The sequence below is a fragment of the Nicotiana tabacum genome, chromosome 3 (genome assembly GCF_000715075.1).
Source record: "Nicotiana tabacum cultivar K326 chromosome 3, ASM71507v2, whole genome shotgun sequence".
Lineage (NCBI taxonomy): Eukaryota > Viridiplantae > Streptophyta > Magnoliopsida > Solanales > Solanaceae > Nicotiana > Nicotiana tabacum.
Window position 1 is genome coordinate 207,613,070 of NC_134082.1, and position 141,758 is coordinate 207,754,827.

Consider the following 141,758-nt stretch of genomic DNA (forward strand, 5'->3'; position numbering starts at 1 on the left):
ATTTTGCTAAACAAAAATGAAAAAAATAATAAAAAATAATTTAAAAAAACGAAAAAGGAAGTAAGAAGAAAACTCAAAAAAGAGGGTTAGTTAGAATCCCCGACATTTTCTTTTAGCCGACATTAGGGCTCCAATCCCAGAGTTGAGCGTTTTTCCTTTAGCCAACATTAGGGCTCCAATCCCTGAGTTGAGCAATTTTCTGTAAGCCAGCATTAGGGCTTTAATCCCTGAGTTGAGCAACTTTCCTTTAGCAAACATTAAGGCTCCAATCCCTGAGTTGAGCATTTTTCCTTTAGCCAGCATTAGGGCTCCAATCCCTGAGTTGAGCGTTTTTCCCTTTAGCCGATATTAGGGCTCCAATCCCTGAGTTGAGCGTTTTTCCTTTAAGCCAGCATTAGGGCTCCAATCCCTGAGTGGAACGTTTTTCCTGTTAGCCGACATTAGGGCTCCAATCCCTGAGTTGAGCATTTTTCCTTTATCCAGCATTAGGGCTCCAATCCCTGAGCTAAGCGATTTGCTTTTAGCCGACATTAGGGCTCCAATCCCTGAGTTGAGCATTTTTCCTTTAGCCAGCATTAGGGCTCCAATCCATGAGTTGAGCATTTTTCTTTTTAGCCGACATTAGGGCTCCAATCCCTGAGTTAAGCAATTTCCATTTAGCCAGCATTAGGGCTCCAATCCCTGAGTTGAGCGTTTTTCCTGTTAGCCGACATTAGGGATCCAATCCCTGAGTTGAGCGTTTTTCCTTTAAGCCAGCATTAGGGCTCCAATCCCTGAGTTGGGAAACTTTCTTTTAACCGACATTAGGGCTCCAATCCCTGAGTTGAGCGTTTTTCCTTTAGCCAGCATTAGGGCTCCAATCCTTGAGTTGAGCGAATTTCCCTTAAGCCAGCATTAGGGCTCCAATCCCTGAGTTGAGCAATTTTCTGTAAGCCAGCATTAGGGCTCCAATCCCTGAGTTGAGCAACTTTCCTTTAGCCAACATTAGGGCTCCAATCCCTGAGTTGAGCATTTTTTCTTTAGCCAGCATTAGGGCTTCAATCCCTGAGTTGAGCATTTTTCTTTTAGCCGAAATTAGGGCTCCAATCCCTGAGTTGAGCAGTTTTCTTTAGCCAGCATTAGGGCTCCAATCGCTGAGTTGAGCGTTTTTTCCCTTTAGCCGACATTAGGGCTCCAATCCCTGAGTTGAGCGTTTTTCCTTTAGCCAGCATTAGGGCTCCAATCCCTGAGTTGAGCGTTTTTCCTGTTAGCCGACATTAGGGCTCCATTCCCTGAGTTGAGCGTTTTTCCTTTAGCCAGCATTAGGGCTCCAATCCCTGAGTTGAGCAATTTTTTTTAGCCGACATTAGGGCTCCAATCCCAGAGTTGAGCAATTTTCTTTAAGCCAGCATTAGGGTTCCAATCCCTGAGTTGAGCAACTTTTCTTTAGCCGACATTAGGGCTCCAATCCCTGAGTTGAGCAATTTTTCTTTAAGCCAGCATTAGGGCTCCAATCCCTGAGTTGAACAACTTTCCTTTAGCCAGCATTAGGGCTCCAATCCCTGAGTTGCGCATTTTTACCTTTTGCGACATTAGGGCTCCAACCCCTGAGTTGCGCTTTTTAGACTTGAGGTTTCCAATCCCCTCATCAATTCTGTAAATTTTCATGGCAATTAACTCAGAAATTTTCCTAGTAAAACTGGGGCAGAAAATTTCGTTCGTTTGTTTTGTTGTCTCAGCAGGTCTGACCTCAAGACGCACGGATCGAGATGACCTACAGTTTGAGTCTTAATCCAGAATAAAGAAAAGAAGAAAAGAACAAAAAGAAGATGTTCCCAGATATTGGAACAAACAAAGGGCAGGTCGCTCAAAATTTAATCAAATTCCCGAGCTCCGCCAATCCTGTTTCACTCAATACTGCAGAAATAAACAAGCGCTTACAACTTGCGAGCATCAAGATTCGGATCGAAGTCTACAAGTAGAATCAGCTAAGACCCAAGATCAAATTGCAAAAGAATTATAGATAAGAATCTTGTAACTAGCGGTTGACAGGCATAAGTAGTTAGTTCAGTTTCAATTTCCTTTGGTTGTAATAAGGAGGTCAGTAAAGCAGTAGTGGCAACAGCAACAGCAGTAACAGCAAGCATTGCAATCCCATGGTAGTCCCAGCTACCAAAACTTCTCGAACTACATTAACCTGATTCCCCTTTAGTCAGGGATATGTAGGAAACCTTTGAAGCAAAGGTTCGGTTAAATCTTTTTCAAAAATGCTTCACACGGAGTACTCGGATGGGCAAAAATCGCTCACTTTATCTTTGCACGAAAACCCTTCGTGTCTTCGGGAAAAGAGGGGTAGCTGTAAGCACGTGATTTTTGCCCTATGAAAGAATTACTCCCACAAAATTCAAAATAAAATGATTTTCCTTGGTGTGCAATTTTGAGAATTTTTGTGACATTTTTGGATAATTATTTGTATTTGTCTGTGCATGTTTATTTGTTAAATTAATAAAAAAATACAAAAATATGCCGCATTTTGCATGTAGGATTTAATTCTACAATTGTTAGTAATTAAGTTTGTTTTACAAAAATTGAAAATTATAAAAATAGGCATCTTTTGCATTTTTAGCATTTAATGTCCAAATGTACAATCTTTATGCTTAATTATTACTTAATTGCACGTTAATTGTTATTGGGAGTTAATTTGCGCTTTTATAACTTAATAATAATTTAAGGATTTTTAGAATTTAGTTTTAGAAAAATAAAAGAAGAAAAGAGATCAAAAATATAAAGAAAATCGGAATTGGGCTCTTCTTCAAATTCAAGCCACTAGCCCAAAGAATACCCAACCTTCCCAATGACCCGGTCCATAACCCAAAGACCCAACACCCCCTATCTTGCATTTCACAAAACAAAACAAAAAAAACCCCAAAACCTAAACTAAACCCATCCGCCACCCCCTCTCTTCTTCTCCAAAAAAACCTTCACCCCAAACCCTACCCAACCATGGCTGCTCATCTTCAAGCTCACTCCAAACAGCCCCTCCCTCGTCCGCCATTGAAGGCCAAACGGCCCCCATTACTGTGCATCTTCTTCTTCGACTAGCTACTGCCCCAAGCTTCGTCTTCATCGACGAGCTCGTCATGGCTGCTGCGTTGCTGCATCGCCTCCTCCATCTCTCACTCCTGTTTCTGTTACGTCCAAACAGGCCCCATGACTACCTCCTTCACCTCCCCAGCTGCCTCGTCGAGCTTGAGCCTGAGCTCCCATGGCTGCTGGTCGTTGCGTCTTCGTCTTCTCCATGGCGAGCTCAGGCTCGTCCATGGACTGCCCTCAACTGCCATCTCCGAGCTCCAGCCATGGACGAGGGGGTTTTGCTTTATTTGTTCGCCATCCAAACGACCAGCTCCCAAACCTTCTGCTGAGTTGCCACTGCCTTAGCCCCGTCCAGCTGCCGCTGTTGCTGTTCCATTTTTTTAGCTTCGCCTCCTTCATTACTAAACGGCCATTTTCCAGCATCTCCTTCTTCCCGTTTCTGCTGTACGAAATGGTAACCGTAGCAGCTGTGATCCAGAGAAAAATTACGGAAGTCACTTGAGGATGAAGTACGCCGGTTGACTCAAACAGTTGGGCAAACGGAAGGGGTTAAACGTGAAAAGGAGGAGCAGGTTGCTCGTTGTGAAGTTTTTATTGATGGAAGGGAATCCAAGCTAGAGGCTATCATAAGCTTAACGAATCGGAGGCTGCTAATAATCGTCTCTCAAGTCTGAAATGAGGACTTAGATGGATTGGTTTTCTTGGGAAGGAAAGGAACTCGCAGAACAGGTACAAAAAGTCGAGAATCAGTGTCGAGTACGCCGAGATTCCGTTCGAATCCGGGCTTCAAACTAGTAGGTTTCCATTTTTCTTGTCTCTTAGTTTTCATTCAGTGAATTCATCTTCCGTTCATTTTCTTCTTGTGTTTGTGTTCCAATGGTGTGGTTCGAATTCGAACCCGAGTCTTTATTTGTAGTAGAGATAATTTGTGTTCATTTTGTTTGAAGTTTGTTAGATTTTCGTCAAGTGATTTGATGTCAAGTGATTTGATGTCGTCAAATTATAATGTTGTTAGATCTAATTTAAAGTTCAATTGATGCTCTGAATTTAGTAATTTGAATCTATTTGCTTGTTATGATCAGTTGTTATTTTTGCTAAATCTGAAAGTAGGAGTGTTGTTAAAAAATTGTTCAGTCAAAATAATTCCTGTTTTGTTGTTCATCATATGATTTCAGTTTGCATTTCGTTTCCGTTAATTGTGATTCATGTTGTTCCAGTTTATTTTGTGGTTAATATTGTTGTTTCCTTGCTCATCCATTTTTGGTTTAAGTTAACCAGGATTGGTTCCCAATATGGTTAATTTATTCCCATTAATTCGATGATTGTTGTTCAATCTGTGTTCATGGGATTCGTTGTTGAAATTGTTTAGAAATTGGTCATATTTGCTGTATTTTGGTTGAAATTGATTAGGTGATTGGTTATAACTTATGGGGGTAGTTTGGTAAATTTCAGTACGTTCGGGGGTAAATTGGTAATTTCAGTAGGGTTGGAGGGGTATTTTTGGAATTAAACATTTGAACAATTATTTAATATAATGGGGGACAAGACATAATGTTGGGGTGGGAATAATGTAATTATTTATGTTAAGCATGGGGGACAAGATGTAATGGGTTGGGGTTGATATAATTATTTAATATAGTGGGGGACAAGACATAATGTGGTGGGGTGAGAATAATGTAATTATTTATGTTGATCATGGGGGACAAGGGTTTAAAATAAAGAAAACATTAAGTAGTGGGGACAAAACATGCAATTGGGGGAATATTTCGGGTTGGGGATTCAAGACAAGAGTCTTGTTATAAATAGAGTCATTTGACACATTTTAAAGGGACTAAGACTTGAATATTAGACTTGAACTTGAAAGACTTACTTAGAGAGAGAGGAATACATTCTGAAAATCTGAAGAGAGTGTGATAGAGTTTAAAAAGAGAAAACAAAAACAAATTGGTTTACAAACTTTTGGGTTTGTTCTGTTGAGTTGTTCGGTTTTTCTTCAAAGTTTTCTGGGCCTTGAATCTGGTTCGAATTGTTGTTGTTGCTGAACCTGCTGTTGCTGTGTATTTACACTACTGCTGCTTCTACTGATCTTCATCTTCTTTCCTTACTTTCCAAATACCAGGTACACAAACTGATACACTGGTTCATCTTGTAAGTCACTCGAAGCATGAATGCAAAAAATGAGAAAGATTTGAAGTTGTAGTTTAATGTAGTCTTTTCTTTCTTTTACTGTCTGTATATAGAACATTATATCCGTTGTCCATGTAAACTCTTTAAACGACTCACTTTCGAAATTTGACTATAATAACTCGAAAGTATGTAAATAAAGTAGGACCTTTTTCTTCATTTATTTTAGAAAACGAAAAATAGAAAATGTAGTCATGCTAAGATTATCCTTTTAAAAATAATGAGACGAGCCTCGCCAAATAAAAAATGCAAATTGCGGGGCCCTCAATAATTGGTCACAATAAATACTTTTGGGATGGGCTGTTTAGTGAATTTCACTGCCTTCCCCAAAGATAATAACGCGTTAGACTCTTTAGACGCGATTTAATTAAATTACATTCTTAAACTCGGGTGCACATTTATGTGACCCAAATTCAAATCTCAGCGGAGTCGAAATGTGTCTCTAATCACGGGTACATTAATTGTGACGTGATTTGAGATGCGTGTTCATGACGTTGCAAATTCCTTTTTAAAAAATAAGAATGAGATGAGCCTCGCCGAATAAAAATACAAAATTACAGGTCCCTCAGTAAATATTTGCTTTATAATTGCTTAGACTTCGGGATGGGCCGTTTAGCAAATTTTCCGGCCTTACCCAAAATAATGATACACTAGTCGCTTTAGGTGCGTATTTAATAATGTTATCTTCTTAAACTCGGGTGCACATTTATGTGACCACAAATCCAAATCTCAACAGAGTTGAAATATGCCAATAACCACAAGTGCATTGATGTGACGTGGTTCGAGATGTGTTTCCACGATGTTGCAATTCTTGATAAAAATAATAATAGTGACAAAAGCGGTTAAAAGTTAAAATTCGTACATAGGTTCAATATGTATTAAATCAGATAATCAAGCCGAATATGACAGTTGAGCGACCGTGCTAGAACCACGGAACTTGGGAATGCCTAACACCTTCTCCCGGGTTAACTGAATTCCTTATCCGGATTTCTGGTTCGCAGACTATAATATGGAGTCATTCTTTTCCTCGATTCGGGATTAAATTGGTGACTTGGGACACCCTAAAATCTCCCAAGTGACGACTCTGAAACAAATAAACAAATCCCGTTTTGATTGTACTTTAATTGGAAAAACTCCTTCACCCCTTGCGGGGACGTAAAAAGGAGGTGTGACATTGCAGATGAATTATCTTTTTATGAACTTCAAGTTCATATTATCATATTTGAGTATCTAGATATACAAATGATAATCAATTCCAAGTAACTTTTTCTCAACTATTTATCATGTCTCCCCCTCGTATTAGAAAAACTAACTTGCTTCCTCAACTTTGAAAGCCCATCTTTATGTGCCATGATGTTAATCAAAATATACACCGCACATCAATAATAATAAGATGGAATTATTTGGTTCCTGATCCTGAACCATTTATGAGGGGAGCATATAATATACTTTGGTATATAACGTATATCAAATTGATATAGATAACTTTGTTCTCATAAGCAATTGTTTAACTATTAAGTGGAGGCACTCAATAAATTATTTTGCTAAACCAACTGTGATGTAAACCAACTTATCAAAATGAACTATCTTAAATAAACAAATCTGGAAATTATGCTCAAAATTAAATTATTGAGCAAGTTACCTCGCAAACATTAAATCGCAGGTTAATAATAATCGCACATGCAACCATCTCATAAATGCATCTTATGTGGTATACATGGCAGGTGAATTGACCCATATTCACCTTTGATATTTTCAGTATTCATGGGATTTAATCCCAATTTTAGTTGGTCTATTAATTAATGAGAACAAGCAATATAAGAGAATTCGTAAAGAACTTTCTAGTTCTTTAATATTTACCCATGTGAATTCTCTATTATTTTTGCAAATCATATTTAAATTGATATGGCTAAACCAATTATGGCAACTGAAGAAATTATCAATATTGATAAACTTCAGATTTAAACTATGACGTGTGCAATTATGAATAAACTCCAAGTTTATTATGATATGAGTTTTTATATCAATAAACTTCTACTTTATTGTGACATTCTTTTGTTTGTGTAGTACAAACTGGAAAATAAAGCGGGTAGCTTTTCACGTACATATTACCCCACTACAAGTTGTAGTAATATAAGATATTAAATCTTTTCTTTATTTATAGTCTCAATATAACCAACCGCTCTCGCGAATACTTTAGAAACTTAATAAGTTTCTTTGAGACTTACTACATCACAATGCCTTATTGATAATCAATTTTATTCCTCCAAGATAGTAATAATTGACTTTTCTAGAGCTCTCAATTAATTTGGTACTACCACATATTCATCAACATCCATATGGTGAATATCTCTTTTTTAAAAAAAGTTATACCATTATGGTTATGGTCAAAATTATATGCAAGATCTGTTTCTTGCATTACTGTTGTCTTTAAATAATCACATTGCCAAAATATTTTGGCATACAATAAGTATGTGACCAATGACCATTTATGCAATAATAATGACATTATTTTCTTATTTCCTCTCAAACCTCCTTCTAGAGGTGAGTATGGTATATACCACTAGCACACTCATATTCTTCCAAGAATGACTATGTATTCATAAATCACATGTTGTCACATTCACATCATGAATGGACCATAATCATCTATATGTGCTTTACAAAATCTCATGTCAAATCGATGACAAATATTACTTTCACATAGTGAAGGATTATTTTGAGAATACTTATTGTTCTCATTACCACAATAATGACGATTATAATTTTGTCTATTGTCACGTCCACATCCATTGATACATTCATAGTAATAATTTTGTCTTCTTTCAGACTTATCACATACTGCTATCACATTCTCTTACGGGAATGAGAATGAAACAAATTCAATGGGACGGATTTTCAATTCTTCGCCCACAATCATACATGAATTTGATCATGGCAAGGCATAAAATTTTTACCACTTTGGGTGGTTATAATTTCTTTCAAACTCCATTAGAGTTACAATCAAAATTTATCATTTTTGCTTGTATTTAAAATCAACTTATAGAATGTCAAGAATTTGAAAGACAAAAGTAAAATAAAATACTTACCTTAAATCCAGAATTTAATCATAAAGGAAGTTAATGGAACAATTGACAATCATTATGCTCAATCCCAAAGCTTCTACTCAATCGGTTAGAGTCTCGTGCTGATAACGTGTTGTAAAATAATAAAAGAAGAAGAGTATTGCGGAGCAAAGTAGAGAGAGAAGAAATTCTTACTGATATGGGATGATTTACAATAGAATAGAACCCTCTATTTATAGGGAGAGGGTGACTTAACCACCAAGTAATAAATTCTAGAATCTCTCTAAATATAGACATTCACCATAAATAAAATTCTATTTATAATATAACCCAATAATTTAAAAGAAGTAAAATTTTAAACTCATAAATTTCAAATCATAGCTCCGAATAGGTCTGCTTTTAAGACAGAGAGAAAATGTTAACCTATCGGGCAATCACCAACACAGACGTATTATCAGAATACTTATTGCATTATGATTCCAATAAGTTAAAATAGGTGTGTGCCCCAAAGTTGGTACTTGATTTTGACTCCACGATGTCATTTTAGAACTTATAGGTGTGCCCCTTTCATACTTTAATCCATTACCCTTATTGCCTAGCCGCCAGCCCTACAATGCATTCGTTTTTATTTTATTTTGTTTTATTTTTAAAATTTTAAATATCTGTTACGTATAATTCTTTCTGCTTTTGGGAGGAAAAAGAAGAAACAAAACAAAGAATAACATGTTGATAAAGTTTACACCAATTTAATTTAGTTAATTTTTCCTGAAACAGCAGATGTTAAACAATACAGTATCAGCTCATATCTTATATTTCTCCGATTAAAAGATACATAGGATCCTACACAAATAGCCAGCTGGATTTAGTTGTTTTCTTTTTATAACCGGTGTATATATATACACATATACATACATACATATACATACATACATACATACTGCACATTGATCATACATATACTATATTATCCACTAGATATTTTTAGTTTAAGTGATTATGTGAACTGCTATATGTTTGGGTCAATTCTTCTTAAAAAATTAATTAGTAGACATAAACCTATAACTCATAATGTTGTTCAAAGTATGATATCTTGTGTAACGGTTGACTTATAGTAGAAAGCCTAGCCAGTTAAAATTGAGAGTAAGTTCACATATTAAATGATAAATAGTGTAAATTTTATACAGTATCAGATAAGTAAAAATGGATAAATTCGCGAAAACTAATCCAAGAATGGACGTTATAATGGATTTCATGTCATACAACAACAAAAACAACAACAACGACCCAGTATAATCTCACAAGTGAGGTCTGGGGAGGGTAATATGTACGCAGACCTTACCCCTACCCCGAAGGGTAGGGAGGCTGTTTCCAGGAGACCCTCGGCTCAAAAAACAATAGGAGATGATATATTAGTACCATAAAAATGCGTAATAAAAATAATAACAATATATAAGAGATATGAAATATGAAATATAGGATATTAAATACGAAAATACGAAAAGGTCTAAGAGCATTAGAACAACATCACATTGCAGGTAAGAAGAATATTTGGAAGACTAATAAAATAAATAAATAAATAACACCTCACGTTATATGCCTCTTAATTCTTAACTATACACTTCGCTGGATTCCAGTCTTGCCATCTTCCTACCCCATGTTAATGTCCCCCATTCCATGTTCCCACTTCAAAAATTAAACCTCTGACTTCACACCGTCAATAGTTGACACGCATGCCATATATACAGTAGCTTACTATTGGAAATAAAATCTTATATGAGATATTTTTAGCTAACTTTAATATGCTTTCTGGTACTACAGGGATCATGGCCTTTGTTCCTTCTACTCCTGAAATTTCCATCAATTTTCAAGATAATCACATTCCTTCCACCTCCCCTAAAGTTTTTCCTTCTCCTTGTAATATTCCTCATCAAGACTTCAATGGTACGTATTTTACTCTCCCTATTTGTAATTTCTTACGTGTCTGATCAAGATTTAAACTTGATAGGTTCGACTTTTAATAGTCTATATGATTTCACAATTTAATATATCTGTTGAAATTTAAGTAGTTTTGCTCTTATATAATTATGTTCCGTGTTAAAAATGATGGATGCCCTAATCCAAGATAATTAATCACATTCCTTCCACTTCCCCTAAAGTTTTTCCCTCTCCTTGTAATATTCCTCATCAAGACTTCAATGGTACGTAATTTTTTACTCTCTCCCTACTTGTAATTTCTTATATGTGTCGATCAAGATTTAAACTAATTGATAGGTTCGACTTTTAATAGTCTATATGATTTCAGAATTTAATATATCGGTTGAAATTTAAGTAGTTTTGCACATATATAATTATGTTCCATGTAAAAAATGATGGATGCAGGTATATCATCCATGTTAATGAGGAGATCGATGTCGTTTTCGGGTGTGGAGAGGTGCGATAATCATCAGGATTTGAGAGTGGATGATAGTGAAATGTCTGATGATGATGGATCTTCACAATTGCTAGGGGAAAAGAAGAGGAGACTTAATTTGGAACAAGTGAAAGCACTGGAGAGAAGTTTTGAAGTGGCTAACAAGCTTGAACCTGAGAGGAAAGTTCAGTTAGCTAGAGCATTGGGGTTGCAGCCTAGACAGATTGCAATCTGGTTTCAGAATAGAAGAGCAAGGTGGAAGACTAAACAATTGGAAAGAGATTATGAGATCTTGAAGAGACAATATGATGTACTTAAGTTTGATAATGATGCACTCAAGACTCAAAATAAGAATCTTCATTCTGAGGTAATTTCCAATTACAGTCAAACCTTTCTATAACGGTCTTGTTTGTTTCAGATATTTTTGGATGTTATAACAAATTGTTGTTATAGAAAACATATATTATAACAGAACATGAAATTTGGTTCCGGAAAAACTTGGCTTTTATAGTAAAGTGTCATTATATAAGGATGTTGTTATAGAAAGGTCTGTATGTATATCAACATAACCCCACTCACATGAACACACAGTTAGATAATTTCCCAAGAAAATGGACAAGTTGGATCATAATTCAATCCTTTCAAAGTTTGCTTGGGCCAAAATGGATGAATCAAATAATGTATCATAATTCAATCCGCCTAACAGACCCGGTATATCCGTCCATTTTTTAATTTGTTTTTTGAAAAAAATTGACTTCAATTATTATAGCTTAACTTCTTTTAAGTTTACATAATTCTCAACCTCCAAGTTTTATTTTGTATGTTTGAGTTTGAGTTTCATTATGACTAGCTGATTTTTTATTTTGATTTACGTACTATTAGTTTGATAAGTCATTTTGGGTCCACTCATTGAATTAAGTCAACAAAGGGCTATATATGATTGTTCCATAGGTCTAAACAAAGAATTTAAGCCCGGAATGGGGGGAGCTAGAAGCCGATATACGAGTTTGGTCGAACCCAATAACTTTAATATAACTTTATATTTGTATTAAAAAAATTCACTAAATAGGTAAAAAATAAAATTTAGAACTTAGTTACTAAAACTAGATGTCACTATTATGCGTAAAAATATATACTCCTACTTCTTTTATGCACAGTTCTCTAATGACTAAAGTTTGTTTAATTTATTCATTTGTTGTCATCCATTATATATTATTCTGGTGGCAGCTCCAGGCATTAACTCTGAGGAACAGAGAATCAGGCGGCGGAGGCGCACCAATGATTAATCTGAACAAAGAAAACGAGGGATCTTGGAGCAATGGAAGTGAAGAGAACAACAGTATAGACGTAAATATTGGAACCACCACAACTACAAGGACATCATCAGGTGACAGCCCATTTTACTCCAATAACAACAAGAATAATGTTTTCCCAGAATCCAGCCCAATCCCTTTGGCCCAGCTCTTTCATCAGAGCTCATCAAGATCAGATCTCCAGTGTCACAAGATTGATCCAACGGTCCCAGATGATCAAGGATTCTGCAATATGTTTGCTACTCCCGTTGATGATCAGACAAATTTTTGGCCATGGCCAGAGCAGCAACAGTTCAATTAATTTTCTTTAATATCATTCAACGGTTTTTGTCCTTTTTGTTCTTATTGTCAATAGTTTAATTCCTTAATTTGGTGTATAGCTAATCATGTAAGAATTATTACCAAGCACTTGATAGTGACCATGTGAGAAATCGCAAAGTGATGTTTCTTTTTTGTGTCTTTTTTTTTTTGATTTTATAAGTGCATATGTGGAGTACTTCCATTCTTTCGATAGATATATGCTTTGGTAAAAACTTACTCGCATGCATTAAAGTGAGAATATAGATTATTTACAGTTTATAAGTGATAGCTATATTTGCGAAGATACTTAGTAGTATTTTATTGATTTGTATAAATACCTGTAAGGACGAGAAAGAATTTTACTTATGTTTTTGCAATTAGGTTGGACCACTTGGGAGAGGAGCTTATAATAATATATGTTGTGTGTCGATAATAAATTAAAAGAGAGTCATGTTCCATGCAATATTAGGTGGGGTCTCCCTTCTCTGGCATTGGATAATCTATAGTATTAGTAATAATATACTATTACTCTGAAAAGAAAAGGATGGAGTGCGGTGATCATGGGGTGCATGGGAGGAGAAGATTCTCTACCTGCATTAGTTTTTGTCACTTAGATTGATTTTTAAATTACACATTATGATAGTTAGAATCTTTTGTCTTTTGAACAGCGATATTGTATATTTGTGTGAAGTTCATTTTTAAGAAGCTTCTCTTTGATGTCGGTTGCTCAAGTTGCATATACTATAGTTGAGGATGATAATAATATACAAGCGATGAATAGGCAGATATATTGCAAAGAATGTAGATATCAATTTATATGATTTTTGTTGCGGAATATCGTGAGTTAACTAGCACACAATTACACACAAAGCAAATAGAGAAGAAAAATCAACGCAAGGATTTAGCGAGGTTCGACTAAGCCTAATCCTCGGGGCAAAAGCAGAGAGAGTTTTTCACTATGAATGGAAAAAAAAGCACAATACAATCTATAGAATCTCCAACTACAACCCCTATATATAGATCCCAAAAGGTCCCAAACCTATAAGAGAAAAGTTTCCCAATTTGACAAGGACTATATGTTTTCCTTTCTCAAATTTATTAGGACAATGGGTTTTCCTTAACCTATAGGGACTATGGTTTCCTGAAAATACAAGGAAATAATTCAAATCACAAATAACAATTCTTCCCTTTGGCTTGAATTCTCTTCATCAACATGAACAATGTCTCTCTACCTTGGCCTCAACCCTTGCAAGGGCTCTATCCATTGCCGCACACATCAACCAAGTCTAGGCAACGCCTAAACTTGTTAAGAGACTCAATCTCTTTAGCCATATCACTAATCCGTCGATTTAGTTTTGTACTCTGAATAGCTTTTGAGTAGCTATAACACTCAAATGCATCAACGGTCTCTGCAACTGCCAAAGCAAATCCCACTAGATTCGTATATCCAAGAAGATTCCCATCAACTACGTTTGCAAACCTTTGCGGTCGGTTGATCACTCTCTTCTCTCTGCATGTGGTAATGCTATATGGTGGTTGTCGCGTAGGTGCATTAACATTATCATCTTGATCAATATTTTGCACCTCTTCCACTTCCTCTACTTTAGAACTACTGGGCTGAGCTAGTGGAGATTCAATTTCTAGCTCTATGCGGTCACTGACACCACGATCTGTTTTTGCTATTGCCTTCTCCTTCTAACTGTCTAGTAAGGCAGATTCATTGAATGTTACATCCCTACTGATAATTAGCCCTGGAGTCTTTTGATCTGTGCACAACAATCTATAACCTTTCACTCCAGTTGTATACACTAGAAATATGCACTTCTTTGCCCTCGGCTCAAGTTTTCCATCCCTCACATGAGCATAAGCAGGACAACTAAATATCCTTATTGAATAATCAGCAGACGAGTCGGACCATACCTCAAAAAGATTTTTGAACTCAATATCTGTAGATGGAGATCTATTGACCAAAGAACAAGCTGTATTGATTGCTTCAGCCCAAAAATATTTGCTAACACATGAGTGTGAAAGCATGCTTCGTGCCTTATCACAAAGCGTTCTGTTCATACGTTCTGCAATACCATTTTGTTGTGGTGTTCCGACACAAGTGCGGTGTCTCACTATGCCCTCTCTACTGCAGAAATTATCGAACTCAGAATTGCAAAATTCCAACCCATTGTCAGTTCGAAGACGCTTAACTTTTCTTTCCGTCTGCCTCTCAACCATCGTTTTCCATTTAACAAATGTCGAAAATGACTCATCTTTTATTTTCAGAAAATACACTCACACCATCCTTGAGTAATCATCAATCAAAGTCATAAAATACCTGGCACCACTGTTGGAGGGAACTTTGTTTGGACCCCACAAGTCAGAGTGTATATAATCTAACTTGTCTCTGGTCTTGTACTCGGCCTTCTTGCTGAACTTTACCCTTGTCTGTTTACCAAACACACAATGCTCACAAAAATTCAAAACTTTGTACCCATTCAGCAAATTCTGCTTACTTAACAAAGACAATCCGTTATCACTCATATGGCCAAGTCGCAAGTGCCACAACTGAGACTGATTCAGATCACTTTTCCTAGAAGCTACAACAGCTTCCCCTTCAACTATACTGGCTTGAAGATGATACAATTTAGAATGTAGTTTACCCTTCATGAGTACTATGGAGCCTTTACACACTTTAAGTATTCCATTCTCGGAGTGAAATTTAAACCCTTGATCATCCAAAGTCGAAAGAGAAATCAATTTTTTCTTTATCCGAGGAGCATGCCAATACTCAATGTTTCTGATAATTCCGTCGAACTTTCTTAATTTGATGTTACTAACCCCCTCTACTATTAATGGATTATCATCTCCCATATAGACAGTCCCACTCATTTGTTGGTAGGTTGCAAACCAATTCTTGTGTGGACACATGTGGAAAGTACCACTAGAATCAAGAACCCAAGAATTATGCCCATGACTAGAACTCACAACACAAACTTCCCCTACATAATTACTATCATCAGAATTACTGCCAGCGTCAACAATATTTGTCGAATTATCTATTTTTTGCTTCCCTCTTTTCTCCTTCAGCTTAGGACAATCTCTCTTGTAGTGACTTTGCTCCCCGCACTCATAACAGTGTTGTTTCCTTGCTCTAGACTTTGATCTTGCGGTTGACCTTTTCCTGGTAAAGTCCTTTTGTTGTGTTCTTCCTCTAATCACAAGACCCTCACCCTCAATTCTGCTGTCTGGAAAGTTCTTTTTCAACTCTTTAGATTTTAGTGCATTACTAACATCTTCTAGTGAAATGTTGTCTTTCCCATATAGCAGTGTATCGGCAAAAGTATCATAAGACTGTGGTAAAGAATATAACACAATCAAGGCCTGCTCACTCTCAATGTTGATATTCACATTCTTCAGATCCATTATAATTGAATTAAACTCATCAAGGTGAGTTTTAACAGGTGTACCTTCATTCATACGGAGATTGTATAACCTCTTTTTCAGGTAGAGACGGTTTGTCAGCGATTTCTTAAAATACAGATCTTCCAGCTTCTTCCATGCCGTTGTTGCAGATGTTTCTTTAGCAATTTCCTGAAGAACGCTATCTGTAACGCTCATGAAGATCGCACTCAAAGCCCTCTCCTTCAGGTCTTCCTTCTTGGTCTCTTTCATATCTTCAGGAAAATCCTAATCAATTGCTTTCCATAATCCTTGTAATACCAGGGACGACTTCATCCTAATCTTCCATAGACTGAAACTAGAACCTCCGTCAAATTTCTCTACTTCGTACTTTCTTGAAGATGATGAAGACATCTTAACCCTAGATTATATGTAGAAACCCGAACCTTGCTCTGATACAAATTGTTGTGGAATATCGTGAGTTAACTTGCACACAATCACACACAAAGCAAATAGAGAAGGAAAATCAACACAAGGATTTAACGAGGTTCGGCTAAGCCTAATCCTCGGGGCAAAAGCAGAGAGAGTTTTTCACTATAAATGAGAAGAAAAACACAATACAATATATAGAATCTCCAACTACAACCCCTATATATAGATCCCAAAAGGTCCCAAACCTATAAGAGAAAGGTTTCCCAATTTGACAAGGACTATAAATTTTCCTTTCCCAAATCTATTAGGACAATGAGTTTTCCTAAACCTATAGGGACTATGAGTTTCCTAAAAATACAAGGAAATAATTCAAGCCACAAATAACAATTTTACTAGACTCGTGTGGATCCATAATTAACACTATAGATAGCTCCGCCCCTAACGGTAACATTCATAAGGAAATATAGTGACCAGTCTTATTTTCATTTTTCAGATAAAAAAGTTTGTACCTAATCAATTTAACTAGTTTAGAATTAAGGTGTAACTTTGCTTGTACGAGTCTTAAGAGATTCTAGCCAGGGATGGGATCACGAATGGAGTTCAGCCCCTTCCACCCCCAACTAAAAAGAGTTTCCTTTCGGCCACGATAAATAGCCGAGTTCACAGGAGAGAGTTATCTCACGCCACTAGATATTTTCTACTTAGCCACCTGTCTCGGGTAGATGATTGTGAATGGACAGAAAGCAAGGAGAGAGGCGCACATGCTATAAACCAAAGGATGGCCCATTTCCATGCTCTACGTGAATCTGGCCCCCATAGCAATAGGTTTCTTAATACAATGACGACTGTTGAGGGCCTACTAGTTGTTTCATGTGTGTGCAGGGTATTCAAGGCTGATTGAAAACAGGATCTTTGCACAAAAAGACAGTTTAATTTACTGTTTTTTTTCTAGTACATAAATTATAATTATACTAATTATATGCGATTATATACAAATTCTGCAAGTTATATATATGTTATATATCTGCCGGTTATTTTAAATTTAAGTGATTGTGTTTATGATTATTTAAATTAATTCTTTCAATTTTCTATTTTGAAAGAGATAGACTTTGATAGTAACATGTGAAAGTTGTTCTCTCCACTTAATATATCCGTATGAGCAAATTACAGATAATCTCGTTGAGATTTCCTAAATTACTGATAGGCCTCTTCTTGTCACGCTGCTTAAGTTTTATTTCATACGCTTGACTAGTAAAAAAAAAGCAGCTGAAAATATGAGAAGTCATACAAATCAGAAAGAAAGAAAAGACAGTTTACAAGGCAAATATAATTCGAGTGTCTTATATAATATAAAAATTAAGTAATTCTATAAAAATTGTAAAAATTGATTCTATTTGATGCACAGTACCTAGGGGTGTTGATGGATATTTAAAAATCGAATAAACTGATCGAATTGTACCGTAACAAACCGATTTTTAGGGTTCTTTTAATAAAACCGTAGGTTTTAATATGAATCTATAATCGTATCGATAATTAGGGTAGGTTTTTTATTTTATGAAAATTAACCGAAAAAATACCGAACCGTACCGAATAAATTTACAATGTGAAAAATATATTTATATATTAAGTTTAAAAATAATAAAACATTAAATTTTTTCTAGGGCCTTGAAATTATTAATGTCACGACCCAATATCCATTAAAGGTCGTGATTGTTACACCCCGTAAATTTAACAATATTGACATCGTTATATATATATTTGATATGGTATTTTGAGTGAAAGAAAAAAAAATAGTTTGAAATATATGATTATATAGTTATTAATATTACTACTTTCGAATATGCTTTAAATTATACACATAATATGAAAAAGTTTATGAGATTTTCTTTATTATAAGGATATGAATTATTTTTTTCCACAAGAAAAGAAGATTATCTTTTTACCATTTTATGAATTAAGCGTACGAAAATTTGTACTCTTTTTATGAGATTAGAAAAATTATAAGTTGAGAAAATATATGTATTTTTACAAGGATACTTTAATGAAATAATAGTGTATGTATTTATTTTATATGGTACCATAAATTATTAAGATTTTAATATTTTAATAGTAGTATTTTATGTAAGCCAAGAAAATTCTTAATTTTACGGGTAATTAGTTAATTACCGGGTAACGAGACATTATCTAATTAACTAATAAATTTGGATAATGATTAAAAATCTCCCTCCACGTGGCAATAAATAGAGAAACACTTGAATGACTTTCCTTTAGATAAGCCAACTAGTAGGCACATGGACAAATCTTAAGTCATTTTTTTACACGTAAGGAATGATTTTGGCCGTTAAAAACACGAAACCTAAAACCATTCTCTCTGGATTTTCAACTCCCAAAAACTCAAATTTCAATCTTTTTATACCCAAATTCACATGTCACTTTACAGAGAAAAAGAAAGGGCAAATGAACGTAAATTCCATGTGTTTATGAGGTGTTTGTAGCATGCACTGCTTGATTTTACGTGAGATTTGGGACTGAGGAGCTGTAATGAGGACTGGGTTTCAAATTCAAAGAATTCTGATTAAGTGTGAAGAGCTGATGATTAATTAAAGAAAATGAGAAATATGGTGAATGGGTTATTACCCCTGTTTGCACGATGTCACTATTGTGGTACGTATTCGTAGTAATTTAAGCTGTGTTTAATTGTACAATTGCACAAAATATTTGCTAACATCTGTATGAGTTATTATAGAAAATTCTGCTAACATTTAAATGGAAAAATTAGTCTAGTGTTGGCTATGGTTTGTGGTATCAACTAGAAACACTGTTTTATATCACGTACTTATGACTATACTCTGTGAGTAGGAGAAACAAGGTATTAAGTAAAATATTTGTAAAATACTTGATACCTCTTTAGATGAAAGAGTTAAAGATCGTAAATAGAATTATCCAAGAATATCACTCATTTAGTACATAAGTGACATGAAAACATAAATAAGGATTGTTAGTGGATTATTGATGTTTTTGTTATATATTTTTTTCAAGTCGATTCTTCATGTGCCATGGGACATAACGTATTTTATATGCGCACTAATTGAATCTTTTGTTTTTCCTTAAACTAGCTAGTATTCGTAGCACTATTTGAAGGACACTTCAAACACATTATTTTTGAGCTTAAACGAGATGAAGCATGTCTTGCTTAGGTATATATGTTAAGGTCATTCCTTCTTTCTTTTGGCATGGTCCAAATTATATCGAAGAAACGAGCACACACATAGTTTTCATAATTACTCTATTCATAGAAATATTAGGGGTGTCTATATTCTTGATTCCCTATGAAAATTATTATTATCTTCTATTCATGAATTTTAGAATAATACGCAGTTGAAAAAGTTTATCTGGAAGGAATATTGAGATTATTACGTATTTTTTTCATGCATTTCACCCATTTATACATGTGCATTGACCCATGATCAAATGGCATTATATACGCATATATATGGGATATGGGAAAAGGTTACGACGTTATATACGCACCACCACCTGATCTGCTGGTATACGATGATGATGTTGCCTACAGTGGCTGAAATACGACTCAAACGGTGTTATATACGCGTATATATGTATATATATGTATATGGGATATGAGAAAAGGTTACGGCGTTATATATGCACCACCACCTGATCAGTTGGTATGCGATGATGATGTTGCCCACAGTGGCTGAAATATGACTCAGACAGCGTTATATACATATATATATATATATATATATGGGAAAAGGTTACGGCGTTATATACGCACCACCACCTGATCAGCTGGTATACGATGCCCACAGTGGCTGAAATGATATAATGGGGTGCCCCCAGAGGCTTGATGATGTTATGTACGTACTGACCTATGCATTACATGTTATTTATACACATATACATGACATTATAAATATTTCATGATTTACAGAGCTATTCAGACTTACAGGTATAGATAATCAGCTTGACGAGCCCTCATAATAGACGAGATTGACATTCAGCGAAGGATTGGTAAGACTCCAACTTATTCGAAGTGCAGCCAAGTCTATGACTCATCGTGTCAGAGTTTTACTATAGACTTATGGGTAGGCCGTTACCCTGTCCTATTTTATGTCAAATAATCTTAGAGGCTTTGTAGACAAACGTTCATTTTGTACAATATGTCAGAGGCCTTGCCGGCCCATATGTATTCATGTTTTTAAGAACGATAGTTTATTGATACAATGTTGCCCACTTACAGTTATACATTATGAGTTGTGGCCATATGGGTCCATGATAGTTACAAGTGAAATGAGTTCAGCTAACTCGACCTATGTATGTTCAAGTTTTGGTCAAATGATCATGAGTTACAGAGTGGTTCGCTCAGGCCAGTGCGGCATCGGGTGCCAGCCACACCTCCTAGGTTCGAGGCGTGATAGTGATGGCGTCAGAAACCACTGTCAGGCAAGCCAACACTAAATGGTTAATTAAATTCTCTTTTTAATATTGTAGAAATCATAAATTTGCTTCAACTTAGCTAGTAGAAGATGATCCTTACAGATTAAGAATAATGTTTCCTAATTTCAATGCGGAATACCTCAAAAGCATCCCAGAATCCGGTGTCACAAGTGCATGAGTGTCTATTAGGAATTAAAATACAATACAATAACTGGTCGGAATGTAATTTTGGACAGAAAAGAAAATACAAGTACTTTGAGAGAGACTCTGCTGGCTGTGGATCGTCTCATAAAATACACCTCACCTAAGTTCCCGTATCAGCCACACTACTGCACCCACAAAGCCACTGAACACACATGTGCCTATACAACAAAATGTACAGCAAATGTAGTATGAGCACGAAAATAACGCGTACCCGGTAAGTATCCAGTCTAACCTCGAAGAAGAAGTGACGAGAGATTTTCGACACTTATTAGTGGTCCAACAATATGATAATATAAAATTTAATTAAGCACGATTTATAGAGATAAAAATAAAACTCAGAACAAGAAATATCTGCACAATTCCTTCATCATATTAAAGAACCCCAAACATTTCCTTCTTTTATAGCATTTGATCTTTCAAACAACGAATCTATACAATTTATAAAAAAGGGTTTCCAAATCTATTATCACATAAGAATTCTACCGAGAACGTTCGGTCCAATCCAATATAAATGTAAAATGTAAATTCCACCAAGGACATTCGGTCTGATCCAACATAAATGTAAATTGTGCACTTTCGAGGGTCGAACGGTGCGAACCATAGATGCATCTATTACCCCGCTCGCGAATCATACATGCGATGCGGTCAAATATAAATTTAAGGAATTATCCCGTTCGCGAATCATACCTGCGGCGGGGTCAAATATAAATTTACCATTTAAATCATATCTATTTCTTGATTCTTTTCAAAATAAGGAAAATCCATCTTGAAGTTTTTTTAAGGAAATTATCCCGCTCGCGAAACATACATGCGACGCAGTTACACATAGATTTCTTAAGCTATTAATAATATTCCTCAATTCTTTTCTAAATTACGAAGTTCAAATGAAACCTTTTAAATCTTAAATTTTTCAAAATTCAATTCTTTCGAGACAATTATTGCTCAACCTCAATCTTGCTTCTTCTCAAGGCAAACAATAAACATAAATCAACGGTAATATCAACAAGGCATGATGTAAATCTAGACTACCCGGACATTGGCATAGCTAGTATCTACGTACGGACTCTCGTCACCTCGTGCGTACTAGCCCCCATAATTAAAATCACATATTAATTTATTTTACCTACGGGGTTAATTCCCTCTTACAAGGTTAGAAATGAGACTTACATCGCTCCGAAGTTCCATAGTCGACTCCCCAATCATTTCCAACAATTCAAGTTGATGCCCAACGCTCCAAAACTAGTCAAACAATATGCAAATCAATAAAGATACACTCTAATACTCACAACAATTCGATTTAAGCAAATTCCCAACTCCGCTTGAAGGGTTGATAAAATCACTTTCGGGCCCACGTGCCCAAATTTCGAATTTTTTTGAGGATAAACTTTACCCATAACCTTACGAACTCAAATATATAGTTTATTCTCAATTCCATGCCCAATTTCGTGGTGAAAATCCAAAATACCAAATTCTAGGTCTTCCACCAAAACTCCCACAATTTATATTAATTTCCATATTTAAATCATTATACAAACCATGTATTTAACTTATAATAAGTGGGAATCACTTACCTTGACATTAATGACGAAGAATGGGCTCCAATACCGGCTCTCATGGAGGAAATACAGTGAAAATGAGTCAAGCCTTCGTTTTTAAAGAACACACCTCCCAACCCGAGCTTCACACCTGCGGTCAAGTAGCTGTACATGCGGCTTCGCAGGTGCGAGAAACCTTCCGCTTCTGACAAATCTTTCTACTCCTGCGAGGTACTTTCCTCTTCTGCGCTTGTGCAGATGCGGCCACTCTCCGCACTTGCGGTCCTTCGCCTGGCCGGCCTGCTCCGCTTCTGCGACTCCAATGTCGCTTTTGCGCCCTCCACACCTGCAGCCAAAACCTCGCAAGTGCGGGTACACCAGACATCAACTGCCTCAACTCTTTTTCAAATTCCAAATTCGATCTGTTAACCACTCGGAATCCACCCGAGGCCCCCGGGCTCCCATCCAATTACACCAACCAGTACCAAAACATCACGCGGATCTGCTCGAGGCCATAAATTACATCAAACAACACTGAAATCATGAATCGCATCCCAATTCATGCTTAATGAACTTTAGAACTTCAAACTTCAACATTCGATGCCGAAACCTGCCAAATCACGTCCGATTGACCTCAAATTTTGCACACAAGTTATATTCGACATTACGGACCTATTCAAACTTCCAAAATTAGAGTCCGACCCCGATATCAAAAGTCCACTTTCTATCGAACTCCTCAAAAACCTTCAAATTTCTAACTTTCGCCAAATTACTCCAAAATGACCTACATACCTCCGAATCCACTTCCGGACGCGCTCCCAATACCAGAATCACCATACGGAGCTATTCCTAGACTCGGAATCCCAAACGGACATCGATAGCATTGAAATGCACTTCAACCCAAATTTATGTAATTCTTCCAAAATTGCGAACTTCCACAATAGGCGTCGAAACGCTCCGGGGTCATCCAAAAAGCCAATCCGGACATATGCCCAAGTCCAAAATGATCATACGAACCTGTTGAAACCCTCAAATCTCGATTCCGAGGTCGTTTACTCAAACACTAACCTTACTCCATTCTTCCAACTTAAAGCTTCCGAAATGAGAATTTTCTTTCCAAATAAACCTTGATCTTCCCGAAATTCAATTCCGACCATGCGTACAAGTCATAATACCTGAAGTGAAGCTACTCATGGCCTCAAACCGCCGAACGAAACGCTAGAGCTCGAAACGACTCGTCAGGCAGTTACATTTATAGTTACAAGCCAACAAGTAATTAAACTCAAAATCCTAATTTCCAAACCTATTATGCTACTCCTATTGAAACTAAATTATTTTCAGCATATTCAATGGCAAGACACAAAGTATTATAGCGATTATGAGTAGCAAACTACATTATATTGAATATGTTTCCTTTCATATGATTTGGATTTATCTTTTTGAATATTTAAACTTCTGTAGACTTTATTCTTGAATCCCAGCTTGGTAAATATATCCACTCGTGTGATTTATATTTGCTTAGTTTCTTTTACTCTGATGTAGAATTGTTGATGGATCTATCCTATAGTCATCTTTTATATTTTCTTAATTCATCACCTTTAAACTATAAAAATATCTAGTGAGTTTTGCTAAGTCCTGTAAAAGTAGGTATGTTATTGCATTCTACTTCTACTAGTGATCTTTACATGATATTTTAAAAAATTATCGAAAATTTACCGAACCGTACCGATACCGAAGAGAAATCGACATGATTGGGTCGATTTCGAAAAGTTTAATTTTAGTTATATATAGTAAAATAACCGAAAAATTAGTATAATACAAATTTTATAAAATAACCAACCGAACCAAACCATTGACACCTCTGTCAGTGTCCTTATAGAATAGTAAAATTCTGGCTAAAAAAAGATAAGCAGATATAGACGACTTTAATTTTGTTTTTCTTCAATTGGTTTGGCAAAAAATTAAGTCGTAGATCCTCTCAAAAAGTGTATGCATGTATTCTACTAGTGAAGAAAACACGAGGACGTTATTGGCCAAATAAAAAAAGGAGACTGATTAGTTTTGAAAAACATCTTCCAGTACAGTATTTTCCTTGAGAACCTTTAAGTATGTAGTGCCAGTAGTGGTACAACATTTGAGCTCAAATTTTAAAAACTGAAGTTCACGATTTAGATTCATTGCGAACTCTTTTCAATTTCAAGAACTCGAACGAATATGCATGAGTTAAATAGGATATTTTTTATATCCCATTTTATGTGATATACTTTTTTTGTTAGTCCTGTCAAAGAAAAAATGTTACATATATTATTTCTTTTCTGAAAACTATTTAATTTTAATACTTTATTTTACCTTTAATAACATAACTTGTTGAGATTGCTCGTTTAGAAAAATGTAGAACCCTTACTACTATTTATCTAAAAGAATACTTTTGATATTTCGTAGTCTAACTAAATATTATCTATATATTATATTAAAAGTACGAAGCCCCTATCGAAATATCCTTTACTTTTTTTACCCCTTTAGAATAGGTTTCACATTGGATAAAATTGTAATTCTAAATTAATAATTTTTCTAATATTTAGAAATTTCAAATCAACTAAACTATTGGTTACTCAAATATTCCTTATTTGAAAATATGCGAAGTCCCTACTATTTAGGAACTTCATTCACCTAGCTAAGGAATTTATATCCTTAACTTTTTTAATCCTAATTAGACTATCCAAGATCATATGCGTGCATGAATTTTTATTTATGCTTCCTATTTTTTAATTAGAATCAGTTATAGTGTACGTGCGTTACATGTGTAAGCCGCGTCTATTGTAAAAGAATTATATATCACGTGAATGAACTCTGTGTTATAGTATTTAATGTCCAAATGGATTCAACATGAAATTGAAATATAAAAATGAATGTAATACATTGATGTAATAGGTGAATTCAGATATGGTGAATATCTTCTGAACCTACAAACGTTAACACTATAATTAGTTAAGGTCGTGATATTTATAACATTTGTAATTATAGGTAATATATATTATAAGAGTTAATAACATGTTATGTTGTTGTATCGTACCTAATATCTTTTTGTAGACAATGTTCTTGGTATATATGCCTCTTCGTCTCTTCGGTTGCTCTGTCATGATTAAAAATCTTGTTGTTGGCCACTTGAAAGTTCAATGGCGGCAAGTATAATCCAACATTGGGTATTCTTTGACCCCGTGCTTTATTTATTGTCATCGAAAAGCATAAACGCACTGAAAATTATTTTCTGATGATCTCCTTCATTTTCTGGTAGCGAAAGTTAAATTCTTGGAATAAACACACGTTCAGAAGCATTTTGGCTTATTATTATTTCTGCATGTATAACGTTGTTGTCAAAACCTCTGTATATTATTTTTGTACCATTACATAAGCCGTTTGAATGATCCAAATTTTTAGTAGCCTAATTGGTGATTTGTTCTTAAATACCAATCTATACACCAGTAAACATAATTTATTTGTACGTATCACGTATGAGAAACAAAATGCAGTTATTTTATTGATCTGGTAATTAAACTTTGAGTTATCATCTTGAATGTCTTACCTTAGCAAGAAACAATCGACCTATATTCCAGTACCATAAGCAAAAATCAAATAAACAAAGTAAATCCAATCAAAAAGAGAAAGAAAATGCAAAAGCTAAAGAAGAATAGGTGTGTGTATATTTTACATGAACGAAACATCCAAAATAGGTAATTAAAAAATGCAAAACACAAGATTCACTCGAAGCATCAGAATTGACAACTCTAGCATACTAACTTCCAAAATGTTACAAATAGTTGGAAATACAACCAACACTATATAATAGAAAGCAAGTTTGTGGACGCGAGTTTATGATAAAGAATGAAGAACAATAGTTTCTTTTATAGAAGTGATCAGCTCCTCCTTATTGTTTGACTCAAAAAATGTTAGATTTTTTTTGGACAAATCAATCAAAGATGAAGGGATAAATCGTAGTCAAACTTAATTGATTCCAGACCAAGAGATTTCATAATAATAAATGTGTAGGGGATGGCGAAAATATCGACAATCTCATTAAGATTCAATATTGCCTTCTTCCTTAGTCTCTGAGGAAAGAATATTACAATTGCTTTTTTCTGTACAAAATACAAGAATGGAGCTTTGATATTATTTTCCTTCTGTGGGAAAAAAATTGGAGAAGCCCCCCTCCCCCCTTGAAAGCCTTCCTGGGCTATATATATATAATTGAAATCCCTTCACCCTCAGCGTGACTTGACGCGCTTGGGCCAGCGGTGCGTTCTGGTCTTGATTCCAGGCGTTGCTCTTTTCGATTTGTCGGATATTGTGGAGGAGAAATAAAGTGGACTTTATTGACTTTCATTACCCGATTGCGAAAATGGGGGTCGTGGGCAGCCTGGTCGTGGTGGTCAGATTTTGACCAATACAGTTAGTCCCTCCATCTGTCGGGGCCATCCTTTGTCAGGCTCGACGGACGGATCATGTTTGCAGCGTAGTCGAGAGGAATCTGACCCCCAACTTTCTATTCCTTAGTCGCGTTTTGTGGACTTTTTGGCAGAGTGAAGGTGTTGTTTCGATACTCGTGGACCGTTCCGATGGTTTCAAAATCGAAAGCCGGTTGGCAATGAAGCGTTAGTTCGTGGATGCCACCATTATGACACACGTTCTTGGGAAACTGAAACGTATCGTGCCCTATCAAATTCAAATGGCGACTCTTGGGTTTCGTGCTCGGGGGATTTATGTCTCTTATAAATAGGGAAACTTGTCATTAGAGTAATTCACTTCATCATTCGTTTGAAAGAGTTCTTCAGATATCGCTTTTCCTGATACCCTGAATTCTTGCTTATCTTCTTGCTCACTGCAACCTTTAATCTTTACTTCGTATCACTTCTTTCGGAGAGTTTTCTGCTAAAAATGGCCGGCGATTCTTCTCGTGATAATCTTCCTGCCGCTGATCCGGTAATAGAGAGCTCTGTTCAGGCCACCAGAGAAGTGGATGCGGTAGAGGATGAGGAGATTCCCTCGGTAGATAAAATTCTACCTTGCCTAGGGAGGGACGCGACCGACTTCAGTTTTGGCGGTAGAGCGGAATTGGAACACGTCGCATCCGTTGTGAGGGAAAGGGGAATTGTAGAGTTGATTGAACGGTGGGGAATCCCCAGTTTCGTCGAGATTCGGCCGGCAGAGGGGGACGACAGAATTCACTTTGACCGCCCCGGATATTGTGTGTTCTACGCCTACCCCTTCATTGTAGGGTACTCACTTCCTTTCCCCATGTTGGTGGTATATTTCTGCTGCTACTACGAGGTGTGCCCCGCTCAGCTTTCTCCTTATTTGAAAAAATTGTTTCTCATGCTGCTCAAATATGCAGAACTTGTCAGTCGTGAGGTCACTTTGGGCCATAGGCTTAGCATTTTTGCTCCACAACTGATTCGAGGTACGATGATTCATGCACGTCCTCGGGGATCAAATGGTCTAGTGGTGAAGATGAACGATAGAACCAATCGTCGTTTCTATGAAAATTACTTTTATGTGCGGACAGAGCATATTGTGGCAGACCCGAGGGGATTCCCCGAGAGATGGACCTTTGCCCGTAAGTTTGCGTCTTTCATTAATGAAATGTTCAACCATTTTCCGTGGATGCTAAATTGCTTTGTTTTTCTGCAGCTGAGAGATTACCCCCGCCGCTTGTTGAAGGGGTTCGTGAATGGGTGGAGGCCATTCTTCCCCATACAGTGGGAGTTCGTACCTGGTCGACTTTCCATGAGAGGTTTGGACGCAGGCCTCTTACAGGTGAGATAGCGTCCTTATCTACTGTTTTTCCCTCCTTTTTTTGTTGTTGTTTAGCCTCTTATGTATCGTTCTTCGTTGTCAGGGAGGGTACGGAGAGCAAGGGCCCCTCAGCTAGCCTTTCGCCAGCCGGCCGCATCCGCTTGTCTTGTCGTTGTACCTGCTGCACGCCCTTCGTCGAGGGCTGCTTCGGTTGAATTTGCGGCCTTGGTTACTCCAGTGAGGGCCGCTTCTCAGGATGAGGTCTCGACCAGTGTCGTCCGTCCTACGAACGAGTCATCGTCGACTGGGGATGAGGAAGGGCCATTGAAGAGACGGAGAGTAGAGTTTGAGATGGCGCCTCCGACAGTGATTCACCTGAATGATTCTCCCTGACGGGTTCAGGAGAAGGTGTTGTTGCGGTGTCTCCTATAGAGGCAAAGCAGATTGTTGAAATTGGCACCGGCGGTCAGCGCTTGGAAACTCCGGCTGCCGCCGTGGCTCATCCAGAAGTCCCTGCTATTACTGGCGATCAACGCCTTGTCGTGGTAGAGAACCAGACCTTTGGCACTACTGTTGTGATTTCAGGTGTGCCCTCCTCTTCTGCAGCGGACCGTGCTCCTCCTTTGGCAGCAGAAAGGGTAAAAGGCATGATGGTTGACGAGTATGAGTCCGAGTCAGACCTGGATCCTAATGATGTTAGGATGTTCGAGGAGGGCCTTACTCATTCGGTGGTTCACGCGGAGGGACTCGGCTCGTATTCTTCTCATCCCTTCCGGCGTTAACCTCTTGGCGGAGGGGGAGGATTTGGTGCCACAATTCAGCCTTTTATGTTCAGAAGCTGAGAATGAGTCCCTTCGGGATATCCCCGATGTTGAGTTGAGGGATGAGGTGGCCGTCATGGGCTTGAGGGTACGTTGCATTTTGTTTTAGCTATAGGCCTTTTCCCCTGTTCGAAAGTATTAGTTTAACCTCGTCCTTATGATTTTCAAACATACATAGTGGAGGTAGAAAGCATTCGCAGGGCCAACATCCGGGCAAGGATTTTCTTGAAGATGGTGGAGAAGTACCATCGCTACCGCGACAGATGTCGCGAGATGCATGAGCGGATGAGGATGGATCCCCGAAATCGGGCTCTCGGCGAGGAGTTGGAAAAAAGGGACTAGGAATTGATGCAAACGATCCGTAGTAAGAGCGAACTCGAGGAGCAGCTTCGCATCAAGGACATGGAGCTCAAGTTGAGCAAGGGGATCATGGCGGAGTGTAAGCATTTGCAGGGTAGGTTGAGGTCAATGTAGTCAGAGATGGACCAGAACATGGTCAAGGTTGAGGCGATGAGTACAGAGTGGATGAGAAAATTGACCGCGATGGATAGCAAAGTCGCCAGTTTGGAGAACATTAAGAGAGCTTGGTCTGAGGCTTTGGCGAGGGCAGCGGCATTGGAGAACACCATTCGCGTACTCCAATCTGAACAGGAGTCGGAGAGAGCGATAACTACCCTTAGGGAGGCGAGGCTCGAGGAACGCATTGGAATGATTGATCAGGAGGCGTCGATTCTGGGAGATCGAGTCGCGGCCTTGGAGGCAGGAAATGCACGACTACAGGCCTAGGTTGCGTCGTCCTCCACTGCCGTTCCTCGCCAAGTGCATGAGCTCTGGGTTTATGCTGAAGCCCAGCAGGACATCTATAAGAGTTAGTGGGAGGCAGGCACCATGGCCGAGGCTGCTTACGAGGAAGCGCGAGCGAAGGCTCGCGAGGCTTGCATCAACTGTAGATACGATGCGGTGACACCCGAAGCCAATGTGGGTGCGGATGATAATAATGATGAGCCTCGTGGAGATGGTGACGATAGTGGCGGTGATGATTCCAAATGAAGAGTGATGTCCTTTGTTTTTATTTTTATTTTATTTGTTGATTGTCATTTGTTTGTTCTATCTTCTTTTTCTCTTCTTCTTTCCCTTTTTTTTATTGGTTGGCCTGGGGCATTTGTAAGCGAGGATAGCCCGTACTATGACATTGCATAAATAAAAGTTTCCTTCTTCGCTACTTGCATTGTACTTCACTTTTTATTCTAACTGTCCATGGCCTCGGAGCGAGATAGAGGCTCGCCCGACGAGTCCCGGTTTTCTTTTCTTCCGGTGGTGGTCAAACTCTTTTCCTTTTTGGCGAAAGCCCTTGGCCTTAAAGGGAGTTATTTCGAACTTATCGAAATAAATGCCCATCGTCGTTCGAGTGAGGTCGAGCCTTCCTTTTTTTCTTTGATGGCGAAGGTCCTTGGCCTTAAAGGGTGTTAGTTTCAACTCATCAAAATAACGGCTCGTCGATGTTTGAGCGAGGTCGAACACCTTCTTTCGTTTGATGGCGAAGGCCCTTGGCCTTAAAGGGTGTTATTTCGAACTTATCGAAATAATGGCCCATCGACGTTCGAGCGAGATCGAACCTTTCCTTTTTCTTTGATGGCGAAGGCCCTTGGCCTTAAAGGGTGTTATTTCGAACTCATCGAAATTATGACCCATCGATGTTCGAGCGAGGTCGAACCCCTTCTTTCGTTTGATGGCGAAGGCCCTTGGCCTTAAAGGGTGTTATTTCGAACTTATCGAAATAACAGCATGTCGACATTTGAGTGAGGTCGAACCCCTTCTTTCGTTTGATAGTGAAGGCCCTTGGCCTTAAAGGGTGTTATTTCGAACTCATCGAAATAACGGCCCATAGACGTTCGAGCGAGGTCGAACCTTTCCTTTTTCTTTGATAGCGAAGGCCCTTGGCCTTAAAGGGTGTTATTTCGAACTCATCAAAATAACGGCCCGTCAATGTTCGAGCGAGGTCGAACCCCTTCTTTCGTTTGATAGCGAAGGCCCTTGTCCTTAAAGGGTGTTATTTCAAACTTATCGAAATAACAGCCCGTCGACATTTGAGCGAGGTCGAACCCCTTCTTTCGTTTAATGGCGAAGGCCCTTGGCCTTAAAGGGTGTTATTTTAAACTTATCGAAATAACAGCCAATCGACGTTCGAGCGAGGTCAAACCCCTTCTTTCGTTTGATGGCGAAGGCCCTTCGCCTTAAAGGGTGTTATTTCGAACTCATCGAAATATTGGCCTGTTGTCGTTCAAGCGAGGTCGAACCTTTCCTTTTTCCTTGATGGTGAAGGCCCTTGGCCTTAAAGGGTGTTATTTCAAACTCATCGAAATAACGGCCTGTTGACGTTCGAGCGAGGTCGAACCTTTCCTTTTTCTTTGATGGCGAAGGCCCTTGGCCTTAAAGGGTGTTATTTCAAACTCATCTAAATAACGACCCGTCGATGTTCGAGCGAGGTCGAACCCCTTCTTTCGTTTGATGGCGAAGGCCCTTGGCTTTAAAGGGTGTTATTTCGAACTCATCGAAATAACAGCTTGTTGATATTCGAGCGAGGTCGAACCCCTTCTTTCGTTTGATGGCGAAGACCCTTAGCCTTAAAGGGTGTTATTTCAAACTTATCGAAATAACAGCCCGTCGACGTACAAGCGAGGTCGAACCTTTCTAGTTTATGGAGGGTCGGCCATCTTCCGTGGAAGTCCCAGTTTGTTTGATATTGCTTGAATCAGATGGTTCAACACTGGTGGACACGAGGCATCAACATTTCGCATAGGCTCGCGGTGTGCACGCATTATACTTTTCCTGTCTGGCTCTGGCCGTTCAGCACAGAGATGATGCCGGCAGGGAAGGCTTCGGCTGCATCGAAGTGATTTTCGTTCTTCAATCTAGATGTCCTTGCGTATATTCGTCCACGCGGATCTTATGTGCTTACTTTGACGAAGTGTGGGAGGTGAGGGTGAGATGTTCTTCGCTCTCGTCCGGTGGTCCCGTCCAGTGGTCCGGTTGGGAGGGGGGAGTCGGATTGTAGCATCGTTTGCCTTGTTCAGGATATTCGCAGCTGATGGGGCGAGGAATTCCAGGTTTCGTGAATTCATTTGTTTCTCCTTCCCTCAACGCGCTATTCCCATGTCTCGCGTGAGTTAGATTCTCCTTTCGTGCTTCTCTTGGTGAATGATTGTGTTTCTCGGCTTTGATCTGGGAAAAACTATGAGTTTTCACTAGGAAATCCCCACAGACGACGCCAAATTGTTTGACTCAAAAGATGTTAGACTCTTTTTGGGCAAATCAATCAAAGATGGAGGGGTAAACCGTAGTCAAACTTAATTGATTCCAGACCAAGAGATTTCATAATAATAAATGTGTAGGGCATGGAGAAAATATCTACAACCTCATTAAGATTCAATATTGCCTTCTCCTCAGTCCGTGAGGAAAGAATATTACAATTGCTTTTTTCTGTACAAGATACAAGAATGGAGCTTTGTTCTTATTTTCCTTTTGTGGGAAAAAAAATGGAGAAGGCCCCCCCTCCTTGAAAGCCTTCATGGTTTATATATATATAATTGAAATCCCTTCACCCTCAGCGTGACTTGACGCGCTCGGGCCTGCGGTGCGTTCTGGTCGTGATTCCAGGCGTTGCTCTTTTCGATTTATCGGATATTGTGGAGGAGAAATGAAGTGGACTCTATTAACTTTCATTACCCGATTGCTAAAACGGAGGTCATGGGCAGCCTGGTCGGGGTGATCAGATTTTGACCAATAACACTTATTATAAATTGGTTTGATTGTAAAACTCTAGAAACCTAAATTGAATCCAAAACAAAGTAAAGACAGGAAGGGGACAATCCTACTACGAGTCAGTAAACTAAGAAGGAATTAAATTCTAAACCAAGACCAAAGAGAGAATGGAATTGAATCCAAAACTAATACAAAAGGGGCGTAACTAAGAAGAAATTGAATCCTAAACAAGACCAAGGAGTCAAGGGAAATTGAATCCAAAACTGATACAAATGGGACGTAAACCGCATAGGCAAGAATCCCAAACAGTGTAAACACTAGGTAGGAACGCGGCAATTTGGTTTATTTTTTTCCCAAGAAAATAGTTGTTAGGATTCCAATTATATTCAACATTTAATACACTTATGAATGGTAAAAAGGCGAAGGACATTTCGATATGACCTTCGTACTTTTAATATAATATAGATATAGATAATTATTATTATTGTAACATAATAATTGAAAATAACACCGATCATATTGAAAAAAATCACTAACAAAATATTTAAATGGTTGACAAGATTCAAGTACATTAAAGATTCTACAATCAAAAATCCAAAAAGTGAATATCAAATTATTTTTTTTAGTGAAATATCAAATTATTTTTTTTTTACTCTTTGATAATATAACTTAAATAAAATTATAACTATAATTAATTATTTAAAATTAGATGAGCTAGTACGAAGAATTTAAATCAGCAAAAATAATTATTTCCTTTTAACGTTGATAAACAAATAGTAAAGCATTTGAATTAACTAATTGACAAGAATCAATTTAATTATTTTTTACATTCATCATATGAGTAAGATTATTTTCAAATTGACAAATCTCATAAGATAGATAAATTTGTTTTGATAAGAATAACATTAGCATATGACAAAATTGGTAATAATAGTATTAAAAGTCAAATTCGTAAAAATACAAACTTGAAGCAATAGGAGGAAATTATAGAATACAAACTATATTCTCATTGTCATTATTGTTATTATTATTTTTATTATTATTATTATTATTATTATTATTATTATTTTACAAATGACAACTCCCCTTATGTTCTATATTAAATTATTTGGTTGTAAAAAATGTAAGTCATTTAAGGTTTCCCCTTATCAATTGTTCTACTAGCATAACACCAACCTCTTTATTCCTAAAGTGATAAAGAAATTCAATTTTTTTGATTTATCTTATTTAGACAAATCTTTGTTGATAAAAGTATTTATATGTTCTTTTGTTTATTTTTGTATTAGGTCTTAGAAATAACACTACTTTTTTATAAGATATTCCTATAGAAGTCCTCATAAACTGCAATAAGGCATCTAAGAACTTTTATGAAATGAATTATTTTTTTATTGAGCCAGCTAAATAAATAATTTTGTAGTCATCATTTTCAAGAACTTATATATTTTTCTAATAATTTTTATTTTAAAAGTCAAACACATTATTTATTAATTCTTTTATAATATTTTGAAATAGTATATTGTATTGATATAGCGCGTACCTTCCGACTAGTCGCATAAAAATGGACGAAGGAGTAGTAAGGAAAAAAAATGAGAAAAAGAAAAAGCTTAATGGTGGTTGCAAATAAAAGGTAAAGCGAACTAAAAAAATTAAAACGTCAACAGACCGTTCTTGACTGCAACGTAGACCTACCCAACCCTTAGAACTAAATGCTGAGAAGATGAAAATCCAATCAGATTTGGATAATCAGATTATTCAACTGTCAGTCCACAAATTTTAAAATAATTAAAATATGCGCCTGCAAGTATCACAAAATTCCATCTGAACCCCCTTTTTGCACGCACTGAAGACACTCTCCCATGTTGTCGTTAGCATGCTTCGCTCCGCCTCGAAAAACAACCCACCCATGTTCGTGTCCGTGTCCGTGTCCGTGTCGTCGTCTCTATTCTCGAAACCCTCTTTTTGTTTATTACTGATTGGATCCTAGTAATTTTGTTCTGTCCTTTTTACGTTAGAATGTGACAAAATAAGAGTACAAAGTAGAAGAACAATGGAAGAAGCATGAGTAGGACTGACATATTACCTGAATTTTTCACTCTTCTAATTCCAAATGGCCCAATTCATATGGGTTATTCTCGTGCATTATTTTTCAGTTTAATAATTTTGGGCCAAAATTTTTGTAATCCCTACTTCTTTTTTGTATGACTAATTACTCTAATGCAAGGAAGAAAATTACAAATTTATGCTTGTTTGTATTTTCTTTCTTTGCTGGCATATGGATTAGTATCGACATTATCGATGAGGTTTGGAATCTTTTGGATTAACACGTCTCAAAAAAGGAGATTAAAAGCATTAATAGAAAGTTAACTGTGGATAAGAGGAGAGTAAAAGAGTAGATTTTGATGCATTGAATGATTTATTTTCGGAAAAAAAACGAAGCTTAAATTGGGCGTTAAGAAGCAAATGGGGTTATTAGCTTCTGAAGACATAAACTTGAAGAAAACAAGTTTGAGAATGGAGAAGAACGGAACAATGAAGAAAGCTAACAATGCTTCATTTGGGGGCTGTAGAATTTTGAAATATCTGTGCATGTCACCAAAGTCTAAAGTTGATAATGGCTCTAGCAGAACTTCTGGTATAAATTCCTATCAATGTTCTTTTTTAGTTTTTTTTTCTTCTTTTAATCCTCTTGAAAATTACCAGCTTGTATGGCTTTTCTTTTATAGCTGATTTAATTTTCTTTGTCATGTTGATAACACCATTTTCTTTGGGCAGCTTAAGTTCTTTTGCTTCAAATAATAATGCCTGTATCTCTAGCAAATGGGGTTTAGTTAGTCATATCATGATAGTAAAAGCTGTTCATTTTTGCATTAAACCCATTCATTTTCAATGTGCTTCCATGAGATAAACTTGATTAGCAGTGACATTGTCAATGGAGAATGATTATTCTTTGAACTAATTAACCTATCTGGTTATCTCCACCCCCTCCTTCAGCGCGCGCACACACACCAAAAAGAAGGAAAAAAGCAGAAGAAGCTGAAAGATGCTACTTTTCCCTGCTTAGGAACTCTTTAAAGTTGTCGAACCCTAAAGCAAAGTAGGAGCACCATCATTGAGTCTCCAAATAAGGGGGAAAACACTTCAGTGGTTTTCTCGTTAGGGAAATTTTTACCTCATCTGAATGTGTCAACTCTCATTTACTAAATGCCTTTCTCCAACACGTCTTAGTATGTTGGTGGGAGAACTGTTTTGCAGTGAAATGCCTAAACCAGCTGTGTCTGTGTTAACAGAGAGGGGATGTTTTATCTGATGAGTTTTGAGTTTTTTTCATCTGTAGATATGCTAAAGAATATGATCATGTTTTACTCCTAATATTCCTGTGAGAATCCATTGCTCAAATTCAGTTTTCTTATCTGGTTAATAAGAAGCTTTATATGTGTGCATAAAGCTTTACTTAGGAATTTGACGCCATTGTTCATAGTTTCTGAATGTTCAAACTAAAATCTTCAGATGAGACCACCAGAGATCCTCCTGTTGCTCCAACTTTGTTTTCTTCAACAACCAGTGATGTCGAATCATCTACTCCAACCACTCCTAATAGAGGCAAGGAACTGGAAATCGCTTCCCAGCTTCGAAACTTTGCTTATAATGAGCTGAGGTTGGCAACAAGGAACTTCAAACCTGAAAGTCTTCTTGGAGTGGGCGGCTTTGGCCCTGTTTACAAAGGGTGGATCAATGAGAATGGAAGTTCACCAGTGAAACCCGGCACTGGACTTCCTGTTGCAGTAAAGACTCTCAATAAAAATGGACTTCAGGGTCATAAAGAGTGGCTCGTACGGAACTTTCTTGCTTTTGTCTTCATTTTCTGGACTTTGAAGGTCTAATGCTGTATTTTTATTTATTTATGTCCATTTACAAGTTATCCTCATTTGACAGGCTGAAGTAAACTTTCTTGGCAATCTCCACCATCAGAATTTGGTTAAATTAGTAGGTTATTGCATGGAAGACGATCAGAGGCTGCTCGTCTATGAGTTTATGGCTCGTGGAAGTTTGGAGAACCACTTATTCAGAAGTATGTTCCACGTTATACCTGTGCTTTTCTGTATGTTTTGCTTGACAATTAGCATATTCTGCATAAATCTCTTCCATAATAAAATATGTAACATATAAGTTCTCCATTAGGTTGCATTCGTGGTAAAAATATTTAAAGATTATGTTTTGGATTGTTCTATGTGCTTACTACCGGCTTATGAATCATATTTGCCCGACTAGTATCTTTATTTTTTATGCATTTGATATTAACCCTAACTTAGTTTCAGCATTTGCTTGCAATCATAAATTATTATGCTTTGATGGTTAGGAAATTTCTGCATGATGGCATCTTTCAATTTTTTTTTTTTGAATTGATAACATTTGTATATATTAATAAAATCAGTACATAGGTTGTACTGAAAACCATATTTACAGGTAAATGCTAACTAGATGTGCTAGTGTGCAATCCTAGCAAGATCCTAGTATGTCTAAGATTGATAGTGTATCTTCTGTGTAAATCTGTTTACACCAAAACAGAAAAGAAGAATACAATTGAATTTGATCTTTTGCACTGAGTTGCTTCTGTCTTCAAAACATCTAGCATTTCTTTCCTTCCAAACTGTCCACCAGATATATGCTGGGACAGTCCTCCATCTATCTCTGTTAGTTGCTTCAGCTCCAGCTTCTTCCCAACTAAGAAAAACTTCAGTAATCCTGCAGGACATTGTCCATGAAATACCCCCAAGACTAATAAAAATTTTCCATAGTTGGTCTGTTATCTTGCAGTGTAGATATAGATGGCTAACTGTCTCAGCATTTTCCCCACATAGAAAGCATCTTGAACACAAAGAGATTCCTCTCTTTATGAGATTATCCTGGGTTAAGACAGCCTCTTTTGCTAGTAGCCAAGTGAAACAAGCTACCTTATAGGGAATCTTGGCATCTTTCAAATTTGTGTTTTGAGTTTTCTTTTAAACCTTGGTGTTCTGTAGCAAAACTAGAGGAGATATGATAGATTTTGATTAGAAAAAATATTGTACCAACTAACATTCTGCTATCCATCTAAGATTGTTTTAACATATTACAAGCAGTTGGTACAAGAATTAATAACTCATCTGATTTGAAGTGAAATTGCATTTAGGTGTTTTCTTTAGGTGAATAAAATTAATTAAAATGCATGTAGGTGGTCTTTTCTTTATTCAGCTAGTAAACTTTCTACTCGTTTACGAAAGACAGTTTAGGGGATGAGATTAATAAACAGACAGAGCTGTTAAGATGCATGTAGCTAGAACAACCAAGCGAAGCAAGATAATTAGTACAGCTTTCAGATATAAAAATTTGTACAAGATTACACGTTAGATGCATTCATTCCCTGCCATTTAATGAGATCCTAAAATGGTTAATCACTTCTGATAAAATGGTTACCCTCTTGAAATTGCAATTTATACCTTACCTACTCCGACATGAGGTCGTGCATTCTCTAAACCACGCGTATTTAATGAATTCTAACTATTCTTCTAAAGGTATTTCTACTTATTAACATAATGTGAGCATTGAAAAAGAGCATTTAGGCTCAACTTGCTGCATGGAAACCATAACCTATATGTTTGGATATGAATTAAAGCTCAGCTGGACATGAACTACTGCCAAACATGTTATATTGGAAATAGAAATATCAGGACTCTACTTTAATGGTAGAAAAATAAATAGCTCCTACTCAAAACTGTACATAGAGCTTCCTCCTTATATGACTCCGCTAGTGATGGAGGTTTGTGCTAGTTAGGGATGAGGTAGAAACTAAATAGTTGTAATTGTAACAATTATCCCATAGTTGTGCCTTAAATAACTTGCTTGAAAGGATGTACTTGACGATAACTCATGCAAGAGCTTGGTAATAATGGTGTACGTTTGTACTTATCATAATATTAATTTAAGTACTACAACATTATTATTGTTCTTGTTATTGCTATTGGTATATGCACACTTACACCATTTAATAAGTACATCAAACTCAGGGTTATCAAAATAGGATCAGCTTTTGGGGTCACAGGTAGTTTGGGGGTAGTACGTTGAGGCTCATATTTCCAAACATCTATGCTAGAAGGAGATGACAGTACATAAGGTATGGAGGAGGCACGAAGGAGATGCTCTTTGAGACCTAAGATTTTGGAGGAACCTCATTGCAAAATTTCTAAACCTGGTTGAACAATTTTACAATATTAATACACCCAGGTAGTCAGTCGGGACTTGAGTAGATGGAGACCAGGAGTGACGGATCATTCTCATTTAGGTTATATTACCTTAAGCTCTTCGTCAAGGAAGAATTTCCCACACCTATCAATCTAGATACTGGCGGTGCCAAGAAATATTTGCTTCTTTACGTGGCTCGCAGTGAGGGGTGCAATCGTAATAGCGAAAAACTTGAGGAAGAGGAGGAACACGTACATCAATTGGTGTTTCACGTGTAAAACATCCGGATGTGAATAATCTCCTAATTTATAGTAGTATCTCGGTTATGGTGTGAGTTATTGAGATAGTTCAACTTACAATGGACAATGGCAGGCATAACGAAGGAAGCATTTTCCAAAAAGAAGTTAGAGAAGACGTAAGTCGTGGAAAATTGCTCCTCAAGCCCTCATGAGGTCCTTTGGAAAGAGAGAAGTATGAGTGCTTTTGAACTGATAGAGACTTTCAACATTTAAGGAATAGTCTCTTATCCCTAGGTTCATTTTAGAGCACCCGTGAGGTTCCTGTCATATGGATGATTGGGTATCTTTGCTAGAGACTCGTATTTTCTTATTATAGATTCTCTATCTCTTATACCACTTATATAAGGGAGTATTTCCACCATTAATGAAATTATTTTTACCTTATCAAATAATAATAATAATAATAATAATAATAATAATAATAATAATAATAATAATAATAATAATAATAATAATGACAATAATAATAATAGTAATGATAATTATTATTGTGTAACAATGTGTATGCATGCTAAATTTTGCATTTGGCTTCAAAGAGGCAGAGGGTCATATTGGTGGCCTGTACAAGCTAGCAAGAGGTTGGCATGCAACATTAGTGAACGAGAAATGGAAGATTGGGAAAAAATTTAGTATGGTAGGGTCTACATGGAAAATCTGCATTAAGTTGGTGTGAATCACTTGAGTAGAAGCACAATAATGGATAATTCAGAAGATTTAATATTTCTACCTATGAAAGATGTGAAATGGCACTTCTGTTAGAGAGCTTAAATGATGAACATATCTAATTCAAAACTAGTGATGTCTAACTTGTACCAAGGTGATGAAAAGACATGTGAGGGTAATATCAGAAACAGGTGACATTAGTGTTGACTGGTGAGAAATTTAGGTTATGTACGTAATGCGCTAAATGAGGGAGACTATAGATGGATTTGGATTTTAGCTAACCGTTAGTAGTCCTTTTTCCAATCCGACCTCAGGTTTAAAGGGCCCATGCAAGATATTGATAATATTTCTTGGAATTATGCATTTTCGCCTTTTTGGGGTGTTGCTATAACTTTGAACAGTTTTGCATGAAACTAGAAACTAGAAGGGAAAGATGAGACTTTAGTTGTAGGTCTTATTGAGTGCCTCCTGGGACTAGGCCAATAAGTTTTGCCTGTCATAGGGTTTCATCTGTAGAATTTGATTTTTCGTATTCAGATTGTTCTAAAGTTACTTGCGAACCTTGTAATTCTTCGTAGTGCATAACTTTGTATAATGGATTGAATTCATGCGGTTTTTCCTGAAAATGAAAAAAGAATTTTAATCATCCTTGTACTTCGTGAAGATACACCACTACCTTGCAAAATTTGCTTCCTTTGGTTGATTCAAAATGTTGTCCACCTCATTTGAATAGAAAGATTTCTCCTTTAAATCATTTATCTTTAGTTTCTTCTACTTTGAATATCAGCCTGCTAAACCTTATACTTTCACATGACCTTAAAGCCTACTCTGAGGTTCCCCTCCCTCCAACGTATCATATTATCTGGAATCTTCTTATTAATTCCATACTTGGCCGTAATAGTATCTGCAGAATTGGAGCAGAGATGGTAGGTATATCATAATTTATTGCTGTCATCCAGTTATATACGTAGTTTTCCGTTCCGTGACCATAAGAGGACTGCATTTACCTCTACATTACTCTGTTTTCTATACAGATGAACCACTTAGATATGGTATATCAACTCATCAGCTTTTTGTAGTTCATATTGCATATTTTACGTTTATGTCAGTTCTTTCTACTCTCTGTCCACTTCCCATATTCTCTTTCACTGTTCTGCAGGGTCCATGCCTCTTCCTTGGTGCGTCAGGATGAAAATAGCATTAGGGGCAGCACAGGGCCTTGCCTATCTTCATGAAGAAGCTGAAAAACCAGTTATATATCGAGATTTTAAAGCATCGAACGTCTTATTAGATGCGGTAATTATTTTAAATTCTTGACACACTATGAATCTTCTCTGCATATCCCCATAGTTACTACTTTGATATATTCAAATATCTTTCAATTATTGTTATTGTCATTCCAGAACTACAACACGAAACTTTCAGACTTTGGGCTGGCCAGAGATGGCCCTGAGGGTGATAAGACGCATGTTTCAACCCGTGTAATGGGAACATATGGCTACGCTGCTCCAGAGTATGTGATGACTGGTAAGTTGAAAATTATCTTCCTTTTTTTTCTTCTTCTTTTCAAATTGTGCTGTTCTTGGGAAAACAATGCATTTCTCAGGCTTTGTGCAAGCTTTAACTCTTTTACTATGGTTGTATTCCAAGAAAGTCTTTTCAAGGTTCAGAATTTATTGGAGGAGGAAAGGTGCTTTTGGAATCTGCAACCATTAATTAACTCCTTTTTAAATGAGGTTGACACTAGGGAGGAGGTAATTTAGTCGCACAGTGTGTGGCCGGGATTGAATTATGAAGGAATACACAGATCCCATTGTTGAACTTATGTTAGTTTGTTATAGGAATATGTTAGTTTGTTATAGGAATACATGGCCCATGGATTGGAGAGGGAAATGTATTATATTCTTGGATAGGGTAAACCATGTTGTGCTTATTAAATGGTAGGCCAAAATTCAACCGCGTGATCTTGTACCCATATTAGACCGCATTTTCTTTTCCTTGCTTTCTTTTTCTTTTTTCTTTTTCTCCCTTCTTCAGAGAGGGTGGGGAACGGGATTTGAAGTACGAAATGATGTTTACTCACATGTCCTTAAGATATAATGGCATGAAGTACTGGTTATATTTGGCCTTTTATAGGAAGTTTTCATATTTATTGAGCTGCCATATCCTGTGCTGAAATCGACAGTACTAAATACAAGGCACACATAATTACCTTAAAGTTGGTCATTATGTCGTCAATCACGAGTAAAGATTCCATTTTTATTCATACGTTCATTATACAGTAGAAATATAGGACACCCATAAAATACTTATATTTATTTGGCTGTAATCCCAGAACCATATCCATGTTTGGTCTCCGCTGTTCAGAGTTTCATGCTTCAAGGATGTCAAGTATTATGACATAACAGCAATATGCTAGATATGGGACGATTAGCCATGCGTAACAATTTTATTTATACACCATAGAATTGCTATTGGTGCAAGTAAGATAATCTCTTGATGGTTTTACAGTATATTACCTGATTATTGACACTATTATACTTTTGGCAGGACATCTCTCAATGAAAAGTGATGTCTATAGCTTTGGAGTGGTTTTCCTTGAGATACTGACTGGCCGAAGAGCCATGGACAAGAGCAGGCCCAGGGGTGAACATAACTTAGTGGCATGGGCAAAACCATTTCTTTCAGATAGGCATCAGTTTTGTCAGATCATTGATCCTCGTCTTGAAGGCCACTTCTCAAAGAGAGGAGCATTTAGGTCTACTGAGATTGCTGCGCGCTGCCTTAGAAGGAATGCCAAAAACAGACCTCATATGAGTGAAGTCGTTGAAATGCTGAAGCCTTTGCCTTTACTGAAAGACATTGCCAAATTTCCTGAAGCGCAAGTTAAAGATGTTATTGTCAACCCAAATGACAAGAATGGCAATAAAGTGCAAGCTGGGGTTGTAGCAAAGAGTAATGCAGCTCAGAGCCTCTCTTCACCAAATGGTTCATATGCCTCACCTTCTAACTATACCCTCACTTACCAACCATAAAAAGTTAGCTAGGTTGTCAGAGAAGCAACTTAGCGTTTGCTGTTTACTGGTTTCTTCTCAGCCTAGTCGTGCTGATGAAAAGACGTTATAGTATGCTGGAAGCAGAAGGGGAAACTTCAAGTGCATCCTTAAAGAAGAAACTTTTTTTGATGCAACCTGTAATTAATTAGTATGCTTGTGCTTTTTTATCTAATTTGAAAACTGAGACTTCTTTATATGGAGATTAGACTTTTGTTTTGAAATGCAGGTCCAAGTGTTGGTCATACATTTTGCTAATAGGTTTAAATAGTAATTTCCTGGTCACCTCCAGGATAAATCATTTCTATTGCCTACCTCACTATTTCTGATGATGATGGTGATGTGGGTGCATTCCATGAGACCGCATTTCAGAAACTAATGATTTATGATCATATAGTTTTGATTTATTTTGTGCAGAGGCGTCGTCAATGGTGGTCCATGCAAGAGAAATTCTTGGACACAAATTGCAGTGTAACCCGAGATTTAGGGTTGCTTCGTAAGGAATCTAGGGTGTATTTGGTAAGTCATTTTTTGATGTTTGGTTACCAGAAAATATTTTCTACTCAGAAATCAAGGATCAGAAAACATTTTCCATGGAAAAATGACATTCGTCGTACCAAACACACTCACAGTGACTAGGATAACTATGTCTATAACCTGAGCATTCACTCATGTTAGGGGAGGCTGCAATCTTGGTTCTGTGAAATTATTTAGGAATTTATTTTGTGTAGAAACAGCTTCTTGGATGTCGTCCAAAGGATAATTACTATAGCGGTAGAGCCTATAATCGAAAGTTACAAAATATTATCAGAGGCGGATCAAGAATTTAAATTCGACAAAAATAAAGCTAAAGAAACCAAATGAAGCTAAAGGCAAATTGCCTTTATGGATCCGATTCTTTTTTTTTTGGCAATCCGCTAGGCAAGCCCCTAGGGCTAGTTTTTTATTAATAACAGAAAAGAAAAATACAATAATTAGGAAAAGTACAAATAAGGGGGACAATAGCACCGGTATTGTTACCCATATGTCTTGGCTATATAATCATTCATCTGCGCCTCACATTGCCTTATGATGGCAGCCTCATGTAGAGGATTCATGGTGTAGTTGCCGGCAAAGTCTCACGAGGGCATATAATCTCATAGCCGTGTGGATATTTTTCCAAAGGCATAGGACCAAGGCAACACTAACCGGGCTAAATCTTACCTTACTAATCCTATTGAGGCAAAAAAAAGGCCTCACCTACTAACAAGCATGTAAAAAATAAGAACTGGAGAATACCAAATATTCAATGATCATCACAGAGTTTATAACATACTCTGTGATGATATTACAAATGATAATACTTATATAATGATAAAATAGAATGTAGTAGGAATTATAATCTTGTCCCTTCTTTTCCAAACTTGTAAAATCTTCAATTTGTAATTCTTTGTTGTTTTCCTCACCCGTGTTCAAAATGTATTCAAAAATCATCATTTCTTTTTTGAACGGTTGGACCTCGTTGATGTAGTTGGGGCAGCTGCTTTTGTTTGGCAACTCTCATTGGAGGTCGCCTAACATTTAAAAAATCACTAACCTTGTCGTCCCAACTATTTTTCCTTGTATGAGTCTTCTTACCTTTGTCGCTATGCATTGGTGATAAATCACCTTGTTTTACTGCATGTGCACGACATTCTTGCAACATTTCATCTTCCTCTCCTTCTTCGTAAATGTCCCTTCCAAAGTTTACTGTATTTGGCAAGTTTTGGGTAGTGTTTTGAGTCATCAGTACATTTGCATCTTGTGCCTTTGTTATGACTGTCTTGTCTTGATGTTGTTGAACCCTTTGCACATTATTTCTAACCTTGCTCGGCTGTCCAGTGCTGCAAACTTGAGATGGAGTTAACAAATTAAGAGGCTTAGAAATTACCAATGCGTCCAGAAGCTTTCTATCCTCCAAAGATATAGTTGGAGTGGTTGTAACAATTTGTTGAAGATCTTGCGCAAATTGAATTTGCTGCTCAGCTGTTGCATTCAACTGTTGCTGTTGTTGTCCAGTCTGATTTATTATTGGAAGAGTACCAGTTGTACTGCTCGACATGGTCTGCTGCTGCCCATGCGGATTAGCTGCTGTAAATTCTTGCAACCTTGTTCCATAATATTCTTGCAAACTCATTATATTTTTAAAGTTATGGGTTTATATCTATTATTTTTGCAATTTTAATGAATTTTTACTTACAATTTTTTAGTTGGACCCGTAGACAGTACACTATATCCGCCTCTGAATATTATACTTCAGCACCCATGAAATTGTCTCAGCTCTGCATTAGTAGTATATAACAGTAAAACCCATAACCAAAGAATATAAAGATATAACAAAACAGAAGGTTTTGGTTTTAAACCTTCTGTTTGAACACTCTGCTTGCTACCCAGTTTCCATTGCGACTTTGTATCAACAACTTTCTTTGGTTGTTGTGGAAGTGCACCCTCCACCCCCCATCCCCCACCCCCACCCCCAAAGTAATATTAAAAAGGTAAGCTGATTAAGTTCGTATAACATAGTTTAAAAAGGTAAGATTTTGTTTCTAAAATAATCAATGCATTTGTGTCCAGAATAAACTCGAAGATTTGTGAGTTGTACCTTTACCAATCTAATTCATTTTGGTATGTAGCAATAGCTTTTTGTTTCTAATTGTGCTATTTCACCTTCTTTAATACTCCATGTTTTAGATTGCTTCTACTAACTACATTCATTAGTTGTTATTATGTAATGTACAATGTTTAGAAGGGTAGGAACAGAATTATGTCAACAGCACATCTTTGGCTAAACATTGCCACCTATGAAAATGCAGACTATTTTTATGAAGCAATGTGATCAGAAAACTCAATGGAGACTATTAACTAAAAACAAATTCTGATATATCTGAAAGCAGTTCTCTGTAAACTCCATTAAAACACAACTGTATTGAGTCCAAATGTCAGGTATATTATTTGTCAGGAAGAACATATAACCTTGACAGAAATATCAATTTATGCAGAAGATACAAAAGACACAAAAACAATATAAGCATATTATTTCTTGATAGAAAACGTGTACAACACGGAGTGAAGGTAGGTCTTTCCAGGAATCACAATAGTTGAAGGGAAATTTGGATGATTGACAGCATCCGGGAATCCTTGAGTCTCCAAACACAAGGCTGAATGAGGTTGATATACATATCCACCTTTTCCCTTTGTATTAATGACAAAGTTTGCAGTGTAGAATTGCACACCAGGTGCAGTCGCTTTTATATCCATCACTCTTCCTGACTTCTTATCAAAAACAATCGCCACAGGTTTCATTTTCCTACTGCTGTCAAGCGCATAGTTAATGTCATATCCATTTTGGATTTTATCGATCCTGCTCCCCACCTTACGGGGTTTCAGGAAGTCGTAGGGTGTGTTCTTGACGGGGGAAATTTCGCCTGTAGGAATGTGCTGTTTATCTAATGGAGTGATGTGTGATGCATAGATTTGAAGAACTTGGGACAAGACATCACCACTGTTGTGACCACCAATGTTCCAGTAAGGGTGGTGAGACAGGTTAATTGGAGTGGCTTTGTTTAGAGCTCTTGCCTTAAATACCACGCTAAGTTTGTAAGGGTCTTTTAATGCATAAGTAACAGAGACAAGAACATCACCAGGGAACCCTACATAAGAAAGCAATGGAGTTTACCCGTAATGTCATGCTTTTATCCAAAAAAATATCATGACATGTTTAAAATCACAAGTTCTAAAAGCCTTAGTTCTTAAATTTCGTATCCAGACAACTACGCCACATGAACTGAAACAACGGGTGTAATTATCTTGTATGGATACGAAGATTTACCTTCTTCACCATCAGCACTGTAGTAGGTTAGAGTTATGTAAGGACTTGGACCATGTCGCACGTACTTGCTCACCTTCCAGACAACTTTGCTAAATCCTTTAAGACCACCTATATTTTTGAACATTTAGTTACATCAGAGACAGAGAAAGGGAATTTGGCTAAAGGGGAAGAGAAAGAAAAGGAAATGTATAGCGAGAGTACCATGTAACATGTTTACGCCTTCATTGGCAACAAGCTTATAATGGGTGCCATTCAAAGTAAATTGAGCACCACCAATCCGGTTAGCAACCCTTCCAAGTGCGGCTCCAAAATAACTTGTATCATTCTGCACCAAATTTTGTTCTTAAGTGAAAACAGACGGAGCTAATTGTTGAAGTTTGGCAAAATGCCAAAGTCCCACATTGGTTGGGAGTTAAGTTTGGGGGGGATTTTTCCCCTATAAAAGAAGGCCTAATGTTTAGGATTGAAACACACCTCTCATTTGCCTTCTCATCTGTTTAAGGCATTTGTATCTTCTCTCTTTAGTATTATTTCACTTGTATTTTTGGAGTGGAATAAAATATTGGTTGTGTCCGAGGAGTAGGCAAAATTAGCCGAACCTCGTAAATTCTGGTGTTTCCTTTATTGTTGTTTTATTGTCTTATTTATTATTTGGTGGCTGTCATAATTTTTGGTATAGTAGTTGTGACTTATTCACACTATATACATTTGGCTTCCGCAACAATTGGTATCAGAGCCAAGGTACTGTCTAAGTATGCTCTGTGGTTGCAGCATAGTCTGATCTTCCACATCAGAAAAGATTTATCTTGGTAACTGAGTCAAGGTTCTGTCTGAGTATGCTCTGTAGTTGCAGCTTAGTCTGATCTTCTACATCAGAAAGGAAATAATCTTGATTTGTGTCGTCAGCTATTAAATAATATTTGTGTCAAATATGGGGGACAATAAACAAGAAGAATCTACATCAAGTGTCAACAATACGTCATCATTGGCATCTTCGCTTATGACAAGAATTGTGTCAAATGCGAAATTTGCGGTAGAAATTTTTGACGGGTCCGGACATTTTGGGATGTGGCAAGGCGAGGTTCTAGATGTCCTTTTTCAACAAGGGCTAGATCTGGCCATTGAAGAAAAGAAACCAGATGTTATTGGAGAAGAAGATTGGAGAATTATCAACCGTGTTGCTTGCGGTACCATTCGATCCTACCTTGCTAGAGAGCAGAAATATCCATACACAAAGGAAACTTCTGCAAGTAAATTATGGAAAGCACTGGAGGATAAATTTTTGAAGAAAAACAGTCAAAATAAATTGTACATGAAGAAGAGACTGTTTCACTTCACCTATGTTCCTGGTACCACGATGAATGAACATATCACCAGTTTCAATAAGTTGGTCACAGATTTGCAAAATATGGATACAACTTATGATGATGGTGACTTGGCCTTAATGTTGTTGGCGTCACTTCCTGATGAGTACGAGCACCTTGAAACTACTCTACTCCATGGAAATGACGAAATTTCTCTCAGAGAAGTTTGTTCAGCTTTGTACAGCTATGAACAAAGAAAGCGAGAAAAACAGAAGGGCGGAGAAGGAGAAGCACTGTTTGTGAGGGGTCGTCCTCAAAATCAAACGAGGACAAAGAAGGGAAGATCCAAGTCAAGATCCAGACCCAGTAAAGATGAATGTGCCTTTTGTCGAGAAAAAGGGCACTGGAAGAAAGACTGTCCGAAGTTGAAGAATAAGGCCAAACATAACAATGGAAAGGCTATTATGGATTCAAATGTAGCTGATTGTGATGATTCAGACTTCTCATTAGTTACAACAGTGTCATCAACATCATCAGACATATGGTTGATGGACTCGGCTTGTAGCTATCATATGTGTCCCAACAGGGACTGGTTCATGGAATTTCAAGAAGGAGAATATGGAGTCATCCACACAGCGGATAACAGCCCTCTTACCTCATATGGCATTGGTTCAATACGATTAAGGAACCATGATGGAATGATCAGAACATTGATAGATGTTCGATATGTACCGGATTTGAAGAAGAATCTCATCTCTGTGGGAGCCCTAGAATCAAAAGGGTTCAAAATCATTGCAGAAAATGGAGTGATGAGAGTATGCTCCGGTGCACTAGTGGTAATGAAGGCTAATCGGAAGAATAATAATATGTACCGCTATCGTGGCAGTACAGTTATTGGGACAGCGACAGTAACATCTAGTGACGACAAAGAGGCAGAAGCAACCAAGCTATGGCACATGCGCTTGGGACATGCTGGAGGAAAATCCTTGAAAACTCTATCAGATCAAGGATTGTTAAAAGGAGTAAAGGCTTGCAACTTGGAGTTTTGTGAGCATTGTGTTAAAGGGAAACAGACAAGGGTTAAATTTGGTACAGCGATCCATAATACTAAAGGCATTTTGGATTATGTACACTCTGATGTTTGGGGTCCTTCCAAATCACCTTCATTGGGTGGGAAGCACTATTTTGTAACCTTTGTTGATGATTTTTCCCGAAGAGTATGGGTGTATACAATGAAGAGCAAAGATGAAGTGTTGGGAATTTTTCTCAAATGGAAGACGATGGTGGAGAATCAGACAGGCAGGAGAATCAAGTGTATTCGCACAGACAATGGAGGTGAATACAAAAATGATCATTTCAATAAGGTCTGTGAAAATGATGGCATCATCCGACACTTCATTGTTAGACATACACCACAACAGAATGGAGTGGCAGAACGTATGAACCGGACCTTGCTGGAGAAGGTACGGTGTATGTTGTCCAATGCTGGCTTGGGCAAAGAATTTTGGGCTGAGGCAATTACATATGCATGCCACCTCATTAATCGTCTACCATCTGCTGCTATTGATGGCAAAACACCATTTGAAAAATGGTACGGAAAACCTGCTGTAGATTATAACTCTTTGCACGTGTTTGGCTCAACTGCATATTATCATGTGACGGAGTCAAAATTGGATCCAAGGGCAAAGAAGGCTATTTTTATGGGAATTACTTCTGGAGTCAAAGGATATCGCTTATGGTGTCCTATGACAAAGAAAGTAATATTCAGCAGAGATGTTACCTTTGATGAATTTGCTATGGTAAATAAGGTAACAGAAGATACCAAACAAAATGAAGGTGCTTCTAAGCAGGTGGAGTTTGAGGGAAAATTTATTTTTCCTACACAAGAAGCAGAGGAGGAAACAAATGAAGATTACCCTCTGGAAGGAGAGCCAGTAGAGGAGATTCCAACTCAGGAATCTCAACAACAACTTGAATCAATAGCAACCAGCAGGCCAAAAAGAACAATAACGAAACCTGTTCGTCTCATAGAGACGGTTGCTTGTGCAACCTCAATTGTAGCTGATGATGTTCCTACTACTTATAAAGACGCTGTCCAAAGTTCAGAAGAAGATAAGTGGAGGATTGCCATGAATGATGAAATACAGTCCCTTCATCAGAATCATACATGGAGATTGGCCAATCTCCCGAAGGGAAAGAAAGCAATTGGGTGCAAATGGGTATTTGCAAAGAAAGAAGGATTTCCTAACCAAGTAGATGTTCGCTACAAAGCAAGATTGGTGGCCAAAGGATATGCTCAAAAGGAGGAAATTGATTACAATGAAGTGTTTTCTCCAGTTGTAAAACATTCCTCCATTAGAATTATGTTGGCTTTGGTAGCACAATTGGATTTGGAACTAGTTCAGATGGATGTAAAAACTGCGTTTTTACATGGAAACTTGGAGGAGGAAATCTACATGACTCAGCCAGAAGGATTCAAAGTTGCTGGAAAAGAAAATATGGTGTGCAAACTTGAAAAATCGTTGTACGGATTGAAACAATCTTCTAGACAATGGTACAAGCGATTTGACGAGTTTATGTTGCAGCAAGGGTACAAGAGAAGCAAATACGATCATTGTGTGTATTTGCACAAGCTTAAAGATGGTTCCTTTGTATATCTTCTCCTATATGTTGATGATATGTTGATAGCTTCCAAGAATTTGGAAGAAATTGATAAGTTGAAGATTCAACTGAAGAAGGAGTTCGAGATGAAGGATTTGGGTGAGGCAAAGAAAATTCTTGGCATGGAGATAATTAGAGATAGACGTTCAAAGAAACTCTATTTATCTCAAAAGGAATATTTGAAGAGAGTACTTCAACGTTTTGGCATAGATGACAAGACTAAGCCAGTTAGTACTCCACTTGCTTCCCATTTTAAGCTAAGTACTACTATGTCGCCAATGGATGAAGCTGAACGAGAGTATATGTCAAAGGTACCATACGCAAATGTTGTTGGTAGCTTGATGTATGCAATGGTTTGCACAAGGCCTGACATTTCACAAGCTGTTGGAGTTATTAGCAGATATATGCACAATCCAGGGAAGGAGCATTGGCAAGCTGTGAAGTGGATTCTACGGTATATTCATAATACTGTAGATGTCGGGTTAGTTTTTGAGCAGGAAGACAATCAGTCTGTAGTTGGATATTGTGACTCAGATTTTGCGGGTGATATGGACAAACGAAGATCAACTACTGGTTATGTGTTTACTTTTGCAAAGGCACCAGTTAGTTGGAAGTCTACTTTGCAGTCAACAGTTGCTTTGTCTACAACAGAGGCAGAATACATGGCTATTACAGATGCTGTGAAAGAGGCAATTTGGCTTCAAGGATTGCTAAAGGAGCTTGGTGTTGAACAAAAAGGTATCACAATTTTTGTGATAGTCAAAGTGCTATTCAATTAGCGAAGAACCAAGTTTATCATGCAAGGACGAAGCACATTGATGTTCGGTATCATTTCGTACGCGAAATCATAGAAGAAGGTGGAGTCACGGTGAAGAAAATTCATACTACAGAGAATCCTGCTGATATGCTGACAAAGGTGGTGACTGCGGTCAAGTTTCAACATTGTTTGGATTTGATCAACATTGTTGAACACTGAAGATTGAAGATGAAGACACAACCAAAATTTGTTATTGAGAGAGAATTGAAAATGTGGAATTTTGCCAAGGTGGAGATTTGTTGAAGTTTGGCAAAATGCCAAAGTCCCACATTGGTTGGGAGTTAAGTTTGGGGGGATTTTTCCCCTATAAAAGAAGGCCTAATGTTTAGGATTGAAACACACCTCTCATTTGCCTTCTCATCTGTTTAAGGCATTTGTATCTTCTCTCTTTAGTATTATTTCACTTGTATTTTTGGAGTGGAATAAAATATTGGTTGTGTCCGAGGAGTAGGCAAAATTAGCCGAACCTCGTAAATTCTGGTGTTTCCTTTATTGTTGTTTTATTGTCTTATTTATTATTTGGTGGCTGTCATAATTTTTGGTATAGTAGTTGTGACTTATTCACACTATATACATTTGGCTTCCGCAACACTAATATCCTTCAGTATACTTCACAAAGATGGGAGGTTTAGGGAAGATATTATAGGCTAGGGACCCGATCTTTGTTGAAGGAACTACAATTAGATAATTGTCAAATGACTATGGAGTTTGACATTGGCACAATTCAAGGTAGGAGCAGCTCAATAAAATTAGTGACTTAAAGTTGAACCACCCTCTCTCTTTCTCTGTTCTCGTTTTTCTTAATGAGAATGTGAATTTTTAGAAAAGAGCAAGTTTGGGATAGACGCATTGAAGTACAATGACAAACAAACGTGAACTAACCTTGTATTCCTTGATGGTGTCATATCCCAGAACAACATCGCCTATTTTTCCTGGAAAGGATCAACACAAGGTAAAACTGATTTCTTCAAGGAATAGCAGAAAACAGTACTGATAAACACATCAAGAAGGTTCAAACAAAGCAGATTTAAAACAGGACTAGGTTTTCTGGAAGATGGAATTTTTTTAATTAACGATTTGATATACCCTACTGACTAATACAGATTTGCGACCCACTAAAGAGGAATGCCACTACCAGGGCTTCTCCTTTCACACGGCTCGAACCCGAGACTTACGGTTAAGAGTGGTCAAAAGATGGGATTGATTAAGGTAGACAGACATACCATGCTTATCAGGAAGAAGGACGGAAATGATTGTGGCACCATAATTAGTGATCTTAACAGAGAAATCTCCTTTCTTGATCTCATAGATTCCAATCTTGCGCCCTCTAACACTAGCAGCAGCACACAGATGAAGAATGAACAAACAGATCAACAACAGACTAATCTTTGAAGACATAGTCAACTCTAGTTGTTTTAGAGTGCCTTAGTGAAGCTTCTCCAGCCTTAAATTTATGCACTCCTAGGATTCATCTGGCATTATTGTGGGATTAGATTATTATGTGCATGTGAACAAAAAAGAAGTTGTCTGCCTAAATAATCTGCGTGTAACCGGGATAACTCCGTAGAAAATGGACAATGATGAGTCCAGACTGTCCAGTCTTGAAATTGACACAGTCAAGTTAGCCGTCTCCCATTATTTTATGTATAGTTAACGTGGCTGTTTGCATTGACTTGTGAATACAAAAATTGGCACCCTCGTTGGCGTGGTTCTTATTCTGCATTATCAAAACCTGTCCCATAATTTGTTATAAAAGATATATTAAACTCAAACCGAAGGACTACAATATGAATAACACTATGATCTATTTTGATGTTGTTGAAGGGCAATTGACATCTAAATTTACGACCTCAGAGGTATCTATAGAGTAGATCTAGTTCAAGAAATGGAGGAACAAGTGGTTGAGTTTAATATATATTTTATTGTGCCAAATTATGGGACAAGTTTTGACTATTTCTAGAATAAGAATCACGCCAACGACGGTGCCATTTTTTGTATTCAAAAGTCAATGCAAACAGCTACTTTAGAAGTTAACGATACCTAAATAATGGAGACGGCTAACTTTGCATGAATGCATCAACAATTTGGTAGGACAGGATCAATGTCAAAAGCATATCTTTGGTAAAAACACGTATGAAACTACTTACAATTTTTACGGAGTAATTAACGAGACTAGAAATCTCAACTGAGACTATTAACTTGACATAAAGTTACGAGTTTTAACTTGGTCTTGAAAAAAAAAACTTATCAATTATTTTGAATGTCAGGTGTTTTATTAGTCACGAAGAACATACAACCTTGACAGAAACATCAATTTATGCAGAAGATACAAATACCACAAGGATAATGGAAATAAAAAAAATATAAGCATTCTAGTACTTCTATTTTTTTATGGAGAACGTATACAACACAGAGTGGACGTATTTCTCTCCCGGATTTACAATTGTCGACGGGAAATTAGGGTGATTCACAGCGTCAGGGAACACTAGAGTCTCCAAAGACAATGCTGAATGAGGTTGATACACAAATCCACCTTTCCCTTTTGTATTATTAACAAAATTTGCAGTGTAGAATTGGACACCAGGTGAAGATGCTTGTACATCCATAACTCTTCCTGATTTCTTATCATACACTATTCCCACTGGTTTCATTTTTTCAGTGCTGTCAAGTACATAGTTGATGTCATATCCATTTTTGAGTTTATTGATCCTGCTCCCAACTTTACGGGGTTTCAAGAAATCATATGGCGTGTTCTTGATGGGGGCAATTTCGCCTGTGGGAATGAGCTGTTTATCTACTAGGGTGATGTGTGATCCAAAAATTTGAAGAACTTGGGACAAGACGTCGCCACTGTCGTGACCACCAATGTTCCAGTAAGGGTGGTGAGACAGGTTAATTGGAGTGGCCTTGTTCAGTGCTTTTGCCCTAAATACCACGCTAAGTTTGTAAGAATCTTTCAATGTGTAGGTAACAGAGGCAAGAACAGCACCAGGAAATCCTACATAAGAAAGCAATACAATTTCAATGACACTTTTCTTATTAGTTCGTTCCAAAAAGAATACTTACCGCAGTTCTAATTTTGAAAGTAATTTAACTTTAAATTTCCTATTTTATCCTTAATGGCATGCTTTTATAGCCACATATATCTTATGGCATGTTTAAAACCACAAGCTCCAAATGTCCTTTCTTAAATTTCGTACTCGATCAAACTTTAAGGGCAGCCCAGTGCACTAAACTCCCGCTATGTGCGGGGTCCGGGGAAGGGCCAGACCACAAGGGTCTATTGTACGCAGTCTTACCCTGCATTTCTGCAAGAGGCTGTTTCCACGTCCTGAACTCGTGACCTCCTGGTCACATGACAGCAACTTTACCAGTTACGCCACGACTCCCCTTCTCGTACTCAATCAAACTACGCCACAAAAATTGATACGAAATGAGTAGTTGTCTGGTATAAAATACCAAGATTTACCTTCTTCACCATCAGCACTGTAGTAGGTTAGAGTTATGTAAGGACACGGACCATCTTTCACGTACTTGCTTACTTTCCAGACAACTTTGCTAAATCCTTTAGGGCCACCTATATTTTTGAAGTTTTAATTGCAACAGAAACAGAAAGAATTTTGTGTAATGGAGGTAAAAGTGGATGAGAAAGCAAAGGGAAAAGGAAACGTAGTGAGAGTACCATGCAACATGTTTTTGCCTTCATTGGGGACAAGCTTATAATGGATTCCATTCAAAGTAAATTGAGCACCACCAATCCGGTTAGCAACTCTTCCAAGTGTGGCTCCAAAATAACTTGTATCATTCTGCACCAAATTAGTTTCGTAAGTGAAAATAAACGGGGCTTTTGAATTTCCTTCAACTGTACTTCACATTAATCCAATAAATGGGAGTTTAGCGGAGATATTATAGGTTAGGGACGCAGTCTTAAAACATAAAGTAGTTGTATGATGGAGGCTGGTGGTTGCGGTTTGTGGTGATAGTAGATAAAGTAATCGTAAGAGGTTTCATTCACATAAATTTTCAAATGCAACATCATCTTACGGATTTTAAGATTATGAACAAGATTTGAATAAATCAGATGTATTCAAAGCAAATAAGTGCTTGTAAAAAGAAGAAAATAAATGCATTAAAAAATTGAAATTCAAATGATTCAAGTTCAAATTTCCATTAATTAAAAATTGATCGACTAGATTTCTTTCAATGTACTTCACATCAATCCAAAAGATGCGAGGTTTAGAAAAGAACTATAATTAGACTGTATCAAATGTATGGATTTTGACATGGTACAATTCAAAGAACCGGTGCCATTGACTCATAAGTCATAACCAAGTTACTTTTGGGCGGGTTATTTATTGACTCAACTCATTTTGACCCGTTGAAATGCTCAACTCGCCCATTTGACATTCATGTATGAGACGGACTGACCCAGAACGACATTGTAGTAATAAAATGGACGGCGATCAAAAGAAAGGAAAGGCAAGAAGAATATATCCCTCCCTTTCTCTGTTTCTCTTTTTTCTTAATGAGAATATGAAGTAAATTTTTATCAGAAAAGAGCAAATTGGAATAAACTTATTCAAATACGATGAACAAATTAAAGTGAACTAACCTTGTATTCCTCGATAGTGTCATATCCAAGAACAACATCACCTATTTTTCCTGGAAATTAGCAACACAAGATAAGACTAATGTCTTCAAGGAATAGCAGAAAACAGTACACATAGTAACAAAAACAGAAGTTAAAATCGGAATACATTTTCCAAAAAATTGGGATTTGATTAGGCAAAAGACAGACATACCATGCTTATCAGGAAGAAGAACAGAGATGATTGAGGCACCATAATTGGTGATCTTAACAGAGAAATCTCCTTTCTTGATCTCATAGATCCCTATCTTGTGCCCTCTAACACTAGCGGCAACCAACAGATGAAAAATGAACAAACAGACCAACAAATTAATCTTTAAAGACATAGTCAACTCTAGTGTATTTTAGACTTTGGAGTGTCTTGATGACAATTCTTCAGCCTTGAATTTATATACTCCTCCACTCATCTGGTATTATTTGTGGGATTAGATTATTACCTGCATGTGAACAAAAGAAAACTTGTCTGCCTATTAATCTGCGTGGAAATTGGGTAGCTCCGTAGAAAATGGATAATGATGAGCGTGAAGTCTTAAAATTGACAGTCAAGTTAGCCGTCTCCCATTATTTTATGTAACTAATTGCAGTAGTAGTTTGTGTTGACTTGTAAATCCAAACAAAATGGCACCCACGTTGGCGTAATTCTTGGGGTATTATCATTTAGCTCGGGCCAGAAACTATTTATATTTGGTAGCCGAAAAAGTGTATAAAATTTATATAATTTTTGTATATAACAGTATATATATACAAAAATATATATATAAATTTTATATATTTTTTCGGCTATTATTTTCTAGCGGCGATACAGTGTCTTACATTCTTATTGTGGAAATAATCTAAACTTGGCCCACTATTTGGCTTAAAAGATGGAGAAGCATAATAATCTCAATCACATATTTCGCCATTTCTTGGATTCTTTTGCTTTTTAAATATCTTAAATTTAGCTTTCAATGTTGGCCCTTCAACCTCATTACAATAAATTATGTGTGTGTTCCATTTTATGTCCTAGAATTGCGTATAGCGTTTTCCGGTTCATAGGGTCTTACAGCATAAGCATCTATGCCACTTATTTGCTACACCAAACTAAGGAATTTAACCTAAGTCGTTAAAATTAAAGTAAGAATGCATATTACTCAATCATATCAAAGTGATAAATATGTGTATAAAAAACACAATTTCTGCATTTGGTTTGTTATCAACAATGTGTGCATGTAAGTTTTTACCATTAACACTCTACTTGTTATCATGTTTCTTTTGCAGCTTTGGGTCAACAATTTTGTTTGGTTGGGGTCCTCTGGAAGTGGTTCCCAAAAGTGTGGTATCCAAAACAGTTGTTTGAAAACTATCCAAATACTTAAACGAAGCAAAATTATATTATATCATGAATATCAGAGTTTTATTTGTCACAGAGAACATATAACCATGATACAAAAATCAATTTAAGTAGAATATTTTAAGAAGGATACAAGAGACAGAAGCCAAGCATTCTAGGTAGTACTATTTCTTGATGGAGAACGTATACAGCACAGAGTGGGTGTAAGTCTTTCCCGGATTCACAATTGTCGACGGGAAATTTGGGTGGTTCACAGCGTCCGGATATCCTTGAGTCTCCAAAGACAATGATGAATGAGGCTGATACACATATCCACCTTTCCCTTTTACATCAATGACCCAATTTGCAGTGTAGAAATGCACACAAGGTGCAGTCGCTTTTATATCCATCACTCTTCCTGATTTCTTATCATAAACTATTGCTACTGGTTTCATTTTTTCATTGCTGTCAAGTACATAGTTTCTGTCATATCCTCTATCGATTTTGTCGATCCTACTCCCCACCTTACGGGGTTTTAGAAAGTCGTATGGTGTGTTCTTGACAGGGGCGATCTCGCCTGTGGGAATGAGCTGTTCGTCAACTGGGGTGATGTTTGATGCAAAGATTTGAACAACCTGGGACAAGACGTCGCCACTGTTGTGACCACCAATGTTCCAGTAAGGGTGGTGAGACAGGTTAATTGGAGTGGCCTTGTTCAGCGCTTTTGCCCTAAATACCACGCTAAGTTTGTAAGGATCTTTTAATGCAAAAGTAACAGAGGCAAGAACATCTCCAGGAAATCCTACATAACATAGCGATGAGGTTTATTCAATTCATAATGTCCGCCAAAACAAAATTAATTGTCTTGTATGGAATATCAAGATTTTACCTTCTTCACCATCAGCACTATGGTATGTTAGAGTTATGCAAGGGCACGGACCATCTTGCACGTATTTGCTCACCTTCCAGACAACGTAGCTAAATCCTTTAGGGCCACCTTTTATTTGAGGTTTAATCATATCAGAGACACAGAAAGGAACAACAACAAGCACAGTGAAATCCCATAAGTGGGGTCTGGGGAGGGTGAGGTGTATGCAGACCTTACCCCTTACCTAAGGAAGATGGAGAGGCTATTTCCGAAAGACCCTCAGCTCAAAAGAAGTGAAAATGAAGCAGTAAACAGACAATAGCAGAGAGAGAGAGGAAATTTGGGTAAATGAAGGTGAAAGTGGAAGAGAAAGCAAAGGAAATGTAATGAGCATACCATGAATCGTGTTATTTCCTTCATTTGGGATAAGCTTATAAAGGGTTCCATTCAAAGTAAATTGAGCACCACCAATCCGGTTAACAACCCTTCCAAGTAGAGCTCCAAAATAACGTGTATCGTTCTGCACAAAATCACAAAGAATTTCGAAACTTGACATATTATTCTAACGAATTGTAATTGTGGGAAAATCTTGAGCATCTAAACCAGAAACTGTAAAAGAATAGTTTGGAGCAGCATAAGACCTTTATAAACCATTTTTAATGCCCTTATAAACTTAAAATGGCACATGACTAAGTTCAAGATCCTCTCTCATGTAGACTTTAACTAATAGTAGAACTGAAAGCGTGAAAACTTGTTAAGACGAGTTATCAAAAGCTGGTTTTTGGTATCATCTGAAATAATTGAACTTTCATCTTTTTCTTAATGAGAAAATGAACCAAAAGCTATTACTAACAAACTCGAATAGATGCATCTAAACACAATACAGAAAGTGAACTAACCTTGTATTCCTCGATGGCGTCATATCCACTAACAACGTCACCTATTTTTCCTGGAAAAGGATCAAAGACAAAATAAGACTGATGTGTTCAAGGAGTAGCAGAAAACAACACACTTTATACACATACCATGCTTATCCGGAAGAAGAACAGAGATTATTCTGGCACCATAATTAGTGATCTTAACAGAGAAATCTCCTTTCTTTATCTCATATATCCCTATCTTTCGCCCTCTAACACTGGTGGCAGCCCACAGATGAAGAATGAAGAAACAGATTAACACACTAACCTTGGAAGACATAGTCAACTCCTGTGTTTTTGAGCCTTCAGAGAGTGCTTCTTAATGACAGATTCTTAAGCTTTGAATTTATGTACTCTTCCAACTCATCTGGCGTTATTGTGGGATTAGATTATTTTCTGCATGTGAACAAAAGAGAACTTGTCTCCCAAATAATCTGCGTGGAGTGGAAATGGGATAACCTTATTTAAAAAAATCGACAATGGTGACTGGTGAGTGTGTCGTATTGAAATTGAAAGAATCAGGTTAGCCTTTGCCATTATTTTATGTATTGTTATATGAAGCAGTAGCTGTTTGTGTTGAACTGTATATAAAATAATGGAAACCACATTTGCATGATTCATATTCTGGAAATAATAACAACTTGAGATTTTATTTGGCTTAAAAGATATATTATTAAACTAGTCAATCACATGATTAGCCATTTCTTGAATTCAACTTTTTAAATGCCCCAAAATTTAGCTTCCAGTTTTGGCCCTTCAATAACATGATCAGATGATGTACCTTTAAGAACCTAATTCGTTTCAGGATGTAGTACTAAATAGTTTTTTGTTTCTAATTCTGCTACTATCATTCTTCTTTGATATGTTTTGGATTGATTTTAGTGATCACATTCATTAATTGTTGTTGTGCATTGTATAATGTTTAGAAGGGTTGAACAAAATTGATGCCAACAGCATATCTATGGTAAAACATTCTACCTATGAAACTCAAACCATTATTATGGAGCAATGTGATCAGAATAGTAAATGGAGACTATTAACTAAAAACAAGTTTTGATTTGTTCCAGAAAGGGTAAAAAACAACAAAACTATCCACACCAAAACCAGTGAATCCGCGTCTAAACACTCACTAAACATGTCTAAAACTGTTCTTTGAAAACTCCATCAAAACAGAACTGTATTGAGTCTAATGTCAGGTGTTTTATTTGTTATAAATAGCATATAACCTTGACAGAAATATCAATCTATGCAGAAGATACAAAGGACACAAGCGATGGTGGAAAAAATTAATAAGAATTCCAGTATTTCATGATTGAGAACGTGTACAGCATTTTGTGAGTGTAGGCCTTTCCTGGACTCACAATTGTTGAAGGGAAATTAGGGTGATTCACAGCATCGGGGAACCCTTGAGTCTCGAAGCACAATGCTGCATGAGGCTGATACACATATCCACCTTTCCCCTTCTGAATAAGGGAGTTTGCAGTGTAGAATTGCACACCAGGTGCAGACGCTTGTAAATCCATCACTCTTCCTGACTTTTTGTCATGAACTATTGCCACGGGCTTCATTTCTGCACTGCTGTCGAGTGCATAGTTGATGTCATATCCACTTTGCAGTTCGTTGATCTGGCTCCCTACTTCACGGGGTTTAAGGAAATCATAGGGTGTGTTCTTGACAGGAGAAATTTCACCTGTAGGAATGAGATGTTCGTCTACTGGAGTGATGTGTGATGCAAAGATTTGAACAACGTTGGACAAGATATCTCCAATGTTGTGTCCACCAATGTTCCAATAAGTGTGTTGAGCCAAGTTAACTGGAGTGGCCATGTTTAGTGCTTTTGCCTTCATTACCACACTAAGCTTGTAAGGATCTTCCAATGCATAGGTAACAGAGGCAAGAACATCACCAGGAAATCCTACGAACGAAAATAATGGATTTTACTCAACTCATACTGTATCTTCCAAAGGAAATTAATAACTGTAATTATCTTGTGGAATAACTAAACAGATTCACCTTCTTCACCATCAGCACTGTGGTAGGTTAAAGTAATGTGGGGATAGGGACCATCTTGCTCATACTTGCTAACATTCCAAACAACACGGCTGAATCCTTCAGGGCCACCTATATTTTTGAAGTTCTTACATATAAGAGGAAGGAAAATTTGAAGAAAAACCAAAACCAAAAGAAAATGTAGTGAGGATACCGTGCAGTGTGTTGGCGCCATCATTGGCAATAAGCTTATAAAGCGTTCCATTCAATGTAAATTGAGCACCACCAATCCGGTTAGCAACCCTTCCAAGTAGGGCTCCGAAAGAAGTTGTATCATTCTGCAGAAAAATACTTTCATATTTGTTTATGCGTATGACGATTTCAATATACAAACAACTCATTCCATAGAAAGATTGAAGCTAAAATGGGGCATTACTATGTTCAAAACTCTTACTCACATGGACTTTAATAGACTTAAAGGCACAGAAACGTGTTAAAACAACTTGTCAAAAGTTGATCTGATACCAAAGTGAAATAATCTAACAATCAAATCTAATTCCTTAATGCAATATAGGTCGTAGCTGAAAAACCTTCATAAATCACTTTCTTTTACGTATCCAAAATGAAAGATTATTTAATTAAATCGGGTATAAGGTTGGTGTTTTCCGTTTCCTTCGATGTACTTGACATCAGTCCATAATTTGGAAAGATTTAAGTTAGACATTATAGGCTAGAGATACGGTCTTTGTAGGAAAGAGCTACAATTAGACAGTGACAAAGAAAAAAGCTGTTAATATGATTTCACAATTGGCTATGAATTTTCACATGGCACAATTTCTATGGACTCACAGAGAACCACAGTGACATGCAATAAAGTAGAAGGCAAATCAAAGAAAGGAAAGTCAGGAGGTATATCACTCTATTTTTCTGATTGTCTTTTCCTTAATGAGAAAATGAACAAAGTGAACTAACCTCGTATTCTTCGACGGTGTCATATCCCAGAGCAACATCATCTATTCTTCCTGGAAAGGATCAAGAGACAGTAAGACTGATTTCTTAAAAGGAACAGCAGAAAACAGACCAAATATACACATCAAGAAGGTTGAAACAAGATCACATTATCAAATAGGAACATGTTTTCCAAAAGGTAAGATTGATTCAGCCAGCAGATGTTGTATGATCGACTGAATCAAAACATTTTTTATACGGAACATAAATATATATATATATATATATATATATATATATATAGTTTATATGTATTAGAGATATATATAGTGCCTTATATATATGTGTATGTATAGATCCACCTCTAGAATTGATAATGTAGAAGACAGACATACCGTGCTTATCAGGAAGAAGAACAGAGATGATTCTGGCACCATAATTAGTGATCTTAACAGAGAAATCTCCTTTCTTAATCTCATATATCCCTATCTTGCGCCCTCTAACACTGGCAGCAGCCGACAGATGAAGAATGAAAAAACAGATCAACAACGGACTAATCTTTGAAGACATAGTCAACTCCTGTGGTTTTGACACAGCGAGCCTCTTCAGTCTTGACATATGCAGCACTCCAATTTTGGGATGAGTTTAACTTATTATCTGCATGTGTTCAAGACAGAAGTTGTCTGCCAAATAATGTGCTTGAAAATGGGATAACTCCATTGAAAATCAACAATGATGAGTGGACAGACAGAGTCAAGGTAGCGGTCCCCATTACTTTATGCATATTTAACAGTACCTACGTTTCTGTTGACATGTAATTACAAAAAATAGCACCCACGTTGCCGTCATTCTCATTCTTTTTTTCTTTTTTTTTTCTTTCTCTTGAAGATTAGTCAGTTGTACCTTTATGAACCTAATTTATTTTTGAATATAGTAAAAGCTTTCTGTTTCTAACTGTGCTAGCAAAGAAGGACAGTATCAACGCCAAAAGCATATCTTTGGTAAACTCCACTTATGAAAACTCAAGGGAAACAATTAACTTGAGACGATACAGATACAAATTGAGCCGACGGTCTATCGGAAATAGTCTCTCTACCTCTCCACTTATAAAAATTCTGATTTGCTCTAAAAAAAGAAAGAAATTTGTCACTCCAAAAACAGTGAGTCCAGATGCAAACACTTACCAAACATATTTTTAAAACAGTTCTTTGGAAATTTCCGTCCCAGCACAACGGTATTGAGTTTAAATGTCAGGTGTTCTATTTTTCACAAAGCACATATATGATATAACCTTGAGAGATATATAAATTTATGCAAAAGATACAAAAGACACAAAATTAATATAAGCATTCTAGTACTATTTCGTGATTGAGAACGTATACAGCATCTTGTGAATGTAGCTCTTTCCCGGAGTCACAATTGTCGATGGGAAATTTGGATGGTTGACAGCGTCCGGGAATCCTTGAGTCTCCAAACACAAAGCTGCATGAGGCTGATACACATATCCACCTTTCCCCTTCTTAATGAGAGAGTTTGCAGTGTAGAATTGAACACCAGGCGCAGACGCTTGTAAATCCATCACTCTTCCTGACTTCTTATCATAAACTATTGCCACAGGTTTCATATTCTCACTGCTGTCAAGTGCATAGTTGATGTCATATCCATTTTGGAATTTATTGATCTGGCTTCCAACTTTACGGGGCTTCAGGAAATCATAGGGCGTATTCTTGACAGGGGCGAGTGCGCCTGTTGGAATGAGATGTTGATCTACTAGGGTGATCTGTGATGCAAAAATTTGAATAACATTGGACAAGATATTGCCACTGGTGTGTCCGCCAATGTTCCAATAAGTGTGTTGAGCCAAGTTAACTGGAGTGGCCTTGTTTAGTGCTTTTCCCTTCATTACCACACTAAGCTTGTACGGATCTTTCAATGCATAGGTAACAGAGACAAGAAGATCACCAGGAAATCCTACAAACGAAAATAATGTATCTTTAAATGGAAATTAATTACCGTATTGTATTGTGGACTATAACCAAGGAGATATATTCACCTTGTTCACCATCAGCACTGTGGTAAGTTAAAGTAATGTGAGGATGCGGACCATCTTTCTCGTACTTGCTCACCTTCCAAATTACATGACTAAATCCTTTAGGGCCACCTATATTTTTGAAGTTTTTACATATGTAAGAGGAAGGGAACTTGGTTTATATGGAGGTGAAATTGGATCATAGGTAAAATAGAGATCTACTGAGAGTACCATGAATGGTGTTATTGCCATCATTGGCGATAAGCTTATAAAGGGTTCCATTCAAAGTAAATTGAGCACCACCAATCCGATTTGCAACTCTTCCAACTATTGCTCCAAAAGAACTTGTATCATTCTGCACAAAATTATTTTTGTTTACGCATATAAAATGAGTCATTCCATAGAAAGCTTGAAATATTATTCAAATGAAATGAAATTGTAAAAAGATCTTGGGCGTCCAACTGATAAAGCTGTGACATCAGTTCGGAGTAACCCAAGACTTTTATAAACCATAAACCATAGTTAAAAAGGCAAAATACATAAAGAACTCATTAAACTTGTCCGCACAAACAGGTTTGACTAAACGGGTATTCTTTTATCCTTTTTGTTCATATGAAATTAGTGCCTCCCTGTTTGACTAAACCCAGTCATAAGTTGAGCAGTGTAGTACACTCGCTCCACATCATCTTCCACGTCAGAAAATCATTAAAATTTAACAAATTAAATTCCCTTGGCCTAATCTACTTTCTTCCTCACCCTACCCTACCTGTTTCTTCCTCCTCTCCAAAATAATCCACCATTTTTACTCTTCCTCATACCCAATTTGAAGTTGGCTTTTTGTTTTGAGTCTAACTATGTTTCTTGACTAAGAGTCCGTTTGGATTGACTTGTTTTAAGTGCTTTTAAGCCATTTTATAGTGGTTGGATAGCATAAAAAAGTGCTTTTAAGCACTTGTTTTTAAGCTAAAATGACAAAAACAAGCCAAAAGCCAAAAGTTAGAATTCCTAACTTATGGCTTAAAAGCTATTTTGGCTTAAAAGCTCATCCAAACGGGCTCTAAAACGAAACACTATTCCTTCAATGGTAAAACAAAAAAATAACAGAGGAAAGAAGAAATTGCAGTCAAAGAGATTGTAGGAGAAATAAAACACTGAAGAATGTTATTGCTTTCACTGGAACTCTGATTTACAGCAGTATATGCAAAGCATATAAATAAGACTGAACCACTAACGTTCAACTCCTAAAAAGATTCTAACAACTAGCAATGAATCTTATCCAAACTAATAACTAAGCTGATACTATTCCTATAAAATAGGAACTGAATTATTTGACTCAGTAAACATAAGTAAAACAGTAAATAAAACATGTAAGATGCACTAATTTTTAACAAATGGTGGCTGGTTGATCTTCAATTCTTCATCAAAATAAACTCTTATCATCAAGCATTAGAGGGACTTGAATCGGTTGATTCATACTTCGGTGGTGTTAATGGTGAATATAAGAGGATGAAATGAGCTTTCAGAAGTGAAAAATGGTGGAAGAAAATTTGGAAGTGGGTTTGTAAGGTGGTCGAGGAAGTGGGGGTTCCGGAGATGGCCATGGCAGCGGTGGAAGTAGTTGGGTGTTGCTGGATTTTGTTTGGTGCAATTTATGGAGTCTGTAACTGAAATTTGGGTGAAGGATTTGAATGGTTTCGAGTTGGATTAGAGCTTCAATAGTCTATTGCACTATCTGTCAAGAAAAAAAGGACTAGGGGTGAGGAATAAGGAGAAAGAAACTTTTTTTCTTCCTTCGACGACACGTCGTGAGTTCGAGTCTCTCAGGAGCAAGACGAGATGTTATCGGATGGATGGATACCGGGGGTCTATTTGTAAACAGTCTCTTTAATCCAGAGTAGGGGTAAGGTCTGCGTACACAATATCCTCTCCAGACTCCACTGACATTATACTGGGTTGTTGTTGTTGTTGTAAACTTTTTATTTTTTTATTTTCTATTATGTAGGCGCTTTTAATTTGGTTTTTTTGCCACATCAGCTGTTAAGGAGGAAAATAATTCATTTCAGAATGTGTTTAAGGGTAAAAGAACACCCGTTTAGTTTGACTATTCAAACCTGTTTTTTGGACAAGTTTAACGTGGTCTTTATGTATTTTGCCTAATTAAAAACTCTGTTTCGCATGAACTTCAGCACTATAGAGTAAATGCACAAAAACATGTTAAAACGAGCTTGTCAAAAGTTGATTTGATACCAATTAATGTGAAATTATCTAACTATCAAATCTAATATATATGGTTCATATTCGAAAACCTTCACAAATCTCTTTCATTTATGCATCCAAAATGTGCCATTATTTAGTTGTTACACACAAAATGGAACAAATAAGGCAATATGGTTGATTTTAGGTAAGGAGAATCCTAGAAGGGCTCAAATGATGAAAGAGGCATAAAGAATGCACGCGACAGAAGAGCATTGATACCACTTTTGTTAATGATGGTCCACCCCCATTAGCTTTTTGGTATGCACCAGTATTTTTGACGCAGTACATAAATTTATGTGTAAATATCCATTAAATTTCAATATATATTAGAGACATCATAATTTTAAAAAAATATAATAATTCAATTTTAAGAACCTTAAATGCCTGAATCTCCTTGTTAGATGCTTCAAAAAAGTGAGTGGCAAACAGCTTGGATAAGCATATATTTCAGTGTTCACTGTGCAGTAAACTGAAACAACTTGGTGGCAGAGGGGCGTAGTCACCTTGCTTGAACACCGCTTCTTCGAATTTTTTTCGTAATATGTATATATAAATAATAAATAAAATTAAAATATTGGGTATAAATATAAAAATGATACCGCTTGTCATTATAGTAATTTATTTATTTATTCACTTTTGAAAATATTGACATCGCTTACAAAAATTACCGTATACGCTACTGGGCAGAATCTGTACTATATTTGTTGAAGTCATTTCACTGAAAATTTCATTAACATTAGGGTCAAGTTTTTATGTCAGAAAAGAAGCCAGAGGAATATTTAAAATCTAAATTTGATGTGTTTAAAGTATGGAGAGAATATTTTGCCAGTCTAAATTTCCTTGAATATACTTCACATCAGTCCAAAAGATGGGTAATTTAGGTTAGATATTATAGACTAGAGATGGGGTCTTCTGTTAGGAAAAAGCTACAATTAGCGAATTAAACAGTGGCAATTGTCAAATAAAAAGTTGTTAATCCCATTTGGTTCATAAGTGGTTACGAATTTTTACATGGGACAATTGCTATTGACTCATGAGACGCAGAAGGCAGAACCACAGTGACTTGCTGCAATAAAATAGAAGGAAAATCAAAGGAAGGAATCTATCTCTCCTCTTTCTCTTTAGAAAACGAACTAAAAAGTTTTTAGCAAAGAGCAAATTCAAGTAGATTTATTGAAACAGAACAAAGTGAACTAACCTCGTACTCCTTGATGGTATCATATCCAAGAACAACATCACCTATTTTTCCTGGAAAGTATCAAAACAAGATAAGACTGATTTTTTCAAGGAACACAAGAAAACAGGAGACATATACACATCAAGAATGTTGAAACAAAGATCATATTAGTTATTAGATTTGAACCCACAATTTCAAATAAAAAACAAGTCCATAAAAATAGGCTATATCAAATTTGAATCTTAAATCCGCCTCTGGATATTATTTATGTAAAAGACAAACATACCATGCTTATCAGGAAGAAGAACAGAGATGACTCTGGCACCAAAATTAGTGACCTTAACAGTGAAATCTCCTTTCTTGATCTCATAAATCCCTATCTTGTGCCCTCTAACACTAGCGGCAGCACACAGATGAAGAATGAACAAACAGATAAACAGATTAACCTTTGAGGACATAGTCAACTCCAGTGGTTTAATTGGAGACTTAAGTGAGAGTGTCTTTGAATTTACGTTATCCTCTGGCCTTATTAATAGAAAACCTTATAAACTGCATGTGCACAAAAGTGGACTTGACAGCTGCGTGGAAATCGATAATGATTGTGTGTGCAGTCTTGCACTTAGACAGAGAGTCAAATCAAACACATGATTGGTTTTTTGGCACTGGCTCTTGTCCATATTTTTATTAATGTGGTGCTTATGTATTCCTCCGAGGGTCTATTGGAAACAACATTTCTATCGTCACAAGATAGGGGTAAGGTCTGTGTACACACTACCCTCCCAAACCCCACGGTGTGGGATAATACTGGATATGTTGTTGTTGTTATAGTATTGTTATATTATTGTTATTATTGTTATAGTATAACCGACTGTAAGTGAAATTAATTACCAACTACAAGATGAAAAATTTTACTTTGTTAGAGTATATATAGGTTAAATTGTTTTTTAAATACCCCGAGGTAGTATGTTTAGCTCTCAATTTGTCCCTCTAACCACACTTTTAAAAAAATCATGTGTATTTCATATTCTAGTCCTTCTAGTCATGGGCGAAGCTATGTTGGGTTAAGGAGGGTCAATTGACCACCTTCGTCGAAAAATTACATTGAATATATAAGTAAAATATTAGTAAGTTTTAGAGGTATATAAAATATATTGAACAACCTTTGTCAGAGAAAATTTTTCTCTTCTTTCAAGTTTGATCACTCTTCGGGAAATTTCTGGCTTCGCCACTGCTTTTAGTGGAGTTCAATGTTCATTCAAGGTATAAACTATCCAAATCCGTTGCAATCTCATAAACATTTTACATGAAGAAATTAAGTATTGTCAAACCGTTCATTTCTTTTAGGGGGTCAAATGACTACATTAATTTAAATTAGGGACCAACAAGTGATCAGCATTGCATGATCCGCTTAGCAAAGACAGATAAGAGTTACATTAATTAAAATTAGGGACCAATAAGTGTTTATTTTTCTCAAAGAACATATAACCCTGACAGAAATATCAATTTATGCAGAAGATGCAAAAGACATCAGCAATGGTGGAAAAGATTAATGTTATAAGCGTTCTAGTATTTCACGAAAGTATACAGCATCTTGTGAACGTATGTCTTTCTCGGAGTCACAATTGTCGATGGGAAATTTGGATGATTGACAGCATCCGGAAATCCTTGAGTCTCCAAACACAAAGCTGCATGAGGCTGATATACATATCCACCTTTCCCCTTCTTAATGAGAGAGTTTGCAGTGTAGAATTGTACACCAGGTGCAGATGCTTGTACAAGCATCACTCTTCCTGACTTCTTATCATATACTATTGCCACGGGCTTCATTTTCTTACTGCTGTCAAGTACATAGTTGATGTCATATCCATTTTGGTGTTTGTTAATCCTGCTCCCAACTTTACGTGGTTTGAGGAAGTCGTATGGCGTGTTCTTGACAGAGGTGATTTCGCCTGTAGGAATGAGATGTTCGTCTACTGGTGTGATGTGTGATGCAAAGATTTGAATAACGTTGGACAAGATATCGCCACTGTTGTGTCCACCAATGTTCCAATAAGTGTGTTGAGCCAAGTTAACAGGGGTGGCCTTGTTCCGATCTTTTGCCTTCATTACCACACTAAGCTTGTAAGGATCTTTCAATGCATAAGTAACAGAAACACGAAGATCGCCAGGAAATCCTACAAAAGAAAGCAATGGATTTGGTTATTTATAGGATTCTTCAACATTGAAAGTTATATTTGCAGTGTGGTATCAGTACTAAACCAAGACTCGCCTTCTTCACCATCAGCACTACGGAAGGTTAAAGTTATGTGAGGATGTGAACCATGTCGTTCATGTTTGCTCACCTTCCAGACAACATGGCTAAATCCTTTAGGGCCGCCTGTATATATCAAATTTTGCATCAGGAAAAGAGAGCAAATTTGTGTAAATGGAAGTAAAAGTTGAAGAGAAAGCAAGTAAAGGGGTACCATGCAATGTGTTATTGCCATTATTAGCGATGAGCTTATAAAGGGTTCCATTCAAAGTAAATTGAGCACCACCAATCCGGTTAGCAACTCTTCCAACTATTGCTCCAAAATAATTTGTATCATTCTGCACAAAGGTACTTTCTATTTGTTTATGAATATGAAGATTTGAAAAATATCAGGAGGCTAATTCCATATTCTCATTCTTGGAAAAAATTTCAAAACTGAACACATTTTATGCCCTTATTAACTTAGAATGTGACATTATTAAGTTCACAATCCTCCATCATGTGTAACCCGACTCGAGAATTCACATGTGAAACTTGTTAAAATGAGCTTTTGAAATGTTGGTTTTGGTATCCTTTGAGATAGTCCATCAGACCTAAATATTGAGTGTGCAAATAAAGTCTCACATTAAAAGCTGATAAGAAAAACTACATATAACGTGTAATGATACTCTTAATGATGCGAGGCATTTTGGAGAAAATCGTGCTTGTTTGGCCGAAAACGGACAATATCAAATCATGTTAAGAGCAAATTCAAATAGATCCATTCAAATGAAACAAAGTGAACTAACCTTGTATTCCTTGATGGTGTCATATCCAAGAACAACATCATCTATTTTTCCTGGAAGGGAGCAAGACAAGATAGGACTGATTTCTCAGAGGAATAGCAGAAAACAAGAACAGATGTTAAAATAGGAACATATTTTCCAAATTATGGGATTGATTAAGGTAAAAGGCAGACGTACCATTCTTATCAGGAACAAGAACAGAGATGATTCTAGCACCATAATTAGTGACTTTAACAGAGAAATCTCCTTTCTTGATCTCATATATCCCTATCTTGCGCCCAGTAACACTACCAACAGCCCACAGATGAAGAATGAACAAACATATCAACAAACTACTAACCTTTGAAGACATAATCAACTCCAGTGTTTTTGAGACTTAGATAGAGTGCCTTATTGATAGCTTGAATATATGCACTCTTCTAATATCCTATGGCCTTATTGTGGAAAAGATTTTTAACTGCATTTGCACAAAATAGAACTCGTCAACCAATAATCTGTGTGGAAATTGGATAAATCCGTAGAAAATCGACAATGATGAGTATTAGTACTAGTTATTATTACATGCAGAAGTAGCCGTTTGTGTTGACTTGTAAACAGAATACCTTCAACTTCAAGATATACAGAACCTCATGGTCGATATGAAGATTTGGATTGCATTACGTAATCTTTCTTGAGCTATGGAAAAAAATTTAGATAATTAATTTAGAAATACTTGAGCAAAAAGAGATTCAAATAGAACACAAGTGAATACTGAAAATAACCTAAATTTTTAAACGACTGTCTTCTTAGCACTTTGCCTTCCTTACTGTGTTTTCTCTTGAATTTTTTTGAACAGTTAAAGAAAATTATTGAAGGAGAAGCAGGATTTAGCTATTTAAGGAGGGAAGTCGTTTCTGAATTTAAGTGTTGTCAGGTTATTATTTAAGGAGAAGCAGTTTCTGATTTTGAATGGCAATTACTTCCTTACCATTAATTGCATTTCTGATAGTTTTATTTTGACTGTTCATTCTCACATAAAAACTGGCTGGCTAGTGCACAATTTCAATCCTTATTGTCGTTACTACTTTTGGCCAACTTCAATGCATATCCATATTAATGAGCTTCATTTTAGCCATATTAACCACCAATTACTTATTAGCAGATTGATAAGTCATGGCAGACTTGTGTTTAAACATGAACAGAATAATGAGAAAAGAACAATAATGTTGTTGGTAAATATGAGTGGAGTCACCATCTATGACCAATTGTGCGAGTAATTGGCACATTTGACAAGATGAGTCACCATCTATGACCATTTGTGCGAGTAATTGGCACATTTGACAGGAATGGATCTACAACACCCCACAGGAATGGATCTGTAATACCCCAACACCTCAGGCTTTAGACATAGTCACACATCGGCAAAACACAAGAGGGATGCTGGGTATATAAGTTAACAAGCCTTAGATCCTAGTGACGTGTTTTAAACCCGTGAAGACCAAGGCCCAAAGCGGACAATATCACTAGCGGACTGGACTGTTACAGATGGTATCAGAGCAACTCTTGTGTCAACTTTGCCGATAGTGGATCAGAGTCCAACTGAGTTTAAGCAAATCCCCGAGTCCATAAGGGATGTATGTAACACCCCATACCCGCATCGGCAAAATACAAGAGATACTGGGTATATAAGTTAACAAGCCTTAGACTCTAGTAACGCATTTTAAACTCGTGAGGGCCTAAGACCAGAGCGGACAGTATCACTAGCGGGCTGCATTGTTCTACCTTTTAAGTCGTGGAATCTTGGTTTTGCTCTGTATAAGATTGGAATATTTTCCGAGGCAGTATCATACATTGATATGAATAGAAATTGGAGTGTTTATACCCTCTTCTGTGTAGGTTATAACTTATGCAGAGGTAATACTTGTGTCCCATAAGAATCACATTAAATAACAAAGCAAAACTTTACGAGACAGATGACAGCCAAATGTTCTTCTCCGGAGATACTATGTCAAAGCATATGGGGCTAATAGTGCCAATAAAAGAATTGAAAAAAAAAAGATAAAGAATATATCACAAGAATCCTGTTAAACAAAACAGTCTCCAGGTCTACAACCAACTATACAATCCCTGCAAACAGCCCCAGCAATACTAATAGAAACACGAAATATGCTATGATATCATATCAAACAACAGTTATTTGGAATTTGCAGTTTAAAGTTCTACAGAAAGTAGCGGAAGAACCAATTGATGTCGTCAACACAAGCAGTACTAAAGTTCCTTGAGTAAGCAGAATGTTGAACTCATCTCTTCCAACCAGGGTGAAGCACCTTTTCTGAAGAGGGAGCCAGAAGGTAATCATTGAGTCAGTGAAGTTTTCAAGTTGATGAAAGTAAATGAGCTTGTAACTATCAATTCTGTGATGATCTAAGAGAACCATTTGTAAAAAGATAAAGAGCCCAAACAAACAAAAAACACTATCAAAATGAAGGATGCAAGTGGACCAAACAGTAATAATTGCCATATATCACTAAAGAAAAACAAGTTCTTTGATAAGTTACTTGAGAAAAACAAGTACTACATACATACTTTTCTTTTGAAAAAGTAAGCACATACTTTTCTTGGCTTAATTAAGATCAAATCTGAAAAGTCCCAACTATATTCCTCATTCAGCTTAGATGAAAAAAAAACATTTCAAAGCAACACAAACTAACGAAGACCCGAGAGAGAAAACTCACATCAACCTACGGAAATTTCATTACATACCCCACTATTGGAAACAAAACAACCATCTCAGATAGCAAGAAAATGTGCAAGACCAACTTGTAATTAAAATGTCCCTATTCATTGCTTCTTACCATCTTTAGAGGATGACATTGGTCTGTTCTTGTTTCCACCTTTTCCATTTGCTTGCACTGGCCTTTGCACTCGAGGTGACGATGTGTTGAATTTGCCATTGGTAGAGGAAGGTAGAGAATGACGCCGAACAAAACCATTTTCAGCTCCATCTTCACTTACCTTAGCAGATCCTTGAGCTTTAAGCTTTGCCTTAGCAGATTGAGTGGCAGCCATATAACTAGGCACGTTTGGTGTATTATGTGAAATATTCTCAGAATTCTCCTGCTTAGTGGGAAGAGATTTCCTCCTCCTAGTTCTTTCTTTGGCAGTGTGATCTTCCATCGAGCTAAGCTCCTCGTTGACGACTGGGCTGTTTGCAGTGTTCCCAACATCCTCCAATTGCTGTTGCTCAGTGGTAGGATGATCAAGCAGTTCATTACTTGGTTCATCCACTGCTACAGGTAAAGGAGCCTCAGTTACAGCCAATTTCTCAATTTCAGGAGCTGAATCACCCGTTTTCTCAGAAGAATTAACCACTATTTGTTCAACATCTGGAGCTGAGGATTTTGATGTTTTAGCTTGAGCTTGAGCCTGAGCCAGATTAGGAGTTTGTTGTACCTTCTCACTTTCTGTTTCTGACCTTTCAGAAGGTGTTGCCAAAGCTGCAGAAACTTTTCTTAAATTGCGCTTGACTTTCTCAAGTTCGTTTTGAGGCTGATCCGGCACTGGCTCTATGTGAGGATGTGAGAATTTCCTTGGGTTACGTTTAGCTTTTTCTGGTTCAGAGGAACTTACGGCATAAGCATCTCCATTTGCTGATGTAAGAACCTTCTTGACACTTCGTTTTGATCTTACTATTTCTGTTTCAACACTCTGCTTGTTACCCTGTTTCTTCTGCGACTTTGCTTCAACAACTTTCTTTGGTTGTGGAAGGGGTTCCCAAAAGCGAGATAGTGACCATCGTTCAAGCCATTGCCAAGCTGAATTAGGTTCACACGCATCATACTGAAGGCTCAAGGGCATGGCTGTTGGCACTGCCATAAGTAGCTAAAACAAGCAGGAGATTACCATCAAATACAGAATTTTGTTTACATTATAAAAATAATAAGAATTACTTCAGTCCCAAATGGTTGAATTATTAGTATTTGAGTCAAACTGTTTTTAAATGATCTGTTCAAATATTTTGTTTAAAAAAGATTATTATTTTAGTACTTTTCATGCAATTCCCAGATACGTAAATTATATTCCAAAATTACTAAAAAATGTTCGATATCATACTAAAACATTAGATGAGTTGACTCCCGTACTCTAAACACCGCCATTCTTTTTGAGACGGAGGGAATGATTTCTGTTCCAACTTCCTATGCTGATTTTCTGACATTCACATCAACTTTAGGTAGTAAACGGATATCCATTAGATCTTTGTGATACACATACTACAGGTCAGGCTTCGTCATTCAAATCAACATTCTCTCTTCATGATAAGCAACTTCAGCTCTAGCATAGTCACTCTACTGAGGCATTAAAGATGAATTTACTACCACATTTGTTCAACTTTCTCAGAAAAAACTAGCACAAAGGAACAACTTCAGCAAAAGACAAATGCAAAATGTTACAGATCAGATAAGAGTCATTCTGCAGCCACATTGCAGTAAAGGAAACCAATGATGCCGAAAATCTGCAACACTTTTGCACCCTGGATATATAGAATGTTGAACCTGTATCAGAGAAACCAGACTTTCTGACCTTCTAAGATGCATCCCTGCAGTTTTACTAATCTTCCTCACCCCCCTCATTTAACTACACATTGGGGACATTTCCAGGTTCCTCAGTCTTAGATAAAGCTCAATAACTTCCGAGACCCATCTCCTTGTACGTGGTTTTCTCTATTTTGGCACCTCCCTAACCCATCTTCAACCATAAAACCACCCAAAAGTAAAAAGATAAAGCAACATTTTCATTTTCTAACTCAAACCAAATATATTATCAGCCACACAGGTCTTCACCTCGACGCCAACCTAGGGCTAGAAGGGGAAAAAGAAGAAGAAAAGAAACAATACCTAACAGGAAAACCCTGTAATACAACAATAACTTGTCAGTTAACAACCGCACAGGGAGGTCAACAATACCTTGTGTGGAAATGCATTAGCTGTCAGTTTTGAAGGCCTCTGCTCAGGATTCTGGTTAAACAAAGAACACATGGAACAGAGAGTCAACAGCCAAAACAATTTGCACCAACATGAATAAGTTCAAAATAGATACTACAATCCGTCAAAGCTGACAAAATGGGAAAAGAAAAGCAGTAGCAGATACTCGTCATATATTATAATAAAAGTCAAAAAAACATTTGATGTAAGCAAATCCAAAATTTCTTTCTTATTACTCTGCACTTCCTTTTTCGGATCGTCCAATTTTATGTGCACTTCCTCTTTTGGATTTTCCCAAATGTTTGACACACCACCAAAAACTTGAAAATCAATTACATTATTCTTCGCCTTTAATAGTTTGTGCGCATTGATAATTTACATATAGATACAGACTTGATGTTTTTCAATCAAACTATACGAGCTATACTTCTTCCATCACTAAAAAGTTACAGGTTAGTTAAACTCGCTACGAGAATAATATTGAAGTCAAACTAACTCCTCATTTATCCTAGTAAATATCAACTCCAACTCCATCTATCCTCATCTATCCTATGCTTTTATAAGCGGGCAAAAAAAAGGGAACAAGAATACAAGCAAGGAAGGGGAAGAAAAGCATCGTAGATTGTATTGCAAGAGTTACCTTAACTTCTCCAAAACTATACTTTCTAACCAGCTGATTTCCAGAATGTAAGAGTCTAGCACTTTGGCCACGAGCTAATGCCTGAATCCTGACAATTGCCTGCATGCAGCGTAGAGTAGCAACCGCCTGCCTCCTAACCAAGTGCCCACGAATAAGTGCTTGTAGCCTTATGATGCCTTTGAGAGCTCGAAAAGCCCGACGAGCCTGAGAAAAGTTACCAGTGGATAAGGACATAGCGAAAAGAACAATTGAAAGGTGGATCATGCTTTGAAACTAGAAAAGGAAGAAACATCGAAGCTTCTTCAGTTTTTAAGTCCAACTAGTGGGTTTTTACCTAAAGCTATGGTCTGTAAAGAAATTATGCTGGTTTGCAAAAAATGACAATTGACTATTTGACTTAACAGAAAAGGTCCAAATCTAATGCAGAATTAATTTACAGAAGCAGATAATTAGGAACCCTAGTTCCACACAAGCAATGTCTTTGTAGATGATCACATAACTTCTACTGCCTCAATTAAGCAGAAACAAGGGCTCTAAACTCCTACATATTTTAGACATTATGCGCATACACATTCAAACTGTTCCACAATCTAGAGAGACACGATCCATTAGAGTGAATACCTCAAATCTTAGTTCAGAACTGAATATCAAATTAAAATCTTAATAGACCGTACGAAATTTCCTTAGAGATCAAAGTTGTAAATTCTGCTATTAAACAGTACCAAGTAACCCCTAAAGGCTGCTTGTGCTTTGGTGGCAGCATGCTCTAGTCTTTCCAGCTCAGCATTATCTGTGGAAATTTCCCCCTTAACATGCGGATCTGTTTCGTGTGTCACAGAAGATAATGAGGCGGTTTCACATGCAAAGTCAGTGCTTGTCCCCTTTTCCAATCCAGCCTGATCACACTCACCACCGCTATCCAAATTCTGAACAGGTGGATCCAAAGCTGGTGAATTCAGAGCTAGATCCCCCAATGGTGCTTTTGCAGACGATTTTTTCTCACCCGTAACATCCTTCATACAAAACATAGATTAAGATAGCAGATACCTCTAAGTAACTTAATAACATAGAGTAACAAAATTAAAAAGAATCTTCAGCAGCAAAGAGAATTTCGGAGAAAATTTGTAAAATGGCATCAAACTACTTGAGTTAATAAGGAATAATGATGCAAGACATGCAGCTGTGCTGATTTCCAAAATCTACTTAGCATGACATGAGAGTGATGCATTTGCACTGCAACTCTCACTTACACCTAAGTAGGGTGAGAGAGAGAGAGACGGAATTGAACTCATTTTCCTTTGATTGTTAATTAAGAAACAGAAATACCAAATTGCTGAAACCAGATCGAACCAAACACGGAAGTAGTACAATTTTCATAAATTCCCTGTAATGCTGTAGAATTATAACACAATAAGACATATTCTCTTATACCTTAGATAAATGAGACTTGGATGATTTCTTGCCAAAAAGCACAGCCTTGATCCATTTGGCCGGAGATTTCCCCATCGCAAACAGCAAGCTGCTCACCTAAAGTGGATTTCAACTGAATCCTGCATTATTCAATTAAAAAAAAAACAACTTCTCCTTAGAACAAGTAAAACGTGTGCACTAGATCTGAGCTAAAACCACAAGAAAAAAAGCAAATTGATAATTGAAGACATGCAAAATTAAAGAGAAAACAAAATGTAGAGTAGGGTTTAGAGAACAAATGTAGCTCAGATCTGAGAAGTACCTGATGAATTGGAAGCTGTTTTTAAGATCCCAAACTTAGCATAGCTGAATTGAAAGTAAAAATTCCAGAGAGAGTGAGCTAAAGAGAAATAACAGAAATCAGGTGAAAGATAGATTGAGATGAAAGCTAAAAGGAAATAAGAGAATGCAGCTGCTAACAAATGAGCAGGCCCATTAGGCCATAGCCATCCATACCTTATGGAAGATGGACCCCTCCACCGCTTCGCTCTTACTCTCTCTCTCTCTCTCTCTCTCTCTCTCTCTCTCTGGAATTGGATTCTGCGTAGTAGCAGTGAATAGTGATGGAGTGGTACATATACGATTTGAGTACAACTGTATACTGTAGTTGTTATACTGTCGCTTTTGGTAAAGTTGGTGATTTCCTGCTAATCTACTTTTTGAATTTTTTCGTTAAGTCGTACGACGTCGTTTGTGGATAGATTTAGGAAAAAAATCCTTTGCAGATAATTAGGTTTGTATTATGACTCCTTTAGATGCACCTAAACTCATCACGATAATTAATGGGATAATGACACTGTATAGCTGTAAAAATAATAGCCGAAAAATGTATTAAATATGTATACTTTTTGTATATATATATATACATTCTGTATTTTATATATTTTTTCGGCTATCAAATATAAATTGTTTCCGGCACAGGCTAAAAGTGATAATACCCCATAATTAATTAGAGTAGTGTTAAATCACCTAACCAACCAAATCCCGTCAACATTCAACAGTCTCTTCTCTCTTTGTTTTTGATTTATTCCTTTTTCAAAATGAAAGAAAACAAGTCTTCATGTGACATTTCATTAGTTAAGGTATCACATTTTAAACAGTAATGTGATCATTTGAATTTAATACTTTTGTTAATGTTGTCTATTCAGTTTTTTCTACTCACTTCTTATGTGATCTTTTTTCGCACCAAATTTGTTATGGGATTTGAAAGATAAAAAGATGAGGAAAAAAATTCTCATTATATAAGATGAAATGGGAAGAAAACAACAAAAGCAAAAATATTGTTAATATTAGATTCTATTAAGGAATAGGGACTCAACATTCACTTTGTTGCTTTTACTCAATATTGTAAGCATCGACTAATTAAGATACTTACGTGTTCATTTCCACAAATTGATAAATACCAAAAAAGTAGTAATAATAATTTTTTCGCATAGTGGTCCCATTTTATTTCAGTCATATTGGTAATAATGATACTACTATTAATATGTTAGAGATTAGTATAATACTTGACTTTTTTTAGTTCTAAAAATATTAAAGAAGGTAGTCGTTAAGGAATTTAGCTCGCGTTTGGCCATAGATTCTCAAATTTGTTTTGAAAATTTTGATTTGAGTGAAGTTTGGTTAGAAGATAAAAATGTGTTTGGACATAAGTTTTCAAAACATATTTCACTTTTTTTCTTTTTGAATAAAAATGAAACATGACTTATACCCACATATTCTAAATACTATCACAAATACCGAACAGAACCTTTATCAATAACATTCATTATATTATCGCAAACCATAGTCCTGAACATAAATAAATTTGGTACAAAATTATTATTTTTATAATGAACTACATAATACAGTATCAGATGGCCGAGAAGATGAAGCAGCATTGTTACAAAATAATAAATGGTGAGCTATTTTATAAAATACAAAAGTATGGGAGGAATTTTTAAAAAATATAATAGTGATATTTTGGGCCAAAATCAGCTCTTGAGCTGGTTTTGGGATTTGGGTTTTGGGAATTTGCCAAAATGTAGATAAAATATATGGCCAAACATGTATTTGCCAAAAAAATCGAAATGTATTTTGGCAAAATCTATAGCCAAACGGGTCCTTAGTTTATGTGTATGATCTTTGTTTCTTTTGCTTTAGTTTTTTTTATTATCTTGTTGTCTTTCCAAAGCTTCTTCATTATTATATTTCCTCTGATTTTACTTTTCTTGAGCCGAAAGTCTATTCAAAATAGTCTCTCCAATTTCACAATGTAGGGATAAGATCTACGTATATACTATCCTCCCCAGATCTTATTTGTGGGATTACACTAGGGTTGCTATTGTTGTTGTGTGTATGATTCTCTAGACAGACACTTTGTCTTTTGATTCCAAATTTCCAGATACTTAGGGTCTAATGAGAGCGATATAATAAGCTGTAGGAAGAAACCTCCAACTAAAGGAAAAATTGTGAATAAATGCTGCATAGACAACGCATCTCTATCCAAGTAACCATCAATAAGCACCTTTGTAATGATTTAAAGCTGCGGTCCCTTTTTTTTTTTTGGTTCATTAGGTACACCAAACAAACTGACTCTTCTCATTATTCCTCAACTTATCTATAGGGCCATGTGCTTTCTTTTTTACTTGCCAACCGAAGGGCAAATTCATCTTACATTTCCCAATTTTCTTGTACTACAAATGGATTGCTGCAAAAATCTTTAAACTACCGTTAGTAACAAACATAATCCTTTCTACATCCCTGTCAAAAATTCAAATACATATTATGTACATTGGTTGTCTCCTTTTTATTTTTTCCTTCTTTCTTTGTACAAGCAAATAAGAGAAAGGAACTTCCTGTCTGAACAACAGTAAATTCTTTGTTGCTATTTACCATCATGATACTTCAGTGAATCGAGACTGATTGTAACATCTAATGACACAACAGGTTAAAGGTAAGAGTTACTTGTTCGATTGAGCAGGTGTCGCTCGTCAACAATGATACATTAGAGACCTACGTAGTGCAGCACGGGAGATTCAGTTGTAATAGCATGTTATATTACCACTAAGTGGTGGTGGAAATAAAAGGTCATTCCCTCTTAATCAAAAGTTTCTGTTTCGAATCTTGAGAATAAAGTCCAGTCCTTTTGATAGAGAGCCTTAATACCGTAATAAGCTTTCTATGACACGAATTGGAATTAGTTGAACCAATAGATTTCAAACATCAAAAGGTTAAACTAAAAAAAAACGTATCGTATTTTTTCCGCTCAACATACAATATAGACGACGTGTATAGCAATGAATATAGTAGAGGTCCCTATGTTTACAAGGCGAGGAGTATATGCCAATGAATCCACCGACAATGGTAGATCCTTGTGATTTGCCAAGCTTAGCTTAACAAGTGTAATAACACACTTACCAAGTATGCATCCAAGGGGTAAAAGTTATTTTTTCTGCATCATCCCACTGCGCGTTTTCCTTGTGACTAACATCACGAGAGAAATCTCAGTCTCAATCGTAGAGCAATGGAATATATTATAGAGTTCCATTTGCTATGTAAAATGTGATGATGTCCAATCTCATTAAGAAGTATTAGGCATGTGCCTAATAAAAGTTTCTTTGATTTGGTAGCCAACCTTGTTGACTTGGTTTGGTTAGGTAGCCAACTTTGTTAAATTAGTTTGGTTTGGTAGCTAACATTGTTGAATTTCTTTGGTTTGGTAGCCAACTTTGTTGAATTGTGAAAAGTGTGTGTAAATTGTCAAATATTGTAGGCTTTAGAGAGTGAAGCTTTGGCTATAAAAGGAGAGCTTCAACTCTCATTTCTTCACACCAACAAAGAGAGAAAGAAAGAGTGGGGTTTCACAGACAGGGTATAAGAAAATAGTCTGTGAGGAAAATAGAGAGTGAGCGATATTATATTGAGGTAGAAATATCAAAAGAGGGTTATTTCTTTTGAGTGTTGCAGTGGTCTTTGGAGTATTTTACTCGGATCTACAAAGTGTAAAATTCCTTACTATAGTGATATCAGTTACTCCTCTCGGGGCCGTGGTTTTTTCCCTTATTAAAAGGGTTTTCCATGTAAAAATTTTGGTGTCGTTGTTACTCTTTTATTCTTGTTAATTACTGTATCTCGATGCTATATTATTATTCTGCTTTTATTACCGTGAATATTATTTCTGTGGAGGTTTATTCCCAACAACTGGTATCAGAGCACAGGTTCTGCATTCACTGAAATACTATTCACTATTGGTAGTACTATACTCGGTAAAAAATAAAAAAATATCCCGAGTAAAGTACGAGGTAGCAAAATTCAACGGAGATAACGGTTTCTCAACATGGCAAAGAAGGATGAGGGATCTGCTCATCCAGCGAGGATTACACAAGGTACTAGATGCTGATGCCAAAAAGCCTGATACCATGAAAGCTGAGGAATGGGTTGACTTGGATGAAAGAGCTGTTAGTGCAATCAGGTTGCACTTATCAGATGATGTGGTAAATAACATCATTGATGAAGACACTGCACGTGGAATTTGGACAAGGTTGGAAAGCCTATACATGTCCAAAACGTTGACAAATAAATTGTACCTGAAGAAGCAGTTATACGCCCTACACATGGGTGAAGGTATGAATTTTTTGTCACATTTAAATGTGTTTAACGGACTAATCACACAGCTTGCCAACCTCGGAGTGAAAATCGAGGAAGAAAATAAAGGCATCTTGCTATTGAACTCGTTGCCATCTTCGTACGATAATTTGGCAACAACCATCCTGCATGGTAAGACTACTATTGAGTTGAAAGATGTCACATCGGCTCTATTACTCAATGAGAAGATGAGAAAGAAGCCTGAAAATCAAGGACATACTCTCATCACATAAGGTAGAGGCAGGAGTTATCAAAGGAGTTCGAACAACTATGGTAGATTCGGAGCTCATGGGAAGTCAAAGAACCGATCCAAATCAAGAGCCAGAAATTGCTACAATTGTGATCAACCAGGTCACTTCAAAAGAGATTGCCTAAATCCAAAGAAGGGCAAACGTGAAACCAGTGGCCAGAAGAATGACGACAACACAACCGCCATGGTGCAAAACAATGATAATGTTGTCCTCTTTATAAATGAGGAAGAGGAATGCATGCACCTGTCAGGTCCAGAGTCGGAATGGGTGGTTGACACAGTGGCATCTTACCATGCCACACCGGTAAGAGATCTTTTTTGCAGATATGTAGCAGGTGATTTCGGCACAGTGAGAATGGGTAACACAAGTTACTCAAAGATTGCGGGGATTGGTGACATTTGTATCAAGACAAATGTCGGATGCACATTGGTTCAAAAGGATGTGCGGCATGTACCTGATTTGCGGATGAACTTGATCTCGGGAATTGCTTTAGACCAAGATGGATACGATAGCTATTTTGCAAATCAAAAGTGGAGACTCACTAAAGGATCATTGGTGATTGCAAAGGGAGTTGCTCATGGCACGTTGTATAGGACAAATGCAGAAATATGCCAAGGTGAATTGAACGCGGCACAAGATGAGATTTCTGCAGATTTGTGGCACAAAAGAATGGGTCATATGAGCGAGAAGGGATTGCAGATTCTTGCCAAGAAATCACTTATTTCTTATGCCAAAGGTACAATGGTAAAACCTTGTGACTACTATTTATTTGGTAAGCAACATAGAGTCTCATTTCAGACATCGCCTGAAAGAAAATTGAATATACTTGATTTAGTATATTCTGATGTTTGTGGACCAATGGAAATTGAATCAATGGGCGGTAACAAATATTTTGTTACTTTTATTGATGATGCTTCACGAAAATTATGGGTTTATATTTTGAAAACCAAAGATCAGGTGTTGCAAGTTTTCCAGAAGTTTCATGCTCTAGTAGAAAGGGAGACGGGTCGAAAGCTAAAGCGTCTCCGAAGTGACAATGGAGGTGAGTACACTTCAAGGGAATTTGAAGAGTATTTTTCAAGTCATGGGATCAGGCATGAAAGAAAGTTCCTGGAACCCCGCAGCACAATGGCATAGCCGAGAGGATGAACCGCACCATTGTGAAGAAGGTGAGAAGCATGCTTAGAATGTCTAAACTGCCTAAGTCATTCTGGGGTGAAGCAGTTCAAACAACCTGTTACCTGATCAATAGGAGTCCATCAGTTCCGTTGGCGTTTGACATCCCAAAGAGAGTTTGGACCAACAAAGAGGTGTCCTACTCACATCTAAAGGTGTTCGGTTGCAGAGCTTTTGCACATGTACCGAAAGAGTATAGAACAAAGCTGGATGATAAATCTGTTCCCTACATATTTATCGGATATGGAAATGACTAGTTCGGGTACAGATTGTGGGATCCTGTAAAGAAGAAGGTCATCAGAAGCAGAGATGTAGTCTTCCGAGAAAGTGAAGTTGGAACTGCTACCGATATGTTAGAAAAGGCGAAGAATGGTATAATTTCTAACCTTTTTACTATTCCTTCTACTTCTAACAATTCCACAAGTGCAGAAAGTACGACCGACGAGGTTGCCAAGCAGGGGGACAACCTGGTGAGGTTATTGAGCAGGGGGAGCAACTTGATGAAGGTGTAGAGGAAGTGGAGCACCCCACTCAGGGAGAAGAACAACCTCAACATCTGAGGAGATCAGAGAGGCCAAGGGTAGAGTCATGCAGGTACCCTTCCACAGAGTATGTCTTCATCAGTGATGGGGGAGCCAGAAAGTCTTAAGGAGGTGCTGTCCTATCCAGAAAAGAACCAGTGGATGAAAGCTATGCAAGAAGAGATGGAATCTCTACAGAAAAATGGCACTTACAAGCTAGTTGAACTTCCAAAGGGTAAAAGACCACTCAAATGCAAATGGGTCTTTAAACTCAAGAAAGATGGAAATGGCAAGCTGGTCAAATACAAAGCTCGATTGGTGGTTAAAGGCTTCGAACAGAAGAAAGGTATTGATTTTGACGAAATTTTCTCACCTGTTGTCAAAATGACTTCTATTCGAACAATTTTGAGCTTAGCAGCTAGCCTAGATCTTGAAGTGGATCAGTTGGATGTGAAAACTGCATTTCTTCATGGAGATTTGAAAGAGGAGATTTATATGGAGCAGCCAGAAGGATTTGAAGTAACTGTAAAGAAACACATGGTGTGCAAATTGAATAATAGTCTTTATGGATTGAAGCAGGCACCAAGGCAGTGGTACATGAAGTTTGACTCATTTATGAAAAGTCAAACATACCTAAAGACCTATTCTGATCCATGTGTATACTTCAAAAGATTGTCTGAGAATAACTTTATTATATAGTTGTTGTATGTGGATGACATGTTAATTGTAGGAAAAGACAAGGGGCTGATAGCAAAGTTGAAGGGAGATCTGTCCAAGTCATTTGATATGAAGGACTTGGGCCCAGCACAACAAATTCTAGGGATGAAGATAGTTCGAGAGAGAACAAGTAGAAAGTTGTGGCTATCTCAGGAGAAGTACATTGAACGTGCAGTAGAACGCTTCAACATGAAAAATGCTAAGCCAGTCAGCACACCCCTTGCTAGTCATCTAAAGTTGAGCAAAAAGATGTGTCCTACAACAGTGGAAGAGAAAGGGAACATGGCTAGAATTCCTTATTCTTCAGCAATCGGAAGCTTGATGTATGCAATGGTATGTACTAGACCTGATATTGCTCACGCAGTTGGTGTTGTCAGTAGGTTTCTTGAAAATCCTGGAAAGGAACATTGGGAAGCAGTCAAGTGGATACTCAAGTACCTGAGAGGTACCACGGGAGATTGTTTGTGCTTTGGAGGATCTGATCCAATCTTGAAGGGCTATACAGATGCTGATATGGCAGGTGACATTGACAACAGAAAATCCACTACTGGATATTTGTTTACATTTTCAGGGGGAGTTATATCATGGCAGTCTAAGTTGCAGAAGTGTGTTGCACTTTCAACAACTGAAGTAGAGTACATTGCCGCTACAGAAACTGGCAAGGAGATAGTATGGCTCAAACGGTTCCTTCAAGAGCTTGGATTGCATCAGAAGGAGTATGTCGTCTATTGTGACAGTCAAAGTGCAATAGACCTTAGCAAGAACTCTATGTACAATGCAAGGACCAAACACATTGATGTGAGATATCATTGGATTCGAGAAATGGTAGATGATGAATCTCTAAAAGTCTTGAAGATTTCTACAAGTGAGTATCCCGCAGATATGCTGACCAAGGTGATACCAAAGAACAAGTTCGAATTATGCAAAGAACTTGTCGGCATGCACTCAAACTAGAAGACAATGCTACCTCCTCTAGATGAATGAGACTGGAGGGGGAGATTGATGATGTTCATCTCATTGAAGAAGTATTACGCATGTGCCTAATAAAAGTTTCTTTGGTTTGGTAGCCAACCTTGTTGACTTGGTTTGGTTAGGTAGCCAACCTTGTTGAATTAGTTTGGTTTGATAGCCAACCTTGTTGAATTTCTTTGGTTTGGCAGCCAACTTTGTTGAATTGTGAAAAGTATGTGTAAATTGTCAAATATTGTAGGCTTTAGAGAGTGAAGCTTTGGCTATAAAAGGAGAGCTTCAACTCTCATTTCTTCACACCAACAAAGAGAGAAAGAAAGAGTGAGGTTTCACAGACAGGGTATAAGAAAATAGTCTGTGAGGAAAATAGAGAATGAGCGATATTATAGTGAGGTGAGAATATCAAAAGAGGGTTATTTCTTTTGATGTTGTAGTGGTCTTTGGAGTATTTTACTCGGATCTACAAATTGTAAAATTCTTTACTATAGTGATATCAGTTGCTCCTCTCGGGACCGTGATTTTTTCCCTTATTAAAAGGGTTTTCCACGTAAAAATCTTGGTGTCGTTGTTACTCTTTTATTCTTGTTAATTACCGTATCTCGATGCTACATTATTATTCCGTTTTTATTACCGTGAATATTATTTCTGTGGGGGTTTATTCCCAACAAAATGAACCAATGAGTCCACCGACAGTTTTAGATGCTTGTAAAATGCAAGTAACGCATAGCTAACAAGTGTAATGACGGACTTATCTGGTATCCAAGAGAAAATGTCCTTTTCCTTTTGTTTCCCCGCATTTCCCACTGTGCGTTTTCCTTGTGACCAACTTCACGAGTGTTACCGTTCACCGACTCGGTTTAGAAAAATAAAGGCAATTATAGGATTTTCTGACACACAAAACCGACAGCCAAGCTAACAGGCAGCGATTAAATACAACAATAAGGAGCATCATCCAGTTGTCTCCCGCTCACCCTCAATCCCAAATTTGTGAGGAAAAAAAAATACGCATACACATAACGATCATGAATATGTGGTCTTCAAAACAATAAACAATCGTTATCAAAGGTAATTATTAAACGACGACAACGACACAGAGATGTTAGTAATCGAGAGTCGAGAGAGCCAATTATCCTAGTCTAGTGATCATCTTATAGATTCTTGTGATCTAAGTACATTAACATGAAAAAGCGTATCAAACCAGTTGCTGTTTCCAATCTCTAAAACCTCCTCCTTATGGGCAATCCATCTTCTGATGTCCTTCGCCTCAAACCCTGGCTCATCATTAGCAGCCATACCAGCTGAAACAAATTTAACTGCTTATATCTCTTCTTAGTCAATACACACCATGGAGGTAGGTTTCCAAGCAGCGGGTATTTCAGCTGCACACCTGTAAAACTCATCTACAGAAAAGATTATAATTAGGAATCAAATAATAAAATATCAATAGCCACTACCTCGCCAAAATCCAGATGCTCTTCATTTAGTACTATTTTTCGTAATCCGAAGCTCTTCAATTACTGCGACCACACAAAAAGGCAAACATTCTACTCCATGACGTTTCATAATTGTTTGACATTTGCGGTAAGTAAAACCACAACCTACTTCTTGCAACATCTAGAAATGTAACCATCCCTTTGGATGTCATTGTATGCGCCTCCAACTAAGAACCGCACTATAACAGTCACTTCAGATCCAATATTGGGTGATAATTCAACATTAATGGTCCTGCAATTCTGCAATACCCATTTAACAGATCCTATGGCCTGAAAATTAAAATTAGCCAAGAAATATGTGCAACTTAGATCTTTACAGTGCCACTCAGACAGGCAGAAGATTTTTGACTTATCTATCTCCTCAATTACTTGGTGTTAAAAGCCCAAAATTACCTATTATTTACTTGCTCCATCGGACAATGATAGATGAATGATATTGCATTCACAGGGAATTAAATTGCTAAACAAAAATATCAGATGTTTATCCATTTTTCATTCGGTCTCATAGGACCAACAGAAGAGAGCTTCAAATAATTTGGATACAAGAGATAATATGTACAATGTCTCATGGTCGAGTAGCACAACATGAAGATAAAGGCAATCAGAGTTCCTACAACACATAAAAGGACAATTTCCTGCTACATTTATTTTTAATGTAGCAACAGCACTGAAAAGTTTTCAGCTTGACACAGGCATCCCTACCAGGAAAATCTCCAATGACAGATTCAGTCTGAGAGATGTTAGTCTGCTGTCCAGCTCTGTTCAACAATCTCACGCACCTTCCTGTTGTACTCGCGCTTATTCTCACTAAACATGCGTGCTGCTTCTGAATTTGCTGGTGAGTTTGGGTTTGGATCACAGAGCAAAGACTGCATTTGGAAAAAGTCACACATTAGGGACCGTTTACAAGCAGACATGCTAATGCTAATGCTTTCTCGATTCAGTTTCATTTACTCCAGCCCATTTTTATTACCGAGTTTGGTTAATGAGAATTGACTTGACTATCTCGGTCTCACACCAGACATCGATCAAATTTTACAAACAAAAGATAAGATTCAGAATAGAAGACACTACTGACCACCAAAAACTGAACTGGATCTTTATGGAAAGATAACAAAAATTTGGCGGTGACAGAAGATCTTTTGAACTCCCAAGATTAGTGCCTAGGTGAAACATAATGAAATAGACGGAATGATATTGAGCAGCTAAGACAGACAGGCACCAACTGAGCACTGTCTCAGATGGAATTGAGCCCAAGTAAAAACTGTTTGAACCAAAAAATATTAACAAAACAAAAAAAAAATGTCTCTCCAGCATTTATAGACACAATCAATGTCTTAAGAACAAGGACCTGTTTGCTTTGGATTGATTCTTTTCTGTTATATTATTAATTTGTTGAATTAGTTAATTTACTACTAGTGAAAATGATATCAAGCACAGTATATAGCATCTCTGAACATATTTTATCATCTAATTTGGACCAAATAATGAAGCCTGCATTCCCAACTTATCCAAAATAACAGATATCTTGTTCTCATCATTGTACACTACTCTGCCACCAGTTCAAACAGAGAAATGCAAAGGAACACATAACTCAATCAATGCGTGTCCACTAACACCTACATCCAAGGAGCTACTTGACCACCAAGAATATCATGTCTTAATATTAGTATACTATTAGTACAGAATATGAAGTATAAAAGAACACAAAGCTACAAAGCTAATCAAGGTGGGGACAAAAGAGATGGTCTATGATGTGTCCAAAATAAATGCCAATACCAGGATGTCCATTATTCTGCATGGGAAAACACACACACCAAGGAAATAAAATGAAAGATACTTTTCATGCTATGTTTCTCCAATATTCTGTATAGCCACAAGGCATAATGATGTAAATTAATAACAATCTCAACATACCTGGATTGAAGTAAGTATAGCAGCTACGTCATATATAGGACTCCACTGATTTTGCAGTATGTCCAAGCATATACTTCCATCGGCGTAAACTGAGCAATAGATAAGATATGAGAAATCAGCAAAACTAAAGTCAAATTTTTGCTTTGCATGATAAAGTAGAATCAAATCTTTTTGAAAAGTAGAGTAGAATCGAGGCTAATATCTAGGATTAACTTCTGCACAATGGCACAAATGAAAATAAAGACATAAAACTAATTGGTATACACACATTAGATGAACTCTCTCAAAAGCCAATACTTGAACATAAAAGATTACATTGCTCAGATTGCATGGGCTGTTTAGTCAAAACTGGGCATAAAAGATTATGGTACTCGTATTGCTTGGTCAGGTGAAAATAGAAGATGAGAAAAATAGGTGCAGCAAAACAATTTCAACTAACAAGCAGTACAGTACGTGGACTAATCTAGTATAAGTTGGGACATATACTGAGCTATAGGCCTTAACACATACACATAACTTAACACACACATGAATCACAAAACGCATTCAATTAAACAAGCACAACCCAGGCAGCTACCAGAATATGGCTAATTCTCTCCTAATCAAGAATTTCAAGAAACAGAATATTACTCTAAGCCATAGTAATTACAAAAGATTTTTGCAATATTTCCATCAACCATTATGTCATAATCACTGGGAAAAAAGTGTCACATCACATGACTTTTGCAATATTTCCATCAACCATTATGTCATAATCACTGGGAAAAAAGTGTCACATCACATGACTCATTAACGACGACAGAATTGCCTATTACATATATATGGAATTACCATTCATATAAGTTCAAGGATAAAGATTTGGGCCGATCTTTGAAAAGGTTGAGTGGATGGGGGAGTTAATAATTTCTTAAAGAGTTAAAGAGTGAATTAAATTACCAAACGTGTTATCTAATATAAGTACGTACCACATACTATATGTCTGGAATGGTTGGGAATTGAAATCTTTAAAGGAGGAGAATGTTTTGTGAAGAACAATGGTAATAGTCAAATATGGATTGAGACGAATGAATGAGAAAAACAATTTTCTACATTCTTTATAAGGACATTCTATATTTTATAGGCATAGTGATGGCATGAGAATTAGGTCTCGGAGAGAATGGTGATGTTAGACTAGCAATATAGGATTAGGAATAACATAAGAAGCCATTTACCTTGTTAGGAGATTGATGGAGCAGTATAGGGAGGAAAGAAGGACTTGCATATGGTGTCCATCGATTTACAAAAGGCGTACGATAAAGTTCCGAGGGAGGTTTTGTGGAGATGTTTGGAGGCTAGAGGTGTACATGTTGCCTACGTTAGGTTGATCAAGGAAATGTATGATGGAGCAAAGACCGGGTGAGGACAGTGGGTGGGGACTCGGATCATTTTCCGGTTATGATGGGGCTACATCAGAGGTCGGCACTCGGCCCTTTTTTGGTTGCTTCGGCGATGGACGTACTGAGCGCACATCCAAGGGGAGGTGTCGTGGTGCATGCTATTTGCAGATGATATTGTATTGATTGACGAGACGCGAGACGGTGTGAATGCGCAATTAGAGCTATGGAGGCAGACCCTGAAGTCTAAAGGTTTCAAGTTGAGCAGGACCAAGACAAAATACTTGGAGTATAAGTTCAGTGGCGAGACTCAAGGAGGGGAAGGGGAGGTAAGGCTGGACTCGCAGGTCATCCCTAGGAAAGGAAGTTTTAAGTACCTTGGGTCTATTATTCAGGGGGTAGAAGATTGATGAAGATGTCACACATCGTATTGGGGCGGGATGGATGAAACGGAGACTCGCTTCCGGTGTTCTGTGTAACAAGAAAGTGCCACCGAAACTTAAATGTAAGTTCTACAGAGTGGTGGTCTGGCCAACGATGTTGTATGGGGCTGAGTGTTGGCCAGTCAAGATCACTCATATCCAGAAGATGAAGGTAGCAGAGATGAGGATGTTGAAATGGATGTATGGGCACACCAGATTAGATAGGAACAGAAATGAGGTTATTCACGACAAGGTGGGTGTGACCCCTATTGAGGACAAGATGCTGGAAGCGCGGCTTAGGTGGTTTGGTCATGTGAGGAGGAGCACAAACGCCCTAGTGAGGAGGTGTAAGAGGTTGATATTGGAGGGTCGAGGGCCTACGGAGAGGTAGAGGTAGAGGTAGGCCAAAGAAGAGGTGGGGAGAGGTGTTTAGGCAAGACATGACACAGCTTCAGCTGACCGAGGACATGACTCTTGATAGGAAGGTATGGAAGTCGAGGATTAGGGTAGTAGAGTAGGTAGTCTAGAGTGTTCATAACAGTAGTATATTCTCACTTTCTGTTGGTAGTAAGTTTTTATGACTAACCGTTGTTTTCTTTCATTGTTAATCACCTTACTATCTTGTTGTTTTTATTCTGCTTTTATATGGCATTTGGTACTGTCCCTTCCAGTGTTTTTGAGAGCGCGAAGCGCAAAAAAACGACAAGGGCTCGCCTCGCTTCAAAAGCGAAGTGCACGCTTTATTAAAGTGAAGTGCAATTCTTAAAAAACATAATATAAAATTATAAATAATCAAAAACTTCAATTTAAATACTTAAAAAGTAGGTACTAGGTACCACCAAATCATCCACAAACTATCCACAAAGGCACAAACCATAGGACAAGCAAAATCAAAGCTACTAAATTGCTAGAATCAACATCTTATTCTTCTACTCTTCTTCTTCTTCTTCAAGGTTGTCAAAATCTTGAATTCCTCTATTATCTTCATATTGCTCGTCATCTTCTTCTTCCCCCTCCTCTTCATGATCACTTTCTTCTTCATCAATTAGGGATAGGGATCGAATTGTAGTAGCCACACTTTTTCCCTTCCTAATAGAGCTTGAACTTGGAGTATATCTCCTTAAACCACAAGGATCCTCCCCAACTCCACTACCAACCGCAACATCACCCCAAATGAAATCGGAGTCACCTTCAAATACTTCTTCATCTTCACAATTTTTGGGGACTCTGGTTAGCCACTCATTAGCCTCATCAATATTGTCCAAAAGAATTGGATCAATTATATTGCGGTGGTTATAGCGACGCCTCAATGCTCTATTGTATTTTATGAACACTAGATTATGGAGACGCTTCAAGGTTAGTCGATTCCTTTTCTTTGTATGAATCTGCAAAAAAGATGTGTCAACTAATTAGTAGGAGTTTGGACAATTGAAATATAATTTACTTTATCTCAAAACACGAAATAATTCTTTTTATTTCTCACGTGTTCAAAAACACTCCAGTTCCTTTCATATCCGGATGAACTACAAGTTAAGCTTAGAACTTTGATGGCGAAAGCCTGTAATTCCGGAGTCTCTACACCATATTGGACCCACCATTCAAACTATAGAAGTCAAAAAAAAGTTCAAGAGTTAATAAGTATAAAAAATACATTGAAGTTAGAGTTATAAAATATAGAAACACTTGGTCACCTGGCGACTTCGTCGTTCTTTGTTTAATAGCAAGACGGAGCTTAAAAAGTCCTTCAGCTGCCTTGGAAGTAGCAAGCTGATCTACTATCTTTTCTTGCAAGTCTTCATCTGGGGTCAACTTGATAACAACCTGATGGAATCCTGTCCACACTTCTTTAGCCAATGAATTATTCTCATGATGCTCATAAAAGTGTGATGGGTTCAGAAAAAATCCAGCTGCATGCAAAGGTCTATGAAGTTGCTCATTTGCATCAATGATCTGAAAGACCTTTACATATTTCTGCTCATCACTGAATGATGCTTGAATAGCCTTTTTGGCCCTATCCATAGCTTCATAGAGGTAGCCCATTGGTGGTTTTTGCTCCCCATCCATCAAACGGAGTACTTTAACCAAAGGGCCACCAATTTTAAGAGCATGAGGGACATTATTCCAAAAAGAATAAGAAAGAATAATGTGTGCAACCTCTTTCCCCGCACTTTCCTTTGCAAATTTACTCTTGCTCCATTCCTTTGAAGTGACCATCTTTCTCAAATTGTCTTTTTGACAGTGGATACTATGCAAAGTCAAGAAAGCAGTGGCGAACCTTGTCTTGCCCGGTTCCACCAAATTTTTTTTGCATGGTAAATCTTCTCATCATATTCAATAACAAGGGCCGCTGAGAAATATAAGAATGTAACCTAACGCCCTGGCCAAAAACTGTAGAGAAGGGTTTTTCCTTGAAAATGTCCCCGAACATCAAGTTGATACAATGAGCCGCACATGGAGTCCAATAGACATTCTTGTACGCCCCTTCAATCATGCCACCCGCTTTCTTATTTTCACTTGCATTATCAGTGACCACTTGAACAACTTTGCTTGGACCAATCTCTTCGATGGTGTTCTGAAACAAGGTGAACATTTTGATGTCGTCAGTGGATGAGTCGCTAGCATCAATGGACTCAAGAAACAAACTTCCCCGGGGAGAATTCAACAACACATTAATAATCATTTTCCCGTTCTTGCCGTCCACTTATCCATCATAATGGAGCAGTCGTACTTGTTCCACACAACTTTATGCTCCTCAACAATTGTATTAGTCTCCTCCACTTCCTTATTTAGATAAGGACCTCTTATTTCATGGTAAATGGGAGGCTTCATTCCAGGTCCGTATTGACCAACGGCCTCAATAAAGTCTCCAAAAGTGTCATAGTTGACCCAATTGAAGGGGAGTCAGCATCATAGACCCATCGTGCAAAAGCTCTAACTGCACGATCCCTCAAAATGTCTTTAGCAATTTTTTGTACATATTTTCCACCGCTTGCTCCCGGCTTCTTTGAGAAGTAGCAATCTATAGGACCTTTAGTCGATGATCCATGGCTTGACCCATCTCTTCCCCATTTTGTTGGAAGTGACAATTCTTCAATATCATCATCATCATCATCATCATCATCAAGATTGGTCACTATTGGTTGATGAACCATTTGATTTTTTTGCTCTTTCTTCTTCTCAACAAAATTCTTTATTTCTTCCCTCACCTCCAGTGGACATTTCGGACTACTTGTGACGTTTCTATCGCCACCAATTAGATGGTATTTAAAGCGATAAATTCCACCCGTTGTAATCTTGTTGCAAAACTTGCATACAACATTTGTATTCTTCTCATTAACTCTCTAGCCATATCGCCAAGCCGGGTCTTTCTCTTTCAAACTTTGAGACATTTATATAAACTGAAATATACATTTAATCAATAAGCAAAAACATAATCAATAAACTGAAAATACATATAATATATATAATAATTAATTATATAAACTGAAATATACATTTAAAAAATCACATAAACCAAAAATAATACATATATATAACTAATTTTATATGCTGACAAAGAGGAAAGGAAATATACACAAACGAAAAAAAGAAGAAGAAGAAAGAAGAATGGAGAACTCGACTGGAGTTCCTTACACAAACGAAAAGGAAAAAGAAAGAAAAAAAGGTTTCTTACTCTGTTCTGGACTGGAGAAACAGAGAAAGAAAGAAGAAGAAGAAGAATGAAAAAAAAAACAAGAAGAACTAAAGAACAGAAGAAGAAAGGAGAAAGCATAAGAAGAAATTACCTGGGTCAGCAATGGCGAGTGTCGCGAGCGAGAAAGGAGAACTCGAGCGAGAGAGAGGGTCAGCAATGGCGTCTCTGCTCTTGGATTTCAGCTTCAGTAGGTAAAAAACCCTAGGTTTTGTGAGACTCTGTTTTGTCGAAGAATTTTGTCGAAGGAGAAGGGGGTTTTGGTCGACTTAGGGTCTGTTTTGTCTAATAGAATAACAGACCCAAAGTTTTTTTTTAAAAAAAGAGCCCCTGCGCTTTTTTGCAAAGAAGCGATCGCTTCATCGCTTTATCCGCTTCATCGCTTTTTCGCTTTTTCCTGTGAAGCGCTCGCTTCCTCAGATCGAGTCGCCTCAGTGTGCTGGAAGCGACAGCGCTTTTCTAAACACTGGTCCTCTCTTGTCTATATTTTCATTAATGTGGTGTTTATGCTTTCCCGAGGGTCTATTGGAAACAGTCTCTCTATCCTCACTCTTTATCCTCACAAGGTAGGGGTAAGGTCTGCGTACACACTACCCTCCCCAAACCCCACAGTGTGGGATAATACTGGTATGTTGTTGTTGTTGTTGGGGAATTTCTTCACGGGATATATGAAATGGCCTATTGGTGATGAAGGCATGATAGGATGATATAAAGGAATAGAGCACACTACAAGTAATCGACTGAAATGGGAATTGAAGTGTTGATGCAGAAGGTGTGGCCGTGTGGGATATAAAAAATCTAAGAAGCTAGCTTCCTTCTTGTAGTACGCAGTGTGAGACACAATACTAACTATATTAAAAGGTCTCTAAATTGCTATAACCTCTTGTCAATACTACTAGTAGTCACCTAAGTTGCTCGAACACAGGTGCAGGTGTCCAAAACGGGTGCGGATCTAAAGACTAGATCCTTCAAAAATGTAAATTCTAAGATTCGGGGATACGGATCCTAGTAACAACAACAACAACAAACCCAGTGTAACCCCACAAGTAACACTTACATATAACTAGTAAAGTGTTGATTTCTTTTTTATTCTCAAGATGTAGATAGGTAAATGATTGATTTCCTAAATAAGGTATGCTACTTTCTTCAAATTTATCCTAGTTTTGGTTCTGATTTCGAGAATTAAATTTTATCTCGTTTCGAATTTTTCTGTTTGTCGTGGTCAAAGTACCCAAAATTATTTGACCAGATCCAGTACGAATCCCATACCCACACCAATGTCGTGTCGACACGGGTGCGGCACCTAAATTGTCGTGTCAGAGCAACTTAGATCGTCACACCACTTCCTAGACAAATCCCATCAAGATAAACTCAATTAACAACCAAAGCTTAAAGTTGAAAGTTTTACCTTTCCTAAGGTCTACAACTATGCGAAGAAAGAGGGAGAGAAAGATAAAGCAACATTACTTGGGCTACTTACTATTTGGATGAAACATCCTGGAAATAAACCGCACAGTTGGAGGCTTGTTGGGGTAGTCCTCCGTAAACTGAAGTGTGAGCTTGAACGTACCTGTAAATAGAATTATAGAACACATATTTAATAGTCAAAATTGGGGTGGAAAGGCATGACTATAAATTTTGATGGTTCTTGTCCATACAAACTAGAAGCGCCTGCTTATACTTCATTTTATTGAAAGGGGAAAAACAAGAATGGAAAAGAAAAGAGAGGCAAATCCTAATAACGACAATCAATATTTTTAAAACTGACTATAACTACCTTAACCACCTAGAAGCAAATAAGAATATTCAGCACGGACGGGATCAGATATTAATTTATTATCATGCACCACAGAAACATATTCCTAGAAACCTTCTTCATTAGGAGAATGGGAACATCTCAGCATCACGAAGCACCAAAAGTGGACTAAACTAATATGCATTACTTAAATGGAACTGATGAGATCCACATATGATGTTTCATCCACATAGTCAAGTGACAAAATGCCCTTTACAAAACACCCACAGCGCGATTACAAAAATGACAAAGTAAAGTAGAAAACAGCAAGTGGCATTTGAGTGCGCAAATATTTCTTAGGAGGTATCTAACTATCCGTATGATGGACTAAGATTCAAAGTAATGCGTCTGTTCGTATTTTAAGCATAAATATGAAGAGAGAGAAACAAAGACCGGTAACTGAGCAAAATTTCCTCACCTCCATCCCAAGGTGTGTCATCAGGACTGCATTTCAAAGAAAAAAGAAAAGTTCATAAATATAAAGAAACTACAGCACAAAGTACAAAAAAAAAAATGCAGAAGATCCTGCAGATACCCGAATATAACGGCATTCCAGAGCATAATATTGTTGTCATACGGAGCACCACTGATGCCGGCAGGAGGATCCTGCTGTAACCTCTTAAAATCCCTCATCAATCTTTTCCTTGCCGGCGTCGACATCCCTGACCGCCTAATCCCACAACTCACAATTCATCAACTTGCTAAATTCAACTTTAAACAATGAAAACTTCAGCTCCCTACACTAATAAGCCACTAAATTAACGTAGCAGTTTAGATTATAAGGCAATCACATGCCAATAAATCGAACCGAGTCAAAAACAGTAAAATTGGGAAACCCTAGATCCACAAAAAATATGAAATTATTGCATAAATTTGTAGTCCAAGACATCAGCATTGATTAAACAAGGGTTCATGTGAAAAGAAAGGAGATCAAATTACCTGAGCGATGAAGCGGCAAGAATTTCAAAGAGAATCGACGAGATTGAAATTGAGCTTGGATGGGGTTAAGACTAGACTTCAGTTTCTTGCGCGTCACCTGCTTATAGGAAATGAAGATACTGAGTTTGCGTGATATGTAAGCTGGTGAGATATGTGACCTGATACATCATATGCGCGTACGTACAGCTAATAGTGTGATTACGTGGACACTTTTTTTTAAAGGAAAAGTTACACATTCAACAAAAATTAGTTAAAGTCCCTAGCAGATTTATATAAATTACTAGTATTATCACCCGCACATTATTTGAGTTATTTGAATTATATGTAAATAATCTTAAAATTTAAACTTTCTCTATTAAATATAAATAATTATTGGGTATTAATTAAGAAACACTACATGAAAAAGATTAATCATTTCTCAAATTTTCTAGATATAATTCTACTTTTCTTTTTTGATATCATTCTCGCCGGTGTCATTGGATCCTAAAAGTAGTCGAGAAGCAAAACAATAACTCATATTTATGACAAAATAATCAAAGGTTGGGACTATGAAAGACTCTTTGGATACGACTTGACTCTTTTACTACTACTTGGACTCTTATTTTGTGCGTTGATATCTTTCAAAAATTATTTCTATTTTAAAATTATAGTTTCTAAAATATTATTTTCAAATAATAATTTATTTTATAATAATCTAAGTGAAAATATTATACTTAATTCAAAACACATTTTAGTCGGCTATCTAAAAATTTAAAAAATTATTTAGCCAGTAATTTTTTTTTTTCCAATATGACTCCATTTTGATATTTGACATTAACCATATTAAATATCCGAGTTATTTGAATGATATGTAAATAACCTTAAAATTTAAACCTTCTAGATAATCGTTAGATATCAATTACGAAACAGTACATGAAAAAAGACTAACATTTTCTCAAATCTCGTAGTGATAATTTTATTTTTGCACCTAAAAATAGCCATATTTTTGCACCACCTATAAATAGCCATATTTTTGCACCTAACATTCTCATTGGTCTCATTGGAACCTAAAAAAATCCAAAAAATAAAATAATAATTTGTATTTATGTCAAAGCACAAAGTGTTGACACAATATGAATGATTCTTTGGTTACGACATGACTCTTTTACTACGACGTGAACTCTTATTTGGTATGTTGTTATCTTTCAAAAAATATTTCTATTTTGACATTCCAATTTCTAAAACTTTATATATATAATTATTATCTTTATAATGATGCAAGTGAAGATGTTATCCTTAATTTAAAATTTACTTTAGTCGGCTATCTAAGAATTGAAATGATTCTTTAGCCGATGAAATTTTATTTCAATATAATGTTATTTTGAGTTTATCGATATCTCTAGCCACAAATTTTGAATTTGGAATATCCTATATACAGAGATGGATCTAGGATTTATACTTTATGGATTCAATTTTTAAGATTTTAGCATTGAACTCATTATATATTTTAGAGTTATGGGTTCATATCTACTATTTTTATAATTTTAAGAAGTTTTTACATATAAAGTTTTGCTCAGCGTAAAAAGTTATGGGTTCAATTAAACCTGTTGTCAACACTCTACATATGCCTCTATAATTGTTCTTTGAATTATTAAATGTTAAATTAGTTGACTGTTATTATATAACATTGCATATATTATCTTGAAATTGCCAAGTAGTTTTTCTCGACATCATACTTGGCTTAACCTCAATGCAAACTACTCAAATTGCATTTATATTCAAATTCAAATATCATATCAGTTTGTTAGTAATAGTGATTTTTTAAAAACGACACATAATGTAAATTAAAAAAATATTCTAAAAGATCATTGTCTTATAATCTATGTATTTGAGTTGAAAAAAGATTTAAAATCAATGATATCAACTTCCAAATTTTTTTATACTTAACATAGATGAAACAGAAGAAGAAATTCGCTATCATCTCTTATTTCTATTTATTAGGTTTTTCATACTTTTTTTCTTTATTTATTTTCTTTTATTTTATTTTTTATGTCTTTTTTTTTTACAAAAAATAATTTATTTCTCTATAAAAGGATGAGTTTAAATAGAAATTGTCTACATAAGAACTTTATTTATATTTTTAGTGTTTAGTTGAAATTCTTCCATATTTTTCTTTTGGATTTATCTAATCAACCTAAATAAGTGCTTGTCTTACCACTTAAATTAAAAAATTGAAGAATGTGTAATTTATACATAATCCATATATAATATGTGTATAATCGTGTGTTGCCAGTATATCATCTATGGATATTAGCTATAAAAAGTAAAAAATAAATCTGCCCAGATATTTGTGTAAATATTCCATAATATTTCGATTTCTTGATTTTGTCCATGATATGATTTCGATTATAATAATTTAAAAACTCTACTAAAATTCAAAAATATCTTATCCTTTTATTTCTTAAGTTACATTATATTTTAAAAAATAATCCCATTTTGAAATAATTTATTTACATTTTAAAAAATATATATATTTCATGTCATACCAGTTATATGGAATAATTTTTTTTCCACAGGCACAATAGCATTTAAATAATCGGAAAAGATAATCAAGTTCTTAGTATGATTGCATATGATCATTAACCGAATTAAGTATGATAACTTGACCAAAAAAAGATAAATTTCTTTTTTTATATTAATTCAAATTTAAAAACTTTATCTATAAATTCAAAATTATTCTTTAATTCAAATTCAGTTATATATATATAAATTCAAATTTACATATATATATATATATGACTAACATAGTCAAATATAAAATAAAGTTACCATATACTATTTGCATTTATTAGCTTGCCACTTGGCTTAACCACAATGCAATTATATATGGTAACGTTCTTGCTTTAATATATATATAGATTTGAAAACTTTATCTATGAATTATATATATATATATCGACTATTTTTTTGACTGGTTGATTACTTATGTTAATTTCTTTTTTAATGTCAAAATAAAATGACATAGAAAAAATTTAAATTTTAGCATCCTTAATGTTTTTGTCGAGTAACATATAATTTCTGACTCACTTAGATAAAAATACATTTTTATAGGTAAAGAGAATATATCTATGTCTGTGTGTGCGCGGGTGAAACTTTAACCGCTCAGGTGTAACAACTAAAGGTGTTAGACAACATTGTTCGACCAAAAGATCGAAACCTTTTTGATTAAGCCAATTAATGAAGATGAAGAAGTAAATCTCAGCCAAGCATAATAAAATCTAGATTGAAAGATGCAAGGGATAAACAAGGTGAATAATGCTTCTTAATATGTCGAAACCAAACGATTAAGCGTAAATATAATAACTTCGAACGTAGAGAAATATTGCAATGGCTGCTATTGACCAAGGTGAGAAATGATGTGTGGATTCCTGCACTCTAACAAGCAGAAGTTGTCTTTTTTGTATTTATTTTTCGATCCCCTTTTACAAAGTTTTCTCTCTCTCTATTTATAAGGGGCACTCCCCTATTGAACCCTAAAAAGTATAACATAAAGAATATTCGAAAAGTATATTCCTACTGTCTCCTGTTGCGCCTACACTACTACAAATATCGTGCGTTTACTAACCGTTGTCGGTCATCACCCTCTACAATGACCAAAGGACGCTGCGTCGTTGTAAGCACGTGATTTTTGCCCTATATGAGAATTACTCCCAAAAAATTCAAAAAATAAAATAATTTTTCTTGGTGTGCAATTTTTGTGATATTTTGTGTAACTATTTGTATGTTTGTCTATACATGTTTATTTGTTAAATTAATAAAAAATACAAAAATAGGCATCTTTTGCATTTTTAGCATTTAATGTCCAAATGAACAATTTTATGCTTAATTATTACTTAATTGTGCGTTAATTGTTATTGGAAGTTAATTTGCGCTTTTATAACTTAATTTAGTTCTTAATAATAATTTAAGTACTTTTATAATTTAGTTTTAGAAAAATAAAAGAAGAAAAGAGAACAAAAATACAAAGAAAAATCGGATTGGGCCACTTCTTCAATTTCAAACCACAGGCCCAAATAATTGCCCAACTTTCCCCATGACCCGGTCCGTTTCAAACCGGGTCGACCCGGTCCGCTCCATTAACCCAACACCCCATCTTCATTTTTGTCCAACACAAAACAAAACCAAAAAAATAAAAAATAAAAGGTGAATTATCACTATTAATAGTTTTATTTTTTGTTTTTTTTATATATAAAAAAAAATCCGAAAATATTTTATTTTATTTTTTTTATTTTTATTTTTTATTTTTTTAAAAAAAAACATATATAATAATTTCGGGAATGTTTTTTTAAAAAAAAAAAGAGTAAAAGAATGTAGAAAATTTAAAAAAAAAAAAGTTTTTTTTTAAAAAATAAAAAATAAATTTAAAAGTAAAAGAAGGTTGGAATTAAAAAATAAATATAAAGGTATCTGAAAATTTAAAAAAATTTAAAGTAATTGAAAGTAGCATTTTTAAAAGAAAAAGAAAAGATAGTGGTTTGTTTTTTAAAGAAAAGTTAAATAAAGTGAGATTCTCTTTTAAAAAAAAATAAAAAGTGGGATTTTAAATAAGATAAAGTAATTAAAGTTGGAATTTTAAAAATAAAAGTAAATAAAGGTGGGATTTCTTTTTCTAAAAAAATAAAAGCAATTTGTAAGTGAGATTTCTTTTAATTAAAATAATAATAAAATAATAAAAAAATAAATCTGAAAATTTCGAAAATTTTGCTATAAATAGAAGAGAAAATTTAGGAAGAAGGGTGGAAAAAAAGAGAGGAAAAACTAGATAGAGAGAAGAAAAAAAGAGGGGGCGGAGTGAGAAGTATACACCCGATATACATTCTGGATACACTGAATATACAGGGACAGAATTCATTTTGGAGAGTTTTGAAGTTGAAAAGAATAGTTACTGTTTCATTGCCTCGCTTAAGATCTGAAATAGTCAGAACCTTCCTGCCTTTTACTTCTTCTCTATACTTGGAGTCGTTTATAGTCTCCTGGGTTTACTACTATTCCTACTGTTACTGGTCTATTCCTGTGTTGCTGGACTGTCGTTGTTGTGCTACATTGTTACTACTGTTGCTGCTTCTCAGCTTCATCTTCTCTTGTTTTCCAATACCAGGTACATGTCTTTTAAATTTTAAGTTGGAAAGAGATTCAACATGACTCATCAATGAAGTTTGAATTGAAATTCTGTTTTCTATTTGTCCAAGTTCATCAATTTAAATTTTATTTTTGTTTTATGCTAGTTAATTAGTAGTGAATTCAATTTGATAGCTATGAGCTAATTGTCTTACTTTGAAAGTTCGTATAAAGATTTGTAATAATATTAGCTCATTATCTCATTAGTTTAATCATATTAAATTGTCAAAGTAGGGAATATAGCATGAATGTTGGTCATTATTTAATTTTGTTGTTAGTTAAGCAAGAAGTGATGTAGAAGTGCCAAGAAAATTACAGTAGTGATATTTATTGTTAAATAAGGTTAAGATGGTGTTGTTGGTATATTTTTATAAGATAATAGATGTGTGTATAAACGTTGGCGAAAGGTGATATGATGTAGCTTGTTACAATCTTAAAATGTTATGAATGTTTACGATATACAGTTAAGTTGCATGTAAGGTAATTTTATTGAATTAACTTGTATAATAATTCCTTTCTTATAAACTCGATACCTATATACCTTCATAAGACAAATTGATCAAATAATTAGGCTTATTAGATTAAAAGCGATTATATGAGAATGAAACGAGATGTATAAGTACCAATTGCAACACTTGATATCAATGGTAATTAGAAATAGAATTTGCATTAAGTAAATCATGAAAAAAAAATTTGGAAAATATTTCCTTCCTTTATGAATCATTCATTTTCAGTTTTATATGCAATTTATTCTTTGATATATATATATATATATATATATATATGTCATATATATATATATATATGTCATATTTTTTTTTTAAATAATATTAATCATATTTTTATTCTGTCCTTTGAAATTGAATAGTTGAAATGAATATAACTTATATTCGGAAAATATAATCAACGGTCAACATTTAATAAATTGTAAATTCTTTTCAAAGAATTTAAGGGCACCTTAAATGGGAATTTATCATGATTTTCACATAAAAATGTATAGATATAATAAACAATTTGTGGAAAATCCCTAATATCATTACGAATATTTTGCACAATTAGGGATACGTTCGCGTACCCTGATTATATTTTTAAAAGCAAAAATTCGGATTATGCGTACGCGCAATTTCGAACGAATATTTAATAAAAGGATTTTTTCAAAAGGCGTTAAATCAATTTCATAAAAACCCGAGATGTACGGTTCATTATTCAAGAAAAACAAATATTCTTGATCCAACACAATTTCGAAAAATGATTGCTTAATAAATATATTATAAAAAGTTATTGTGTACACGTACGCGTGACACAAGTCCGCAATTTTTTTTAACACGAATATACGTACGCGTAATTCGATTCAAAGAAGGGTCATCAATAAGCGGTAGTAAAAACATGTAACATCAATGTATTCAATAAAATCAAGGTAATTAAGCCAATAATAAAAACAGTTAAGCGACCGTGCTAGAACCACGGAATCCGGAAATGCCTAACACCTTCTTCCGGATTAACAGAATTCCTTACTCAGGATTTCTGGTTCGCAGAATAATAAACAGAGTCATATTCTCCTCGATTCAGGGATTATAATTGGTGACTTGGGACGCCTTAAAATTCTCAGGTGTCGACTCTAAAACAAATAAACAAATCCCGTTTCGACTGTCCTTCAATTGGAGAAAACTCCCCACGCGCCCTGCGGGCGCGGCGAAAAGGAGGTGCGACAGTCGTAAGGGCCTCGTCCCTTGCCGTATTTGTCCGTGGTCGTGGTCGTCCAAATTTGGACATATACAGTTAGTCCCTCCGCTTGTCGAGGTTGCGGCTTGGTGCGTCCTCGATAATCGGACATAGCCCAAACTTGCGGAGAAATTTGGCTTACGAATCGTAATGGTTTGGCCAACAACGGAAGGTTAGTGTGCTCCACGATATCCTGGGTGGTGTGTCTTATTGGGAAATGATGTCACTTCCACGTGCGTCATCATTATACGCATTTCCGAGACAGAGGCTGATGGTTTGTCGCTTCGATTTTGGTGCCATTTCGCAGCCTTCCGCTTTGACTCTGGTGCTACCCAATCCTATAAATAGGTGGAGGGTTTGTTGTTTCAAAAACTCTTGGCCATTTCTTCTTTGGTTATTCCTTCTTATACCTTCAGCTTTTGCTCTAGCAATTTCTTTGCTTTCTCTCTTCCGTTCGCCGTTCTTAGCTTTTTCTATTTTATCAACGCATCTTCCGCCATAGATATGCCTAGAACACATCGATCTCGTGAGGGGATTTCTGACGCCACCCCGCTGTCTATGGCGCTCCTTCCAATGGTGAGGACATAACGGTGGAGGAAGGGGATAATTTTCCCATCGTGGAAGAGTTACTGCCGAGACTCCCCATGTCTCGAAGTGACTTTCTTAAAGAACCTGCTCCTACTCCCGCTTCGATAGTATCTGAAACTGAGCATGCCCATATCGATGCCATCCGCACTAAATACAACATTCCCCCTTATATCGAGATGGTTCCAGCGGGAATGGACTTCGTGGAGGTCCATAGACCGGGGTATTGTGCTTTTTACGAATACCCCTTTGTGATTGGTCATTCCTTCCCCCTTCTCCCGTCAGCAGAAGAATTATGTTGATTTTATCAGGTTTGCCCGGCGCAGCTTTCTCCGTACACGTACAAAATACTTCTGGTGTTGACAAAATATGCGGAGTTGGCGGAGTGCGAAGTTACCGTTCACCACCTCCTGCACTTGATTTCTCCTAACTTTCACAGGGGTACCATGGTACATCTGAGGCACCGTGGAACCAAAGGACTAGTGGTCGGACCAGGCGAGTCGCAAATTTTGGCATAAGTATTTCTTTGTCAGAATTGAACACATTGTGTCAGACCCCGCTAGATTCCCTGAGCGGTGGAATGAGAATCGTAGGTGTCATAACTTATTTACTCTTTTTTTTATGGCCAACTTAGTGTTTATTTGCGGCTATCTTTTGCAGCTATGGGGCATCCACCCCGTCCCATTGTTGGTATACGGGATTGGGTAGCCCGTTTGCTGCTTCATACAGTGAAGACTCGGGACTAGCCCACTTTTATGAAATGCTTTGGGCCAAAGGTCTCATCCGGTAAGTGTCTTCCTCTATTCCACTCTTCGGCTGTTTGCCATTGTCTACTGATACAGCTCTTTGTGATGACAAGTCATGAAGCTTCTAGGTGGAGGGCCCCAGTCCCTGCATTTCGCCAGGCCGTCGCCTCCGCAGGAATGCAATTCACTTTGGATGAGCCCGTCCGAGAGGGTCGTGCTTAGCTGGTACAGATGAGAAACTCCTCCCGGGATATGGTTGTGAGAGAAGAGATCTCTTCCTTACCGATCCATCACCTCGTGGATGAGTCCTCTAATGGGGATGAATCTTCGTTGAGAAAAAAGAGGAGGGTGGAGCTCGGGAAAGGCGTGGCTGTTGATACTGGAAAGAGTGGGAATCGAAGACGGCACCGGTGCCCGCGTTTATAGCCGATGCCATCTTGGCGGGGAGGTCTCCCCAAACAGAAGGGGTTTACCAAGGAGGGGCGTCTGTGCGCTCCGCTGAAGGTGGCGCATCATCTACTATAAAAAGGGGCTTATGCGCCGAGGGCGACGGCTCGGGCTTAGACGTCGACCCAGGGGATGCATGCGAGTTTTTGGAGCGTCACACTCATATAGAGGTCAGAATGGAGGGTTTTGATCGACACATAGTCATTCTTGGGGACTACGACTTGCTATCAAACTGTGATCAGGTGGCGTCCGTTTTTGCCCCTTTATGTGTTTCTCCTAAGAGCGAGGCGCTTAGATCGATGAGTGATGTAGAGTTGTCATGAAGCGTTTCCAGCATGGCTCTTCAGGTGAGTGCCTTTATTTTCTTTTTGACGTGGGATCTGTTTTACCATTATTGGCTCATCTCTTTGTTTTAACTTGGTTTTTAATATTAGACCCTCATCATAGAGATAGAGCGTGAGCGTCGGGAAAGGAGGAGGACGACCATCTATGGGAAGATGTCCTCTAAGTATCAAGTATACTGCACCAAGTATCGTGCGATGACTGACATTTTTACTTAGGATCGCGAATTTCAGCTATTCCACGACGGGCTTAAGCAGAGGGAGGATTAGTTGGCCCGTAAGGTCGAGGAATTGAAAGAGCGAGACGAGGACCTTATGAAGGTTGTCGCCCCGTTGTAGTGAGCTTGAGGCAGCCTTTAAGGCCAGGAAAGATGAGCTTGAGCTAAATAAGGGAGTGGTGGCCGAAAATGCTGATCTCCAGGCAAAGGTGGCCAATTTAACCGCCGAACTGAACACGAAGGCAGCGGAGGTCATTGACCTTAAGAGTGAATTGAGCGCAACTGCTGATGGTCTGGCCCATGCCGAAAGGGACAGAGCAGCCGCCGTATCGGAGGCAGCGACTTTAGAAGACGCCCTCCGTGTTTGTAGGTTGGAGCGGGCCAAGGAGTCGGAGGCGTCTACACTTAAGGTAGCGGGACTTGAGGGGCGTATTCAAGGTTTGGAGGCGGAGTTGTCTACATTAAATGAGCAGGTGGCTTTTTTGAAAACGGAGGACGTGCATCATCAGTTGCAGCCCTCTACATCCCATACTTTGGCTGATCCTGCCGTGCCTTGCCATTTGTATGAGTTGTGGATTCACGCTGATGCACGACTCGATGTGTACAAGGCTCTTTATGCTGACAGGAGGGCGTACGAGATGGAGCTTCAGGATGTGTGTGCCAAGGCCCGTGCAGCTCGTGAGGCATGTGGGTATGACCCCATCACACCTAGCGGGGATGATATTAGTTCTGGTGATGCGGATAAACTTGCCTCCGGTTCTTGGTACGAGGAGGTGTATGCCACAGGGAATGATGTGGCGTAGTTTTCAATTGTATTTACTTTTGCTTCGCCATTTTTGCGAGGGCATCTTTGAGCCCATTGTAAAAACAAATATTTGTAATATATTTGCTGTAATGAAAATTGTTTAGGTCGTGTACCTCTGAGTTGTTGTTCCCTTTCTCTAGTTTGTTTGACGATGACTTTTGCCACAGCTATGTTACTCCGAATCTTTGTTGAAATGTTAAACTGTTGGATTGTGAGTTCAGTTGAACTCTTTTCGTTAGGAATGACCTTGGCCGTAGGGATATTACTTTCGAGCTGGTGTCGAAGTAGTATCCCGTTGTGGTTCGAGTAAAGTTGAACTATCTTCTTTGACGATGGCCTTGGCCATTGGGATGTTATTTTTGAGCTGGCGGCAAAGTAGTATCCTGTCGTGGTTCGAATGAAATCGAACTCTTTTCTTTGATGGCCTTGGCCATTAGGATGTTACTTTCGAGCTGGTGCCGAAGTAGTATCCCGTCGTGGTTCGAATGAAGTCGAACTCTTCTCTTTGATGATGGCCTTAGCCATTGGGATGTTACTTTCAAGCTGGTGTCGAAGTAGTATCCCGTCGTGGTTCGAATGAAGTCGAACTCTTCTCCTTGATGATGGCCTTAGCCATTGGGATGTTACTTTCGAGCTGGTGCCGAAGTAGTATCCGTCGTGGTTCGAATGAAGTCGAACTCTTCTCTTTGATGATGGCCTTATCCATTGGGATGTTACTTTCGAGCTAGTGCCGAAATAGTATCCCGTTGTGGTTTGAATGAAGTCGAACTCTTCTCTTTGATGATGGCCTTAGCCATTGGGATGTTACTTTCGAGCTGGTGCCGAAGTAGTATCCCGCCGTGGTTCGAATGAAGTCGAACTCTTCTCTTTGATGATGGCCTTAGCCATTGGGATGTTACTTTCGAGCTGGTGCCGAAGTAGTATCCCGTCGTGGTTCGAATGAAGTCGAACTCTTCTCTTTGATAATGGTCTTAGCCATTGGGATGTTACTTTCGAGCTGGTACCAAAGTAGTATCCCATCGTTGTTCGAATGAAGTCGAACTCTTCTCTTTGATGATGGCCTTAGCCATTGGGATGTTACTTTTGAGCTGGTGCCAAAGCAGTATCCCGTCGTAAGGGTGGCATTCTATTTTATTTGTTGGAGTGTCGTAGATGCCGGTTTTATTCATACATTGGAGATGCGTGTTGATTTCGTGTACATAATGGAGTGATTTCATTCATATGTCGGAGATACATGTCGACTTCGCTCGTACAATGGCGGTACATGTCGATTTCGTACATAAAATGAAGATTCTTTATATCTAGTCCCTTTATTGCTCGGCCTGGAGATGTAATCAGTAGGCGGGTCAATGAACAATACTTCGAACCTCGAGATATCCCCCTTGTCGCCTCATTAAAATCCTCCCAGAGAAAACCCGATTGGGACAAAACCCGGGCGAGGGAAAAAGAGTACGACTTGGGCGGCGTCTCTTTTCAGAAGTGGAAATACTTGAGGTGGGCGACATTCCAGTTATGTTGTAGCAGTTTTCCTTCCATTGTTTCTAATTGGAATGCTCATTTGCTTGCTGCTGCTGTGATTTTATATGGCCCATCCCAGTTTGTTCCCAATTTCCCCTCATTCGGGTCTTTCGCTGCTTGCATTTTGTCTTTTAGCACGTAGTCCCCGACTCTAAGTGGTCGTACTTTGGCGTTCTTGTTATAGTACCTTTCTGCTTGTTGTTTTTGGGTCACCATCCTTATGTGTGCCATATCCCTTCGTTCTTCGACCTCATCCAGGTCTTGTAATTTGGTTTCGGCATTGCTTGGTCCATTCTCATTGGAGTATCTCAGGCTAGGTTCCCCGACCTCAACGGGTATGACTGTGTAGGTGTCGTAGACTAGTGAATACGACATCTCACCCGTGCTGGTTTTCAGCGTTGTGCGATAGGCCCATAGCACCTCTGGTAGCAGTTCTGGCCATAGCCCTTTGGTGCCCTCAAGCTTTTTCTTTAATATGTTCAATATTGTTTTATTGGAGGATTTCGCTTGACCATTGCAGGCAGGATGATATGGCGTGGAGAGTATCCACTTGATGTGCCATTTTTCAAAAAATTCAGTCGTCTTTTTCCCGATGAACTGGGGTCGGTTGTCGCAACTAATTTCTTTGGAGATACCGAAGCGACATATGATGTTTTTCCAGATAAACATGATGACTTCTTGTTCGCGTATTTGAACGAACGCACCTGCTTCCACCCATTTGGAAAAGTAGTGAGTTAAAACCAAAAGGAAGCGTATCTTACCTCGCCCTGCTGGGAGGGGCCCGACGATATCCATCCCCCATTTTATAAACGGCTATGGAGAAGTGATGGAATGCAGGAGTTCCCCCGCCTGGTGTATCATAGGGGCGTATTTCTGGCATTGCTCACATTTCTTGACATACTCCGCGGCCTCTTTTTTCATAGTGGCCCACTAGTATCCTGCACGAATAAGACACCTAACGAGGGCCCGGTTGCCTGTATGGGCACCGCAATGGCCTTCGTGTACCTCTTCGAGCACTCGCCTTGTCTGATTTGGTCCAAGGCATTTGGCTAAAGGGTCGCCGAATGTCCTTTTGTAAAGGTCATGGTTTATAAGGTTGTATCTAGACACTTGTATTCAGAGCTTTTTGGCTTCTTTTTTATCTCGTGGGAATGTTCCCTCCTGCAGATATGATATGATGTGATTACGCCATTCCCAAGTTAAATTTATAGAATGTACCTCGACTTGGTCTATTGACGAGTGGAGGAGGGTGACTGTTATACCTCATTTTAAACTGGTTAAAGTAAGGTACAGTATATAGGCAATTTTGTAATTTGATTAAAGCTAAAGAGTCGCCGCTTAATTATTTCTAAGGTGAATTAGGACACATAAAGTTAAGTAATGTATTAATAAAGTATAACTTTGTTAATGATCTACTTAACCTAAAGATTCTAGGTAAGGGTTCAATTAATCCAAAGGGAAGGTTTTTAAGGCACCCTTTAAGATCCATATTAAATGGTTAATGACCGAACTAAGGTTAATTAAAGGCCAAGTGTAAGTGAATGTTGTGTTTAAAGAAATCCACAAGTCAAGATATATGTAAGAAAGAGTATATTAACTTAGTGTATAAGAGTTGGTTAAACCCACGTTTTTGCCCATTTATAAAGCTTAAAAATTAATTCCAATAAGTTCAAATAAGAAAACCATAGTTGAAAACCAATGTTATTGCCTAAAGAAGAGACGGGATTCACTATCTTAAGCATACTCAGTTTTCAATTCTAATACCTCAAATCTTAATCAAGTTAACCAAATTCTTAATATCTCTATGTCTAGGTGTTGTATTAGTAAATGATAAAGAAGTATCCCAAGAACCTAGATGATTATATAATCGCTAGTTACTATCCAATGTATTGCCATTGGGTCAAATATTTACACAACTAAAAATAAAATAATCATGTAACTAGACTTAAAAGATAATAATACAAAGATAAAACGTTAGTCACCAATCATAAGCAAAAATAAGACAAAGTAGAGGATCTGGTAGACAGCCATGTTTGGCTCTCAAACAGAAGAGTGAATATTTTTTATGACTCGCTTTCAATAAGTGTAGAGGCTCGACGTGCATGAAGATATGCGGCTGCGGCGTCGTTGAGTCTCAAAGTAAAACTCTTCGGCTCCGGTGTTCATATGAAACAAATAAAGAAAACAGAATAATTAGAAGTCATGTACATTGTTAACTATGAACAGCTAGAAGTGAAAAAGTCATATTGTTTATCCAATTTCAGTTGTATTTATGCCTTACCATTTACATCAATAGATTAAAACATAGACATCATATATATTTAAAACAAACTCAATAGTCCAACTGGGACACATACAGTTAGTGGTACTAAATAGAGAAAGGATCTTAAAAAAATTAAAGAACAGGTATGTACCCAATACTTCTTAGAGAAATAACATGATTTCTACTTCTTAAGGCATTGTTTCTGTTACTTAAGATTTGTATTAATACCTTCATATATATCTATTTCATTTTGCATAAATAGAGCAACAGAGTTAAACCTATAGCTCAAATCAATTTATATGCTAAACCCCAAATCATTTGGTGTATTTAGAAACAAAGTCTCATATCATCATTGGCTAATGGAAAAAACTTTATAACGGCTAAATATTCCAAACTTCAACTAAGACTATAGGTCCATAATGTCACTGGACTTGTTTTAATTAAAATAATTCTTAAGCCATGAAAATATATTCTCAGACTAATATTCCTACTTAACTAATGCTGTATTTTGTCCCGGGCCCGAGCCTTAGTGGGCCTAACGGACCGGGCTTCGTGGTCCCGGGCTCTGGCGGTCCCGGGCCTGGCGGTCCCGGTCTTTGTGGGCTCAATGGGTGGAACCGGCCCGTGACGGGCCTAAGCCCACATGGTCCTGTGCTTAACGTGCCGGGCTCGTGGGCTTCGCGGGCCTAGCGGGGTTTTTTTTTTAAGACAATTTCTTGTAGTATCATGGCTATATTAAAAATATATATGTAGTATATATGTATATCTAATTATTAAAGTGCTTGACGAAAAAGAAAATAACAAAACAATAGTAAAACACTAAATTGTCATGCATAATATATTTTCTTGTAGTATATTATATTGTATCTTATGTATATATATTCTCTTATATATTTTCTTGTAGTATATATATTGTATCTTATGTATATATATTCTCTTATATATTTTCTTGTAGTATATATATTGTATCTTATGTATATATATTCTCTTATATATTTTCTTGTAGTATATATATTGTATCTTATGTATATATATTCGCATAATATATTTTCTTTTAGTATATATATTGTATATTATGTATATATATTCGCATAATATATTGTCTTGTAGTATATATATTGTATATTATGTATATATTTTCGCATAATATATTTTCTTGTAGTATATTATATTGTATCTTATGTATATATATTCTCTTATATATTTTCTTGTAGTATATATATTGTATATTATGTATATATTGTAGCTTATAAATAATTCTAAGTATAGACAAAGAAATATTGCGAAAAGAAGCTCATGGGTAGAAGCAATAAATTTTATTACCAAAAAATGACATATCTTTCTTAGTCATCCTTCCCCCAATGGAATGAGCACAACAAGGTACTAATACCACCATTAGAAGGAAAAAACTAAGGAAGATGTGTCAAAATACAAGTTACATATTATTCTATGTATTATCTCTAACAAATCTCATAAATCCTTCAAGGTTCGGAGGAGGTTGCGTTGGTGGTGGTGGAAAAGAAGCTTGTTCATCACCACTTCCGGGCGAAGCCGAATCCTCCGCAAGTTCCGCTATCATTTCTTCATAAGCTTCATCTATCGCCGGTTGTGCTTCTGCAGTTCCAAAGTTTCTTCTTTCCGAGCGGATCCAATCTCTAAACAATACTGATTTTTCCAAGCTATCTCTCATAAACGCTCTATGATCACCTATTTGCAGTCTTGCTTGACTGAAAGCGCTCTCTGATGCAACAATTGAAGCTTGAATTGATAAAATATCACGAGTCATCCTTGCAAGAACAGAAAAATGTTTTTCCCTTGCCTTCCACCATTCCAAAAGATCAAAAGAGCCGTCTGGATTCTCCTTTTCAAGTCCCTGAGATAAATAAACTTGAAGCTCATTTAGATGTGAAGTTTCATCATAATTTTCACCTTGAGACCCCCTGAACTCCGTCCAAGATTTAAGAGCTTTTAAGCCCGCAACTCTTTTAGAGGATTGTGAGCTAGACGAAGTAGGGGTTGGAATAGTTGGCTTAGCATGCTCTAAGGCAAGTTGATAAGCATTATAAACTGTTTGAGCGTTAATCTTAATTGAAGCTTTTGCATCTGCAAGTGTCGCAATTTCCTCATTTGAAAGATCTAAAGCCTTATAAATATTTGAATACCAAAAATGAGGACCTCCCAATTTCATTGTAGGATTTAGCATTGCAGCAAGACCATAAATAGGAGGGATAAGAAAAAAATATTTTTTAAACTTTTGTTTCATTTCATTTATAGCAAGTTCATAAATATCCCCACCCTCACTAAATTCAACAAACAAATCAGATAGTGCTGCAATATAAACTAAACAGTTTGAAATAGTAGGATAATATTGCCCAGAAAATGCATTTGTTGCAATTTGAAAATGTTCTAAAAAATCTAAAAGAATTTTAACATTAGTCCAATCTTGAGTGGTAAGCATTTCATCATCATCTTCACCACCTACCCGAGAATTAAACGTTGCATTAATTGGGTTTCTATATTCATATGCTACTACTAAACTTTCGTACATACAATTCCATCTAGTCGGGCAAGGTTTAGGAACCTTTCTTTCTCTAAGGCCATATTCATCACATTTTTTAAAATACTCTCTAAGTCTACTTCTACGGTTTGAATAAAAAAGCCAATTAAGAGCCATTCTAACCTTTTCAATTTCTATGTTTAATATTCGCATACCATCACCGACAATTAAATGATAAATATGACAAATACATCTAACATGGAAAATATTAGTAAATGCAGGATTTAGTGTTGTTGTAAGCATGCCTATAGCACTGGTGTTACTAGAAGCATTATCCATTGAAATTGCCATTATTTTATCGCTAAAGCAAAAAATATCTACAAATATCTGCAACAGTGTTAGCTATAAACTTACCTGTGTGACGCGAATTAATTATTCTATATGCAATTATGCGTTTTTGCATTATCCATTCCTCATCTATCCAATGACTTGTAACAGTTAGGTAATCACAATCATTACCACTTCTACCAATATCAGTAGTAATAGAAATCCGATTAGGTATATGAGTAAATAAATACCACAAATATTGTTCATATTCATGTTTGAATTTATAAATATCACTCTTAACTGTTGCGCGAGGCCAACCTTTATAAGTAGGATTAAACACTCTTCTAATATAATGAACCCAATTAGGATTAGAAGCAAAAGTATAAGGTAAGCACATAACAGTAATCATCTTTGCTAATTCTTCACGATCTCTACTTGGATCGTAATATAAAATACCTCCAGTGACAGTGTTAATTCCTGATTGAACTAGATTTGAATCTGTACTAGGGTTAACCGCAGAATCTACACTTGTCCCCTCTAGCTGCGCTTTCATTTGAAAAAATCTAGCCTTATCTCTAGGGTGTGTTTTTATGTGCCTAGTCAAACTACCTGTGCCGCTACGGTCTCCTACATATTTATGCGACATTAATTTCCCACAAGTTTTACACTTAGCCTTATTTTTTTCTCTTACTTGAGTAAAAAATTCCAAACTAAGAGAATATATATTATGCGAATATATATACATAAGATACAATATATATACTAAAAGAAAATATATAAGAGAATATATATACATAAGATACAATATAATATACTACAAGAAAATATATTATGCATGACAATTTAGTGTTTTACTATTGTTTTGTTATTTTCTTTTTCGTCAAGCACTTTAATAATTAGATATACATATATACTACATATATATTTTTAATATAGCCATGATACTACAAGAAATTGTCTTAAAAAAAAAAAAAAACCCGCTAGGCCCGCGAAGCCCACGAGCCCGGCACGTTAAGCACAGGACCATGTGGGCTTAGGCCCGTCAGGGCCGGTTCCACCCATTGAGCCCACAAAGACCGGGATCGCCAGAGCCCGGGACCGCGAGGCCCGGCCCGTTAGGCCCACTAAGGCCCGGGCCCGGGACAAAATACAGCATTACCTGGTATACCGTTAATAAAACAGAGTTTTTATAAAAGCATTTTGTTTGGTACTTATTGATTACTTTATGTATACTCGTCCCAAACACTAAAATACCTTTTAGAATATGATTTCTATACCAAGCGATTCCTAAATCACATATGATAGTAAACAAATTAATACAGAAATAAATAAAAGTTTAGATCTAGCCTTCTTGTGGGCAGTGAATTGTGGCGTCGGCCTCGAATCTATTCTCTCGTTTTGAAGAAACCCGAACCTCGAGCCGAATGAGTTCAAATACCTCGGTCGAAACTAATATCTACCAAGATAGAAAAGTTTTGGAAGAGATTCTTAGAGTTTTTGAGTGATAGAGTAGTGATGTTTTATAGAGTAAAGGGGCGACTGAACCCTGAACCCCCTTTTGTGAGCTCCAAAAGAGAATATTTATAGTCCAAAAGGCTAGAGTTTTGAAGAGCGGGAATTAAAATGTGCCGTTTGAATTTTGAACAGCGAAGACAAATTCATCAGTTAAATTTTGAATTGATAAAGGACCAAAGAATTGACTGTCCACCATGAATACAACAGCAAAGAGAAGAGATTCTTATGAAGAAAATGGGAAGAATAGAGCCAAACCTGCAGATTTATGCAAAAGTTTTTTGGCTCTTTCGCTTGACCAAATCTCGTGATAGGTATGAGAGAGGAGAAAATTACAGACATCAGCAAGAAAAGATGAGACATATGAGAAACTTACCCCAAATTGGAGGGGGCAAACTTCTGCAATGACTGGAAGGAAATGAATTTTTGCATCGAAGAGGAAAAATGGAGAAGAAACGTGGGTTTGGCTACTTGGGAATAAAATAAAATGGAAAATCTGATTTGCTTCTTGGGCTGATTATGTTGGGCTTGTTTTTATGCTTGAGACTTGGTCGAATGAGAGATCTGAAATGGCCCTTAAATTCCTTTCATCCTAGTATTTCCTTGGGCTCCTAAATTACACTTAATTAGCTCTTTCAAATGTATTATATAATATTAAGTAGATAATAATAATAATAATAATAATAATAATAATAGCAATAATAATAATATTAGTAGTAATAATAGTATTAACAACAATAACAATAGTAGCAATAGTAATAATATAATGAAATTGTGATACTCTTAATATTAATAACATGAATAGTAATCTTAATAATAATAGTATTAATAAAATAATAATAATAATTATAGTAAATGGAAAATAGTATTAGAAAATAAAGTATTTTATGTATTAATAACTTAGAAGCTCAAGAAAATTAATTGGAAGAAAGGAGGGACAAAATTGGATGTCAACAGTGACCACGTTCTCCTTGGTGATGTTTTTAGTTGCTACTGCCAGCTTGGCAAGACCGTCTGCTTCGATGTTTTGTGCTCGGGGTATTTGGTCGAGTCGACATTCATCGAATTTTGGCAGCAGCTTGTGGATTTCGGTTTGGTATTTCTGCAACCTCTTTTCCTTAACCTAGAAAGTCCCAGTAACTTGGTTCACAACAAGTTGAGAGTTGCAGCAGAGGATGACTCACCGAGCACCATACTTGAGGGCCAATTTGAGTCCTGCAATTACGGCCTCATACTCGGCCTCATTGTTAGTCATTTCAGGGCATCGTATAGATTGGCGAATTACTTCGCCCGTTGGGACTTCGAGTACGAGTCCCAGTTCGGATCTCGTACTCGGACTGGGAGTGCGCCGTTGGTGTAGAGGACAAAGAGGTCGAGTCTTTTAGGTGAAGCGCTTCGCGTTTCTTGCTCGACTTCGGGCAATATCTCCACACTGAAGTCGGCGACGAAATCGGCGAGCACTTGTGACTTTATTGCAGTCCGCGGTTGATATGTTATATCATGCTTGCTCAATTCTATGGCCCATTTGGCCAACCTACCCAATAATTAGGGTTTGTGCAGGATGCTTCTGAGAGGAAAGGTTGTCACCACATTTATGGGGTGGTACTGAAAATATGGTCTAAGCTTTTGTGAAGCTACGACTAATGCTAGAGCCACTTTTTCAAGGTGGGGGTACCTTATTTTGGCGTCAATTAAGGTTTTGCTGATATAGTAGATTGGAGATTGCGTACCTTTGTTTTCTCAGACTAGAACTGCACTTACCGCGACTTCGGATACAACTAGGTAGACTAGGAGGCACTCACCTGGATCTGCCTTGGTGAGTAAGGGTGGTGAAGACAAGTATGCTTTCAATTTCCTTAGGGTGTCGACACATTCTGAATTCCACTGAAGTCCATTGTCTTTCTTTAATACATTAAATAATTTATGGCATATATCCGATGACCGCGAGATAAACCTCGACAAGGCGGCTATCCGTCCTGTCAATTTTTGTACCTGCTTTTTGCTGATCAATATTTCGGGTATTCCTTCAATGGCCTTAATCTGTTCTGGGTTGACTTTGATGCCTCTTTGTGATACCAGGAAACCGAGGAACTTATCCGAGGTTACACCGAAGGTGCATTTTTAGGGGTTCAGTTTCATGTCGTACTATCTTAATATGTCGAAGGCTTCGTTCAGATGATCGATATGATCTTCATTCCTTTTTTACTTAACCAGCATGTCGTTGATGTAGATTTCCATTGTTTTACCGAGTTGTTTTTTGAACATCTTGGTGACCAATCTCTGATACGTCGCCTCTGTATTCTTTAGTCCGAACGGCAAGACCTTATAGCAGTACGTTCCTCGGTGAGTGATAAAAGTGGTTTTCTCCTGGTCTTCTTCTTCCATGAGGATCTGGTTGTAACCCGAGTAGGCATCCAAGAAGCTTAGCAACTCATGTCCTGTTGTTGCGTTGATGAGCTGGTCGATGTGTGGCAGTGGAAAGGAATCATTTGGGCATGCTTTGTTTAGGTCCGTGAAATCTACACACATCCGCCACTTTCCATTTTTCTTTTTCACCATGACCACATTGGTGACCCACTGAGGGTATTTTGACTCTCGGACGGAGCCATTTGCGAGCAGCTTATCGACTTCTTCGCTGATGGCTTCGTTGATCGAGGCATTGAACTTCTTTCTAATTTGTCGTACTGACGGGTATAGGGGTCGACATTTAGCTTGTGTGTGGTGATATCCTTTGGGATACTTGGCATATCTGCATGGGAGAAGCCAAACAGATCGGCATGGTTAGTCAAGAATTTATGATACTTACCTGGTTCTGAGAGGTTATGCCCGATATAGGCCTTTTTGTGCTAACGTTGCTATCTAGTAGGATGGGATCAAGATTTTCTATCGTTGACTCGGACGCTTCCACGATGTCGGGGTCCTTGATAACGTCTGTCTGTACGTTAAGTTTGGCTCCCGACATCGCTGATTTCTATGCTTCTGTGTTTGCCCCTTTGAGTTGCTGGGTGTTGGCGCAATCTTGGGCGATGCGATAGCATTCTTGTACGGTGCGTTGCTCGCCTCGAATGCTGAATACTCCTCATGGGGTAGGAAACTTAATCACTTGATAGAGACCGGAAGAGACCGCTCGCATGGCATGTATCCACAAGCGCCCTATTATAGCGTTGTAGGTTGTTTCTTGGTTCATGACGTGAAACGTCATTTCCAGGGTGACTCCTCTGGTCAGGACAGGTAGCACTATCTCTCCAAAGGTCCGTTCGACTGCATTATTGAAACCTATTAGCATTATGCAACGGGATATTATTTTGTCTTCGAGTCTCATATATATGAGAACTCGAGGATGGATAATATACACGTCGCTCCCGTCATCTACCATTATTCTTTTTACATCAGTATCTGTAATACGTAAAGTGATAATAAGAGCATCATAGTGAGGGAAAGACAAACCGTCGGCATATGACTTATCGAAGATGATACTGTCTTCGAGGTCATCATCCATTCATGGGTGATTGATCTTTTGAGTTTATGTGTAGTGGTGAACTTGACATGATAGATTGTTGCGCCATCGCCCCCGCCAATGATCATCTGTATAGTGCGAGGGGGAAAGGGCAGTTTTGGAGGTCCTTGGGGTTGTTCGTGTCCGCAGGCAAAGTTAGCCCATACTCGATCGCTCAGCAACTCTTTCAGGTGTCCCCGACTCAGCATTCACACTACCTCCTGCCGCAGTCCTATGCAATCTTCGGTTTTGTGACCCCTTTCTTGGTGAAATCTGCAGAAAGCGTTTGATTTCCGAGTGCTGGGATCTGACCTAATGTCGATACGGTGTTGTGTGTCGATACAGTCAACCGTTGGGTCGGACCGTTGAGGTCGTCCTCGTCGGCTCGTACCTCGGTGAAGTAGGCGTTATGGATTTCTTCCCAAATAGTTGGAGGGTATTTCATGAGCCTGCTTAGCAATTTTCTGGTCGCTCTCGATCGGTTCCTGTTTAGTCCGTTTTGGCAGGCTGCTACTGCCATTCCCTCTGACACATTCGGTAAGCTCATTCTCACCATGTTGAACCAAGCTAGGAAGTCCTTGAGTCCTTCGCCTTGCATCTGTCTTATGGAAAATATATCGTTTACCCTAGCTTCTGCCTTTTTGGCTCCTGCATGGGTGGTGAAAAATTTGGCTGCCATTTCCTTGAACGTTGCTATCGAGCGTGCCGATAGTTGAGAGTACCAGGTCAAGGCTCCCCCTATTAGGGTTTTGCCGAACTTTTTCAATAGTACCGATGATACCTGCTCTTTTGAAAGATCGTTACCTTTTACGGTTGTGATGTAGTGAATGATATGATCTTCTGGATCAGTAGTACCATCATATATCTTTAGGCAGGGCGGCATTTTGAAGGTCTTTGGAATAGCGTAAGGGGGGCGCTTCTTCATTGTATGGTTGCTCGACGAATCGACCAACGTCGCGTTTTGGCAACAACTTTGGGGTGTCTGGTATTTTGTCAACCCTCTCTTGGTGTTCTGTCATTAGGTCATGGAGTGCCTTATTCTCATTTTTCATCTCCTCCATTTTCTTTAAAACGACTGCAAGCGTGTCATTACTTGCGTCATTAGCGACATGAGTGTTACCTCTACGGGGTATCTTGCTCATCAGCGTTTATCGTGACATCTGTATGTGTAACTTTCCTGTTATTCCTTTGGGCGGGCTTATCTAGGGGCATGCATTCGATTTATCGATTCGATTTTGACCCTTATCGATAATTACTTATCGATTATCGATTTGTACATATGCATATCGTTATCGTTTCAATAAGGTTTCGATTTTTTCGATTTCGATTTATCGATTTTTGGGGCTTATCGATTCGGTTATCGATTACACCAATAAGAAAATTTACGGGATTCCACGGAAAGTATATCGCTGCAAACACACCTAACTAATATGGACAAAAGGAAGCTAAAATAAGAAGAGCACCGTTTATAACATAAAAATTGTGTCAACAAGCACATGCAACGAAACTAAAGTAAGGGATCAAATGTATGTCACCAACACTCCAACGGTATAAACAAATAAAAAATCAAAATACATTATCACGGCTAATTCTGTTTTCCATTAATTTGAACTTCATTCCCTTGAGCTTTAAATATGATCATTCCTTAAATGTGGTAGAGGAAATAATAGGGTTAGAGACTTAGGGTAAAGGAAAGAGTATTATAGAATAAGGGTAAAAAAAATAAAAAAAAATTAAAAAAAAATTAAAAAAAATTAAAAACAATTTACTGTAGCTTATCGGTTTATCGATAAACCGATAATCGAAGAGGACAAAATCGAAATCGAAATCGATAAATCGATAAGGAAAATTTTGAAATCGAAATCGAAATCGATAAACCGAAAAATCGAAATCGATAAACCGATAACAAATAATCGATTCGATTTATCGATAAACCGATTCGAATGCACACCCCTAGGCTTATCAAGTATGGTGTTCAGAGTACTTGTTAGCCATTCTTCCAGCAGTCTTCTTACTGCCGGTGGTGCTTCTCCTGTTGCAGATGTGGAGGCTTCCTTCTCGCGCGAAGTAGTATGCTTTCGTGCGGGGGAGATGAAGCGTCTCCCCTAGGTGTGGTGTCCCGTGTCTCGTTTTCGTTATCTTCCCTGTTGTCTTCGTTGATGGTGTTCAGGAGGTTGATTGTGACGCCTACTATTGCTTTTTGCCTTGCATCTCCTTTCCCTACCATTGTTAGTTTGTACAAAGTTAGGAAGAGGTGATTATCCCTTTCAAGAATCTAGATGAGACTAAGATCTTAGCTAAAGAAATCCCCACAGACGGCGCCAAATTGTTTGACCAAAAGATATCGAAACCTTTTTGATTAAGCCAATTAATGAAGATGAAGAAGTAAATCTCAGCCAAGCATAATAAAATCTAGATTGAAAGATGCAAGGGATGAACAAGGTAAATAATGCTTCTTAATATGTTGAAACCAAACGATTAAGCGTAAATATAATACCTTCGAATGTAGAGAAATATTGCAATGGATGCTATTGACCAAGGTGAGAAATGATGTGTGGATTCCCGCACTGTAACAAGCAGAAGTTGTCTTTTTGTATTCACTTTTCGATCCCCTTTTACAAAGTTTCTCTCTCTATTTATAAGAGATACTCCCCTCTTGAACCCTAAAAAGTATAACATAAAGAATATTCGAAAAGTATATTCCTACTGTCTCATGTTGCGCCTATACTACTACAAATGCCGTGCATTTACTAACCGCTGTCAGTCATCGCCCTCTACAACGACCAAACGACACTGCGTCATAAGGGCCTCGTCCCTTACCGTATTCGTCAGTGGCCGTGGTCGTCTAAATTTGGACCTATACAAACAGGGGAAAAAGAATCGTAGAAAAAGATGACTAGTACTTACGAGCACTAAGCTAAGCCATGTTAGGTTTTACGATGCCAGTCTCCATCTTATGAGGACCCATTGTTGTACCTGTAGACAAACCCATAACTTCAGTTAATAATAGAGTAATAATTTTTTTTTGGTTAAACTGTCAAACTTTCATTTAATCAAGTATAAGTATTTACATTTTTGGACTCTAGAGCTAAACCCTATCTGATAACTTTCTAACCAAACAGATAAAACATTTCCTGCTACATTTACAGTTAACTCAACCATAACTTCAGCTAATAATAGAGTAACATAGTTAATCAGAATGTATGTACCCTTAATTGCTACCACGATGGAGACACTAATTATTGTCCATTTTTATTAGTAACAGTTATGTTCATATGCATGTGTGCAATGTAGTGCCTAATGGTTGTTTCTGTACTCGCACCTTCTATGTGGATCAACAGATAATGTCTGTTGGATCTGATCTAATTCCTACGACTTAATTTTTTTTTTATAATTTGTTTCTTACTAATTAGGTTGCAGACAAAATAAATAAATAACTATTAGTATATGCTAATCTTATAATTATCATTACGCATCTCTCTGCCACTACGAGTAGGAGAAGCAAAGCAATGAACATATAACGTCATACCACATAGGCTCTAAAACATAAACATTTAAACCCGTAAATATATGTGTTGTCTATTTAAAACTGGCCCATGATTTTCCATCATGTATTATAAATTTCTAAGGTGAAAAGGGCAAAGTTAAACGAAAGTTAATACTAAAACTAGTATAAGAGCAAAATTTAGACGTGTCTTTTATTCTCGCTAACGGGATAATTGCTCGTAGATCTACTGACGTCATTTAAATGACGGAGTATCAGTTTTATTCGTTTTCTTCCTTCTTTCAACGGTATGGTCGGCCGACAAAGTCATAATGTAACCCACGACCAAAACCCATGCTTGGGTCCTGCACATTTCCAGAATCCAAAAGTCATAAACCATATACTTGTGTTCATTCTTTTATTCAAATAACTACGTACTAGGTATCATTTGTTATAAATATATTATATTATGGATGTTTATTTAGTACTCCGTTGTAAATAAGCTTCTTGAAGAAGCTTATTCATATGGAACTTCACCGTAAATATGTTTATCTATTTAGTACTCTATTGGAAATAAACTTCCTGAAGAATCTTATCACTTCGGTACCCGGTTATGGATAAACATTACCCCCGGTAGAAGATTATCCATATCGGATATAATAAGCTTATCCTTTCAGTACCCAGTTATGGATAAATATTGCTCCCAGTAGAAGATTATCCATATCGGGTATAATAAGCTTATCCTTTCAGTACTCAGTTATGGATAAACATTGCTCTCAATAGAAAATTATCCATATCTGGTATAGTAGCAGCTTACACAACAGTTTCCCTTCTTTTATAAATAGAAGAGTTTTCAGTTCATTATATACATAAGTTTGAATTCGAATAATATAACAGTTTCTCTATATACTTGTCTTTACTTTACAGTCTTTATTTTATAACACGTTATCAGCACGAGACTCTGACATCTCAAGCAAATACTTTGAAAGTATTAGAGGTAAGATCTTTCTTTTCCTAAATAATGTCAAATCTTTCTAAACTTGAATTTGTAGCCCTGGATATATCGGGCAAAAGCTACATGTCTTGGGTGTTTGATGCTGAAATTCATCTTGATGCGATGGGTCTGGCAGATACCATCAAGGATAAAAATCAGGCATCAAACCAAGACCGTGCCAAAGCAATGATATTCCTACGCCATCACCTTGATGAGGGCCTGAAAATGGAATATCTCACTATTAAAGATCCAGTCATACTGTGGAATAATTTGAAAGATACATATGACCACCTGAAGATGGTCGTTCTTCCACAGGCACATTATGATTGGACTCACTAAGGCTACAAGATTTTAAATCTATCAGTGAGTATAATTTTGCTATGTTCAGAATTATTTCCCAATTGAAATTATGTGGTAATAATATTACTGATCATGATATGTTGGAGAAAACTTTCACCACTTTTCATGCCTCGAATATGCTCCTGCAGCAGCAATATCGAGAGATGGGATTTAAAAAATATTCTGAACTTATCTCACATCTTCTTGTAGCAGAGCAACATAATGGGCTATTAATGAAAAATCATGAAAGCCGACCTATTGGTTCTTGTCCATTCCCTGAGGTGAATGAGACGAACTTCCACCAAGCTAAACGTGGAAGAGGTCGTGGCCCCAGTCGTGGTCATGGTCGTGGTCGGGGATGTAAGCACGTGATTTTTGCTCTATATGAGAATTACTCCCAAAAATAAAAAAAATAATAAATAAAATGATTTTTTCTTTGTTGTGCAATTTTGTGATATTTTGAATAATTATTTGTATTTGTTTGTGCGTGTTTATTTGCTAAATTAATAAAAAAATACAAAAATATGTCGCATTTTGTGTGTAGGATTTAATTCTACAATTGTTAGTAATTAAATTTGTTTTACAAAAATTAAAAATTACAAAAATAGGCATCTTTTGCATTTTTAGCATTTAATGTCCAAATATACAATTTTACGCTTAATTATTACTTAATTGCGCGTTAATTGTTATTGGGAGTTAATTTGCGCTTTTATAACTTAATTTAATTCTTAATAATAAGTTAAGTATTTTTATAATTTAGTTTTTTAGAAAAATAAAAGAAGAAAAGAGAGCGAAAATATAAAGAAAGTCGGGATTGGGCCTCTTCTTCGATTTCAAGCCACAGGCCCAAAAAATGACCCAATCTTCCCTACGACCCAGTCCATTTCGAACTGGGTCGACCCAGTCCATAACCCAACACCCCTATTATCTTACAAACAACACAAAACAAAACAAAAAAAAAGAGGAAAAAACCCTAAAAAAGAAGCAAAGCCATCCGCCCCCCCCCTTTTCCTATCTTCTTCTTCTTCCTCAAGTTTCTCAAGCTCATCCATGGGTTCCCCAAGCTCCACTCCCTAGCAGCCATGGCTGCCTTCTCATCGTCAACCACCCTCCAAACAGATCCCTCACGTCTTCATCTTCTCCATGGCGAGCTCAAGCTCGTCCATGGCTGCCCTTTTTTTTTCTTCCTCGACCTCACCACCATGGAAGACCACCATTGTCCACCATTGACGCAGCCAGCAGAACTGCTTCATCTTCTCCATTGCTGCTGCGTTTCCACTGCTCCATCGACGACGAACAGCCCGTTGACCTTCTCCAAATAGATCCCGTCGTGTCCAGCTCTCATCGACGTTGATGTCGCGTCCAGTCCGTCGACCTTCTTCCATCTTTCTTCGACGCTGCTGTCGAGTACTTGCTCCCTCGTCCATGGATGTTATTGCTATTGCTTCAAACTTTTTCTACTGCCCCGTCCAGCTCGAGGGCAGCCATGAACGTCGACTGTTCTCCGGCTTCAGCGTATGCTTTCAGCTTCTCCGCGTGGGTTCATCCAAACGCGCCCCCAGCGATTCTGCCACGTCAATTGTTGCCGCTGCTTCGGCGTGGCTTCATTTGTTTCTTAGGTTCGTGTTCATCGTCGTTTGGTCGAGCTTTGGTCTAGGTTTGTCGAAACAGTCCGTACATATTTCATTTCAATCCGGTTAGTGATTTTTGAGTTCTATTTTGTCCGTATTTTGTTTTGATATTTTTCGAATCTAAAATCGGCAAATGTTTGTTTTGTTTATCGTTTGATTTAAACGCGAGCGTCGAAACAGCTTTGCAGCAGGAAAACGACCAAAAGTAAGTTTCCCCGGAATTCTTTCATGCATTTTTTTTATAAAAAAAAAAAAATCCAGAATTCTTTCATGCATTTTGATAAATAAAAAGAAATATAAAAGGAAAACCAAAGAAAAGAAAGAAGACAAGAAAGAAAAATGAAAATCCCCATAAGAAAAACAAATCAGGGTAACATAGAACTTCATTCCTCAACTATCTCGGTATAAACCACGGATCTCCCTGGCATCACCCAAGGAGCTTTTTCTATCCAAATCCCCGGCATAACCCGAGGACTCTTACCTTTTCCCGGCATAACCCGATGAATCTCCCGGCATAACCCAATAAATCTTCCCGACATAACCCGATGAATCTTCCCGGCATAACCCGATGAATCTTCCCAGCATGATCCGATAAATCTTCTCGGCATGATCCGATGAATCTTTCCGGCGTGACCCGATGAATCTTCCCGGCACGACCCGATGAATCTTCCCGGCATGATCCGATGACTTCCCCGGCATAACCCGAGGACTCTTACCTTTTCACGGCATAACCCGATGAATCTTCCCGGCATAACCCGTAGACCTTTTCGGCATAACCCGATAAATCTTCCCGGCATAACCCGCTGAATCTTCCCAGCATGATCCGATAAATCTTCCCGGCATGATCCGATGAATCTTTCCGGCATGACCCGAAGAATCTTCCCGGCATGACCCGATGAATCTTCCCGGCATGATCCGATGACTTCCCCGTCATAACCCGAGGACTCTTACCTTTTCACGGCATAACCCGATGAATCTTCCCGGCATAACCCGTAGACATTTTCGGCATAACCCGATAAATCTTCCCGGCATAACCCGCTGAATCTTCCCAGCATGATCCGATGAATCTTTCCGGCATGACCCGATGAATCTTCCCGGCATGACCCGATAAATCTTCCCGGCATAATCCGATGACTTCCCCGGCATAACCCGAGGACTCTTACCTTCTCACGGCATAACCCAATGAATCTTCCCGGCATAACCCGTAGACCTTTTCGGCATAACCCGATAAATCTTCCCGGCATAACCCGATGAATCTTTCCGGCATAACCCGATGAATCTTTCCGACATAACCCGATGATCTACTGGCATAACCCGAGAACTCTTTCCCTTTTTCTGGCAAAACCCGATGAATTTATGTTGACATAACCCGAACGGTGTCCAGCATAACCTGGCAATCCTCCCAATTTAGGGCTCCGATCCCTAAGTTGAGCAAGTTTCCATTTAGCCAGCATTAGGACTCCAACCCTGAACTAAGCATTTTTTCTGTTAGCCGACATTAGGGATCCAATCCCTGAGTTGCGCTTTGTAGATTAGGGTTTTTTCCAATCCCCTCATCAATGCTGTAAATTTTCATGACAATTAACTCACGAAATTTCCCTAGTGAAACTGGGGCAGAAATTTCGTTCGTTTGTTTTGTTGTCTCAACAGGTCTGACCCTGAGGTGCATGGATCGAGACGACCTACGGGGTGAGTCTCAATCCAGAATAAAGAAAAAACAAAAGAACAAAAGAAAAAAAAGAAGATGTTCCCACATATTGGAACAAACAAAGGGCAGGTCACTCAAAAAATTGGATCAAATTCCCGAGCTCCGCCAATCCCGTTTCATTCAATACTGCAGAAATAAACAAACGCCTACAACTTGCGAGCATCAAGATTCGGATCGAAGTCTACAAGCAGAATTAGCTGAGACCCAAGATCAAGTTGCAAAAGAATTATAGATAGGAATCTTGTAACTAGCGGTTGACAGACATAAGTAGTTAGTTCAGTTTCAATTTCCTTTGGTTGTAATAAGGAGGTCAGTAAAGCAGTAGTGGCAACAGCAACAGCAGTAACAGCAAGCATTGCAATCCCATGGTAGTCCCAGCTACCAAAATTTTCCCGAACTACATTGACCTGATTCCTGTTTAGCCCAGGATATGTAGGAAACTTTTGAAGCAAAGGTTCGGTCAAATATTTTTCAAAAAAAAAAATGCTTCACACGGAGTACTCGGATGGGCAAAAATCGCTCGCTTTATCTTTGCACGAAAACCCTTCGTGTCTCCGGGCAAAGAGGGGCAGCTGTAAGCACGTGATTTTTGCCCTATATGAGAATTACTCCCAAAAAAAAAAAAATAAATAAAATGATTTTTTCTTTGGTGTGCAATTTTGTGATATTTTGAATAATTATTTGTATTTGTTTGTGCGTGTTTATTTGCTAAATTAATAAAAAAAAATACAAAAATATGTCGCATTTTGTGTGTAGGATTTAATTCTACAATTGTTAGTAATTAAATTTGTTTTACAAAAATTAAAATTACAAAAATAGGCATCTTTTGCATTTTTAGCATTTAATGTCCAAATATACAATTTTACGCTTAATTATTACTTAATTGCGCGTTAATTGTTATTGGGAGTTAATTTGCGCTTTTATAACTTAATTTAATTCTTAATAATAAGTTAAGTATTTTTATAATTTAGTTTTTTAGAAAAATAAAAGAAGAAAAGAGAGCGAAAATATAAAGAAAGTCGGGATTGAGTCTCTTCTTCGATTTCAAGCCACAGGCCCAAAAAATGGCCCAATCTTCCTTACGACCCAGTCCATTTCGAACTGGGTCGACCCAGTCCATAACCCAACACCCCTATTATCTTACAAACAACACAAAACAAAAAAGAAGAGAGGAAAAAACCCTAAAAAAGAAGCAAAGCCATCCGCCCCCCCCCTTTCCTATCTTCTTCTTCTTCCTCAAGTTTCTCAAGCTCATCCATGGGTTCCCCAAGCTCCACTCCCTAGCAGCCATGGCTTCCTTCTCATCGTCAACCACCCTCCAAACAGACCCCTCACGTCTTCATCTTCTCCATGGCGAGCTCAAGCTCGTCCATGGCTGCCCTTTTTTTTTCTTCCTCGACCTCACCACCATGGAAGACCACCATTGTCCACCATTGACGCAGCCAGCAGAACTGCTTCATCTTCTCCATTGCTGCTGCGTTTCCACTACTCCATCGACGACGAACAGCCCGTCGACCTTCTCCAAATAGATCCCGTCGTGTCCAGCTCTCATCGACGTTGATGTCGCGTCCAGCCGCGTCCAGTCCGTCGACCTTCTTCCATCTTTCTTCGACGCTGCTGTCGAGTACTTGCTCCCTCGTCCATGGATGTTATTGCTACTGCTTCAAACTTTTTCTACTGCCCCGTCCAGCTCGAGGGCAGCCATGAACGTCGACTGTTCTCCGGCTTCAGCGTATGCTTTCAGCTTCTCCGCGTGGGTTCATCCAAACGCGCCCCCAGCGATTCTGCCACGTCAATTGTTGCCGCTGCTTCGGCGTGGCTTCATTTGTTTCTTAAGTTCGTGTTCATCGTCGTTTGGTCGAGCTTTGGTCCAGGTTTGTCGAAACAGTCCGTACATATTTCATTTCAATCAGGTTAGTGATTTTTGAGTTCTATTTTATCCGTATTTTGTTTTGATATTTTTCGAATCTAAAATCGGCAAATGTTTGTTTTGTTTATCGTTTGATTTAACTTTTAGTTCATGTTCATGTGTTGTTTGTTAAATTAATTTTTCAGATTCCAAATGAAAGATTAAGTACTTGTTTTTCATGTTTATTTCATGTTCGTATTATTGTTGAAGTAAATATTTGTTAGTTTAATGTTTGTTAGATTCAAATTAAAATTTAATTGGTTATTTCTTCAATTTGTTTCATGTTGTTATGTATTTTCCGGAAATCATTAATGTTGTTTGAGTCATATGAATCCGTCATGTTTTGTTGTTTAAAAAAAATAGATTCATTCATGTTCATACTTTGTTTGGATGATTTTGAATCCGAATTTTGTATAGTTTGATTTTTTGTTTATCATTTATGATTATTTCTTGAATTGGTCTCATAATCTTGTTTAGGTTTAAGATAGGAATTGTTTGTTGTAATGTTGTTAGAGTAGTTGATTTTAAGTTCAATATTATTGAATTTAGAAATCTAAATATACTTGTTTGTTGTTGTTGTTGAATCCGAAAATAGGATTGTTTGTTGCTAAAATATTGTTCAATCAAATTTTAGTTGTTCTTTGTTGTTCAATTTGTGTTCATGTGATTTGTTGTTGAAATGTTGTTGAAATCATGTTCATGTTGATTTGTTGTTAAAATGTTGAAGAAATCATGTTCATGAAATTTGTTGTTTGAACATTGTTAGAAATTAATCATATTGTCTATATTTTGGTTAAGTTTGATTAATTGATGTGTTATAGCTGATGGGTAGTTTGGTAATTTGTAGTACGTTCAGGGGTAGTTTGGTAATTTCAGTAAGGTCGGAGGGGTAGTTTAGGAATTGTACATTTTGTAATTTTTTATGTGAAGCATGGGGGACAAAATGAAATGGGGTGGGTTGTGATATAGTTGTTTAATATAAAGGGGGGACAAGACAAAATTTAGTGGGGGAATCTTGTATTTATTTATGTTAGGCATGAGGGACAAAATATAATGGGGTGGTGTGATATGCTTATTTAATGTAATGGGGATGAGTGGGAAGATAATGGGTTTGGTAGAGAAAATGGGTTGATTTTAATTGATTAAAAATTTTATGGGATGGGATATATATAGAAGTCTTGAATCAGATTTGAAAAAAGACAGACAGAGATAGAGAGAAAAAAGAATAGAGGAAGAAAAATTTAAGAGAGGAAATTCCGGAAAAAAAAAATACTAAGACTTTAGAAAAACAAAAAGAAAAACATTCTGGAAATTCAAAAGAAGAAGAATATACACCTGGTATACAATCCAAATATTCTGAGATACGGATTGAGAAATTAAGGGTTTAACACTAACTAGTCTTTCAAAAAATCTGAAAAGTTTCCCTTTGCTTCTGTCCGCTGGTTGTTGTTGTTTCTGGATTTTGTTTTGATTTTTAAAATCTGTCACTAAGTTTCTCGTCGCTGGTTGTTACTAGTTGCTGGGATTGCTGTTGTTATGCTACTGAATTTCTGCTGATCTCTCACTTTTCTTTTGCTTCCAATATCAGGTACACAACTGACACGCTGATTATTGTAAACTGAAACAGGAAGCATGGATACGAAAAATGAAGAATTGAAGTTCTAAATTTACTTTGAATTATATTCTTAATTTTATTTGTATATATAAATTATTTAGCTTACAAAAAATCGGAATCATGTAGCTATTTAATGTATATATATTGGAACATCAAACGATAGCTTAACGGATGAACTATCTATATATTGCTTAAAAATAAATAAATGGTGTAGTAACTCCGTCTAAGTTAAAAATCAAACGAATAGACCATTTCGGAACTTGTAAGAAAATTGTTTAGTTAAATAATATTGGTTAATTCCAGCATGTAAATGTTTTAGGATTAAAATTAGATTGCCAAGTTTTTTTTTTAATTTGACAAACTGAGAACATGCCTAGTATAATGTAATTAGGTAGTAATACGTGAAGCCCAGGTTTAGTTTAATGCCATATACGTTGGGCCTGTGCCCGTATTGGCAACGGACTGCCTTGCTTGTATCATTTTTCAGAATTTACGAATCATATTCGAAACTCAACTACAACAACTCAAGCATGTAAATAAATTAAGACCTTTTCTCTTTCATTTTTGGAGACAATTTTAATAGAAAATGTAGGCACTTTAGAATTATCCTGATAAAATAAATGAGATGAGCCTCGCCCAATAAAACGCACAAATTGCGGGGCTCTCGATAAATGTTTAATTAAAATTACTTAGACTTCCGGATGAGCCATTTAGCAAAATTCCACGGCCTTACCCAGAAATAATAATACGATAATTGCTTCAGGCGCGCATTTTAATAATCTTACCTTCTTAAATTCGGGTGCACATTTATGTGACCCAGATCCAAATCTCAACGGAGTCGGAATGTATTAACAACCACGGGCGCATTGATTGTGACGTGGTTCGAAACGCATTTTCACGACGTTGCAATTCCATAAAAAATAAATAATAATAAAAGCGGTTTTAAACTTAATGAAAGCACATAAAGTAATAACATGTATTAAATCAGATATCTAGCCATTATAACAATTTAAGCGACCGTGCTAGAACCACGGGATTCGAGGGTGCCTAACACCTTCCCTCGGGTCAACAGAATTCCTTACTTAGAATTTCTGGTTCGCAGACTTCATTTGGAAAGTCGAATATTTTCCTCGATTTGGGATTCAAGATAAACGGTGACTTGGGACACCAAAAACCTTTCCCAAGTGGCGACTCTGAATTAAATAATCTCATTTCGAATATTGTCACTTAAATTGGAAAAACTCTCTCGCGCATTCAACCCTTCGGGGCGGGCGCGCAAAAAGGAGGTGTGACAGCTCTGGCGACTCCGCTGGGGATTAGAACCCAGAACCACCTCACCACCAGCAGTGGAAAAGGAAGGACCAAAAGCATGAAACGGTGCAAGCGCCAAATGCAGAAAATGCATGCTATAGATGTGGAGGAAAAAGGCACTAGTCACGTACCTGTCGTACGTCAAAGCACCTGGTTGAGCTTTATCAAGCCTCCCTGAAGAAGATAGAGAAAAATGCTGAAGCAAATTTTATTTCTGAATATAATTTAGACTTCATGCATTTGGATGTAGCTGATTACTTTGCACTCCCAGAAGGAGAAACAAGTCATGTAATCGGTAGTGAATCTGTAGAAAATGTAAATTTTTTAATTTTTGTTGTTTGTAATAGATAGTATGGTTATGTAATTGTTGTATAAATAAAAGTTATGCTTTGATAATGATGTTTACTATAATATATTTTATTTATGTTATTTTGAAGAATATGGATAACCCTCAAATTATGTTTGGATCAAAGACAAATCATGAAGATATTTGTGTTATTGATAGTGGAACAACTCATGCCATATTCAACGATCAGAAATACTTTTCTTATTTGCATAAGGAAAAAACAAATGTTTCAACAATTTCTGGTAATATAAGTTTGATTGAAGGCTCCGGAAGAGCTATAATATTTCTGTCTAAAGGAACAAAACTTATTATAGACAATGCATTGTTCTCCTCCAAGTCCCGAAGAAACTTATTGAGTTTTATAGATATCCGCCGAAATGGGTATCATGTTGAGACAATAGATGAAATGAACAGGGAATATCTTTGTATTACAAAGAATATTTCTGGCCAAAAATGCATTGTAGAAAAGTTACCAACTTTATTTTCTGGCTTATACTATACACAAATTAGTACAACTGAAGCACACTCTATCGTAAACCAGAAGTTTACGGATTCAAATGCTTTTGTGCTTTGGCATGACCGTTGGGCCATCCCGGATCAATAATGATGAGACGAATTACTGAAAATTCGAGTGGGCATCCATTAAAGAACTTGAAGATTCTTACAAATGACGAATTTTCTTGTGATGCTTGTTATCAAGGAAAAATGATCACTAGACCATCACCAATGAAGGTTGGTATTGAATCTCCTGCCTTTTTAGAGCGTATACATGAGGATATATGTGGACCTATTCACCCACCAAGTGGGTTGTTTAGATATTTTATGGTCCTAATAGATGTATCTTCAAGATGGTCTCATGTGTGCCTACTATCATCTCGCAACCTGACATTTGCAAAGCTATTAGTCCAAATAATTCGATTAAGGGCACAATTCCCAGATTATCCTATAAAGGCTATTCGCCTTGATAATGCTGGAGAATTTTCATCTCAAGCTTTTGATGATTATTGTCTATCCGTTGGGATAAAAATTGAACATCTTGTAGCTTATGTTCATACTCAAAATGGCATTGCATAGTCATTTATTAAACTCATGGATTTGATAGCAAGACCACTAATTATGAAAACAAAATTGTTCACTACTGCTTGGGGTCATGCTATCTTGCATGCAACATCACTTATCGTCTCAGACCGACACATTATAATAAATATTCTCCGTCACAATTAGTTTTTGGTCATGAACCAAATATTGTCCATCTACGAATTTTCGGATGTGCTGTATATGTGTCAGTAGCACCACCACAATATAGTAAAATGGGACCTCAAAGAAGGATAGGAATATATGCTGGGTTTGAATCACCTTCTATTATTCGCTATCTTGAACCATTGACAGGAGATTTATTTACTGCTCGATTTGTAGATTATCGGTTTGATGAAACAAATTTTCCACAATTAGGGGGAGAGAAAAAGGAAATCAACAGAGAAATTGCTTGGAAAATTTCATCATTATCTCACTTTGATCCCTGTACCCCTATATGTAATCAGGGGGTCCAGAAGATCATCCATTTACAGAATATAGCAAATCAAATGCCACACGCATTTACTGATTTGAAAAGGATAACTAAGTCACATATCTCAGCAGAGAATGTGCCTATCCGAATTGATGTCCCAGTAGGACCATCTACTAGCATGAGAGATAGTGAACCTAAAGCACGCCTGAAGCATGGTAGGCCTTTGGGTTCTAAGGATCGAAATCCTCGAAAAAGAAAATCGACAAATGATCAAAACGATACTATGAAGGGATCTCCTGAAGAGACCCAAAATCTGATTAGTTCTGAGATTCCTGAAGAAATCAATGAACCCGAAGCTCATGTGAGTGAAGAACTTTTAATAAGTTCGATCGGTGATGAGATTAATTTAAATCGATCTGAAATAGTGGTGGATAATATTTTTGCATATAATGTTGCACTTAATATTATGCAAGATAGTGAGGATCTTGAACCTCGATCTGTCGAAGAATGTCAACAAAGATCTGATTGGCCAAAATGGCAAGAGGCAATTCAATCGGAATTGAAGTCACTTGCTAAAAGAGAGGTCTTTGGACCAGTAGTCCAAACACCTGCTGGTATAAAACCAGTTGGTCATAAATGGGTTTTTGTGCGAAAAATGAATGATAAAAATGAAGTTGAAATACAAAGCTCGCCTTGTTGCAAAATGATTCTCACAACGACCTGGAGTCGATTTTGATGAAACATATTCACCTGTTATGGATGCCATAACATTTCGATATCTCATCAGTTTAGCACTACATGAAAAGCTTGAAATACATCTAATGGATGTAGTTACAGCTTATCTGTACGATTCACTTGATAATGAAATTTATATGAAAATCCCTAAAGGATTTAAAATGCCTGAAGTAAAATCTCAGGAAATGTATTCAATCAGATTACAAAGATCTTTGTACGGTTTAAAGCAATCTAGGCGCATATGGTATAATCGCCTTAGTGAATATTTGCTGAAAGAAAGTTACATAAATGATGTTATTTGTCCATGTATTTTTATAAAGAAAATGGCATCAGAATTTGTTATACTTGTTGTTTATGTTGATGACATAAATCTTGTTGGAACTCCAGAAGAGCTCCAAAAGGCAATTGAATATCTTAAAAAATAATTTGAGATGAAAGATCTTGGAAAGACAAAACTTTGTCTTAGTCTGCAAATTGAACATTTAGCAGACGAGATCTTTATCCATCAATCTGCCTATACAGAAAGGGTCTTAAAATGCCTTTACATGGACAAAGCGCACCCATTGAGTACACCAATGGTTGTTCGATCACTTGAAGTGAATAAGGATTTGTTCCGACCTCCAGAAGAGGACGAGGAACTCCTTGGTCCCGAAGTACCCTATCTCAGTGTAATTGGTGCACTAATGTATCTTGTTAATGCTACAAGGCCTGACATAGTATTTTCTGTTAATTTACTAGCAAGATATAGTTCTTCTCCTACACGGAGACATTGGAACAGGATTAAGCATATATTGCGATATCTAAGGGGAACTATTTGTTTTATGCTAACAAAGATAGTGCAGACCTTGTTGGTTATGCAGATGCAGGTTATTTATCTGATCCCCATAAAGCTCGATCTCAAACCGGCTACGTATTTACATATGGAGGTACTATCATATCATGGCGCTCCACAAAGCAATCTATTGTTGCTACTTCTTCAAATCACGCTGAGATAATAGCTATTCATGAAGCAAGTAGGGAATGCGTATGGTTGAGATCAATAATTCATTTTATTCGAGAAAAATGTGGTTTGGAATGTGAGAAAAGACCCATAATTTTATACGAAGACAATGCTGCATGCATAGCCCAATTGAAGGGAGGATTTATAAAAGGAGATAGAACGAAACACATTTCACCAAAATTATTCTACACACACGATCTTCAGAAAAGTGGTGACATTGATGTGCAACAAATCCGTTCAAGTGATAATCCAACAGATTTATTCACTAAATCTTTGCCAACTTCAACTTTTGAGAAGATGGTATACAAGATTGGAATGCAGAGACTCAATTATTTGAAACAAGGTTTTCATCAGGGGGAGTAAAATACACGATGCACTATTTTTCCCTTACTAAGGTTTTTCCCATGGGATTTTCCTTATAAGGTTTTTAATGAGGCACCTAGCAATGCGTCTTACTAAATATGTGTACTCTTTTTCCTTCACTGGGATTTTTTTCCACGTGGTTTTTCCTAGTAAGGTTTTAATGAGGCACATTATCTTTTAATGAACATCCAAGGGGGGGTGTTATAAATATATTATATTATGGATGTTCATTTAGTACTCCGTTGTAAATAAGCTTCCTGAAGAAGCTTATCCATATGGAACTCCACCGTAAATATGTTTATCTATTTAGTACTCTATTGGAAATAAGCTTCCTGAAGAAGCTTATCACTTTGGTACCCGGTTATGGATAAATATTACCCCCGGTAGAAGATTATCCATACCGGGTATAATAAGCTTATCCTTTCAGTGCCCAGTTATGGATAAACATTACCCCCGGTAGAAGATTATCTATATCGGATATAATAAGCTTATCCTTTCGATACTCCGTTATGGATAAATATTACCCCCGGTAGAAGATTATCTATACCGGGTACAATGAGCTTATCCTTTCAGTTTCCTTTCTTCTATAAATAGAAAGAGATTTCAGTTCATTATGTACATCAGTTTGAATTCGAATAATATAACAATTTCTCTCTATACTTGTCTTTACTTTACAGTCTTTATTTTATAACATCATTCAAAATATGAGTAATATATATTTACAGCGGGCACCATGATGTTTGTCAAATATCCTCGATTCTTTAGGTGTAGAATAGTGTGTACAACATCGTACATGCATGTTAGGTTATAGAGTCAATTTTCCTAAGTAAATATTTATAGCGTCTCGACATCTATGACCATGGGCACGGATTTTTATCTCCTATCCTTGGTATAGCCAGTTTCAGACTGGTCATTCAAAAATAGTTGGCGTTTAAGAAGTCAATAAAAAATAATCACTATTTTGTTGTAATAGAGATCGGTCTAGCATAATATACTGAAATTCGATGCACTTGTGTAAGAACTCCAGCATATTATTCTGGACCGCTCACGCTCCAATCTCCAGTATATTATACTGGACAATTATACTTGCTGGAACTTCAGTATATTATGCTGAAGTTCTAGCGTACTTATACTGGAACTCCATCATACCAGTATAATATGTTGTAGTTCAAACATACTTATGCTGGAACTCCATTATAATATATTGGTGTATTTTTCGAGTTTTGAACAATGTTTTCGCTCAGATTTATCTTTACATAAAAAATGGTTAAATTTCGATTACTTTTAAAATTGGGCTATTTTTGAACGACCAATTATAAATTTGGCTATTTTTGAATTTCACCCAACTAAAGTGGCTAGCTAACCATGCAGTAGCTAACCTTAAATAACCTTAAAATTTTATACTCCAATGAACTTATTACTATTTGGTGAAGAGTCAAACAAGATTTTCTTTTATCATATTTTTTAAAATAATTTTAAATATTTAAATTGTTACTATTATGATACTTCTTATATAGTTCCTAAAATAAATTTTATTTCAAAAAAAAATTAAAAAATTTACGTCTGAATTCGCACAAAAAATAATCCACTACTCCTAAAAGGTTTAAACAAACTGAAACGGTAAAAACAAATTAAATTAAAACTTTAGTTTAGTCTCACAATTTATAGAATACAATTTTATAAAACTATTAAGTTGTACGACTTACACTTTAATGTTTTTAGTTTATTACTTTTCAGTTTAAATTACAACCTGAACTGCTAGTCTACTACAAATTTTCCTATGAAGCTGAAAGCTAATTCTAAATGATAACTACATGTTAGAAATATGTAGAGGTAAAAAGACACAACTTGATCAAATTTTCACCAACCATTTTTGGTTGTTTGTTTCCTCCTGTCTGAATATGTACATTAGCAACCGCAAGGAGAAGGAAGATTAGCCTCTTTCCCCTCCAAAGGAAAACAAGAAAAAATAAGGAGGAAAAACAAGAGAAAAAGAAGAAAGGGAGAGAAAAAAAGAGACTTTCTCTTTCTGCTTCACTTCAGCTGTTGTTGACATTCATAGGAAATTCTCTTTAAATCACTTAACTATCTTTGGTCCCTTGTACAATGCTCCAACTACAGTTAAGTCCTCAGGTTTCTCCCTCTCTTTCAGCCATGCATAGTCACCGCAGCCGCGCTGTTCCTCAGGTACTGAAATTCAGGGGAAAATTGACAAAAACCGAACATTAGAATTTTCATGTTGATGGATAATGTCGGATACAAGTCCCCATGAACTGGCTAGAGCCGTACTGAAAATGTTAATCAAGTACAATCAAATCAAATTACCATATTTATCCGACACCATTCAAGAAAAGGGTAAATAGACTATCCTTATCGTCTAATCATGTGATCCCAAAAATAGAATAAAATCAAGAAGCAACTCAAGTTGACAATTTTTGTAAGCACCATTGTTCCTGGAACTGTCTGCCCACCAGCAAACAATTTGGAGAATCAAATCTCAACATAACTACTTAATAACCAACAAGTTGGAGAATCAAATCTCGATCTAACTTTAGTAGAGGAAATGAGTTGTTAGTCTCCTTATATGATCTTTGAGAAATCCTCAAAATATGAACTAACTTTTGAGGTTGAATTAGATCAATAGTCCATTATCTTGTACCTGTTCATATTATGTATGCACTAGATGTCAAGTCCTAGGCATACGGGTAGGTGTTAAGTATCAAGGGAATGGATTATTGTGTCTTTATATGGATTTTTTGGACAACTCTGACTTGCCGGAGCTAGCTTTTGAGAATGAGTTAGACCCAACGTCCATTTTCTTGTCACAAATCAAAGCCAGAGTCAAGTATTTTGAGAAAATACAAGGTGTACCTGAGATATTGGCTAACGGGAAGTCATAGTAGTATTGACAGTGGCGACCTTCAGGATCACAATATGGTGGACCAAGCACGTCTAGTACTGCGCACGCTGTTCTTGCTGTGAAACAGTGCATATTACCACCATCAGATGGATAGAGGATAGAGGTCTTGCATGGCGCTCTAAACACAGAATTCACCTTCACTTTTGCAAGACGAAGTCCAGTTGAATCCCCAGCCGCATCTGATAAAAAAAATGACCAAAAAATTTAGTCCCCTTATAAACCTAACATATTAGTGTAAAAAATCTATAGTAACTGAAACCTCAAAACCTTATGGTGAACCAAATATTTATAAGACTTTATCACTTCACATATAAGTTTGAGAAAACAAGAGTCGACCCCCTTTGACCCCATATAGCAAGACAAGCAGAAGGGGTGGGGGTGGGGGGTGGGGGGAGTGAGTTCAGGAAGCAAGACATTTTTTCAGGACCTAATAAATTGGAAAAAATGTAGAATGCTGATATGTGTACACTCATTTATACTCTTCTTTCAAAGCAACCAGCTATATATTATGCCCCAATTTAAAGACATGCTTCCTATTTCCAAGTGACAATGAGTGAAGAGAACAGTTCAATGATGCAATCTCCAGCTAAAGAACTTACTGTCTACAGGATAATTAGCACTTGGAGTTGATTCAGCAGGGAGAATATTGTCCGCCCAGTCATACGACTTTATGTGCATTTCTCCGAAAAGAAGCTTGCTAAAAACTGTCATTCCAGGATGATCATGAAGTGGAATCACAGCTGATGGAGGCAAGCAAAAGATACCAATCTGCCAAAGAAGCGAAAGACTTTTAAGCGACGAATCAAGACACTGAAGGAAGAGAAAAAGCCAATTCAGTATTAGTGAAAAAATTGCTACATACCGAGAATTTGTCACACTCATGGAGGTGCAGGTACGTTATTTTAGGAGGAGTATCATATGTGGTTGACTTGAAATATGGCAAATTCGGACTCAAGCCAACGTCTGCTTCAACCATAGTATCTGCGTACCATGTAAAGAGGGTAAGTACCATTGTGCCTAAATCAGCACAAGGTGAAATAATGTAACAAAGGAAGGATAAATTTACACACATCAAAATAATGTAGTAAATCATTTTTTGTTTCCACAATCTATACTTTGCCTAAAAAAGATTATTGAAGAATTCTCATTCTTCCACTAAATTTTCATGTCACCCCCACCCCTCCTCACAAACCCCTGAACTATACAACAACAACAACAACAAACACAGTGTAATCCCATAAATGGATGGGGTCTGGGGAGGGTAGCTACCTTATAAAGATAGAGAGGCTGTTTCCGATAGACAGCTCGGCTCAAGGAACAAATCCCTGAACTATACAAGCAAGAAAAAATATTGAGCTAAAGGGAAAAGGTATAACAGTTATTTTCCAACCAAACAATAATTTTATTTTCTATTGTGACATAGCAACATAACAATCACAACAGAAAACACAATGCAGATAATCTCAAACACCTTATCCCGGAAACAGTTGTTTTTCATTTATTTTATAAGTAAATCCTGAAAACAGTAGAAGTAAGCAAATTTAGAAAGAAAGAACGTTTATATCTGAAGTAGCATTATCCAAACATTTAAAGCCCTAAAACAGAAAGCTATTTCTCAAATGGGAGAGCAAAACAAAACGTTAGTAAAAAGACAACCAGATCCTGTCGTGCCAAAAGTGGATATATCATCAAACAACCTTATCAAAATCAACTTCTTTATAAATTTGGTAATGTTCCAACACCATAACCAATACAACATTTGCATCAATATTAAGCTACACCAAGAACAAATTAAAATCGTGTAACCCCAACAAACATTATAGAAGCTAAATTTTTTTAGTTAATATTAATAGAACGTCAAATGCAGCCTTTCCTAAAATGCTGATATAACTTTGGAATTGAGTTAAAACAAATTGATTCCAGTTATAGCTGTCATCATCGTAAAATGGAAATAGCAGTAAAAGGGTAAGCCTGAAAAGAATTGGTAACAATTTACAATGTCAAAATCAACTTTAAAACGAGATGTTGTAAAATGACAATGCCAGATCATGCACCATAATTGGAGGGGTTGTACTTTATAGCTCAAAACTTGTACTTTATCCCGACATCATAAAAATGAAATTTTTGCAAATTTATGACGCAACAGCAATTCAACACTTAAAAAAATAAGCTCAAATGAATCAACGAACATACCTAAAACCGCCTTGAGACGTTCAATGTTTTCTGCAGATGGTACAACACCAGGACCACAATTAGCAAACACTTGTTTGCAAGTTTCATAGAGTATTTGAACCGGCGATACCCTCCTCTGTCTTCTCCGGTTCTTTTTCCAGTCGCTGTACTCCTTACCTTTTCTTTCACTTACATTTTTTTCAATCCTCATTTTACCAATTTTTAACTTGAAATCAGAAGGTGGGTAAGTAATTCAATAAGAAAACAGGAAAACAATGATCTGGGTATATATAATTTTTTGGATATTTTTCTTCTTGATATTTACTATGTGCAGTATTATGTTGTTGATGATG

General features: G+C 37.0%; 12 protein-coding genes and 1 long non-coding RNA gene across 21 annotated transcripts in view; 3 read left to right on the forward strand and 10 right to left on the reverse strand.

Moving 5' to 3' along the window:
* The first annotated feature begins 9,948 nt into the window (after positions 1–9,948).
* On the forward strand, positions 9,949–12,497 carry LOC107787177 (homeobox-leucine zipper protein HAT7). Of its 2 annotated transcripts, none has more exons than XM_016608710.2 (3): positions 9,949–10,262; positions 10,701–11,098; positions 11,959–12,497. In XM_016608710.2, exons 1-3 carry the CDS (start codon positions 10,121–10,123, stop codon positions 12,343–12,345), a joined length of 927 nt encoding a protein of 308 aa, XP_016464196.1. In that variant the 5' UTR covers positions 9,949–10,120; the 3' UTR covers positions 12,346–12,497. The 2 variants fall into 2 exon arrangements, with proteins under 2 accessions (XP_016464196.1, XP_016464197.1); XM_016608711.2 differs by lacking the exon at positions 9,949–10,262 and adding an exon at positions 10,313–10,519.
* A 5,996-nt stretch (positions 12,498–18,493) lies between these two features.
* LOC142179589 (uncharacterized) lies at positions 18,494–20,430 on the forward strand. Its single transcript, XR_012708138.1, has 2 exons — positions 18,494–18,830; positions 20,119–20,430. It is a non-coding gene; the product is annotated as an uncharacterized LOC142179589 (long non-coding RNA).
* Positions 20,431–34,469: 14,039 nt separating this feature from the next.
* Positions 34,470–43,194, forward strand: LOC107787176 (serine/threonine-protein kinase PBL34-like). Its single transcript, XM_016608709.2, has 6 exons — positions 34,470–35,368; positions 36,244–36,566; positions 36,670–36,805; positions 41,077–41,213; positions 41,321–41,444; positions 42,468–43,194. The coding sequence occupies exons 1-6, from the start codon at positions 35,197–35,199 to the stop codon at positions 42,950–42,952; spliced, it is 1,377 nt and encodes a 458-aa protein (XP_016464195.1). The 5' UTR covers positions 34,470–35,196; the 3' UTR covers positions 42,953–43,194.
* Positions 43,195–45,869: 2,675 nt separating this feature from the next.
* Positions 45,870–53,009, reverse strand: LOC107787175 (aldose 1-epimerase-like). The gene is made up of 5 exons (NM_001325432.1): positions 52,823–53,009; positions 52,482–52,531; positions 47,019–47,142; positions 46,818–46,925; positions 45,870–46,638 (listed from the first exon to the last, which is right to left on the reverse strand). Exons 1-5 carry the CDS (start codon positions 52,995–52,997, stop codon positions 46,022–46,024), a joined length of 1,074 nt encoding a protein of 357 aa, NP_001312361.1. The 5' UTR covers positions 52,998–53,009; the 3' UTR covers positions 45,870–46,021.
* Positions 53,010–53,853: 844 nt separating this feature from the next.
* On the reverse strand, positions 53,854–56,703 carry LOC142179590 (uncharacterized). Its single transcript, XM_075250478.1, has 5 exons — positions 56,402–56,703; positions 56,212–56,261; positions 55,282–55,405; positions 55,069–55,176; positions 53,854–54,597 (listed from the first exon to the last, which is right to left on the reverse strand). Exons 1-5 carry the CDS (start codon positions 56,571–56,573, stop codon positions 53,981–53,983), a joined length of 1,071 nt encoding a protein of 356 aa, XP_075106579.1. The 5' UTR covers positions 56,574–56,703; the 3' UTR covers positions 53,854–53,980.
* Positions 56,704–57,632: 929 nt separating this feature from the next.
* Positions 57,633–59,762, reverse strand: LOC107787173 (uncharacterized). The gene is made up of 5 exons (XM_016608703.2): positions 59,450–59,762; positions 59,324–59,373; positions 58,821–58,944; positions 58,446–58,553; positions 57,633–58,358 (listed from the first exon to the last, which is right to left on the reverse strand). The coding sequence occupies exons 1-5, from the start codon at positions 59,619–59,621 to the stop codon at positions 57,742–57,744; spliced, it is 1,071 nt and encodes a 356-aa protein (XP_016464189.1). The 5' UTR covers positions 59,622–59,762; the 3' UTR covers positions 57,633–57,741.
* Positions 59,763–60,521: 759 nt separating this feature from the next.
* On the reverse strand, positions 60,522–63,033 carry LOC107787172 (uncharacterized). Its single transcript, XM_016608702.2, has 5 exons — positions 62,674–63,033; positions 62,303–62,352; positions 61,545–61,668; positions 61,355–61,462; positions 60,522–61,256 (listed from the first exon to the last, which is right to left on the reverse strand). The coding sequence occupies exons 1-5, from the start codon at positions 62,894–62,896 to the stop codon at positions 60,628–60,630; spliced, it is 1,134 nt and encodes a 377-aa protein (XP_016464188.1). The 5' UTR covers positions 62,897–63,033; the 3' UTR covers positions 60,522–60,627.
* A 425-nt stretch (positions 63,034–63,458) lies between these two features.
* On the reverse strand, positions 63,459–68,274 carry LOC107787174 (uncharacterized). Its single transcript, XM_016608704.2, has 5 exons — positions 68,027–68,274; positions 67,762–67,811; positions 64,539–64,662; positions 64,332–64,439; positions 63,459–64,249 (listed from the first exon to the last, which is right to left on the reverse strand). Exons 1-5 carry the CDS (start codon positions 68,196–68,198, stop codon positions 63,636–63,638), a joined length of 1,068 nt encoding a protein of 355 aa, XP_016464190.1. The 5' UTR covers positions 68,199–68,274; the 3' UTR covers positions 63,459–63,635.
* Positions 68,275–69,148: 874 nt separating this feature from the next.
* On the reverse strand, positions 69,149–72,139 carry LOC107787170 (uncharacterized). Of its 4 annotated transcripts, none has more exons than XM_075250477.1 (7): positions 71,538–72,139; positions 71,379–71,451; positions 70,954–71,233; positions 70,780–70,829; positions 70,206–70,329; positions 70,010–70,117; positions 69,149–69,914 (listed from the first exon to the last, which is right to left on the reverse strand). In XM_075250477.1, exons 3-7 carry the CDS (start codon positions 71,126–71,128, stop codon positions 69,304–69,306), a joined length of 1,068 nt encoding a protein of 355 aa, XP_075106578.1. In that variant the 5' UTR covers positions 71,129–71,233; positions 71,379–71,451; positions 71,538–72,139; the 3' UTR covers positions 69,149–69,303. The 4 variants fall into 4 exon arrangements, with proteins under 4 accessions (XP_075106578.1, XP_075106576.1, XP_075106577.1 ...); XM_075250475.1 differs by having other exon boundaries at positions 71,338–71,451; XM_075250476.1 differs by having other exon boundaries at positions 71,379–72,139.
* Positions 72,140–72,823: 684 nt separating this feature from the next.
* LOC107787169 (protein IQ-DOMAIN 31) lies at positions 72,824–78,442 on the reverse strand. Of its 2 annotated transcripts, none has more exons than XM_016608700.2 (8): positions 78,304–78,442; positions 78,110–78,187; positions 77,809–77,927; positions 77,100–77,390; positions 76,378–76,581; positions 75,720–75,770; positions 73,611–74,637; positions 72,824–73,087 (listed from the first exon to the last, which is right to left on the reverse strand). In XM_016608700.2, exons 3-8 carry the CDS (start codon positions 77,881–77,883, stop codon positions 73,056–73,058), a joined length of 1,680 nt encoding a protein of 559 aa, XP_016464186.1. In that variant the 5' UTR covers positions 77,884–77,927; positions 78,110–78,187; positions 78,304–78,442; the 3' UTR covers positions 72,824–73,055. The 2 variants fall into 2 exon arrangements, with proteins under 2 accessions (XP_016464186.1, XP_016464185.1); XM_016608699.2 differs by having other exon boundaries at positions 78,110–78,153; positions 78,304–78,434.
* An 8,679-nt stretch (positions 78,443–87,121) lies between these two features.
* LOC107822990 (ubiquitin-conjugating enzyme E2 2) lies at positions 87,122–97,895 on the reverse strand. 3 transcript variants are annotated; one of them, XM_016649575.2, is made up of 7 exons: positions 97,738–97,895; positions 97,334–97,468; positions 97,217–97,242; positions 96,484–96,573; positions 89,518–89,606; positions 88,303–88,469; positions 87,122–87,507 (listed from the first exon to the last, which is right to left on the reverse strand). In XM_016649575.2, the coding sequence occupies exons 2-6, from the start codon at positions 97,456–97,458 to the stop codon at positions 88,341–88,343; spliced, it is 459 nt and encodes a 152-aa protein (XP_016505061.1). In that variant the 5' UTR covers positions 97,459–97,468; positions 97,738–97,895; the 3' UTR covers positions 87,122–87,507; positions 88,303–88,340. The 3 variants fall into 3 exon arrangements, with proteins under 3 accessions (XP_016505061.1, XP_016505060.1, XP_075106582.1); XM_016649574.2 differs by lacking the exon at positions 87,122–87,507 and having other exon boundaries at positions 88,072–88,469; XM_075250481.1 differs by lacking the exon at positions 87,122–87,507 and having other exon boundaries at positions 88,072–88,469; positions 97,334–97,535; positions 97,738–97,868.
* On the reverse strand, positions 92,072–96,477 carry LOC107822989 (uncharacterized). 2 transcript variants are annotated; one of them, XM_075250480.1, is made up of 4 exons: positions 95,098–96,477; positions 93,004–94,710; positions 92,796–92,915; positions 92,072–92,697 (listed from the first exon to the last, which is right to left on the reverse strand). In XM_075250480.1, the coding sequence occupies exons 2-3, from the start codon at positions 93,524–93,526 to the stop codon at positions 92,911–92,913; spliced, it is 528 nt and encodes a 175-aa protein (XP_075106581.1). In that variant the 5' UTR covers positions 93,527–94,710; positions 95,098–96,477; the 3' UTR covers positions 92,072–92,697; positions 92,796–92,910. The 2 variants fall into 2 exon arrangements, with proteins under 2 accessions (XP_075106581.1, XP_075106580.1); XM_075250479.1 differs by having other exon boundaries at positions 93,004–96,477.
* Positions 97,896–138,143: 40,248 nt separating the features above from the next.
* The window catches only part of LOC107759591 (plant cysteine oxidase 2-like), a 3,780-nt gene continuing 165 nt past the window's right edge, over positions 138,144–141,758 (reverse strand). Inside the window, exons 1-5 of the mRNA XM_016577567.2 lie at positions 141,427–141,758; positions 140,096–140,214; positions 139,833–140,001; positions 139,185–139,412; positions 138,144–138,503 (exon numbers count right to left, since the gene is read on the reverse strand). The exon at positions 141,427–141,758 is cut by the window's right edge and continues 165 nt beyond it. Coding sequence (XP_016433053.1) covers positions 138,391–138,503; positions 139,185–139,412; positions 139,833–140,001; positions 140,096–140,214; positions 141,427–141,616 — 819 coding nt within the window. The 5' untranslated portion in view covers positions 141,617–141,758 and the 3' untranslated portion in view covers positions 138,144–138,390. The remainder of the gene's footprint in view (positions 138,504–139,184; positions 139,413–139,832; positions 140,002–140,095; positions 140,215–141,426) is intronic.

Excerpts from the sequence above, each read along its gene's own strand:
- LOC107787177 (XM_016608710.2), top strand. The coding sequence starts at position 10,121 with ATGCTTTCTGGTACTACAGGGATCATGGCCTTTGTTCCTTCTACTCCT. Across the intron at positions 10,263-10,700 it reads TCCTCATCAAGACTTCAATG|GTATATCATCCATGTTAATG; the intron begins GTACGTATTTTA and ends TGATGGATGCAG. Across the intron at positions 11,099-11,958 it reads ATAAGAATCTTCATTCTGAG|CTCCAGGCATTAACTCTGAG; the intron begins GTAATTTCCAAT and ends TTCTGGTGGCAG.
- LOC107787176 (XM_016608709.2), top strand. The coding sequence starts at position 35,197 with ATGGGGTTATTAGCTTCTGAAGACATAAACTTGAAGAAAACAAGTTTG. Across the intron at positions 35,369-36,243 it reads TGGCTCTAGCAGAACTTCTG|ATGAGACCACCAGAGATCCT; the intron begins GTATAAATTCCT and ends TAAAATCTTCAG. Across the intron at positions 36,806-41,076 it reads GGAGAACCACTTATTCAGAA|GGTCCATGCCTCTTCCTTGG; the intron begins GTATGTTCCACG and ends ACTGTTCTGCAG.
- LOC107787175 (NM_001325432.1), bottom strand. The coding sequence starts at position 52,997 with ATGTCTTCAAAGATTAGTCTGTTGTTGATCTGTTTGTTCATTCTTCAT. Across the intron at positions 46,926-47,018 it reads AGGCGTAAACATGTTACATG|GTGGTCTTAAAGGATTTAGC; the intron begins GTACTCTCGCTA and ends TCAAAAATATAG. Across the intron at positions 46,639-46,817 it reads CAGTGCTGATGGTGAAGAAG|GGTTCCCTGGTGATGTTCTT; the intron begins GTAAATCTTCGT and ends TTTCTTATGTAG.
- LOC142179590 (XM_075250478.1), bottom strand. The coding sequence starts at position 56,573 with ATGTCTTTAAAGATTAATTTGTTGGTCTGTTTGTTCATTTTTCATCTG. Across the intron at positions 55,406-56,211 it reads ACACTATCGAGGAATACAAG|AATGATACAAGTTATTTTGG; the intron begins GTTAGTTCACTT and ends AATTTGGTGCAG. Across the intron at positions 55,177-55,281 it reads AGGCAAAAACATGTTGCATG|GTGGCCCTAAAGGATTTAGC; the intron begins GTACTCTCACTA and ends TCAAAAATATAG.
- LOC107787173 (XM_016608703.2), bottom strand. The coding sequence starts at position 59,621 with ATGTCTTCCAAGGTTAGTGTGTTAATCTGTTTCTTCATTCTTCATCTG. Across the intron at positions 59,374-59,449 it reads TCTTCTTCCGGATAAGCATG|GAAAAATAGGTGACGTTGTT; the intron begins GTATGTGTATAA and ends ATCCTTTTCCAG. Across the intron at positions 58,945-59,323 it reads ACGCCATCGAGGAATACAAG|AACGATACACGTTATTTTGG; the intron begins GTTAGTTCACTT and ends GATTTTGTGCAG.
- LOC107787172 (XM_016608702.2), bottom strand. The coding sequence starts at position 62,896 with ATGTCAAGACTGAAGAGGCTCGCTGTGTCAAAACCACAGGAGTTGACT. Across the intron at positions 62,353-62,673 it reads TCTTCTTCCTGATAAGCACG|GAAGAATAGATGATGTTGCT; the intron begins GTATGTCTGTCT and ends GATCCTTTCCAG. Across the intron at positions 61,463-61,544 it reads TGGCGCCAACACACTGCACG|GTGGCCCTGAAGGATTCAGC; the intron begins GTATCCTCACTA and ends TCAAAAATATAG.
- LOC107787174 (XM_016608704.2), bottom strand. The coding sequence starts at position 68,198 with ATGTCCTCAAAGGTTAATCTGTTTATCTGTTTGTTCATTCTTCATCTG. Across the intron at positions 64,663-67,761 it reads ATACCATCAAGGAGTACGAG|AATGATACAAGTTCTTTTGG; the intron begins GTTAGTTCACTT and ends AATTTTGTGCAG. Across the intron at positions 64,440-64,538 it reads TGGCAATAACACCATTCATG|GTGGCCCTAAAGGATTTAGT; the intron begins GTACTCTCAGTA and ends TCAAAAATATAG.
- LOC107787170 (XM_075250477.1), bottom strand. The coding sequence starts at position 71,128 with ATGTCTTCAAAGGTTAGTAGTTTGTTGATATGTTTGTTCATTCTTCAT. Across the intron at positions 70,118-70,205 it reads TGGCAATAACACATTGCATG|GCGGCCCTAAAGGATTTAGC; the intron begins GTACCCCTTTAC and ends TGATATATACAG. Across the intron at positions 69,915-70,009 it reads TAGTGCTGATGGTGAAGAAG|GATTTCCTGGCGATCTTCGT; the intron begins GCGAGTCTTGGT and ends TTTCTTTTGTAG.
- LOC107787169 (XM_016608700.2), bottom strand. The coding sequence starts at position 77,883 with ATGGGGAAATCTCCGGCCAAATGGATCAAGGCTGTGCTTTTTGGCAAG. Across the intron at positions 74,638-75,719 it reads CTAATGCATTTCCACACAAG|CTACTTATGGCAGTGCCAAC; the intron begins GTATTGTTGACC and ends TGCTTGTTTTAG. Across the intron at positions 73,088-73,610 it reads AATGTCATCCTCTAAAGATG|AAAAGGTGCTTCACCCTGGT; the intron begins GTAAGAAGCAAT and ends CTCCCTCTTCAG.
- LOC107822989 (XM_075250480.1), bottom strand. The coding sequence starts at position 93,526 with ATGGTCACTTCAAAGGAATGGAGCAAGAGTAAATTTGCAAAGGAAAGT.
- LOC107822990 (XM_016649575.2), bottom strand. The coding sequence starts at position 97,458 with ATGTCGACGCCGGCAAGGAAAAGATTGATGAGGGATTTTAAGAGGTTA. Across the intron at positions 97,243-97,333 it reads TGGAATGCCGTTATATTCGG|TCCTGATGACACACCTTGGG; the intron begins GTATCTGCAGGA and ends TTTGAAATGCAG. Across the intron at positions 89,607-96,483 it reads CAGGATGTTTCATCCAAATA|TTTACGCCGATGGAAGTATA; the intron begins GTAAGTAGCCCA and ends TCTATTGCTCAG.